Source organism: Phyllobates terribilis, unplaced genomic scaffold (genome assembly GCF_046119375.1).
Source record: "Phyllobates terribilis strain yellow unplaced genomic scaffold, ASM4611937v1 Scaffold_9__5_contigs__length_417890890, whole genome shotgun sequence".
Taxonomy (NCBI): Eukaryota; Metazoa; Chordata; class Amphibia; order Anura; family Dendrobatidae; genus Phyllobates; species Phyllobates terribilis.
In genome coordinates this window covers 34,507,191-34,651,369 of record NW_027362769.1, presented here as the reverse complement: position 1 = coordinate 34,651,369, position 144,179 = coordinate 34,507,191, and positions in this window count along the sequence as shown.

Here is a 144,179-nt window from a genome sequence, read left to right as displayed (position 1 = left end):
TGGATTTTAAAGCCAGGGAGACAGCCTGGAGATCCAAAGCATCTGACATGTTTAAGCAGGGCCTTTCAGGTGCTGTACAGGATCCCACAAGGGAAAATAGGGACTTAATGATGCAATATAGAACTGAAATTCAGAGAAAACTCAGGATATGGTGGAATAAGATAACACTGGAAAATTATTGTGAGCAAAAAATTATCCCTAGGGGGTTACGGGTACAGGTCTATCCATCTTTTGACCTGGAGGAAATGGATCTTATTAATAGGTGGAAAAACGCCGCTAGTATTTGCTCCATGGAGTTTCTGAAAATAATTATTGAGAACAATACTATATCTCTTAATGAAATTGATAGAAAAATAGAGGATCTATATAATAACCTGCGAAAGGAGATTAATTCTGATAGGCTTGACACCTATCTTAAAACAGTGGAGAGTGATATTGACAAGTGGGAAACTGAGATAAGTAAAACCAAACAAAAGAAATATATACGGGACTTACAAGATTATGAGAATAATAAGATCTTTAAATGACAATTACCTAAACGTAAGACCCAAAACCAATCTAATACAATGACGTCTTCAATTGGTGAACAATCTGGTTCAGAAACCAGTACCTCATGTAGTGAGACTGAAGAAATTACTGAGCAGATGAGACCCAATACAAGATTACAACAAAGAAAGTACCCTGAAATATTCTCGAAGAAACCCAGCAGGAAACGAGATGACCGGTTGAAGGTAGTGAACCTATCGAACCTTACACTAACAAAAACACAGGTGAAAGTTTTGGAAAAGGGTTTAACATTCTCCCTATCCTAATATTTAGATCAATTCACGGTGGTGAAAGATCTGCACCTTTTCGCTAGGAAAATAGTCCTACAAGAGCTTCACTTCAAATCTGATCTGGATTCACTTTTCCCTACTGAATTGGAAAAGAGGGCCCTTAAAGATCTTGAAGATTTAGAGAAAGAAAGTGCACAGAGCATTGGAGGTAGGTTCCCTATGCATCTGATTAAGAAATCAAAAATTTTTCCCCCGCTCTCGACATGTTCGGCTGTAGATGTTTTCACTAAAATGGTGACTACTAAAATTGAGTCACTTCCACATGCACCCAGAGGTAGGTTAAATCTAAATCCAGAGGAAAAATTGGCCCTTGAAAATCTGAAAAAATTGCCAAATGTAGTCATAAAACCAGCCGATAAAGGCAGGAACTTGGTTATTTGGCCACAACATTTGTATGAGAAACAGGCAAACAAAATTTTAGATTTTCCGGGTTGTTACCAAAGACTTACATACAATCCATTGACCCAATTTCAGTCTCAATTAGTTGCAGTCCTTGAAAAAGCATTTGATGCAAATTTAATTCCTAAAAGATTGGTCGACCTAATTAGAAAATTAGAAAATTACGGCTGAAACTATCTACCTTTTACTTACTACCGAAGCTGCATAAGGACCACATGGACACCCCTGGGAGACCCATCATTTCTGGCAATGGGAGTCTCTGTGAAAATATCTGTATTATTATAGATTTTTATCTACAGCCTCTGGTTCACACATTGCCATCATATATCAAAGACTCTACTGAAGCCTTGAAAAGAATGGATTCAGTACATTTAGAGACTGGATCAGTGATGGTGACTGTAGATGTCGAGGCACTTTATTCATCGATTAGACATCAGGATGGATTGAAGGCAGTGTCCTTGTTTTTGTATGAGAGTAATATTGAGAGATCCATGTCTACGTTAATTGTGACTCTGCTCAAATTTGTCCTTGTACATAATGCCTTCATTTTCAACAAGAAAATCTATTTACAGAAACAGGGTACTGCGATGGGGGCCTCTTGTGCCCCCTCGTATGCAAATTTATTTTTGGGGGCGTGGGAAAGACATCTTTTCCAGAGTGATGACATCGATGACATCCACCTCGTACAAGGGTGGATGAGGTTCATCGATGACATCTGGTTCATCTGGGAGGGTACTGCTGTGCAATTGGAGAGATTTATGGTGCGATTGAACAATAACGATCTAAACATCAAATTAACATTCCAATATGGGAAAAAGGTCAATTTTTTGGACCTACACATTTGGACCACTGGTAGTGGGTATATTATTACAGATGTATATAGAAAAACTACCGCTACAGCACCATATTGCACAGCACTTCCTCCCACCCACCCTCTACCATTAGAGGCATTCCCGTTGGCCAGTTTTTGAGACTGAGACGGATTTGTACGGACAATGAGTCTTTTCAGCACCAATCACGGGATATCACACGGCGCTTTAAGGATCGTGGATACAGCAATAGGAACATAAAGGCTGGGTATAAGAGAGCAGTAAACACTGACAGGCAACAACTGCTATATGGTAAAAGTGATATCAAGGATGACAAACCAGGTGTAATCAGATTTATATCAGATTATAATGTGCAGTGGCCGGAGCTCGGTGCGATTTTGAAGAAGCATTGGGGTGTATTACTAACTGACCCCATACTGCAGAAAATTCTACCTCCAAAACCTGTTATGGTTGCTAGACGCTCAAGAAATTTGAAGGATTCCTTGGTGCACAGCCATTATGAGAGTGAGATTTATCTGTACGAATGGCTGACAGTAATAAAATTGGTTTCTTTACATGTGGGAAATGTAAAGCGTGCAAAAATATGACCAACAGCAAGGAATTCAATAACCAATAAAATAATCGCCCAACATATGAGATCAGAAATTCCTTATCATGTAGTTCAAAAGGTGTAATTTATTATGCACAATGTCCGTGCAATAAAATCTACATTGGCCTTACAACACGGGAACTAAAGGTAAGAACTAGGGAACAAGTATTAGATATAGAGAAATCAATGTCTATGGAGGAGGTGATTGGATTGAGAACTCTCCCTAGACATTTTAAGCTCTATCACAATAGTGACCCTAGTGGCTTCATAATAAAAGGTATTGACCAGATTGATATGGGGACTAGGGGTGGTGATCTGAGCCAGGCATTAGCGAGACTGGAGAGTAAATGGATATTTAGATTGGGTACAGTATCCCCCCAGGGTTTAAATGAGCAATTTGAATTTGCTGCCTTTTTGTAACAAAGTAATAATTAATTATAAATTTATATAACCTAGGATCTATATTCCATTATAATTGTAATCCCTGAGTCCGTATTTATTCCAATCATTGTTATATACCTTATATTATAGCCCATTTCATTATTTCCTTAATCCTGTTCGACATCTTTTTAAGCAAGTCCATTTTTATGTGGTTTTTACTTGGTTTTATTTTACTTATTTAGTCCTTACCTGGTACTTCAATTGTTGCCTTGCGGTTCCCGGAGAAATTTTTTCGTGTGGTTCCTTGTTCGGTTGTGGGTTCTTGGGGTGGTGATCGTGGTGGACCTCTGCAGAGGATCAGTGACTTTATAGGAAGAAAAAGATCAGGAAATTCGCTCTGAGGATTGACGCTCCCATTGGAAACTGGATAAAAAGACAGCAATGGACTTTTTTTTGTATTTGTTTGGTGTTGATACACCTTTTTTACAGTACAGACCAAAAGTTTGGACACACCTTCTAATTTAAAGATTTTTCTGTATTTTCATGACCTTGAAAATTGTACATTCACACTGAAGGCATCAAAACTATGAATTAACACACGTGGAATAATATACTTAACAAAAGAGTGTGAAACAACTGAAAATATGTCTTATATTCTAGGTTCTTCAAAGTAGCCACCTTTTGCTTTGATGACTGCTTTGCACACTCTTGGAATTCTCTTGATGAGGTTCAAGAGGTAGTCACCGGAAATGGTCTTCCAACAATCTTGAAGGAGTTCCCAGAAATGCTTAGCACTTGTTGGCCCTTTTGCCTTCACTCTGCGGTCCAGCTCACCCCAAGCCATCTCGATTGGGTTCATGTCTGGTGACTGTGGAAGCCAGGTCATCTGGCGTAGCACCCCATCACTCTCTTTCTTGGTCAAATAGCCCTTACACAGCCTGGAGGTGTGTTTGGGGTCATTGTCCTGTTGAAAAATAAATGATGGTCCAACTAAAAGCAAACCGGATGAAATCGCATGCCGCTGCAAGATGCTGTGGTAGCCATGCTGGTTCAGTATGCCTTCAATTTTGAATAAATCCCCAACAGTGTCACCAGTAAAGCACCCCCACACCATCACACCTCCACCTCCATGCTTCACGGTGGGAACCAGGCATGTAGAGTCCATCTGTTCACCTTTTCTGCGTCGCACAAAGACACGGTGGTTGGAACCAAAGATCTCAAATTTGGACTTATCAGACCAAAGCACAGATTTCCACTGGTCTAATGTCCATTCCTTGTGTTCTTTAGCCCAAACAAGCATCTTCTGCTTGTTGCCTGTCCTTAGCAGTGGTTTCCTAGCAGCTATTTTACCATGAAGGCCTGCTGCACAAAGTCTCCTCTTAACAGTTGTCGAAGAGATGTGTCTGCTGCTAGAACCCTGTGTGGCATTGACCCGGTCTCTAATCTGAACTGCTGTTAACCAGCGATTTCTGAGGCTGGTGACTCGGATAAACTTATCCTCAGAAGCAGAGGTGACTCTTGGTCTTCCTTCCCTGGGGTGGTCCTCATGTAAGCCAGTTTCTTTGTAGCGATTGATGGTTTTTGCAACTGCACTTGGGGACACTTTCAAAGTTTTCCCAATTTTTCGCACTGACTGACCTTCATTTCTTAAAGTAATGATGGCCACTCGTTTTTCTTTACTTAGCTGCTTTTTTCTTGCCATATTACAAATTGCAATAGTCTATTCAGTAGGACTATCAGCAGAGTATCGACCAGACTTCTGCACAACACAACTGATGGTCCCAACCCCATTTATAAGGCAAGAAATCCCACTTATTAAACCTGACAGGGCACACCTGTGAAGTGAAAACCTTTTCCGGTGACTACCTCTTGAAGCTCATCAAGAGAATGCCAAGAGCGTGCAAAGCAGTCATCAAAGCAAAAAGTGCCTACTTTGAAGAACCTATAATATAAGACATATTTTCAGTTGTTTCACACTTTTTTGTTAAGTATATAATTCCACATGTGTTAATTCATAGTTTTGATGCCTTCAGTGTGAAAGTACAATTTTCATACTCATGAAAATAGAGAAAAATCTTTAAATGAGAAGGTGTGTCCAAACTTTTGGTCTGTACTGTATGTCTGGAGTTTATATATTGTAAATATGAATTTATATAATATATATTATTATTATTCACGCATATATCACTTTAATTTGTTTTTTCTCATTCCTTACTCTTCACTACTCCCTTTTTTTACCTACACACTCACAGCACCTCTCACTTATTTATACCCTCATATTTTCACTATGTTTACGTCATACTTGGTTCACTATTCCCATATTTACTCCATCACCACATAATTACATATTCATTATTGATATTAGTTTATATGCAGGGGCGGAACTACCGCCCGTGCAGCCGGTTCATTGAACGGGGGCCCCGAGGGAGAGGGGGCCCCTCCAGCCTCCAGCAGGGCCCCCATCAGGGCATGACTGCCCTGACTCCAGTATGGGGCCCGGCCGGTAGGGGGCCCCTCGGAGCCCCGTTGGGGGCCCCCCTCTTGTGCGTCTCTCTCCTCATGGGGCCCCCGGCCCCATGCTAAGCGCCGGGTCCGGGACATCTCAGCGCTGCGCTGCGCTGTTGCGGCAGCGCCTTCATGATTCCCCTGACTTCCGGTCATGTGAATGCGCCGTCACATGGCCGGAAGTCAGGAGAACCTGGTGTCAGCGATTTGGACGAGCGCCAGGATTCTGCAGGGATCGCATGGGGGTAAGTATAACAAGTTTTATTTTTTTTAAAATACAATTAACTAGGAGTGGGGGAATGGGAGATGCACATGGGGGGGGAGATGGGACATGGGAGATGGGAGATGCACATGGGGGGGGAAATGGGAGATGCACATGTGGGGGGGGTGGGGGTGATGGGAGATGCACATGTGGGGGGGGTGGGGGTGATGGGAGATGCACATGTGGGGGGGGTGGGGGTGATGGGAGATGCAGATGTGGGGGGGTGGGGGTGATGGGAGATGCACATGTGGGGGTGATGGGAGATGCACATGTGGGGGTGGGTGGGGGTGATGGGAGATGCACATGTGGGGGAAATGGGAGATGCACATGTGGGGGGGGGTGGGGGTGATGGGAGATACACATGTGGGGGGGGTGGGGGTGATGGGAGATGCACATGTGGGGGGGTGGGGGTGATGGGAGATGCACATGTGGGGGGTGGGGGTGATGGGAGATGCACATGTGGGGGTGATGGGAGATGCACATGTGGGGGGGGTGATGGGAGATGCACATGTAGGGGTGATGGGAGATGCACATGTGGGGGGTGGTGGGAGTGATGGGAGATGCACATGTGGGGGGGTGGGGGTGATGGGAGATGCACATGTGGGTGGGGGTGATGGGAGATGCACATGTGGGGGGAGATGGGAGATGCACATGTGGGGGGGGGATGGGAGATTCACATGTGGGGGGGATATGGGAGATTCACATGTGGGGGGGAGATGGGAGATGCACATGTGGGGGGGGAGATGGGAGATGCACATTGTGGGGGGGATGGGAGATGCACATGTGGGGGGGAGATGGGAGATGCACATGTGGGGGGGGATGGGAGATGCACATGTGGGGGGGAGATGGGAGATACGCATGTGGGGGGGGAGATGGGAGATGCACATGTGGGGGGGGATGGGAGATGCACATGTGGGGGGGGGGATGGGAGATGCACATGTGGGGGGGGGGGTGGGAGATGCACATGTGGGGAGGGAGATGGGAGATGCACATGTGGGGGGGGGGGAGATGCACCTGTGGGGGGGGAGATGGGAGATGCACATGTGGGGGGGTGGGGGTGTTGGGAGATGGGAGATGCACATGTGGGGGGGAGATGGGAGATACACATGTGGGGGGGAGATGCACATGTGGGGGGGAGATGGGAGATGCACATGTGGGGGGGTGGGGGTGTTGGGAGATGGGAGATGCACATGTGGGGGGGAGATGGGAGATGCACATGTGGGGGGGGAGATGAGAGATGCACATGTGGGGGGATGAGAGATGCACATGTGGAGGGGGATGAGAGAGGTGCACATGTGGGGGGGATGAGTGGTGCACATGTGGTGGAGGGGGATGAGAGAGGTGCACATGTGGTGGAGGGGGATGAGAGAGGTGCACATGTGGTGGAGGGGAATGAGAGAGGTGCACATGTGGTGGAGGGGGATGAGAGAGGTGTGCATGTGGGGGGAGGGGGATGAGAGAGGTGCACATGTGGGGGAGGGGGATGAGAGATGTGCACATGTGGGGGGGATGACAGATGTGCACATGGGGGGTGAGAGATGTGCACATGGGGGGGTGAGAGAGGTGCACATGGGGGGGTGAGAGAGGTGCACATGGGGGGGTGGTGAGAGGTGCACATGTGGGGGGGTGAGAGAGGTGCACATGGGGGGGGTGAGAGGGGCACATGTGGGGAAGGGGGATGAGAGATGTGCACATGGGGGGGTGAGAGATGTACACATGGGGGGGTGAGAGATGTGCACATGGGGAGGGTGAGAGATGTGCACATGGGGGGGTGAGAGATGTGCACATGGGGGGGTGAGAGATGTGCACATGGGGGGGTTGAGAGCTGCACATGGGGGTGATGAGAGCTGCACATGGGGGAATTGGGAGAAAATGAGCTGCACATGGGGGAATTGGGAGTAGGGGGATAATGAGCTGCACATAATGAATATGGGGTGGGGGAGAGTAAATGATAAATGATGATGGGGTGAGGAGAGCACAGACATGATATAATGAATTGGGGCAGGGGGTGCATGTAAATAATGAATGCGGGGAGCAGGAAGTATAGAGTAGGGGGCGTTGCGGATGCTGGAGTGTAACAGGTAACAAATTGGCGGAAAGAGTAGAGGTTCTAATTAAATTATATATTAAGTGCCTATTTACAGTTAATGGGGGCACCGTGGTGGATTACAATTTATATTTGGAATGGTAGGTTGCATAATAACTAACCATATATTGATGGTGGATGCACGTCTGTATTCAGCTGCGTAATGTAGAAGTTGGGGAATGTGCTCTAGTTAACTGTGTTATTTTATGCAGAGACGAGTCCTGGCTGGAAGACGTGATGGCGGTCTGTGCTGGATGAAGGAGAGAAGCGTAGCTGAAGGACTTCACCTAGAGATGTCACCAGTGAGTCAGTGTATTACATGTACACTTACACTATATACTATGTACCGGGCTCCTGTGTATAATGTCACTGGTGATCACTGTATTACCTGTACACTATATACAGAGCTCCTGTGTATAATGTCACTGGTGATCACTGTATTACCTGTACACTGACACTATATACAGAGCTCCTGTGTATAATTTCACTGGTGATCACTAGATTACCTGGACACTTACATTATACATACTATGTATAGAGCTCCCATGTATAATGACACTTATGGTAATATTAGTAATGTGGTGGTAATATTAGTAATGTGGTGGTAATATGTGGTCTGGTCATGGTGTGGCAGTTTTTCTCCCTTCTGTGTGGTATTATTCGGTCAATATGTTGTGGTAATATGTGGTCTGGTCATGGTGTGGCGGTATTCCCTGTATGTGGTATTATTGGTCATTTAAAAAAAAAATGTATATGACACATTCCCTTAAAGAAAACTAAATAAAAATATATCTAAAAAGAGTATTGGATATTTTAAGAAAATTTTAATAGGTTAGAGTAGGGCCCGGCCAGAAGAGTCTACCTTATCGTGGTGGCGGCTTTAAAAATCTTTTGGCCAAAAGAAAAGCTGATGGCTATGTATGTGTCGCCGTCACATGGCCGAACGTCAGGAGAACCTGGTGGCAGCGACGTGGACGAGCGCCAGGATTCTTCAGGGATCGCATGGGGGTAAGTATAACAAGTTTTATTTTTTTGAAATACAAATAATTAACTAGGAGTGGGGGGGGGTGAGAGATGCACATGGGGGGGGTGAGAGATGCACATGGGGGGGATGAGAGATGCACATGGGGGGATGAGAGATGCACATGGGGGGGATGTGAGATGCACATGGGGGGATGAGAGATGCACACGGGGGGGATGAGATGCACGGGGGAGTGAGAGATGCACATGGGGGGGTGTTATGTTTACATAACTTTGTTGCCTTATGAAGGGCAGGGGGGCCCCCAAAAATTTCTTGCACAGGGGCCCACTACAGTCTGTGTCCGCCCCTGTTTATATGCATCACATTGACACCATTTCACATGGTATTTACTTTACATTCACATTTAATTGTGGTTTTCATAACATCATACCCAGTACTGTCTCCAGTCTTATATATGATGAATTATGTAGTTAGTTTAATCCTTTAAACTTAATAATATCTACATTCTCTGATGTGTTGTTAGCGACACGCCCCAGTCAAACACCGCTACTTTTATATGAGGAACTCATTGTGGAGAGTGCGCATGCGCGTGAACGGACCCATGGGACTTCCGGTTTTGCGCACTAGACACAGCGTGCGTTCCACCGCATGCTTGTCAGGCGACATATTCCGGAAGTCATGTTTCACACACGGGATTCCCAGTAATGTGGGCATGCGCTGAGACCACTCCGGCAATGATTATGACCCAAATCAGCTGATAAGGGACTTATATAAACGGAATGCTACATATACACTGCACGCCCCCATTGAAGAAGCATATAGCGAAACGGCGTCGTCGGGGCAGTTCCTTTCTAAGGAGACCTCCAGGCATATACCAGTACAAACAATTCACGTGTAAGTAATATAGTATAATGGTTGTTTAAGCTTTGATGTCTTTATGTGCACCCATCATTTGTTCTCCAGCAATATCAAATGTTTACTAGAATTTCTGAAAAGTGTAACTCTCTTGTTATTATGTGAAGGTATGAATTATAAGTGCATACTGAATATTTTTGCCTAATAGGGAGAGACACTTGTCCAAATATTTTCTTTAGGCACTTTATATTTGTAATATATTACATTTAACATTATTTATTTATTTATTGGAGCACTTCACATTTATATATGATCATTGCATGATTTTATCCAGATATAGGAAGTGATATTTGTCCAAATTATTCTTGCCCTATATCTGAATGTATTGTGCATAGCACTGCTTAAAGAAAAAAACTTTTTCTTAGCACTTTATATTTATGGGAGTAATGCAATATTAGCTGTCATAGCCACTTACTGTTTGGGATTGGTGCAATATTGGCATCTTGGTAGATATTTCTCTGAGAATAAGTAATGCTACATGTGTTTAAGCTGATATGGAAAGGTCTTCTTTGATTAGTTTTCAAGGTACCTGCTTTTACTTGTCTTTTATCATGTTCTTAAATTGATGAAATAAAAATAATGATTTTATTAGATTTGTAGTATATCTTCCTTTAAAACCAAGTTTATACAACTGTGGTTTATGTGTGTAATACACTCACAGGTGTTTGACAGATGTCAAATTATTTTTTAAATTATTTTACTATTCATTTTGACTCCTATGGGATTGTTGGTTACTTCCTTGTTGGTGGCCATTCTAGCACCTATTGTTTGTAGGTGGTCCCCTAGAACTCAGTACCCCAACCTACCTCAGGCCTGAGTTTAGTCTGGAGCAGCTGAGGGTAAGTCATTCTTTCCCCACCATCACTGTGTAGCTATGCCAGCATCTTACACGATAGAGGTTTCTGGCATTGGTCCCCAAAGTCCCCAAGCAAGGCCCTCTTCTCTCTGTACCTGTCTATTGTTGTTAGTAGAGATGAGCGTTGTTCTACTCGAACTGTTCGCCAATCTCAAATTCGAGCTGTTTTGGGCGGTGTTCGAGCCGGTCGGCGAACACGAACAATTTGAGAAAAATTCGGCTGTTCGAGGTTATGTTCGATAACTGTTCGTGCACCAAAATCATAACTGGATTTTTTCTCAGTAATGATGAAAATTAATGTTAATACGCAGTTTGAGTGTACAGCGGGGCGGGGGGAGGGGCAGGGGATGGATCTCTGCAGGAACAATGAAGATCTCCATTTTTTTTTCTCTTTCCCGCATTTGCAGTGGGGAGGTGCAATCTGTCAGCCTATCAGCAGCGCACACACGGAGCGAAGTGCTTTTTTTCACACAAGCAAGGGCATGTGTGATTGGCAGTGTATGTCACATGTCCTTGCCCTATAAGACCAAGCCATTTTCCCCGTCGCCACCATTTTCTCACTGCTGCAGCTGCGTGTTAGACGGCACCGCTGTTGCTGTGTGCGCTATACCTTGTTAATTTCAAGCCAATTTTCGCACAAATATACAGATAGCTTGGGAGTAGGGAATAGTTGTGATTGCAGTCCTTTTAAGGACTAGGTTACAGCATTTCCTACAACTTTTATCAAGCAGGTCTGTGCTCTTAAATAGATAGATTGTGGGAGTAAAGACTAATTGTAATTGGAGTCCTTTTCAGGACTAGGTTACATCAGTTCCTATCAGTTTTTGCCAGGCAGGTCTGTGCCAGTGCTGTGCAAGTTTTTTTCACAGCATTTGGCTGAATCTAGCAAAGCTAATCCTTTTTGGCCTATTGCAGAGTGTGTTAGTCAGTGGAGTAGCCTATCTGTGTTGCAAGATATACCACCTGTGTATAGAATACCAATTTTTTTACTGCACCTAGTGAAGTAAAATTTTTTGGGCATAGCATCATTCTATTAGTCCATCTATACTGACCTCCATCAGGTTGCAAACTGAATATAATTTTTTTCTGCATCTAGCTCTGAAAAAATATTTGGGCTTCTAGCAGTGTGTGGGACTTGGTCTATTAGTCCATCTATACTGACCTCCATCAGGTTGCAAATTAAAAATAATTTTTTTCTTCATTTAGCTCTGAAAAAATATTTGGGCTTCTAGCAGTGTGTGGGACTTGTTCTATTAGTCCTTCTATACTGACCTCCAGCAGGTTGCAAATTGAATATAATTTTTTTCTGCATCTAGCTCTGAAAAAATATTTGGGCTTCTAGCGGTTTGTGGGACTTGGTCTATTAGTCCATCTATACTGACCTCCATCAGGTTGCAAATTAAAAATAATTTTTTTCTGCATCTAGCTCTGAAAAAATATTTGGGCTTCTAGCAGTGTGTGGGACTTGGTCTATTAGTCCATCTATACTGACCTCCATCAGGTTGCAAATTAAAAATAATTTTTTTCTTCATTTATCTCTGAAAAAATATTTGGGCTTCTAGCAGCGTGTGGGACTTGTTCTATTAGTCAATCTATACTGACCTCCATCAGGTTGCAAATTAAAAATAATTTTTTTCTGCATCTAGCTCTGAAAAAATATTTGGGCTTCTAGCAGTGTGTGGGACTTGGTCTATTAGTCCATCTACACTGACCTCCATCAGGTTGCAAATTAAAAATAATTTTTTTCTGCATCTAGCTCTGAAAAAATATTTGGGCTTCTAGCAGTGTGTGGGACTTGGTCTATTAGTCCATCTATACTGACCTCCATCAGGTTGCAAATTGAATAAAAAAATTTTCTGCATCTAGCTCTGAAAAAATATTTGGGCTTCTAGCGGTGTGTGGGACTTGGTCTATTAGTCCATCTATACTGACCTCCATCAGGTTGCAAATTAAAAATAATTTTTTTCTGCATCTAGCTCTGAAAAAATATTTGGGCTTCTAGCAGTGTGTGGGACTTGGTCTATTAGTCCATCTATACTGACCTCCATCAGGTTGCAAATTAAAAATAATTTTTTTCTTCATTTAGCTCTGAAAAAATATTTGGGCTTCTAGCAGTGTGTGGGACTTGTTCTATTAGTCCTTCTATACTGACCTCCAGCAGGTTGCAAATTGAATATAATTTTTTTCTGCATCTAGCTCTGAAAAAATATTTGGGCTTCTAGCGGTGTGTGGGACTTGGTCTATTAGTCCATCTATACTGACCTCCATCAGGTTGCAAATTAAAAATAATTTTTTTCTGCATCTAGCTCTGAAAAAATATTTGGGCTTCTAGCAGTGTGTGGGACTTGGTCTATTAGTCCATCTATACTGACCTCCATCAGGTTGCAAATTAAAAATAATTTTTTTCTTCATTTATCTCTGAAAAAATATTTGGGCTTCTAGCAGCGTGTGGGACTTGTTCTATTAGTCCATCTATACTGACCTCCATCAGGTTGCAAATTAAAAATAATTTTTTTCTGCATCTAGCTCTGAAAAAATATTTGGGCTTCTAGCAGTGTGTGGGACTTGGTCTATTAGTCGATCTATACTGACCTCCATCAGGTTGCAAATTAAAAATAATTTTTTTCTGCATCTAGCTCTGAAAAAATATTTCGGCTTCTAGCAGTGTGTGGGACTTGGTCTATTAGTCCATCTATACTAACCTCCATCAGGTTGCAAATTAAAAATAATTTTTTTCTGCATCTAGCTCTGAAAAAATATTTGGGCTTCTAGCAGTGTGTGGGACTTGGTCTATTAGTCCATCTATACTGACCTCCATCAGGTTGCAAATTGAATAAAAAAAATTTCTGCATCTAGCTCTGAAAAAATATTTGGGCTTCTAGCGGTGTGTGGGACTTGTTCTATTAGTCCATCTATACTGACCTCCATCAGGTTGCAAATTAAAAATAATTTTTTTCTGCATCTAGCTCTGAAAAAATATTTGGGCTTCTAGCAGTGTGTGGGACTTGGTCTATTAGTCCATCCATACTGACCTCCATCAGGTTGCAAATTGAAAATAATTTTTTTCTTCATTTAGCTCTGAAAAAATATTTGGGCTTCTAGCAGTGTGTGGGACTTGTTCTATTAGTCCTTCTATACTGACCTCCAGCAGGTTGCAAATTGAATATAATTTTTTTCTGCATCTAGCTCTGAAAAAATATTTGGGCTTCTAGCGGTGTGTGGGACTTGGTCTATTAGTCCATCTATACTGACCTCCATCAGGTTGCAAATTAAAAATAATTTTTTTCTGCATCTAGCTCTGAAAAAATATTTGGGCTTCTAGCAGTGTGTGGGACTTGGTCTATTAGTCCATCTATACTGACCTCCATCAGGTTGCAAATTGAATAAAAAAAATTTCTGCATCTAGCTCTGAAAAAATATTTGGGCTTCTAGCGGTGTGTGGGACTTGGTCTATTAGTCCATCTATACTGACCTCCATCAGGTTGCAAATTAAAAATAATTTTTTTCTGCATCTAACCCAGCCAATAGTTTTGGCCTAATACCACAGTTTGGCCACTCAGCTCTGCTCGGTTACCATCCATTGTTTTTTTGTGCAAACAACTCCAGAGTTGTGAATTAGTTAACCACCAAAATGAGTGGAAAAAGGCCTGCTGCTGGTGGAAAGGGGAATAGGCGTGTTGGGAAGGGGAAAAAAGGTTGTGTCCGTGGGGTAGGTGCAGAAGAAAGACCATCTTCCAGCCAAACTAAAATGTCTACTTCTTTTAGCGGACAATGTGATAAGATCCCTTTCTTACGGCCACGCCAATCGCTACAAATTCCAGATGAGGCACAAAAACAGCAGGTGCTTCAACGGATATCAAGTGCTCCTTTAAGTGGGCTCTCCTCCACATCAACTTCAACATCACAAATACTCCAGTCCTCAAAGGTGTCACCCAAATCGCACTTGCTTCCTCACAGCTCCCAAATCTCCAGCTGCCCGTCTGAGTATGAGGTAGAACAGATGGTTGAGTCTGCAGAGCTGTTTACTCATACTATAGCCTGGGAATCAGAGGTCGACTCCAGCGCTTCTGTGAATCCAGACGAGGAAATGATCTGCACTGATGCCCAGAATCTTTATGAGTCGGATCCAGGACCAGACGCAGAAGGTTCTGACCATAATGTAGACCCTCATTCCCAAACTGTAACTCCTGTTGGTGGAGACAATGAGGAAGACGATGATAAGACTCAAATACCTGATTGGAGCGACAACTTTAGTTTTTTGTCAGGGCAGGAACAGGTTGGCTCTGAGGACGACGGGTGTGATAACGCACAGGGTGATGATGATGAGGTCGGAGATCCCACTTACTGTCAACCCACAGTCAGCCAAGAGATGAGGTCAGCAGAGGAGGTGGAGGAAGATGCTAGTGACGACGAGGTCAGGTTGCGCCTTCCTGGACAGAGACGTAGTACTGGAAGCACGTCAACAACTGCATCCTCAAACACAACTCTGCCTCTCACCACAAGTCGTGGTGGCTCTTCAGGTCACATGGGTGCTAAGCCTTGCATAGCCTGGGCATTTTTTCAGATCGATAAAGATGACCCAACTCGTGTTATCTGTAACATTTGTCAGCAAAAGCTAAGTAGAGGCCAAAAAATACATAGTTTGAGTACTTCATGCATGAACCGGCACATGGACATGAAGCATAAGTTGCAGTGGGAAGCTCAGTGTGCTACAATGCGGCCTAGCCGGCCGGGCCAACCACCGTCTGCCATATCTTGTGCATCCGCGGCCTCTTCATCCTCTGTGACTGGGGGGACAGCAGTCACACCTGTTTTGGGGCGCAGACCTGCCACCTCTTTACCCGCAACAGCCAGTGTGATTGGCAGGTCATCATTTTCTTTGGAGGTGGTAACACCAGCTGGTCTTGAGCGCTGTCCGACATCGATAGCACCACCTTTGGATCAAGGCAACCTAACATGTCCGCCTGCATCTTCCTCACAGACCGGCAGTTTGCCGGGGACACCCTTATCAACCCCGTCTAAGCACAATAGCCAGCCCTCGGTCCCTCAGATGTGGATAAGTAAAAGACCATTTCCTCCTAGCCATGAGAAAGCTAAGAGGTTGAATTTCACCATCTGCAAGCTCTTGGCTACAGAAATGCTGCCTTTCCGCCTGGTGGACACAGAGGATTTTCGAGACCTTATGTCCGTCGCAGTGCCCCAGTACCAGATGCCCAGTCGGCACTACTTCTCAAAGAAAGGTGTGCCTGCGCTCCACCAGCATGTCGCACACAACATCACCGCTTCTTTGAGAAACTCTGTGTGTGACAGGGTGCATTTCACCACAGACACTTGGACAAGTAGGCATGGACAGGGGCGTTACATGTCGCTGACTGGGCACTGGGTAACTATGGTGACAGCAGGACAAGGGGCTGCTGTCCAAGTCTTGCCGTCCCCACGAGTTGTGCGTCAATCCTCTTTATGTCAAAGTTCCTCCACTGCTTCTGCCTCCTCAACCTCCTCTCGGTCTTCCACCTGCACCCAAAGCCTGTCTGGTCATGCCACAAGCTTTCTAACTGACTGCGCAGAAGGGATCCTACACACCTCCTTACTATGCTGGCAGTAGGGCTCAACGTCATCAGGCGGTTTTTACATTGAAATGTCTGGGAAATGTGAGTCACACAGCTGAGGAGTTGTGGTCAGCTCTGGAGAACCAATTTCATGAATGGTTGTCTCCACTGGACCTGAAACCAGGGAAGGCCGTGTGCGACAATGCTGCAAACCTGGGTGCGGCCCTTCGCCGGGGCAATGTCACACACGTGCCTTGTATGGCTCACGTGTTGAACCTGGTTGTCCAGCAATTTTTAGCCCACTATCCCAGACTAGATGGCCTTCTGCAGAGGGCACGGTCGCTGTGTGCTCACTTCCGCCGTTCGCATCCCGCAGCTCAGCGACTTACATCTCTACAGAAGTCGTTGGGCCTGCCACTTCACCGGCTAAAATGCGATGTGCCTACCCGGTGGAATTCAACTCTGCACATGTTGCAGCGACTGTGGCAGCACCGACAAGCCCTGGTGCAATACGTTCTGACGTATAGCCTGGGCCAACGAGATTCAGAGGTGGGGCAAATCACGCTGGAGGAGTGGTCTCAGATCAGGGACCTATGCACCCTTCTGCACAGTTTTGAAATGGCGACGAAGATGTTTAGTGCTGATGATGCCATTATCAGCATGACTATTCCGGTGATTTACATGCTGGAGCACATGTTAAACAGAATTCGGAGTCAGGTGGTGGCACAAGAGGAGGTGGAGGAAGTAGAGGAGGAGGAGTTGTATGCGGAAGGGCTAACATCTGCAAGGTCCAGACGGTCGGCAGCACCAAGGCGGCAGGCATGTGAGGGTGGGGGAGATGATTTTACCAGGGCGCATGGTAGCAGCCAAACTAGTGAGGAAGGTGCAGGAGCCCAGGAAGAAGTGGAGGACGAACTGATGGAAGACTCATCAGATGAGGGAGACCTTGATCACATTTCTGTTGTGCGAGGTTGGGGGGAGAGGACAGAGGAAGGAAGCATGATTGTTACCTCGCCACCAACACAACAGGGACTTGGTGCTCCTGGATGCGCAACACACATGAGTGCCTTCTTGCTGCACTACCTGCAACATGACCCTCGAATTGTGAGAATTAGAAATAATCCTGACTACTGGGTTGCCACACTGTTAGATCCCCGGTACAAAAGTAAATTTGCAGAAATTATTCCTGCCATAGAAAGGGATGCACGCATGCAGGAGTATCAGCAGAGACTGTTGCAGAATCTTACATGTGCTTTTCCACAAAATACCAGTGGTGCACGTAGTGAATCTCACAGTTCCAACTTGCCAACCGTGGGACCGTCAAGTGTTCAGCACTCAAACCGTAACAGAACCACAGTATCTGCTGGTAACATCAATTTTGCGGAATCATTTCACCACTTTTTTAGCCCATCCTTTGCAAGGCCACAGGAGACAAGAAGTCTGACACATAGTCAACGCCTAGAGATGATGGTACAGGAGTATCTCCAAGTAAACATTGAAGCCACGACTGTGTCACTGGACCCTTGCTCTTTTTGGGCTTCCAATCTGGATAAATGGCCGGAGCTAGCCACTTACGCCTTGGAGATCTTGTCATGCCCCGCAGCCAGCGTTCTGTCTGAACGTGTGTTCAGCGCTGCTGGTGGTGTGCTGACAGATAAGCGCACGCGGCTCTCCACTGATAATGTAGACAGACTCACGTTCATAAAGATGAACAAATCATGGATCCGAAACGACTTTTCTACCCCTGTGTCATCCTGGGGAGAGTAAAAGCTTGATGATTGGTTAAAATCACCCTACCAACCGTTTTAAGCTTTCAAATTACTAATCATGTTTATCTGTATCTTGACTGGAAAATAATTTGGGCTTTGTAGCAGTGTGCAGCACTGATCCTATTAGGCCATCTATAATAAGCTTCACCAGATTTAAAATTAAAAATAATTTTTAGCTGCATCTAGCCCGGAAAATAATTTTGGGGCTCCGAGATGCGCAAGACACATAAGTGCCTTCTTGCTGCACTACCTGCAGCATGACCCTCATATTGTCAGAATTCGAAGTAATCATGACTACTGGGTTGCCACACTCTTAGATCCCCCAAACTTTTCGATCAACCTTTTCATTTTAATAAAGACCAAAAAAATGGTCATTTTTGAAATTATAAGCATTAGCAGGTTGTTAGAAACTGAAATCAAACAGTTTTCAACTCAAAACTTTATTCTAGGTGATGTTACATTTTCACATATGACCCCTTGTTCGAAAGGAGCTTCTGAACTCTCTCGTCCATTGAATTTGTCAGGTTTTGGATGGTTTCTGCTTCAATTGTTTTGCATGAGGACAGAATACCCTCCCAGAGCTGTTGCTTAGATGTGAACTGCCTCCCGCCATCATAGACACTCCTTTTAATGATGCTCCAAAGGTTCTGAATGGGGTAGAGGTCAGGGGAGCATGGGGGTCACACCATAAGTTTGTCCCCTTTTATGCCCATATCAGCCAGAGATGCAGATGTTTTATGTGCAGCATGAGATGGTGCATTATCATGCAGAAAAATGATCTTGCTGTGAAATACACGGTTCTTCTTCTTGAACCATGGCAGGAAGTGCTGTTTGAGAAAATCCACATACATTATGGAGTTCATCTTTAGCGCCTTCAGGGATCCTAAAGGGGCCGACAATCTCTCTCCCCATGATTCCAGCCCAAAACATTACTCCACCTCCTCCTTGTTGGCGCTGTAGCCGTGTTTGCGTGGGGTGTCCATCAACCAGCCATCCTCCACTCCATTCATCTGGACCATCGAGCGCTGCACGGCACTCATCCGTGAACAAAACAGTTTTGAAATCAGTCTTCATGTAATGTTTGGCCCACTGGAGCCGTTTCTGCTTGTGTGAAGTGGATAGAGGAGGTCGACAGGATGGCGTATGCACAGCTGCAAACCTCTGAAGGACCCTGCATCTTGTTGTTCGTTGGACGTTGGAGGCACAAGCAGCTTCAAAAACTTGTCTGCTGCTATGACAAGGCTTTTTTGCCGCTGCTCTTTCAACCTGACGTAATTGCCTGTAGGAAAGAGTCCTCAATTTGCCCTTATCAGCATGCACACGTGTGTACTGTGAATCAGCTACATACTTCTTGATTGCCAAGACACTTCATCCTGATCATCGCACAATGTTGATTGTAGTCATGCCTTGACCTAAACACTCCACAATTTGTTGCTTCTCAGCAGCCGACACATCCTTTTTCTTTCCCATTTTGGCAGAAAATGTAGGCTGCTTAATAATGTGAGAGAGCCTTCTTAAGTAGTCTTGCCTTTCATTGGACACACCTGCCAAACTAATTAGCACAGGTGTCTGCAATTGCTTACAGTGATATAAAGAGCCCTGACACACATCACCATCAATGAGTTTAACTGACAAACAAACAAATTCTTCCTTTATCACACCTAAACACTTTTTGCATAATAATTTGGAATGCGGTGTACATGTGCTTTTCCACAAAACACCAGTGGTTCACGTAGTGAATCTTACAGTTCTAACTTGCCAACCGTGGTCTGTATGGAATTGTTCAATAAAGGGCCCAAAATTAAGATAACATAGATGGGAGAGGTCTCTATGAATAGGAATTCCTAAGTATTTGATACCCTGTGAGGGCCAGGCAAAGGGAAAGTTGGACTGGATGGAATCCTATATGGATTTGGGGAGGGAGACATCGAGGGCCTCAGACTTCGCTGCATTGATTTTAAAATTTTACCATGTAACAAAGTGATCTATTTCAGCCATAACAGCAGGGATGGATATATGTGATTGAGTGATATATACTAGGACATCATCAGCAAATAGAGAGCACTTGTACTCGGTGCCTCCCACCTCAATCCACCTAATATTGGGGTTATGGCGAATTGATGAGAGCAGGTGCTCCGTCACTAGGATGTATAAGAGAGGGGACAGAGGACATCCCTGCCTTGTCCCATTGGTGATTGTGAAAGGTGATGAAAATGTTCTGACGCACCCCCTGGGCCTTGGGACACCCGGAGCCGGACCCTTTTTGGTGGATGCTGGTGGTTGTAGTCTTCGTGGCGGCGATCCGGTTCCGTGGCTCAGGGCGGTCAAACCAGTGGCGGAACTATTTATGTGGTTTTGATGTTTAAATGTCCGACTACGCCACCCGTGGATTGCGGTCAGAGTGAACCGCCGCTACAGGGCAGACCGCTAAGGCTGGTGTTGTGGGTGCAGCAGAGCATAGCATAACTCCCCACGGGAGGAGTATAGCCTCAGGGCAGTGTATGCGGAGGATGGGGGTGATGGTGCAGGGCAGCAGCAGTAACGACACGGAGTCAGTGATGCAGTTCAGGGCCTTTACTCACAGTTCTTATTATCCAGACCACGTCTGCAGGTAACGGCTGCCCACGTCGTACTGTGCTCACCAGGTGAGGGGCTCAGACAACTCCCAGATAACTTTGGAGCGCTTCACAGGACCCCCTTTGTGTGTCCTTTGTCTGGCCTTTCTTACCAACACTTCTGTCCGGCTGCCTCGGGCCTCCTCTTGGTAAACTTGGCGCCAGTTTCCCTGACCCTATGTGGTGCCTTCCTAGCGGGTGGAGCAAGGGGCTGCGCCACATAAAATGTCAGAGCCTCCGGTTTCTAGCTGAGGGTCGTATCCTGCCTCCACTAGCTCGGGGACCGGTCTCCCCCTTTGGCCTGACCCCTCCACGCAGGTGGATTCGGGCGTGCGGTGGCGACTCGCCCGTCCGCACCCCTGGGATCCCTTCATTCCTCGTTCCTGGAGCCTTCTCCGCTCCTCTTCCTTCCTTCTCCCTCTTGCAGGCCTGGGCCTCTGTTACTAGGCCCGCCTCCGGAGCAGAGCTCATGCAGAGCCCCTGCTCCCTGCCACTTCTGCTCAGACTTCTCTGCACTGAACTAAGATGGTTCCCACCTTTTATACTCCCTTCTCAATGCACCCAGGAACTGCTTCCTCCCTGCTCCTGCACTGCAGGGTTCCCCTTCCTCAGTGTTCCCTCCCCCCACTCCAGCCAGGGACAGGGACTGTCGTGCCCATCTCAGGGGCATATTGGTCGCCCTGCCCCACGGCAATGTGGTGTAATGCATGCAGGTGTCGGGTCCTGATCCACACTCCATCCTTATCTGAGAGTGAGATATCACACCTCTGGGTGAGGTGCAATACGTCTGTAGCAACCGAGCCCTCGGTGCTACAGTTCCATTTATCTTCAGCCTAGGTGACGTATTGTGATACAGGGCCGTGATTTTGGCTATAAAAGGGTCCCCTAGACCCCTACCCCAGGCTTTTTAAGAGAATCATATATGGCGTGCCAGGAGACTCTATGGAATGCTTTCTCAGCATCCAACGAGAGTATCTACTTATAAATTTTTAACTGCATCTAGCCCAGGAAATAATTTGTGCCTAGTAGCAGTGTCTGCTAGTCAGCGGATTATCCCGGCTGTTAAGCAAGCTACACTACCTGTAGTTTGGACACTTAATTTTTTCAAAGGAAATGCTTCGGGACCACGGGATACTCAGTGAAGAGCATCAGGAGGCACCCCAAGGCATAGGGGCTGGGACTGGCACTAGGATGCCTTGCGGTGGACAGCCGAGCTCGATCCTTATAAAAGTTTTTTAACTGCAGCAGCTTTAGTGGACGCTACTGGAGCTGGAATTACGCGGCTGCTGGCATGAGACTTGCCCTCCAATAGATCCTTGTAAATGGATTTAAAGTGTATTCATTCAAATTAGAGGGACAATTTAAATTAAAAAGCTTAGAGCTGCCTCCACCACAGGGGGGCTCTCTCGACCCACCAGCGGACAGGCACCAGTATTGGGAGAGGGGGGCTGGCCGTCAGGGTTCACCGCGGCTCTGGCACAAACCCGGCGACACGGAGGTGGCACGGGCAGGAGCGGACTGGCCGTCTCGGCTTCTCACTTTTTGGATTTTAGAAGGGCATGACATGCCTATATCTGTGTCTCCCCCTCCTTTTACTCCTCCACCTCTTTTCTTTTCGCATGACTATATGTACTTGTCACTTTTCCATGTGTTAGTTGTGTCTTCTGAGCAGTTTGTCAGCTTTTGGACACCTTTTAAGGTGTTTTCTATGTGTTTCTATGTGTTTTTGTTTGCCTGCCATTGGTTTTAACGGTGTTCGAAGGTGTTCGACGAACAGTTCGACGAACAGTTCGACGAACACACGGGTGTTCGACGAACCGAACCGAACTCGAACACTACGGGGGTGGCTCAACGCTAGTTGTTAGCTTGTTTCCTGTAAGTGATAGCTGTATTTTGTATGTGACCCATTCTCATGTACAGCACTGTGGAATAAATGGCGCTATATAAATAAAAAATAATAATAATAATAAAAAGAAAACTCAACTCAATTAATTAGACCAGACCTATGGTTAATTGGTTTTCCATGGGTCCATCATGACAGTACCCTTATTTTCCCTCTATTATCTACTATATGAATTTACAAAAATTCTTTGTAAGAGAAGCAGGAATATCTACTTATAAAACCAGTGTCCTTTATTTCAGATTCATTAAAAGAGTTTCTGTTGGTTCATGTGTGCATATCTGATGCGTTTCCGGCGTCACCGCCCTTGGTCATAGAGATAATATGCATGCAGTTTGCCAAACTATTTAAAACTAACATCAACCAGTCAGAAGCCATGATGTATAATTCTTTACAAATTAATTAAACATATTTAGTTACATATTGATATCAATCGTTAGTACAATAACATCATGTCGTTCCGATAATTCATGCCATTTGATTGCTTAGTATTCATTTTTAAGATCCAATACATTTCCCTCAAATTTTTTGTCAATTACAACCTTTTTCTGGACGGAAAACCTTCTCCATCCCAAAACAAATATGCTATACATATGTTCAGCTATCCTTTTTTTTATTTTCTTGTAGTGCACACAATATAGCACATGTTGCATGTTGTGCAATGTGCACTATATACAACATACAACATGATCAGTGTCGCAATTTATAAATGTTCTTATATCATAGCTATTCCCATGTGGTAAAGCGAAACATTTTTTCTTTTTGCTGTGTGAACAAGTGCCACATTGTTTTCCATAATTATAAAAACCTTTTAATGACAACCAACTATTATTGCTTTTCTCTGATTCAGTACAGAAGCTAGGTGATATGTTCCCTAGAGTGTTACCTTTACGAGCCACAGTTCTGTATGCATTGTCTAATAATTTATTTAAAATATCGTCTTGATATAGAATAGGAATGTACTTGTTAATGATTTTTTTGATGTCATTATATTGTGAACTATAAGGGGTGCTAAAAGTTGGTATTTTAATATCTGCATTTTTTTAGGTGTATTTTGGAAATAATAGAATAGTTGGAGTGTCCTGTTTTCTTGTCCTGAAACTCCTATGACCAGAAAAAGTTATACTATCATGAACACTCCTAATATCAAGCATCAGCCAAAAAACGGGAGAGGAGGAGAAGAAGTAGAAGCAGAAAGAATGGATAGTATGAAAGGGTGTTTCACAAGAAGGAAAAGACAGGAACTAACTGCTGAGATGAAAATAAAAATGTTATCATACTCACTCCAACTATTCTGTCTAATGAACAGATAGAAGTGCTATTGAAAGGATTGAACTTTATCCCAGACCATAAACTTGATCTTTTTCGGACATTAAATTTTCAAGGACCTAAACCATTAAAAGACACTTCTTTGCGAATGATAGTCAAACGAATGTAACAAAACATGACCTTGTTCATACAAATTAATTTACTGATTTAATGTTTCAAAAACAAAATGTGCTTATTACTTTCCATGATTTGGAAAGTGATTTTTCTGATGAAAATAAGGTTAGTGAAAATTAGATAAATGTAGTCCTAAAAATCTGGAATACTACCCTAAAAAATCTAGAGTTACTGCACTAGACACTTTTCAATCCATTGTTGAGAAGGAATTGATTACATTATACCACAAAGTAAAACAAAATTCCAACAAACGCAACTTATTAAAAAAACACATGGACGCTAGTCATGAGCGAGTTTGCTAGCCACTACTCTGTACTCGCCGGAGCATCTCACTGCTCGAGATGCTTGGTGCTCGGCGAGTACTTCCTGGATGCCCGGGCAGGAGCTCGAGTCCCCGCCCCGCATGTTTGGAGCTCTTTAATATGCCAATTAACATGCAGGGATTGCCTGCCACTCACTGTAATGCCATAGCCATATTGGTTGTGGCATTACAGTGATTGGCTGGCCGCATAGTGTCATCGGGTCTATATAAGACCTGGTGACCCTATGCTCGACACAGTCTACCCTTCAGACAGGTAGAGTAGTGAGGGAGAGGTGCTGCTGAGTGAGGGACAGAATTGGCTGTTTATTAGTTAGGTATAGGTATTCCACAGCAAGATATATATCCATCTGGACTAACAGTCCTTCTAAGGACAAATCCAGCTGCGTATATTACTGCTGATAGCAGGAGTTAGGCAGGCAGAGTTTGTGGACACTGTATATAGCAGAATAGGGTCCATTGCACATTCTGTCTGTTGCTGCTATTACAGATATCCATAGCCCTAAGCTAATTTTTTTTGCTCTTAATCCTGATTAATTGCTTAAAAAGCATTACAGTACACCGTTTTACTGCTCCATTTGCTTTTTAGCAGAATACAGTCAGATTTTATGATTTTATTTGCATTGCTGTATTGTGGAAGCAGAGAAACTTTTCCATCATCAGACGTGATCCCATATTACTGCGGTAATAATAGTGAAATTTTTTCAAGCGGGCCAAATATTACACTCCATTTAAAGTCTGCCACTTGGGCGTTGTTCATCCTATTCACACTTGGTCACTGACCAATACTACATCTATAAGGACACTTTCTAAAACCGTGGTCATCAGACGTAATACGATATTACTGCTGTAATAATTCTGACATATTTTGGAGCGTATAAATAAATCCAAAAGAACAAAAGATAATTGGTGACCAGATATACCTAATTAAGTAAAGAACCTATAAATGTGAATCATGGTCGATATAAAATAGACATTTATTGAAGAAATTCATAAAAACACATAGAGAATAATAATACAAAAGAGGAAAAATGTAATCAGAAAAAATGGGCAACTGAGGGTAGGTAGGAACGTAGACGGACATATAAAATCATGTACAAAAAGCACACAATGACCAAGACCAGCCTAAGTAAGGACATATATTAAAACAGTCATTCAAGTAAAGTGCAAAAAGTGCGACGATAATGTCCCAAATGGGTAAATGCTAAGACTGCTAGAAAAAAGATAAGTGAGTCAAAAGATAAGAAGGCAGCTGTAAAGGTCAGAGGTACTGGAGAAATAACATGAATGAGTCCAATAGACTACCTGAACGTCCCTCAGAGTCCACACAGGTCCGACGCGCGTTTCGCCGTAGGCTTTTACCAGGATGGAGGGAAAGAGGATAAGGGGGAGGTATATATAGGGCAGTAGACCAATGAGGAGACATCTCTAAAAATATAAGCATAGCGCTATGCGGGAAGAACGCCAAGCAGCGATCTGTTGGAAGGCTGCGTCTCGTGAGAGCGCAGGCTATCCACAGCATCGGTGCTGGCGTGCGTGTCACGTTGGAACGCAAAGGCGCCCGGAAATGACGTAAGCGATACATCCGGAGTGCATATGGAACGCAAAACCGGAAGCGGGGTAATGAGAATCTCCGAGATGATGATGACAAAAAGGGGGGAGGAGGGAGTAACTGCAGAAAACTCATGCGTGCCACCATGGAACGCAAGGAAACAGTGAAACAGGTAAGTAAGAAAGAAAGAATGTGTATAAAGAAAGGAAAAGAACGTGGGCAAAACAGAAAAGGTGGAAAACGAAAGTAAGAAAAGAAATAGAATAGTGAAAAATAAAAATAAAATAAAATAAAAAATAAAAAATAAAAATTAAAAAACTCAAAAAAATTGGTAATAATGAGTGATAGAAGAAATGTGCAAATGTGCACGTAAATACATATACCAATAATACAAGGAAATAAATACATAAATGAATAAATGAACAAAAAACATATGGTGAAATGTACACCCACAAAATGAAATTGTGATGATACTCAAGTCTGTAAAGAAAGTCTCGGAAATAAATATAGTGAAGAAAAAATATATATATTGGTGAAAGTGTCCATGATAAATGCTTTATATCCATATCGTGACACATATTCAGTCCGTCCCAAAGCGTAATTCGAGGTACAGCATCATGGTCTATGATCCTCTCGTCAACTCATGGTCAGAAGGAAACACCTCAAGAAATACATAGGTGGGCGAAAGAACTAAGAAGCAGAAAAAAGAACAATGAATAAAAAGCAGGCAATAAAAACATCATAAAAACACTAAAAATATATATGTTCAGTGACCAGTAAAATAGGTGATGAGCAGAAAAAATGTTACCAAGAGAGAAAGAAAAAATAATTTAGAGAAAGGGAACAAAGCTATTAGATTCGTTAAGGCCTTGGGGTACCATGGTATTAAGAGTAAAGATCCATTTCACCTCTTTTTGGGCCAAGGCCTTTTTCCAATTCCCGCCACGAATCCCCACGTAAACCCGATCTATTCCACTAACCTTGAGAAGGGAGGCATCACACTCATGATATTTTTTAAAATGGCGGGGTAAGGTTTTCAATTCATCTAGATTAGTAGATTCTTTGGCTGCTATAATGTCCAAAACATGTTCCCTTGTTCGTCGACGAAGCTCCCTGGTAGTCATGCCAATGTACATCTTATCACAGGGGCATCTGGCACTATAGATAACCCCTATTGTTGTACACGTGATGGTATGCGTGATGGTATACTCCCTAGATTTTTCCGCATTAGTAAATGTCTTCTTTGAGCAGATATTTGGGCAGGCCACACATGACCCACAAGGTCTACATCCCCATGAAGGGCCTTTAGATCCAAAGATATAAGTTTTTTTCTTATTGTTAAGATGACTATGGACAAGTCTATCCCGTAAATTCTGAGCCCGTCTGTAAGTAACCATAGGATTACGGGGGATATATGAGGAGAGGGTTTTATCCAGAAGAAGAACCTGCCAGTGTTTATTCAAAGCATTCCATATCTCATTACTTCGAGAATTGAATGTTGAGATAAATCTCACCATATCTTTGCCTCCACTAATTTGTTGTTGTTGATATAGCAGGTTCTTCCTATCTGAGAATTTAGCTCTCCGATAACTTCTTTGTATAATTTTCTCATTGTAACCCCTCCTTCTGAATCTGTCTTTGAGATCCAACGCCTGTTTTTCAAAACTCTCATCATTAGAACAGATTCGACGGATTCTCAAGAATTGGCCCGTAGGGATGCCATTAATCAATTTCTTGGGATGAGAAGAGTTAGCATGCAAAAAGGCATTAGTCGCCGTAGATTTCCGAAAAACGTCTGTTTGTATGAGTCCATCATGGTCAATATTCAGCTTAACGTCCAGAAACTCCATGTTGTGTCTCCCAGTCTTGAATGTTAATTTAATATTGAGATTATTGAGATTTAGAGTGGAGATGAGATGTTGCACTTCCGTGACAGAGCCCTGCCATAAAAAGAAAATATCATCAATGTATCGACCCCAGTACAGGATCTTGTCAATACCCTGTACTGGGTCGGTCATGAAGATCTCCCTCTCCCACAGCCCCAGGAACAAATTAGCATATGAGGGGGCACAGGCCGCTCCCATTGCTGTCCCCTGGAGCTGTAGGTAGAAGGAGTCTCCATGCAAAAAGAAGTTGTGACTTAAAGTAAACTGTAAGAGCCTGACTACAAGTTCGCGCATCCCAATCTCCACATCTGACATCTCAAGAAAAACCTCAGTGGCCCTGATGCCGTCCTCATGGCGGATGGACGTATAAAGGGATTCAACGTCACATACCACCATGAGGACATCCTCATCAACATGTACACCATCCATTTTTTTGAGAAAATCGGTGGTGTCCCTAAGATGGGACGGCAAAATCTCTACCAGAGGGTGAAGAATGTGGTCAATAAACCGACAGATGGGTTCACAGAAATTTTGTACACCGGACACTATGGGTCTACCTGGTGGATTAATCATATTTTTGTGAATCTTCGGGAGAAGATAAAAAGTGGCAATGCGTGGATTCTTATCAAAGAGGCAGTCAGATTCCTGCTTCGATAGTATCCCTGATGATACTGCCTCACACAAAATGGACCTAAGCAGATCCTGGTATTTCAAAAGGGGATTAAAGGTAAGTTTTTTATAGGTGGTAGAATCCCCCAAGTGTCTCTTGATCTCATTTAGATATTTAGAAATGGGCCATAAGACAATATTGCCACCCTTATCTGAGGGTTTTATAACTAAATCGCGAAGATCACTCAGTTCGTCAATTGCCCGCCTCTCTTCTCTACTACAATTATCATAGAGGCGTCTGGTGGGTATATTTTTAAATTCATTGGTGACCAGTTGGACAAACAGGTCAATGTGAGGGTACAGTGAAAGAGGGGGAAATTTTTGAGATTTGGGTTTAATAGAGTCAGGCAACTTACATATGTTTGGTATTGTTTGTTCTTCCATGAGGTCCTGTAACGTCTCTACAGCTTCCTGTTCTTCTAAAGTGGGAAACATGTAAGGATCGATAGGTTTGTGAAACATTTTTTTAAAAATCAATTTGCGGGCGAACAAATGAAGATCTTTTATTGCCACAAAGGGGTCAAAATTACCCGAAGGTGAAAAAGAAAGACCCTTTCCCAGAATATCAATCTGAGATTGGCTCAAAATATGATCAGAGAGGTTAATTACCTTGAGACTAGTATCAGATGATTCTTTATCATTAACAGGTCCACCGCGAGGATTATTTCTCCGTGGATCTTGTTTATTATGTCCCCATCTGGTATTGTAATTGTATCTTGAACAGGAAGATTCATTAGATTCATTATCAGTGGAGGTAGCAGAAGACACTGATGTTTTTCGATCGCTCTGGGTAGTTCTGAATTTCCATTTGTAAATCTTATCATTCTCCTTATCTAGTAAATCACGCTGATATTTTGTTGCTTTGGTAGTCTTAATTTGTTTTTCCCAGGATGTAAAGAGACCATCAATTTCACCATTAAATTTATCGAGCTCATTCTGGGGTACAGCTGCTTTAAGTTGGTCCAGAAGAGAATCGATTTCATTATCCATCTCGGTCAAGGTCATCCCATTTTTCTTGATGATTAATTGTAGGAACTTCCCTGAGCAGTCGTTACAGATCGCTTCCCATTGTGAAGTAAATTCAATGTCCTCTTTTCCATATGATGGGAACACTTGGACTCTAAGTCCCCTAGGTATGAGACTCTCCTCTACATATCTCTCTAAAGTGAATTTGTTCCACCAGACCTTGATCCGGCGGTGGTAAAGAAGTTTTAATTTCTGCTTAAGATCACGAATATTTTTTTGGTCACTAATATCAATCTGAGAACTTTTTCCTCTAAAAACAGACAGGGCTAAATCATGCCATGTCGCCTCTTTGGCACGAAAATCCATATCAGGCAAACCTCTGTAAAGATACAGGAAAGTAAATAAATCCAAAAGAACAAAAGATAATTGGTGACCAGATATACCTAATTAAGTAAAGAACCTATAAATGTGAATCATGGTCGATATAAAATAGACATTTATTGAAGAAATTCATAAAAACACATAGAGAATAATAATACAAAAGAGGAAAAATGTAATCAGAAAAAATGGGCAACTGAGGGTAGGTAGGAACGTAGACGGACATATAAAATCATGTACAAAAAGCACACAATGACCAAGACCAGCCTAAGTAAGGACATATATTAAAACAGTCATTCAAGTAAAGTGCAAAAAGTGCAACGATAATGTCCCAAATGGGTAAATGCTAAGACTGCTAGAAAAAAGATAAGTGAGTCAAAAGATAAGAAGGCAGCTGTAAAGGTCAGAGGTACTGGAGAAATAACATGAATGAGTCCAATAGACTACCTGAACGTCCCTCAGAGTCCACACAGGTCCGACGCGCGTTTCGCCGTAGGCTTTTACCAGGATGGAGGGAAAGAGGATAAGGGGGAGGTATATATAGGGCAGTAGACCAATGAGGAGACATCTCTAAAAATATAAGCATAGCGCTATGCGGGAAGAACGCCAAGCAGCGATCTGTTGGAAGGCTGCGTCTCGTGAGAGCGCAGGCTATCCACAGCATCGGTGCTGGCAGGGCTCTGTCACGGAAGTGCAACATCTCATCTCCACTCTAAATCTCAATAATCTCAATATTAAATTAACATTCAAGACTGGGAGACACAACATGGAGTTTCTGGACGTTAAGCTGAATATTGACCATGATGGACTCATACAAACAGACGTTTTTCGGAAATCTACGGCGACTAATGCCTTTTTGCATGCTAACTCTTCTCATCCCAAGAAATTGATTAATGGCATCCCTACGGGCCAATTCTTGAGAATCCGTCGAATCTGTTCTAATGATGAGAGTTTTGAAAAACAGGCGTTGGATCTCAAAGACAGATTCAGAAGGAGGGGTTACAATGAGAAAATTATACAAAGAAGTTATCGGAGAGCTAAATTCTCAGATAGGAAGAACCTGCTATATCAACAACAACAAATTAGTGGAGGCAAAGATATGGTGAGATTTATCTCAACATTCAATTCTCGAAGTAATGAGATATGGAATGCTTTGAATAAACACTGGCAGGTTCTTCTTCTGGATAAAACCCTCCCCTCATATATCCCCCGTAATCCTATGGTTACTTACAGACGGGCTCAGAATTTACGGGATAGACTTGTCCATAGTCATCTTAACAATAAGAAAAAAACTTATATCTTTGGATCTAAAGGCCCTTCATGGGGATGTAGACCTTGTGGGTCATGTGTGGCCTGCCCAAATATCTGCTCAAAGAAGACATTTACTAATGCGGAAAAATCTAGGGAGTATACCATCACGCATACCATCACGTGTACAACAATAGGGGTTATCTATAGTGCCAGATGCCCCTGTGATAAGATGTACATTGGCATGACTACCAGGGAGCTTCGTCGACGAACAAGGGAACATGTTTTGGACATTATAGCAGCCAAAGAATCTACTAATCTAGATGAATTGAAAACCTTACCCCGCCATTTTAAAAAATATCATGAGTGTGATGCCTCCCTTCTCAAGGTTAGTGGAATAGATCGGGTTTACGTGGGGATTCGTGGCGGGAATTGGAAAAAGGCCTTGGCCCAAAAAGAGGTGAAATGGATCTTTACTCTTAATACCATGGTACCCCAAGGCCTTAACGAATCTAATAGCTTTGTTCCCTTTCTCTAAATTATTTTTTCTTTCTCTCTTGGTAACATTTTTTCTGCTCATCACCTATTTTACTGGTCACTGAACATATATATTTTTAGTGTTTTTATGATGTTTTTATTGCCTGCTTTTTATTCATTGTTCTTTTTTCTGCTTCTTAGTTCTTTCGCCCACCTATGTATTTCTTGAGGTGTTTCCTTCTGACCATGAGTTGACGAGAGGATCATAGACCATGATGCTGTACCTCGAATTACGCTTTGGGACGGACTGAATATGTGTCACGATATGGATATAAAGCATTTATCATGGACACTTTCACCAATATATATATTTTTTCTTCACTATATTTATTTCCGAGACTTTCTTTACAGACTTGAGTATCATCACAATTTCATTTTGTGGGTGTACATTTCACCATATGTTTTTTGTTCATTTATTCATTTATGTATTTATTTCCTTGTATTATTGGTATATGTATTTACGTGCACATTTGCACATTTCTTCTATCACTCATTATTACCAATTTTTTTGAGTTTTTTAATTTTTATTTTTTATTTTTTATTTTATTTTATTTTTATTTTTCACTATTCTATTTCTTTTCTTACTTTCGTTTTCCACCTTTTCTGTTTTGCCCACGTTCTTTTCCTTTCTTTATACACATTCTTTCTTTCTTACTTACCTGTTTCACTGTTTCCTTGCGTTCCATGGTGGCACGCATGAGTTTTCTGCAGTTACTCCCTCCTCCCCCCTTTTTGTCATCATCATCTCGGAGATTCTCATTACCCCGCTTCCGGTTTTGCGTTCCATATGCACTCCGGATGTATCGCTTACGTCATTTCCGGGCGCCTTTGCGTTCCAACGTGACACGCACGCCAGCACCGATGCACGCCACCACCGTGCGTCTCACGAGACGCAGCCTTCCAACAGATCGCTGCTTGGCGTTCTTCCCGCATAGCGCTATGCTTATATTTTTAGAGATGTCTCCTCATTGGTCTACTGCCCTATATATACCTCCCCCTTATCCTCTTTCCCTCCATCCTGGTAAAAGCCTACGGCGAAACGCGCGTCGGACCTGTGTGGACTCTGAGGGACGTTCAGGTAGTCTATTGGACTCATTCATGTTATTTCTCCAGTACCTCTGACCTTTACAGCTGCCTTCTTATCTTTTGACTCACTTATCTTTTTTCTAGCAGTCTTAGCATTTACCCATTTGGGACATTATCGTTGCACTTTTTGCACTTTACTTGAATGACTGTTTTAATATATGTCCTTACTTAGGCTGGTCTTGGTCATTGTGTGCTTTTTGTACATGATTTTATATGTCCGTCTACGTTCCTACCTACCCTCAGTTGCCCATTTTTTCTGATTACATTTTTCCTCTTTTGTATTATTATTCTCTATGTGTTTTTATGAATTTCTTCAAAAAATGTCTATTTTATATCGACCATGATTCACATTTATAGGTTCTCTATATTTTGGAGCGTGCCAAATATTACCCTGCATTTAAAGTCTGCCACTTGGGTGTTGTTCAGCCTATTCACACTTGGTTGCTGACCAATACCACATCTATAAGGCCATTTCCTAAAACAGTGGTCATCAGTCCTGATCACATTACTGCGGTAATAATTGTGACATTTTTTAGAGTGTCCCAAGTATTACCCTCCATTTAAAGTCTGCCACTTGGGTGTTGTTCATCCTATTCACACTTGGTCGCTGACCAATATCAAATCTATAAGGTCACTTACTAAAACCGTGGTAATCAGACGTGATTCCATATTACTGAGGTAATAATCGTGACATTTTTTGGAGCGGGTCAAATATTACACTCCATTTAAAATGGGTAAGGCACGTGGCAAGGGACGGGGAAGTGGATGTGATGGCGATGGTGCACGCAGAGGCCGAGGCTGTGAGGAAGATGAAACTGTGCCTGCTGAGGGATCACAACAAACACTCATATTATGTCAAACTATCTTCCTGTCCCAATTAGTAGAGGGCCGCGGAACACCACTCTTGAAGCCAGAGCAGTGTGAAAAGGTTGTTGGTTGGATAGCAGATAATGCTTCCAGTCAGTTTGCCACCACCAGTTTGTCACACTGTCTTCCACACGGTCAAGTCTCAGTAGCCGTGAGTCTGGACCACATATTCCTCACCCTGATCCTCCTTCCTCCCACCATGCCGAGTGTCTGGAGACAACTGATCCAACACTTGGACACTCCGAAGAGCTGTTCATTTTTCCATTAATAGAGTCGAGCCTCTCGTCCGGCCCGCTTCAAGAGTAGATTGCACGTAGTGATGCCCAAATATTTGAGCAACCACGATCACACAAAGGCGATGGTGGGAAACTGTCTCAAGAGGAGGATGATGATGATGAGACACAATTGCCACTAAGTCAGGAGGAGGCCCAGGGTAGGTATGTGGAAGATGAGATGGTGAACGATGAAGTCACTGACCCAACATGGCAAGGTGACATGCATAGCGAGGACAGCAGCACAGAGGAAGAGGGAGGTGTAGCACCATGACAGGCAGGAAGAAGCAGTGGGTTGGCCACAGACACAAGTCGGGCAAATGTTCCCCGGAACACCAACACGATGGAAGTTGCCAGTCCGACTGTTAGGTCTTCCAAAGTCTGGCTCTTTTTTAAAGACTGTCCAGATAACCCCAAAAAGGCCATTTGCAACATCTGCCATGCCAGCATCAGCAGGGGAAGCGAAACTACCAGCCTGACCACAACCAGCATGCTCAGGCACATGACAGCAAAGCAGCCGAATAGTTGGGCTGAATGGCAGGGTCAAAAAACAGTGTCTGCGGTTGACACCACTGCCTGCTCCGCTATTGTGCATGCACACAAATCCTCTGTCTATGGCGCAGGCGAAGATGCCTCCTGGCCTGCACCTGTCATTGCATACTTGCAACCATCACTGTCAGCGACCACGTACTTGTCCCAGTGCAGTGTTCAGTTGTCAATACCCCAGTCCTTTGAACGCAAGCGCAAATACGCAGACAACGCCCCACAGGCCACAATACTAAACTAACACATTTCTCCAATGCTAGCACTTGAAATGTTGCCTTTTAGGCTCGTGGAGATGGAATCTTTCCAGAACCTGATGACCCGCCACTATTTCACCCGGTGTGTCGTCCCTGCATTGCACAAGCACGTGTCCCAGAAAATTACCCGTGCCCTCAACAATGCAGTTACTGGGAAGGTCCACCTAACCACGGACACATGGACAAGTGCTTGTGACAAGGGATGGTACATCTCGCTGACGGCACACTGGGTTAATATAGTGGAAGCCGGGACCCATTCGGACCCTGGGATGGAACACGTCCTCCCGACGCCAAGGATTGCGGGCCCTGGGTCCATCAGGGTTGCCCCCATATATTAAAGCTCCTGCACCTCCTCCTCAGCCTCCATCTCCTAAATGACCACATCAGTCGGAAGCTGGGAGCACTCCAGCACTGGCAAGCAATAGGCACTGCTGAAGCTAATAAGCTTAGGTGACAAACCGCACACAGCTGCAGAGTTGTTGACAGCTGTAACAGAGCATGCAGATCTGTGGCTGTCACCGCTGAACCTACAACCAGGCATGGTCGTGTGTGACAATGGTCGGAACCTGGTGGCAGCTCTGAAGCTAGGCAACCTCGCACACGTACTATGCCTGGCCCATTTGCTCAACCTAGTGGTTCAGCGGTTTCTCAAAACCTACCCTGATCTGCCTGAGCTGCTTCTCAAAGTATGCCACGTGTGTGCCCATTTTCGAAAGTCAGCTACAGTTTCTGCCGCCTTTGCAGTACTTTAGCAGCATTTTCAGCTTCCAGCTCACGACTGGTGTGCGATGACACCACGCGTTGGAACTCGTTGTTACATATGTTGGGAAGGATTTGTGAGCAGTTGTTGAGTATCAGCTTCAACACACTCATTGGGATTCAGGTCAGCCTCCCCACATAAGAGCTGATGAGTGCACATGGCTGTCAGATATCTGTGCCCATCCTTCAAAACTTTGAGGACTCCACCAAGATGGTGAGTGGCGATGACGCCATAATTAGCATCACCGTCCTGCTTCTCTGTCTACTGAAATGCTCGCTGGTCACAATTGAAGAGGAGGTATTGTTGCAGGTGGAGCACGATGAGATGGAGCAAGGAACCATACAGGGTGATGCCACACAGCCCAGCCTCATCTCATCCAAATGCGGATTGGGTAATAATGAGCAGGAAGAGGAGGAGGAGGAACAGGAGCTGGTTTCCTGCGCTACAGATGGTACTACCCACACAACTGTCATACCGTCTGTTCAGAGTGGATGGCCTGAGGACAGGGAGGAGGAGGAAGAGGAGGAGGATGAGGAGGAGAGCATGGTCAGTCATCCTCTTGGTGAGGACACGGAATTCTTGCCTCTTTAAAGTCTGGCACACATGGCTGAGTTTATGTTGCGCTGCCTTTCCCGTGACCCTCGCGTTGTCCAAATTTTGAGTGACAGTCATTACTGGTTGGTGACGCTTCCAGACCTACACTACAGGGAGAACTTTATGTCTCTTATTCCTTTGCAGGACAGACCTAATAAAATGGGGCAGGATGAGAAGGCCCTTGTTGCGGAATTAGTGAAAAATTCACATCTGAAAACGCTGGCGGCAGAGGTCACAGTTCATTGGACAACCAAGGAGTACAGGCAAAAGAGACACAAATGCAATCCAGCAGAGGCAGGGGAACACAGTCAAAGTTCTGGGACAGTTTTCTCAGACCCTCCCATCGCACAGGCCCTGAGGCGGGGGGTACTCTCACGAGGAGTGCAAAGTTTTGGAATATGGTGAGGGAGTACCTTGCCGACCCTACCAATGTCCCCCGTGATTCCTCTGTGCCTTATAACTATTGGGTATCCAAGCTGGACACGTGGCATGAACTGGCTCTCTACACCTTCAAGATCCTTGCCTGCCCTGCTGCTAGCTTTTTGTCAGAGTGGGTTTTTAGTGCCGCTGGGGGCATTATAACTGATAGGCGCATCCACCTGTCAACTGAAAATGCTGATAGGCTGACTCTTTTCAAAATGAACAATGGCTGGATTGGACCAGACTTTTCAACACCATCGGATGAAAGCAGAGGAACATAAAGTCAAATCCAGTAGCTTTTTTGGGGGGGCTCTATTCCCATACACCTCTTCACATCCAGACATGGGTTTATGCTTCCTTATTTTGTCTATTTTCTGTTGTCCTCCTCCTTCTCCTCATCCTCCCCCACCATATCATCAGGGTCACCCTTATGCAACACAATGCAATTTTTTTTAAGGGTGTTCATGATGCCTGTAGGAAATTTTTTTAGAGGCCTACCTCTAAAATTCTGTATGTTATACAGTATGCTCATGTATATTCCCCAGGGGTAAATGTTTTTCAGCCCATGCACTTAGTGCATGGGCATTACCAGTATAGGAAACCCACTCCTTACCAATGGTAAAAATTTTTTTAATGAAGACCTCTTGTACGTCTTTTCAAAGGGGTATTGGAGTGTATCCAATTTTTGCGCAGTCCTTGCAGTCACTGCATGGGCATTACCACTATAGGAGACCCACGCCTTAATAATGGAAAAACATTTTTATAATGAGGCCCTCCTCTATGTCTCTTCAAAGGGGTATTGGTGTGCATCCAAATTTTTGTCAGTCCTTGCAGTCACTGCATACGCAATAACAGTATAGGAGACCCACTCCTTAATAATGGAAACAACAAAGCACAGCCGGCTGATGGTCCTCTAACAATAGTGAGGGCCGAATGCTGGCCTTCTAACAATAATAAGGGCTGCCTGATGGTCCTGTAAAAATAGGCTTTGTGACCTTCAGACTCCCTCCTTCATAAATGAAACAGGATGTGTCTGATCATGTCTCACACACCTCATGGGCAGATAAAGTAGTAAAATGTTAAAATGACATTTACTGCTGAATGTATTTTTCGCCATTGAAAGCAATGCAAAAGTGCAAAAACGCATCTAAAACGCTGCATTTGAACATAGCCCAATGTGTGGAGATGCAGTTTTTTTTGCCTTATATACAAGTCATTACCCTGGAAAGAATGTCCCTTAATGTTTTTTCCAGGAAAATCCATTTTGGCTTTGATTTTGTGTGTTTCATTGTGAGTCCGTAAAAGTGGTGTAATAGTCTTACAACATTGTTCACAGCAGTAACCTGGGAGTTAGAGATACTTCCAGGGGTCTTCCCATGTAATTTCAGCACTGTTCCCATCAATTTGGGCAATTTTTAGGCCCCATGCAGACCTCCGGGGGGGTGGGGTGGGGCCGCCGGAAAAATGCTTGAGTTTCCCATTGAATTACATTGGGCTCGTTGCTCGGGTCGAGCACCCGAGCATTTCGATTTGCTCGACCCCAGCAACGAGCACCCGAGCATTTTAGTGCTCGCTCATCACTAATGAACGCAATTCACTTTCTAAAAAATAACAACAATTTAATTATTAAAAAAATCAGATAAATCAGGATGCACAGTAGTTATGGATAAAGAAATATATTTGGCCCAAACATATCACATTTTGAATAATAATAACACTTACAAATGGTTATCCCGTGATCCAACTAATAATTTCAGAAAAATAGTGTTGAGCGAGCACTAAAATGCTCGGGTGCTTGCAGCTCGGGCTGAGCTCACTGTGATACTCGGGTGCTCGACCCGAGTAACGAGCCCAATGTTAGTCTATGGAAGACCCGAGCATTTTTGCAGCGGCACCACCGGCAGTCTGTAGAAAGCCTAAAAAGTGCCCAAAACGATAGTGACAGTGCACAAATGACATGGGGACAGCATGGGGATCGCCCCAGGAAGCATTTCTGACCCCCAGGTCACTGCTGTCAACAATGTGGTCAGAGGTATTAAGCCACTTTTACGGGCTCACAATAAAATGTTCAAAAAAGAAACTGAAACTGCTTTCCTGTGAAATATGTTAAGGAACTTCCTTTCCAGGGTAAAGACTTGTGTATAAGGTAGAATAAATAACCAAAAACAAAAATACTCCTCCACACCTTGGGCTTTGTTCACAAGTAGCATTTTTTATGCGTTTTTGCACTTTAATATTGCTTTCAACCGTGACAAATGCATTCACCGGGAAATGTCATTTTAACATTTTACAACCTTATCTGGCCATGTGCTGTGTGACACATGCATACAGTGCTGAAAAGACATGGAAACAGCATGGGGAAGACCCTTGGAAGCATCTCTGACACCCAGGTCACTGCCTAAAAGTGTGCCCATCAGAAGTGATCCTTGCCGCATCAGAAGATGCAGACTTGCAACTATCCCCGTGCAAGTCCTTGTCCCAGGGCAGTGTTCAATTGTACCTCCCCCATTCCTTGCAATGCAAGCGCAAGTATGCAGCCTGCCACCCACCCACCCACCCCAAGGCTGCAATACCAAACTGCTTGCTTGCACTTGAAATTGGACATTTTAGGCATGTGGAGGCGGAATCTGGCCACCAAGTCATGGCTGCGTCGGCGGCCTGGTATCCATACTCAGTCCCCAGCCGCCCAGCGGCCGGGTGTCCACGCTTGGTCCCCAGCCGCCAGGGGGCGGCCGGGTGTCCATACTCGGTCCCCAGCCGTCCCTATTTGTCCCGGTGCGCCTTATACACAAGCGCACATACCAAAACATTACCTGTGCCCTGCCCAGTGCGTTTAGTGGGAAGGACAGCCTAACCACAAACAAGTGGACAAGTGAATGTGGCCAGGGATGGTCCATCTCACTGACGCCTTCACACTGGGTTAATATTGTGGAAGCCGGGACACAGTTGGACACTGGGATGCAACACATCCTCCAGACATAGAGGATAGCGGGTCCTGGGTCAATCAGGCTTCAACACAAAGTTCAGAAGTTAGACAGCAGCAGTGGTCGGCCTCCTACACAACGAGTAAATTATTCATGATCATGAGGCCATCCATCTCCTTAGCTTTCTGTTCCTAGGAATGCAAGCGCATGTATGTAGTAGCGGCTAGGCCTGAGGTGGTCAGCGTTTTGGCGCATATCCTACCTCCTCCGAGGATTGCTGGATGTTTTCCTGCTACTATCCCAGTTCTATGACTCCCATTAAAACAAAGCTTCAGGTGATGAATGATGGATGAGGTGGTGGCAAAGGAGAAAGAGCAGGAGGAACAGGGACCATTTACATCAATATCAGGTCAGTCAACCACACATGTCTTGTAGGATATGTTTCTGTACCAAAAGGAGGGGTTCGGCTACACAGTTATTGGGCATACAGTGAGTGCAATGCCTGCCAAAAATTTCAAGGCACTCCAATGCCCCTTGGAAGTGACATGGAGGTCAGAGGGCCTTAACTAAACCGTTTTTTCCATTTATATCAACTGGGTCTCCTGTACACTGTTGGCACTGTAAGCAGTGAATGGAAGGCTTTCCGAAAATTATGAGAAACTGCAATGCCCCTTGAAACAGACGTGGATTATAGCATACTAAAAACCTTCTACCCATTATTGGGGAGTGGGTCTCCCTTAGTGTTCGCCTATGCATTGAAAAGCAAAAGCTGACTAAAATTAGGAGGAAATGCAATGCCCGTTGGAAGAGTCGGGGAGGTTAGTGGTAATAAAAGCATCATTTCAATGCCCCTTGGAAGAGCTGTGGAGTTCAGAGTGGTTTAACAAGACAATATCAATGCCCCTTGGAAGAGACGTGGAGGTCACAGTAGATTAACAAGACGGTTTAAATGCCCCTTGGAAGAGACGTGGAGGTCACAGTGGTTTAACAAGACGGATTTAATGCCACTTGGAAGAGACGTGGAGTTCAGAGTGGTTTAACAAGACGGATTTAATGCCACTTGGAAGAGACGTTGAGTTCAGAGTGGTTTAACAAGACGGTTTTAATGCCCCTTGGAAGAGACGTGGTGGGCCCAGTGGAATAAAAAGACAATATGAATGCCCCTTGGAAGAGTGGTGGAGGTCCCAGTGGAATAAAAAAACAATATCAATGCCCATTGGAAGAGTGGTGGTTACAGTGGAATAAAAAGACAATATCAATGCCCCTTGGAAGAGTGGTGGAGGTCGCAGTGGAATAAAAAGAAAATATCAATGCCCCTTGGAAGAGACGTGGAGGTCACAGTAGCTTAGCAAGATGGCTTAAATGCCCCTTGGAAGAGATGTGGAGGTCACAGTAGCTTAACAAGACGGTTTTAATGCCCCTTGGAAAAGACGTGGAGTTCAGAGTGGTTTAACAAGACGGTTTTAATGCCACTTGGAAGAGACATGGAGGTCACAGTAGCTTAACAAGACGGTTTTAATGCCCCTTGGAAGAGACGTGGAGTTCAGAGTGGTTTAACAAGATGGTTTTAATGCCCCTTGGAAGAGACGTAGAGGTCACAGTAGCGTAACAAGACCGTTTTAATGCCCTCTGGAACAGACGTAGAGTTCAGAGTAGTTTAACAAGATGGTTTTAATGCCCCTTGGAAGAGACGTGGAGTTCAGAGTGGCTTAACAAGACGGTTTTAATGCCCCTTGGAGGAGACGTGGAGTTCAGAGTGGTTTAGCAAGACGGTTTTAATGGCCCTCTGAAGAGACGTGGAGGTCACAGTAGCTTACCAAGATGGTTTTAATGCCCCTTGGAAGAGACGTGGAGTTCAGAGTGGTTTAACAAGACAGTTTAATGCCCCTTGGAAGAGACATGGAGGTCACAGTAGCTTAACAAGACGGTTTTAATGCACCTTGGAAGAGACATGGAGTTCAGAGTGGTTTAACAAGACGGTTTTAATGCCCCTTGGAAGAGACGTGGAGGTCACAGTAGCTTAACAAGACTGTTTTAATGCCCCTTGGAGGAGACGTGGAGCTCAGAGTGGTTTAACAAGACGGTTTTAATGCCCCTTGGAAGAGACGCAGAGGTCACAGTAGCGTAACAAGACCGTTTTAATGCCCTATGGAAGAGACGTGGAGTTCAGAGTGGTTTAACAAGATGGTTTTAATGCCCCTTGGAAGAGACGTGGAGTACAGAGTGGCTTAACAAGACGGTTTTAATGCCCCTTGGAGGAGACGTGGAGTACAGAGTGGTTTAACAAGACGGTTTTAATGCCCCTCGGAAGAGACGTGGAGGTCACAGTAGCTTAACAAGACGGTTTTAATGCCCCTTGGAAGAGACATGGAGTTCAGAGTGGTTTAACAAGACGGTTTTAATGCCCCTTGGAAGAGACGTGGAGTTCAGAGTGGTTTAACAAGACGGTTTTAATGCCCCTTGGAAGAGACGTGGAGTTCAGAGTGGTTTAACAAGATGGTTTTAATGCCCCTCAGAAGAGACTTGGACGTCACAGTAGCTTAACAAGATGGTTTTAATGCCCCTTGGAAGAAACATGGAGTTCAGAGTGGTTTAACAAGACGGTTTTAATGCCCCTTGGAAGAAACATGGAGTTCAGAGTGGTTTAACAAGACGGTTTTAATGCCCCTTGTAAGACACGTGGAAGTCCCAGTGGAATAAAAAGACAATTTCAATGCCTCTTGGAAGAGTGGTGGAGGTCCCAGTGGAATAAAACGACAATATCAATGCCCCTTGGAAGAGTGGTGGAGGTTACAGTGGAATAAAAAGACAATATCAATGCCCCTTGGAAGAGTGGTGGAGGTCGCAGTGGAATTAAAAAGACAATATCAATGCCCCTTGGAAGAGACGTGGAGGTCACAGTAGCTTAACAAGACGGTTTTAATGCCCCTTGGAAGAGAAGTGGTGGTCACAGTAGCTTAACAAGACGGTTTTAATGCCCCTTGGAAGAGACGTGGAGTTCAGAGTGGTTTAACAAGACGGTTTTAATGCCCCTTGGAAGAGACGTGGAGGTCACAGTAGCTTAACAAGATGGTTTTAATGCCCCTTGGAAAAGACGTGGAGTTCAGAGTGGTTTAACAAGACGGTTTTAATGCCCCTTGGAAGAGACGTGGAGGTCCCAGTGGAATAAAAAGACAATATCAATGCCCCTTGGAAGAGTGGTGGAGATTACAGTGGAATAAAAAGACAATATCAATGCCCCTTGGAAGAGTGGTGGAGGTCGCAGTGGAATAAAAAGACAATATCAATGCCCCTTGGAAGAGACGTGGAGGTCACAGTAGCTTAACAAGACGATTTTAATGCCCCTTACAAGAGCCATGCAGTACAGCATATTAAAAACATTATTCCCATTATTGGGGAGTGGGTCTCCCATAGTCTTTGCCTATGCCTTCCAAGCAAAAGCTTCCAAAAATTAGGACGGAGGAACTTGCATTGATGGCAACACGGACCGCAGTTACCCTGGTGGTATAGTGGTTGTGGAGGCTGAGGATAAGGAGAAGAGCAAAAAACAGCCGAAATGAGGAAGCGTATACCCATGTGTGGGTGTGAAGCGGTGCATGGGAATACACCTCCCGAAATAACACAGTGGATTTGACTTTATGTTACTCTGCAGTCATTTGGTGGTGATGAGAAGTCTGGCCCAATCCAGCCCTTTTTTATTTTGATAAGGGTCAGCTTGTCAGCATTGTCAGTTGACAGGCGAGTGCGCTTATCAGTTATAATTCCCCCAGCGGCACTAAAAACACGCTCCGATAACACGCTAGCGGCAGGGCAGGCCAGGACCTCCAAGGTGTACAGAGCGAGTTCATTCCAAGTGTCCAGCTTGGATACCCAATAATTAAAAGGCACAGAGGAATCACGTACGGTCGGCAAGGTACTCCCTCACCATCTTTTGAGACTTTCCACTCCTTGTGAGAGTACCCTGCGCCCCAGGGCCTGTAAGCTGGGTGGGTCTCAGAAAACTGTACCAGAACATTGACAGTGTTCCCCTGCTTCTGCTGGATTGGAGTTGCGTCTCTCTCACCTGTACGCCTTGGTTGGGCAACGAACTGTGACCTCTGCCGCTAGCGTGTTCAGATGGGAATTTTTTTAACAGTTTTGCAGCAAGGGCATTCTGGTATTGCCCCATTTTTGTAGACCTCTCCACCTCAGGAATAAGAGAGTGAAAGTTCTCTTTGTAGCGGGGGTCTAAAAGTGTCACCAACCAGTAATGACTGTCACCCAACATTTTGACAACGTGACGGTCACGGTTAAGGCAGCGTAACATAAAGTCAGCCATGCGTGCCAGACTGGTAACGGGCAAGACTTCTGTGTCCTCACTAAGTTGATGACTGACCATGCTCTCCTCCTCCTCCTCCCCCCTCTCCTCAGGCCACCCACGCTGAACTGACGGTATGACAGTTGCACAGGTACTACCGTCTACAGCGCTTGATACCAGCTCCTGTTCTTCCTCCTCCTCCTCCTCTCCCTCATTGTCCCCCAATGCATGTTGGGATGAGATGAGGCTAGGCTGTGTGTAATCGCCCGCTACGGCTTCTTGATCCATCTCATCATACTCTGGCTGCAATGCCTCCTCTTTAATTCTCTGCAGAGAGCGTTGCAAAAGACAGACAAGTGGGATGCTGATGCTAATGATGGCGTCATCGCCACTCGCCATCTTGGTGGACTCCTCAAAGTTTGTCAGGATGGTACATATGTCAGACATCCAGGTCCACTCCTGAGGTCTTATATGTGGAGTCTGACCTGAATATCGACGGCCTTGTTGCAGCTGGTACTCCACAACTGCTCTCTTCTTCTTACAAATCCTTTGCAACATGTGGAGGGTAGAGTTCCAACTTGTGGGGACATCACACACCAGCTGGTGTGCTGGAAGCTGCAAACGCTGCTGCAGCACAGCAAGGGCGGCGGAAGCTGTAGCCGACTTCCGAAAATGAGCTGACAGGCGGTGTACTTTGACGAGCAGATCTGGCAACTCGGGGTACGATTTAAGAAACCGCTGTACCACGAGGTTAAGCACATGAGTCAGGCATGGTACGTGTGTGATCTCGCCTCGCCTTAGAGCCGCCACCAGGTTACGGCCATTGTCACACACGACCATGCCTGGATGTAGGTTCAGCGGTCTCAGCCACAGATCTGCCTGCTCTTTCACAGCTGTCCACAACTCACAAGCAGTGTGAGGTTTATCACCTAAGCTTTCAGCACAGCCTATTGCCGCTTGGCTGAGGCAGTACTGCAGTGCTTCCAGCTTGTAACTGATGTGGTGATATCTGAGATGGAGGCTGAACATGAGGAGGAGGAGGAGGAGGATGCGCAGGAGCTGTACATTGTGGGGGCAACTCTGACTGACATAGGGCCCGCAATCCTCGGTGTGGGGAGGATATGTTCCATCCCAAGGTCCGACTGGGTCCCGGCTTCCACTATGTTTACCCAGTGTGCCGTCAGGGAGATGTACCGTCCCTGGCCACAAGCACTTGTCCACGTGTCCGTTGTCAGGTGGACTCTCCCAGTAACTGCGTTGTTGAGGGAACGGCAGATGTTTTGGGACACGTGCTTGGGTAGAGCGGGGATGGCACACCGGGCAAAATAGTGTCGGCTGGGGACCGAGTACCAAGGGATGGCCACCGCCATAAGGTTACGGAAGGATTCCGTCTCCACCAGCCTAAATGGCAGCATTTCCAACGCAAGCAGTCGTGAAATGTGCGAATTTAGGACTGTGGCCTGTGGGGTGTTGGCTGCGAATTTGCGCTTTCGTTCAAAGGTCTGTGATATGGACAATTGAACGCTGCGGTGGGACGTAGACATGGACGTTGATGATGTTTCTTGAGAAACTACCATAACAAGTGAAGACTAAGAGGAGGGGGCATCTTTGCATGCAGTATGGACAGGGGATTGCCTTGCACGCACAACAGGGGGTTCTCTTACATGCACAACAGCGGAAGAAGCACTGGTGACACTCGCTGACACTGGTTGTGGACCCTGGGGTTCGTCCCACACAGTCGGGTGCTTTGCTGACATTTGCCTGATCATGCTGGTGGTGGTTTGGCTGGTAGTTTTGTCACCCCTGCTGATGCTGGCCTGGCAGGTGGTACAAATGGCCTTTTTGGGGTTATCAGCAGAGTCTTTAAAAAAATTCCAGACCTACAGGTTGTATTGGCAAAGTCCCTCGTGTTGGTGCTACGGGGAGCGGTTGACCGCTTTCTGTCTGCGGCCACCACACTGCTTCTTCCTGCCTGTTGGGGTTCTCTGCCTCCCTCCCCCTGTGTGCTGCTGGCCTCACTCTGCGTGTCCTCCTGCCACGTTGGGTCAGTTACTAGATCATCCACCACCTCCTCCTCTTCCACTTGCGCACCACGGTCCTCCTCCTCACTTCGTGGCAATTGTGTCTCGTCATCGGCCACCTCTTGTGACAAATTGCCAGCGTTGCCTTCCTGTGGCCGTGGCTGTTCAAATATTTGGCCATCGCTACATGGGATCTCCTCTTCCACCACTTCAAGCGGAGCAGGAGAGGGGCCCAAATATGGAAATGGACCAGTGAACAGCTCTTCAGAGTGTCCAACTGTGGGATCAGTTGCTGTCTGACTACACTCGGCATGGCAGGAGGAAGGAGCATCAGGGTGAGGAGGAGTATGCAGTCGAGACTCACGGCTACTAAGACTTGACCGTGTGGAAGACAGACCGGAGGTGGTGGTGCCCAGGTGAGTGGAAGTATTATCTGCTATCCAATTAATAACCTGTTCACACTGATCAGTTCGCAATAGTGGTGCTGTTGTGTGCTTCTCTAGTAATTCGTTCAAGAACTGGGAGCGAGAAGATGTGGCTGTTGGTTGTGGCACGTTTTCACCTTGACCACGGCCCTGTCCTCTGCACGCACCATCACCACAACGTCCAGTTCCACGTCCCTTGCCACGCGCCTTGCCCATTGTAAATGAAGTAAAATAGCTTACATTCGCACTATCAATGGCAAAAGGGTAATAAAAAGGAGATTTGAAACGTGGAAGAGGAAAACCACAGTTCTAGTTCTCTGGCCTACACCAGAATCTTTTAAACAGATATAATTGTGTCTGAACAGTCAGCCAAACACTCAAAATGTTTTTTTTTTATGAAAAAAAGGCAAAAAAGTGGATAATACAGAGATTTGAACAATGGAACTGCAAAACCACAGTTCTAGTTATCTGGCTTTCACCAGAATCTTTTAAACAGATATATTTGTGTCTGAACAGTCAGTGAGACACTCAAAATGTTTTTTTATGGAAAAAATGCAAAAAAGTGGATAATACAGAGATTTGAACTGTGGAACTGCAAAACCACAGTTCTAGTTATCTGGCCTACACCAGAATCTTTTAAACAGATATATTTGTGTCTGAACAGTCAGCGAGACACTCTAAATGTTTTTTTTTATGGAAAAAAGGCAAAAAAGTGGATAATACAGAGATTTGAACCGTGGAACTGCAAAGCCACAGTTCTAGTTATCTGGCCTACACCAGAATCTTTTAAACAGATATATTTGTGTCTGAACAGTCAGCGAGACACTCAAAATGTTTTTTTATGGAAAAAAGGCAAAAAAGTGAATAATACAGAGATTTGAACCGTGTAACTGCAAAACCACAGTTCTAGTTATCTGGCCTACACTAGAATCTTTTAAACAGACATATTTGTGTCTGAACAGTCAGCGAGACACTCTAAATGTTTTTTTTTTATGGAAAAAAGGCAAAAAAGTGGATAATACAGAGATTTGAACCGTGGAACTGCAAAGCCACAGTTCTAGTTATCTGGCCTACATCAGAATCTTTTAAACAGATATATTTGTGTCTGAACAGTCAGCGAGACACTCAAAGTGTTTTTTTATGTAAAAAAGGCAAAAAAGTGGATAATACAGAGATTTGAACTGTGGAATTGCAAAACCACAGTTCTAGTTATCTGGCCTACACCAGAATCTTTTAAACAGATATATTTGTGTCTGAACAGTCAGCGAGACACTCTAAATGTTTTTTTTTATGGAAAAAAGGCAAAAAAGTGGATAATACAGAGATTTGAACCGTGGAACTGCAAAGCCACAGTTCTAGTTATCTGGCCTACATCAGAATCTTTTAAACAGATATATTTGTGTCTGAACAGTCAGCGAGACACTCAAAGTGTTTTTTTATGTAAAAAAGGCAAAAAAGTGGATAATACAGAGATTTGAACTGTGGAATTGCAAAACCACAGTTCTAGTTATCTGGCCTACACCAGAATCTTTTAAACAGATATATTTGTGTCTGAACAGTCAGCGAGACACTCAAAATGTTTTTTTTTTATGCAAGTAGGTGGATTACACCCAGATTTGAACCGTGGAAGAGGATAAATTTGTGTCTGAACACTCACAGACACACTGAATATTTTTTTTTTTGGGGGGGGGAATACCAAAAGGTTAATAAGACGGGTATTTGTACAGTCTGACTGATGAAAAAAAAAAAGAGGATTTAGTTGAAAAAAAAAAAAGAGGATTTAGATGAAAAAAAAGGATTTTTCCTGGCCCCTGAGACCTGGGGCTAAGTCTAGCAATTTGAAAAGCAGCACACAGGACTGTAATGCAGTGTTTGTTGGCATAACCACTGCATCTCCTATACAGCCTGCCTACCTGCCTGCCTGATATCTGGGATGGATATTAGTCCTGAGAAGGACTGTTTGCTTGATCTTGCAGGCTTTAGAGACCCTACACTACCAATTTCGCAGTATAAATCTCTCCCTAGCTCAGCAGCACTCTCCCTACACCGTCTGATCCGGAGCGACTGTGTCCAAGATGGCGGCGCCCGGTTTTAAATACTCGAGGTGACGCTGTGCGGCCAGCCAATCACTGTAATGCCCACAAACAACATGGCTGCGGCATTACAGTGACTGTCTGGCAATCCCTGCATGTTCATTGGCTCTGTAAAGAGCGCCAAACGTGTAGGGCGGAGACCTGAGCTCCCGCCCGAGTAACCTGGAAATGCTCGGTGTTCGCTGAACCTCCCGAGTAGTGAGATGCTCGGGCGAGTGCCGAGCAGTGTCGAGCATGCTCGCTCAACACTACTAATTATAGAAGGAGTTCTCCTTAAGCAGCAAGGAAAAATACCTAATTGTATCTGATCATTCAATGGCTCCTATCTTTCATGGACTTCCAAAGACGTACAAAGAAATCTTCCCTCCACCTCTACAGCCGATAATTGCCGGAATAGGCTCACTTAATGAAGGTCTCAGTCTATGGGTGGATGAACGCTCGTGTCCACTGGTACATATATTGCAAGGATATCTAAAGGATACCAATATCGTATTAAGGACAATAGACAAGATGGTGTGGAATGAGGACTGTACTTTTATCTCATGTGATGTCATAAATTTGTATTTGTGCATTCCACACCATCTTGCCATAATAGCTGTGGAATTTAATTTTAACAATGTCACAGGGATATCGTGACTGAGAGGGGCCAGAAGATCGCAGCATCTGGATAGACAAACTCCTACACTTATTAGAACTGCTTCACCATCCTATTAAACAGTGCAGGTTGTCCTTGCTCGTGTCATGGAAAGGGTTAATCAGTTCAGTTGATCTCCTGGAATTCTCCATCCTGAATTGTCTCAGCTGTTCTGTGCTGGCCACTCCAGTGGTTTGCAGGAGATCTCCAAATTTGGCAATGCAGAGAGCTGCCTATATAGGAGGCTGTGTTTAGGACCCAGTGACTACCTTCTTTTAGTCTGGGTGTATGTATACCTGGTGTGTCTAGGTGAGCATTGCCGGTTATACTCATTTCTGCTTGGAACTTGGCTAAAGCATCACGTCCTCTCTGGAGTCTTGAGGCCGTGTGCCCTGTTGGAGTTCTTCTAAAGCTGAGTTGTTGTTCCCCTGTGTTGTCTTCAGAGTGCTAACGGAGGTGGACTAGTGCTCATCTCCTTCCACCCCCAGCTATAGCCTTACGCCAGGGATAGTAGGGAGAGGCACGTGTTCGGCGACAGCTGCAGAGGCTGCATAGGGACGTTAGGGGGAGACAGGTTGATGCTAGTCCAGATTAGGAAGTCACCTCTTCCCCCCTTCCCTAGTGTTTGGGCTCCTTTTCCCTTTCCCCTCTGTGCTGCACTCACACCTGACGTGACTCTCAGTGTTGCACTCACACCTGGCGTGACATTATTAGCAGCCGAGCACGTTTTAAAAAAAAAAAAGAAAAAAAAAAAACGATAGAAGATTGACATTTTTTTTTTTTTTTTCTTTGTGTCTTTTTGGGCATTTTTTTCCTTACTCCCTTTAGTATGGGATCAGTTGCAGAGCTCATAGAGCAGTTCCGCTGTTTGTCTCTGGAGGTGAATGACCTCCGCTGTGAGGTTCAGCAGCAGTATCACCGGTTACAGGCCACCAATGTAGGGGTTTCTGCTGATAGACCTGTCCAGTCTGAACCCAAGGTTGCCCTCCCGCAAAGTTTTTCAGGAGGTAGGGACAAGTTTTTTGTGTTTAAGGAGGCATGCAAATTGTACTTCAAACTTCATCCCTACTCCTCCGGTAATGAGGAGCAACGGGTTGGTATTGTGATCTCTCTACTGAAGGGTGATCCTCAGTCATGGGCGTTTTCGTTACCGCAGGACTTAGTTTGTCTCCAGTCTGTGGAGGTTTTTTTTTGAGATTTTGCCCTCATCTATTATGACCCTGACCAAATCGCCTTGGCTGAGATTAAGCTACGTCGCTTTCAGCAGGGGATTTGGTCAATGGAAAGAAACAGTTCAGAATTCTGTAGATGGGCAACGGATAAAAAATGGAATGACTCAGCCCTTAAAAGTCAATTTTGTGAGGGGCTTACTGAAAGGTTGAAAGATGCCTTTGCTGTATATGATACCCAGGGCTGGCGCCAGCACCCAGCCCACCCGGACAAGTGCCAGGGCCCTGAGCAGGCGGGGGGGCCCACTCGCCGTCGGGAACCATGCCACGCTATGGGACCTTTGAGCGGAGTAGAGTGGTGTTAGCGCCCGCTCCCCCCCCTCCCGCTTGCTCAGGGCCCTGGGAGCCGGCGAAACAATACGTACCTCTCCCCATGCCTCTGCAGCAGCTCCGGTCTCTTCCGCGTCCTCTGACTGTGACGTCTCAGGTCAGAGAAGGCACCAAGCATAGTAAATAATCAAATATAGATTCAATGTGTTGAATACATTGTAGAAATTTTACTATAGAAAAGACATACAGCACCACTTAGTTAAAAAATACAGTTAAAAAACATATAAGACAAGAAAAAACGCATGGACAAAAATAACCCTCTAGAAAGTTCTAACATGTGAATCCAATAGGTATAGTGTGCATACAGATATCTACATCAGAGAATATATGGCACAAATATAATATGAGATCCAATGATCCTTGTTGTATAAACAGACCACTATAATAAGCCCTCTGAATGATCTGTATGACATAGGTATAATATAAGATCCGATAATCCTAATACTGCGAACAAGCTACTATGATGAGCCCTCTGAATAATTAATAAAAATGTCACTATAATAGAGAATTCAAACATCAGGGAAGAATATATCCTCCCAGAAATAAGTGCATATCTGACAATTAAGGATCTAACAGAGAGGCTACATGAATCAATCAAAAGGTATGATAGTAACCATATGGGTTCGCAATAGAATGCAGGGGATGTCACCGATTCGTGACCCTACGCGTTACGCCATTAAGTCCTGGCTTCCTCAGGGGTATAAAGTAAAGATCCCAGATACCTCATATATATATACACCTCCAAACACCACCACATCAATTGGTCAAACAAGAGAACAAGTAAATATATGGACCGAATCTGGATAGAGAGGCTGCCCTTTGGCAATGAATCCACTATAGGGGCTGTACAGGCATCCACTGTATTCCGCATACCAGATTTTGTGACTAATTCTTTCATGCTCCATTAAGCCTATAGGGATGGGATGTCTAGCACGTGTATAATTTGCGTGCGTGCCACGCTGGAACGCATAATGATCAGCTGGGTGATCAAGAAGTGATGTAATCCTATATATCACGGTGTGCGTGTCACACTGGAACGCACTATCGGACATACACAAAGCGGAAGTAGATGCCGGGGGAGGAGACATCTCCCCTTCAGCCTGCTTGTGTGCCAGCATGGAGCGCACAAAGGAAGTAGATGCTGGGGGAGGAGACATCTCCCCTTCAGCCTGCTTGTGTGCCAGCATGGAGCAAACAGGGGAAGTAGATGTCGGGAGAGGAGACATCCCTCCTCCAGCCTGCTTGCATGCCACATATGCCTTCTACCTATATATTTGTCAACCCGATGGACAAACGTGAATTTCAATTGAAAAATTTTATCAATTGTCGGACTAAAAATGTTATTTATGCCTTAGTCTGTCCGTGTTCTCTCGTGTATATAGGTCAAACTTCACAAGAATTATGCAAACGGATACAACAACACTTGTCCAACATTGCCTTGGCAGAAATCCATCTCAAAGCACAATAACAAATCTCTACCATGGCTATGCATTATCTACAATTTCATCGATGTAAGATTATTGGAACAAATATTTACGGTCTGGATCGACTCTCACCAAATATCCGAGGGGGCGATGTTGCACCAGCATTGCTACGTTTAAAGTCTAGATGGATATATATGATGGACTGTGTGTCTCCAAAGGGTATAAATGAAGACTTATTGTTTACGGGCTTTTATAAACGCTAGTATCTTGGGGACCAATCAATACTGATTACATTTTTGGTGTGGATTTCTTTTTGAAGTCCGATCCAAATATTTATTATTATTTTTATTGAATATGGCCTGATACACATGCTCATATACTCCTTCAGTATTTAATTAATATCTGTGGTGGGTTAGTACATTGATAAATATGATAAATATGACAAATATGATCAATATTTCTTTTTAGGATCCTCTTGCACCACAAGACACCCTTTTGGTTTCCCTGGATGTGGAGTCCCTCTATACCAGTATCCCTCACACCCTAGGCTTGGATGCTGTTGCATCATTCCTACATGGCTCTGAAGCCAGTGATCCTTCACATAACTTATTTTTGCTGGAACTGTTATCCTTTGCCTTAAGGCATAATTACTTCATCTTTGATTGTGCCTACCACAAGCAGGTGTCCGGACCGCCATGGGTGCTCGGTGCACCCCTCTTACGCTAACCTTTTTTTGGGTTGGTGGGAGGCGGAGCACGTGTACCCCTTGTCAGCTTTCAGGACGCATACCTTTCGGTGGTTCAGGTACATCGATGATGTCCTTATGCATTGGACAGTTACTAAAGAACAATGTCTTGAGTTCATAATTCAGCTCAACACCAATGAACTCATTATACATCTCACCCACAAAATTGCAGCAGTAAGCATTGATTTTCTTGATGTGAAACTTACATTGGAAGATGGACATTTTCAGACAAATTTGTTCCGTAAGGACACATCAACAAACAGTATTTTGCATTACAGCAGTTTCCACCCGCCACATCTCAAACGTGGTATCCCATATAGCCAGTACATTAGGACCAAATGTAATTGCAGTAACACCGATGATTTTATGTTATAGGCCAATGATTTAACCTATTGTCTAAAAGCAAGAGGGTATCCAAAAAAAACTCTTAATACCGCATGGAACAGGACCAAAAATTTGGAAAGGTCTAATCTGTTGCAACCTAGACCAAAAAAAGAGGACTCTGTTTCTCGTCTAATAACTGACTATAACAATCAGTGGAGGGATCTTCAATGTATATTACAGAAGACTTGGTCTATTTTATTGTCTGAACCCAAACTCCAACATCTTGTATCTACTAAACCATCACTCACTGCAAGGAGAGCCAGAAGCCTTAAGGACAAGCTGGTCAAGAGTCATTTTGTTCGACCAACAGTGAAATTAAATAGAGGGATAGTCCCCAAGGGGTCCCATGCCTGCGGAGGCTGTAATGCCTTCTACCTATGTATTTGTCAACCCGATGGACAAACTTGAATTTCAATTGAAAAATTTTATCAATTGTCGGACTAAAAATGTTATTTATGCCTTAGTCTGTCCGTGTTCTCTTGTGTATATAGGTCAAACTTCACAAGAATTACGCAAACGGATACAACAACACTTGTCCAACATTGCCTTGGCAGAAATCCATCTCAAAGCACAAAAACAAATCTCTACCGTGGCTATGCATTATCTACAATTTCATCGATGTAAGATTATTGGAACAAAGATTTACGGTTTGGATCGACTCTCACCGAATATCCGAGGGGGCGATGTTGCACCAGCATTGCTACGTTTAGAGTCTAGATGGATATATATGATGGACTGTGTGTCTCCAAGGGGTATAAATGAAAACTTATTGTTTACGAGGTTTTATAAACGCTAGTATCTTGGGGACCAATCACTACTGATTACATCTTTGGTGTGGATATCTTTTTGAAGTCCGATCCAAATATTTATTAATATTTTTATTGAATATGGCCTGATACACATGCTCATATACTCCTTCAGTATTTAATTAATATCTGTGGTGGGTTAGTACACTGATAAATATGACAAATATGATCAATATTTCTTTTTAGGATCCTCTTGCAGTTTGACTTTCAAAGTTCCTTCTTTTCATTTCCTCTATCCCTTATCCTGTGTTCCATGCTGAGATGTGTAGTATGGGGCTATTTATGCCCTTTTAGGCTTGGGTCTCTGTAGCTCAGTGTGACCACAACACTTTGTTGTGGCACACTCTTTCACTTACAATTAGTCAATGGGTCCCCTGACTTCTGGTTCTCCTTGCTGTGCGCTCCACGCTGGCAAGCAAGCAGGCTGGAGAAGGGATGTCTCCTCCCCAGACATCTACTTCCCCTGTTTGCTCCATGCTGGCATGCAAGCAGGCTGGAGGAGGGATGTCTCCTCTCCCGACATCTACTTCCCCTGTTTGCTCCATGCTGGCACGCAAGCAGGCTGGAGGGGAGATGTCTCCTCCCCCGGCATCTACTTCCGCTTTGTGTATGTCCGATAGTGCGTTCCAGTGGGACATGCACACCGTGATACATAGGATAACAACTTCTTGATCACCCAGCTGATCATTATGCGTTCCAGCGTGGCACGCACGCAAATTATACACGTGCTAGACATCCCATCGCTATAGGCTTAATGGAGCATGAAAGAATTAGTCACAAAATCTGGTATGCGGAATACTGTGCATGCCTGTACAGCCCCTATTCATTGCCAAAGGGAAGCCTCTCTATCCAGATTCTGTCCGTATATTTACTTGTTCTCTTGTTTGACCAATTGATGTGGTGGTGTTTGGAGGTGTATATATATGCGGTATCTGGGATCTTTACTTTATACCCCTGAGGAAGCCAGGACTTAATGGCTTAACGCGTAGGGTCACGAATCGGTGACATCCCCTGCATTCTATTGCGAACCCATATGGTTAGTATCATACCTTTTGATTGATTCATGTAGCCTCTCTGTTAGATCCTTAATAGTGTTGAGCCACCCCCGTAGTGTTCGAGTTCGGTTCGGTTCGTCGAACACCCGTGTGTTCGCCGAACTGTTCGTCGAACTGTTCGTCGAACACCGTTAAAACCAATGGCAGGCAAACAAAAACACATAGAAACACATAGAAAACACCTTCAAAGGTGTCCAAAAGCTGACAAACTGCTCAGAAGACACAACTAACACATGGAAAAGTGACAAGTACATATAGTCATGCGAAAATAAAAGAGGTGGAGGAGTAAAAGGAGGGGGAGACACAGATATAGGCATGTCATGCCCTTCTAAAATCCAAAAAGTGAGAAGCCGACACGGCCAGTCCGCTCCTGCCCGTGCCACCTCCGTGTCGCCGGGTTTGTGCCAGAGCCGCGGTGAACCCTGATGGCCAGCCCCCCTCTCCCAATACTGGTGCCTGTCCGCTGGTGGGTCGAGCGAGCCCCCCTGTGGTGGAGGCAGCTCTAAGCTTTTTAATTTAAATTGTCTCTCTAATTTAAATGAATACACTTTAAATCCATTTACAAGGATCTATTGGAGGGCAAGTCTCATGCCAGCAGCCGCGTAATTCCAGCTCCAGTAGCGTCCACTAAAGCTGCTGCAGTTAAAAAGCTTTTATAAGGATCGAGCTCGGCTGTCCACCGCAAGGCATCCTACTGCCAGTCCCAGCCCCTATGCCTTGGGGTGCCTCCTGATGCTCTTCACTGAGTATCCCATGGTCCCGAAGCATTTCCTTTGAAAAAATTAAGTGTCTAAACTACAGGTGGTGTAGCTTGCTTAACAGCCGGGATAATCCGCTGACTAGCAGACACTGCTACTAGGCACAAAGTATTTCCTGGGCTAGATGCAGTTACAAATTTGTAATTAGATACTCTCGTTGGATGCTGAGAAAGCATTCCATAGAGTCTCCTGGCACGCCATATATGATTCTCTTAAAAAGCTTGGGGTAGGGGTCTAGGGGACCCTTTTATAGCCAAAATCACGGCCCTGTATCGCAATACGTCACCTAGGCTGAAGATAAATGGAACTGTAGCACCCTGAGGGCTCGGTTGCTACAGACGTATTGCACCTCACCCAGAGGTGTGATATCTCACTCTCAGGTAAGGATGGAGTGTGGATCAGGACCCGACACCTGCATGCATTACACCACATTGCCGTGGGGCAGGGCGACCAATATGCCCCTGAGATGGGCACGACAGTCCCTGTCCCTGGCTGGAGTGGGGGGAGGGAACACTGAGGAAGGGGAACCCTGTAGTGCAGGAGCAGGGAGGAAGCAGTTCCTGGGTGCATTGAGAAGGGAGTATAAAAGGTGGGCACCATCTTAGTTCAGTGCAGAGAAGTCTGAGCAGAAGTGGCAGGGAGCAGGGGCTCTGCATGAGCTCTGCTCCGGAGGCGGGCCTAGTAACAGAGGCCCAGGCCTGGAAGAGGGAGAAGGAAGGAAGAGGAGCGGAGAAGGCTCCAGGAACGAGGAATGAAGGGATCCCAGGGGTGCGGACGGGCGAGTCGCCACCGCACGCCCGAATCCACCTGCGTGGAGGGGTCAGGCCAAAGGGGGAGACCGGTCTCCGAACTAGTGGAGGCAGGAAACGACCCTCAGCTAGAAACCGGAGGCTCTGACATTTTATGTGGCGCAGCCCCTCGCTACACCCGCTAGGAAGGCACCACATAGGGTCAGGGAAACTGGCGCCAAGTTTACCAAGAGGAGGCCCGAGGCAGCCGGACAGAAGTGTTGGTAAGAAAGGCCAGACAAAGGACACACAAAGGGGGTCCTGTGAAGTGCTCCAAAGTTATCTGGGAGTTGTCTGAGCCCCTCACCTGGTGAGCACAGTACGACGTGGGCAGCCGTTACCTGCAGACGTGGTCTGGATAATAAGAACTGTGAGTAAAGGCCCTGGACTGCATCACTGACTCCGTGGGGAGTTATGCTACGCTCTGCTGCACCCACAACACCAGCCTCAGCGGTCTGCCCTGTAGCGGCGGTTCACTCTGACCGCAATCCACGGGTGGCGTAGTCGGACATTTAAACATCAAAACCACATAAATAGTTCCGCCACTGGTTTGACCGCCCTGAGCCACGGAACCGGGTCGCCGCCACGAAGACTACAACCACCAGCATCCACCAAAAAGGGTCCGGCTCCGGGTGTCCCAAGGCCCAGGGGGTGCGTCAGAACATTTTCATCACCTTTCACAATCACCAATGGGACAAGGCAGGGATGTCCTCTGTCCCCTCTCTTATACATCCTAGTGACGGAGCACCTGCTCTCATCAATTCGCCATAACCCCAATATTAGGTGGATTGAGGTGGGAGGCACCGAGTACAAGTGCTCTCTATTTGCTGATGATGTCCTAGTATATATCACTCAATCACATATATCCATCCATGCTGTTATGGCTGAAATAGATCACTTTGTTACATGGTAAAATTTTAAAATCAATGCAGCGAAGTCTGAGGCCCTCGATGTCTCCCTCCCCAAATCCATATAGGATTCCATCCAGTCCAACTTTCCCTTTGCCTGGCCCTCACAGGGTATCAAATACTTAGGAATTCCTATTCATAGAGACCTCTCCCATCTATGTTATCTTAATTTTGGGCCCTTTATTGAACAACTCCATACAGATCACGGTTGGCAAGTTAGAACTGTAAGATTCACTACGTGAACCACTGGTGTTTTGTGGAAAAGCACATGTACACCGCGTTCCAAATTATTATGCAAAAAGTGTTTAGGAGTGATAAGGGAAGAATTTGTTTGTTTGTCAGTTAAACTCATTGATGGTGATGTGTGTCAGGGCTCTTTATATCACTGTAAGCAATTGCAGACACCTGTGCTAATTAGTTTGGCAGGTGTGTCCAATGAAAGGCAAGACTACTTAAGAAGGCTCTCTCACATTATTAAGCAGCCTACATTTTCTGCCAAAATGGGAAAGAAAAAGGATGTGTCGGCTGCTGAGAAGCAACAAATGGTGGAGTGTTTAGGTCAAGGCTAGAGATGAGCGTTGTTCTACTCGAACTGTTCGCCAATCTCAAATTCGAACTGTTTTGGGCGGTGTTCGAGCCGTTCGGCGAACACGAACAATTTGAGAAAAATTCGGCTGTTCGAGGTTATGTTCGATAACTGTTCGTGCACCAAAATCATAACTGGATTTTTTCTCAGTAATGATGAAAATTAATGTTAATACGCAGTTTGAGTGTACAGCGGGGTGGGGGGAGGGGCAGGGGATGGATCTCTGCAGGAACAATGAAGATCTCCATTTTTTTTTCTCTTTCCCGCATTTGCAGTGGGGAGGTGCAATCTGTCAGCCTATCAGCAGCGCACACACGGAGCGAAGTGCTTTTTTTCACACAAGCAAGGGCATGTGTCATTGGCAGTGTATGTCACATGTCCTTGCCCTATAAGACCAAGCCATTTTCCCCGTCGCCACCATTTTCTCACTGCTGCAGCTGCGTGTTAGACGGCACCGCTGTTGCTGTGTGCACTATACCTTGTTAATTTCAAGCCAATTTTCGCACAAATATACAGATAGCTTGGGAGTAGGGAATAGTTGTGATTGCAGTCCTTTTAAGGACTAGGTTACAGCATTTCCTACGACTTTTATCAGGGAGGTCTGTGCTCTTAAATAGATAGGTTGTGGGAGTAAAGACTAATTGTAATTGGAGTCCTTTTCAGGACTAGGTTACATGAGTTCCTATCAGTTTTTGCCAGGCAGGTCTGTGCCAGTGCTGTGCAAGTTTTTTTCACAGCATTTGGCTGAATCTAGCAAAGCTAATCCTTTTTGGCCTATTGCAGAGTGTGTTAGTCAGTGGAGTAGCCTATCTGTGTTGCAAGATATAACACCTGTGTATAGAATACCAATTTTTTTACTGCACCTAGTGAAGTAAAATCTTTTGGGCATAGCATCATTCTATTAGTCCATCTATACTGACCTCCATCAGGTTGCAAACTGAATATAATTTTTTTCTGCATCAAGCTCTGAAAAAATATTTGGGCTTCTAGCAGTGTGTGGGACTTGGTCTATTAGTCCTTCTATACTGACCTCCAGCAGGTTGCAAATTGAATATAATTTTTTTCTGCATCTAGCTCTGAAAAAATAGTTGGGCTTCTAGCGGTGTGTGGGACTTGGTCTATTAGTCCATCTATACTGACCTCCATCAGGTTGCAAATTAAAAATATTTTTTTTCTGCATCTAGCTCTGAAAAAATATTTGGGCTTCTAGCAGTGTGTGGGACTTGGTCTATTAGTCCATCTATACTGACCTCCATCAGGTTGCAAATTAAAAATAATTTTTTTCTGCATCTAGCTCTGAAAAAATATTTGGGCTTCTAGCAGTGTGTGGGACTTGGTCTATTAGTCCATCTATACTGACCTCCATCAGGTTGCAAATTAAAAATAATTTTTTTCTTCATTTAGCTCTGAAAAAATATTTGGGCTTCTAGCAGTGTGTGGGACTTGTTCTATTAGTCCTTCTATACTGACCTCCAGCAGGTTGCAAATTGAATATAATTTTTTTCTGCATCTAGCTCTGAAAAAATAGTTGGGCTTCTAGCGGTGTGTGGGACTTGGTCTATTAGTCCATCTATACTGACCTCCATCAGGTTGCAAATTAAAAATATTTTTTTTCTGCATCTAGCTCTGAAAAAATATTTGGGCTTCTAGCAGTGTGTGGGACTTGGTCTATTAGTCCATCTATACTGACCTCCATCAGGTTGCAAATTAAAAATAATTTTTTTCTGCATCTAGCTCTGAAAAAATATTTGGGCTTCTAGCGGTGTGTGGGACTTGGTCTATTAGTCCATCTATACTGACCTCCATCAGGTTGCAAATTAAAAATAATTTTTTTCTGCATCTAGCTCTGAAAAAATATTTGGGCTTCTAGCAGTGTGTGGGACTTGGTCTATTAGTCCATCTATACTGACCTCCATCAGGTTGCAAATTAAAAATAATTTTTTTCTGCATCTAGCTCTGAAAAAATATTTGGGCTTCTAGTGGTGTGTGGGACTTGGTCTATTAGTCCATCTATACTGACCTCCATCAGGTTGCAAATTAAAAATAATTTTTTTCTTCATTTAGCTCTGAAAAAATATTTGGGCTTCTAGCAGTGTGTGGGACTTGTTCTATTAGTCCTTCTATACTGACCTCCAGCAGGTTGCAAATTGAATATAATTTTTTTCTGCATCTAGCTCTGAAAAAATAGTTGGGCTTCTAGCGGTGTGTGGGACTTGGTCTATTAGTCCATCTATACTGACCTCCATCAGGTTGCAAATTAAAAATAATTTTTTTCTGCATCTAGCTCTGAAAAAATATTTGGGCTTCTAGCAGTGTGTGGGACTTGGTCTATTAGTCCATCTATACTGACCTCCATCAGGTTGCAAATTAAAAATAATTTTTTTCTGCATCTAGCTCTGAAAAAATATTTGGGCTTCTAGCGGTGTGTGGGACTTGGTCTATTAGTCCATCTATACTGACCTCCATCAGGTTGCAAATTAAAAATAATTTTTTTCTGCATCTAGCTCTGAAAAAATATTTGGGCTTCTAGCAGTGTGTGGGACTTGGTCTATTAGTCCATCTATACTGACCTGCATCAGGTTGCAAATTAAAAATAATTTTTTTCTGCATCTAGCTCTGAAAAAATATTTGGGCTTCTAGCGGTGTGTGGGACTTGGTCTATTAGTCCATCTATACTGACCTCCATCAGGTTGCAAATTAAAAATAATTTTTTTCTGCATCTAGCTCTGAAAAAATATTTAGGCTTCTAGCAGTGTGTGGGACTTGGTCTATTAGTCCATCTATACTGACCTCCATCAGGTTGCAAATTAAAAATAATTTTTTTCTTCATTTAGCTCTGAAAAAATATTTGGGCTTCTAGCAGTGTGTGGGACTTGTTCTATTAGTCCTTCTATACTGACCTCCAGCAGGATGCAAATTGAATATAATTTTTTTCTGCATCTAGCTCTGAAAAAATAGTTGGGCTTCTAGCGGTGTGTGGGACTTGGTCTATTAGTCCATCTATACTGACCTCCATCAGGTTGCAAATTAAAAATAATTTTTTTCTGCATCTAGCTCTGAAAAAATATTTGGGCTTCTAGCAGTGTGTGGGACTTGGTCTATTAGTCCATCTATACTGACCTCCATCAGGTTGCAAATTAAAAATAATTTTTTTCTGCATCTAGCTCTGAAAAAATATTTGGGCTTCTAGCGGTGTGTGGGACTTGGTCTATTAGTCCATCTATACTGACCTCCATCAGGTTGCAAATTAAAAATAATTTTTTTCTGCATCTAGCTCTGAAAAAATATTTGGGCTTCTAGCAGTGTGTGGGACTTGGTCTATTAGTCCATCTATACTGACCTCCATCAGGTTGCAAATTAAAAATAATTTTTTTCTGCATCTAGCTCTGAAAAAATATTTGGGCTTCTAGCGGTGTGTGGGACTTGGTCTATTAGTCCATCTATACTGACCTCCATCAGGTTGCAAATTAAAAATAATTTTTTTCTGCATCTAGCTCTGAAAAAATATTTGGGCTTCTAGCAGTGTGTGGGACTTGGTCTATTAGTCCATCTATACTGACCTCCATCAGGTTGCAAATTAAAAATAATTTTTTTCTTCATTTAGCTCTGAAAAAATATTTGGGCTTCTAGCAGTGTGTGGGACTTGTTCTATTAGTCCTTCTATACTGACCTCCAGCAGGTTGCAAATTGAATATAATTTTTTTCTGCATCTAGCTCTGAAAAAATAGTTGGGCTTCTAGCGGTGTGTGGGACTTGGTCTATTAGTCCATCTATACTGACCTCCATCAGGTTGCAAATTAAAAATAATTTTTTTCTGCATCTAGCTCTGAAAAAATATTTGGGCTTCTAGCAGTGTGTGGGACTTGGTCTATTAGTCCATCTATACTGACCTCCATCAGGTTGCAAATTAAAAATAATTTTTATCTGCATCTACAGTACCTCTGAAAAAATATTTGGGCTTCTAGCAGTGTGTGGGACTATTTGTATTAGTCCATCTATACTGACCTCCATCAGGTTGCAAATTCAAAATATTTTTTTTCTGCATCTAACCCAGCCAATAGTTTTGGCCTAATACCACAGTTTGGCCACTCAGCTCTGCTCGGTTACCATCCATTGTTTTTTTGTGCAAACAACTCCAGAGTTGTGAATTAGTTAACCACCAAAATGAGTGGAAAAAGGCCTGCTGCTGGTGGAAAGGGGAATAGGCGTGTTGGGAAGGGGAAAAAAGGTTGTGTCCGTGGGGTAGGTGTTAAAGCAACAGTAACATCTGCAGAAGAAAGACCATCTTCCAGCCAAACTAAAATGTCTACTTCTTTTAGCGGACAATGTGATAAGATCCCTTTCTTACGGCCATGCCAATCGCTACAAATTCCAGATGAGGCACAAAAAAAGCAGGTGCTTCAACGGATATCAAGTGCTCCTTTAAGTGGGCTCTCCTCCACATCAACTTCAACATCACAAATACTCCAGTCCTCAAAGGTGTCACCCAAATCGCACTTGCTTCCTCACAGCTCCCAAATCTCCAGCTGCCCGTCTGAGTATGAGGTAGAACAGATGGTTGAGTCTGCAGAGCTGTTTACTCATACTATAGCCTGGGAATCAGAGGTCGACTCCAGCGCTTCTGTGAATCCAGACGAGGAAATGATCTGCACTGATGCCCAGAATCTTTATGAGTCGGATCCAGGACCAGACGCAGAAGGTTCTGACCATAATGTAGACCCTCATTCCCAAACTGTAACTCCTGTTGGTGGAGACAATGAGGAAGACGATGATAAGACTCAAATACCTGATTGGAGCGACAACTTTAGTTTTTTGTCAGGGCAGGAACAGGTTGGCTCTGAGGACGACGGGTGTGATAACGCACAGGGTGATGATGATGAGGTCGGAGATCCCACTTACTGTCAACCCACAGTCAGCCAAGAGATGAGGTCAGCAGAGGAGGTGGAGGAAGATGCTAGTGACGACGAGGTCAGGTTGCGCCTTCCTGGACAGAGACGTAGTACTGGAAGCACGTCAACAACTGCATCCTCAAACACAACTCTGCCTCTCACCACAAGTCGTGGTGGCTCTTCAGGTCGCATGGGTGCTAAGCCTTGCATAGCCTGGGCATTTTTTCAGATCGATAAAGATGACCCAACTCATGTTATCTGTAACATTTGTCAGCAAAAGCTAAGTAGAGGCCAAAAAATACATAGTTTGAGTACTTCATGCATGAACCGGCACATGGACATGAAGCATAAGTTGCAGTGGGAAGCTCAGTGTGCTACAATGCGGCCTAGCCGGCCGGGCCAATCACCGTCTGCCATATCTTGTGCATCCGCGGCCTCTTCATCCTCTGTGACTGGGGGGACAGCAGTCACACCTGTTTTGGGGCGCAGACCTGCCACCTCTTTACCCGCAACAGCCAGCGTGATTGGCAGGTCATCATTTTCTTTGGAGGTGGTAACACCAGCTGGTGTTGAGCGCTGTCCGACATCGATAGCACCACCTTTGGATCAAGGCAACCTAACATGTCCGCCTGCATCTTCCTCACAGACCGGCAGTTTGCCGGGGACACCCTTATCAACCCCGTCTAAGCACAATAGCCAGCCCTCGGTCCCTCAGATGTGGACAAGTTAAAGACCATTTCCTCCTAGCCATGAGAAAGCTAAGAGGTTGAATTTCACCATCTGCAAGCTCTTGGCTACAGAAATGCTGCCTTTCCGCCTGGTGGACACAGAGGATTTTCGAGACCTTATGTCCGTCGCAGTGCCCCAGTACCAGATGCCCAGTCGGCACTACTTCTCAAAGAAAGGTGTGCCTGCGCTCCACCAGCATGTCGCACACAACATCACCGCTTCTTTGAGAAACTCTGTGTGTGACAGGGTGCATTTCACCACAGACACTTGGACGAGTAGGCATGGACAGGGGCGTTACATGTCGCTGACTGGGCACTGGGTAACTATGGTGACAGCAGGACAAGGGGCTGCTGTCCAAGTCTTGCCGTCCCCACGAGTTGTGCGTCAATCCTCTTTATGTCAAAGTTCCTCCACTGCTTCTGCCTCCTCAACCTCCTCTCGGTCTTCCACCTGCACCCAAAGCCTGTCTGGTCATGCCACAAGCTTTCTAACTGCGCAGAAGGGATCCTGCACACCTCCTTACTATGCTGGCAGTAGGGCTCAACGTCATCAGGCGGTTTTTACATTGAAATGTCTGGGAAATGTGAGTCACACAGCTGAGGAGTTGTGGTCAGCTCTGGAGAACCAATTTCATGAATGGTTGTCTCCACTGGACCTGAAACCAGGGAAGGCCGTGTGCGACAATGCTGCAAACCTGGGTGCGGCCCTTCGCCGGGGCAATGTCACACACGTGCCTTGTATGGCTCACGTGTTGAACCTGGTTGTCCAGCAATTTTTAGCCCACTATCCCAGACTAGATGGCCTTCTGCAGAGGGCACGGTCGCTGTGTGCTCACTTCCGCCGTTCGCATCCCGCAGCTCAGCGACTTACATCTCTACAGAAGTCGTTGGGCCTGCCACTTCACCGGCTAAAATGCGATGTGCCTACCCGGTGGAATTCAACTCTGCACATGTTGCAGCGACTGTGGCAGCACCGACAAGCCCTGGTGCAATACGTTCTGACGTATAGCCTGGGCCAACGAGATTCAGAGGTGGGGCAAATCACGCTGGAGGAGTGGTCTCAGATCAGGGACCTATGCACCCTTCTGCACAGTTTTGAAATGGCGACGAAGATGTTTAGTGCTGACGATGCCATTATCAGCATGACTATTCCGGTGATTTACATGCTGGAGCACATGTTAAACAGAATTCGGAGTCAGGTGGTGGCACAAGAGGAGGTGGAGGAAGTAGAGGAGGAGGAGTTGTATGCGGAAGGGCTAACATCTGCAAGGTCCAGACGGTCGGCAGCACCAAAGCGGCAGGCATGTGAGGGTGGGGGAGATGGTTTTACCAGGGCGCATGGTAGCAGCCAAACTAGTGAGGAAGGTGCAGGAGCCCAGGAAGAAGTGGAGGACGAACTGATGGAAGACTCATCAGATGAGGGAGACCTTGATCACATTTCTGTTGTGCGAGGTTGGGGGGAGAGGACAGAGGAAGGAAGCATGATTGTTACCTCGCCACCAACACAACAGGGACTTGGTGCTCCTGGATGCGCAACACACATGAGTGCCTTCTTGCTGCACTACCTGCAACATGACCCTCGAATTGTGAGAATTAGAAATAATCCTGACTACTGGGTTGCCACACTGTTAGATCCCCGGTACAAAAGTAAATTTGCAGAAATTATTCCTGCCATAGAAAGGGATGCACGCATGCAGGAGTATCAGCAGAGACTGTTGCAGAATCTTACATGTGCTTTTCCACAAAATACCAGTGGTGCACGTAGTGAATCTCACAGTTCCAACTTGCCAACCGTGGGACCGTCAAGTGTTCAGCACTCAAACCATAACAGAACCACAGTATCTGCTGGTAACATCAATTTTGCGGAATCATTTCACCACTTTTTTAGCCCATCCTTTGCAAGGCCACAGGAGACAAGAAGTCTGACACATAGTCAACGCCTAGAGACGATGGTACAGGAGTATCTCCAAGTAAACATTGAAGCCACGACTGTGTCACTGGACCCTTGCTCTTTTTGGGCTTCCAATCTGGATAAATGGCCGGAGCTAGCCACTTACGCCTTGGAGATCTTGTCATGCCCCGCAGCCAGCGTTCTGTCTGAACGTGTGTTCAGCGCTGCTGGTGGTGTGCTGACAGATAAGCGCACGCGGCTCTCCACTGATAATGTAGACAGACTCACGTTCATAAAGATGAACAAATCATGGATCCGAAACGACTTTTCTACCCCTGTGTCATCCTGGGGAGAGTAAAAGCTTGATGATTGGTTAAAATCACCCTACCAACCGTTTTAAGCTTTCAAATTACTAATCATGTTTATCTGTATCTTGACTGGAAAATAATTTGGGCTTTGTAGCAGTGTGCAGCACTGATCCTATTAGGCCATCTATACTAAAGCTTCACCAGATTTAAAATTAAAAATAATTTTTAGCTGCATCTAGCCCGGAAAATAATTTTGGGGCTCCGAGATGCGCAAGGCACATAAGTGCCTTCTTGCTGCACTACCTGCAGCATGACCCTCATATTGTCAGAATTCGAAGTAATCATGACTACTGGGTTGCCACACTCTTAGATCCCCCAAACTTTTCGATCAACCTTTTCATTTTAATAAAGACCAAAAAAATGGTCATTTTTGAAATTATAAGCATTAGCAGGTTGTTAGAAACTGAAATCAAACAGTTTTCAACTCAAAACTTTATTCTAGGTGATGTTACATTTTCACATAGGACCCCTTGTTCGAAAGGAGCTTCTGAACTCTCTCGTCCATTGAATTTGTCAGGTTTTGGATGGTTTCTGCTTCAATTGTTTTGCATGAGGACAGAATACCCTCCCAGAGCTGTTGCTTAGATGTGAACTGCCTCCCGCCATCATAGACACTCCTTTTAATGATGCTCCAAAGGTTCTGAATGGGGTAGAGGTCAGTGGAGCATGGGGGTCACACCATAAGTTTGTCCCCTTTTATGCCCATATCAGCCAGAGATGCAGATGTTTTATGTGCAGCATGAGATGGTGCATTATCATGCAGAAAAATGATCTTGCTGTGAAATACACGGTTCTTCTTCTTGAACCATGGCAGGAAGTGCTGTTTGAGAAAATCCACATACATTATGGAGTTCATCTTTAGCGCCTTCAGGGATCCTAAAGGGGCCGACAATCTCTCTCCCCATGATTCCAGCCCAAAACATTACTCCACCTCCTCCTTGTTGGCGCTGTAGCCGTGTTTGCGTGGGGTGTCCATCAACCAACCATCCTCCACTCCATCCATCTGGACCATCGAGCGCTGCACGGCACTCATCCGTGAACAAAACAGTTTTGAAATCAGTCTTCATGTAATGTTTGGCCCACTGGAGCCGTTTCTGCTTGTGTGAAGTGGATAGAGGAGGTCGACAGGATGGCGCATGCACAGCTGCAAACCTCTGAAGGACCCTGTATCTTGTTGTTCGGGGGACGTTGGAGGCACAAGCAGCTTCAAAAACTTGTCTGCTGCTATGACAAGGCTTTTTTGCCGCTGCTCTTTCAACCTGACGTAATTGCCTGTAGGAAAGAGTCCTCAATTTGCCCTTATCAGCACGCACACGTGTGTACTGTGAATCAGCTACATACTTCTTGATTGCCAAGACACTTCATCCTGATCATCGCACAATGTTGATTGTAGTCATGCCTTGACCTAAACACTCCACAATTTGTTGCTTCTCAGCAGCCGACACATCCTTTTTCTTTCCCATTTTGGCAGAAAATGTAGGCTGCTTAATAATGTGAGAGAGCCTTCTTAAGTAGTCTTGCCTTTCATTGGACACACCTGCCAAACTAATTAGCACAGGTGTCTGCAATTGCTTACAGTGATATAAAGAGCCCTGACACACATCACCATCAATGAGTTTAACTGACAAACAAACAAATTCTTCCCTTATCACTCCTAAACACTTTTTGTATAATAATTTGGAACGCAGTGTACATGTGCTTTTCCACAAAACACCAGTGGTTCACGTAGTGAATCTTACAGTTCTAACTTGCCAACCGTGATCTGTATGGAGTTGTTCAATAAAGGGCCCAAAATTAAGATAACATAGATGGGAGAGGTCTCTATGAATAGGAATTCCTAAGTATTTGATACCCTGTGAGGGCCAGGCAAAGGGAAAGTTGGACTGGATGGAATCCTATATGGATTTGGGGAGGGAGACATCGAGGGCCTCAGACTTCGCTGCATTGATTTTAAAATTTTACCATGTAACAAAGTGATCTATTTCAGCCATAACAGCATGGATGGATATATGTGATTGAGTGATATATACTAGGACATCATCAGCAAATAGAGAGCACTTGTACTCGGTGCCTCCCACCTCAATCCACCTAATATTGGGGTTATGGCGAATTGATGAGAGCAGGTGCTCCGTCACTAGGATGTATAAGAGAGGGGACAGAGGACATCACTGTCTTGTCCCATTGGTGATTGTGAAAGGTGATGAAAATGTTCTGACGCACCCCCTGGGCCTTGGGACACCCGGAGCCGGACCCTTTTTGGTGGATGCTGGTGGTTGTAGTCTTCGTGGCGGCGACCCAGTTCCGTGGCTCAGGGCGGTCAAACCAGTGGCGGAACTATTTATGTGGTTTTGATGTTTAAATGTCCGACTACGCCACCCGTGGATTGCGGTCAGAGTGAACCGCCGCTACAGGGCAGACCGCTGAGGCTGGTGTTGTGGGTGCAGCAGAGCGTAGCATAACTCCCCACGGGAGGAGTATAGCCTCAGGGCAGTGTATGCGGAGGATGGGGGTGATGGTGCAGGGCAGCAGCAGTAACGACACGGAGTCAGTGATGCAGTTCAGGGCCTTTACTCACAGTTCTTATTATCCAGACCACGTCTGCAGGTAACGGCTGCCCACGTCGTACTGTGCTCACCAGGTGAGGGGCTCAGACAACTCCCAGATAACTTTGGAGCACTTCACAGGACCCCCTTTGTGTGTCCTTTGTCTGGCCTTTCTTACCAACACTTCTGTCCGGCTGCCTCGGGCCTCCTCTTGGTAAACTTGGCGCCAGTTTCCCTGACCCTATGTGGTGCCTTCCTAGCGGGTGTAGCGAGGGGCTGCGCCACATAAAATGTCAGAGCCTCCGGTTTCTAGCTGAGGGTCGTTTCCTGCCTCCACTAGTTCGGAGACCGGTCTCCCCCTTTGGCCTGAGCCCTCCACGCAGGTGGATTCGGGCGTGCGGTGGCGACTCGCCCGTCCGCACCCCTGGGATCCCTTCATTCCTCGTTCCTGGAGCCTTCTCCACTCCTCTTCCTTCCTTCTCCCTCTTCCAGGCCTGGGCCTCTGTTACTAGGCCCGCCTCCAGAGCAGAGCTCATGCAGAGCCCCTGCTCCCTGCCACTTCTGCTCAGACTTCTCTGCACTGAACTAAGATGGTGCCCACCTTTTATACTCCCTTCTCAATGCACCCAGGAACTGCTTCCTCCCTGCTCCTGCACTACAGGGTTCCCCTTCCTCAGTGTTCCCTCCCCCCACTCCAGCCAGGGACAGGGACTGTCGTGCCCATCTCATATATGGCGTGCCAGGAGACTCTATGGAATGCTTTCTCAGCATCCAACGAGAGTATCTAATTACATATTTTTAACTGCATCTAGCCCAGGAAATACTTTGTGCCTAGTAGCAGTGTCTGCTAGTGAGCGGATTATCCCGGCTGTTAAGCAAGCTGCACCACCTGTAGTTTAGACACTTAATTTTTTCAAAGGAAATGCTTCGGGACCATGGGATACTTAGTGAAGAGCATCAGGAGGCACCCCAAGGCATAGGGGCTGGGACTGGCAGTAGGATGCCTTGCGGTGGACAGCCGAGCTCGATCCTTATAAAAGCTTTTTAACTGCAGCAGCTTTAGTGGACGCTACTGGAGCTGGAATTACCGCGGCTGCTGGCATGAGACTTGCCCTCCAATAAATCCTTGTAAATGGATTTAAAGTGTATTCATTCAAATTAGAGAGACAATTTAAATTAAAAAGCTTAGAGCTGCCTCCACCACAGGGGGGCTCGCTCGACCCACCAGCGGACAGGCACCAGTATTGGGAGAGGCGGGCTGGCCGTCAGGGTTCACCGCGGCTCTGGCACAAACCCGGCGACACGGAGGTGGCACGGGCAGGAGCGGACTGGCCATGTCGGCTTCTCACTTTTTGGATTTTAGAAGGGCATGACATGCCTATATCTGTGTCTCCCCCTCCTTTTACTATCCACCTCTTTTATTTTCGCATGACTATATGTACTTGTCACTTTTCCATGTGTTAGTTATGTCTTCTGAGCAGTTTGTCAGCTTTTGGACACCTTTGAAGGTGTTTTCTATGTGTTTCAATGTGTTTTTGTTTGCCTGCCATTGGTTTTAACGGTGTTCGAAGGTGTTCGACGAACAGTTCGACGAACAGTTCGGCGAACACACGGGTGTTCGACGAACCGAACCGAACTCGAACACTACGGGGGTGGCTCAACACTAGTCAAGGCATGACTACAATCAACATTGTGCGATGATCAGGATGAAGTGTCTTGGCAATCAAGAAGTATGTAGCTGATTCACAGTACACACGTGTGCGTGCTGATAAGGGCAAATTGAGGACTCTTTCCTACAGGCAATTACGTCAGGTTGAAAGAGCAGCGGCAAAAAAGCCTTGTCATAGCAGCAGACAAGTTTTTGAAGCTGCTTGTGCCTCCAACGTCCCCCGAACAACAAGATGCAGGGTCCTTCAGAGGTTTGCAGCTGTGCATACGCCATCCTGTCGACCTCCTCTATCCACTTCACACAAGCAGAAACGGCTCCAGTGGGCCAAACATTACATGAAGACTGATTTCAAAACTGTTTTGTTCACGGATGAGTGCCGTGCAGCGCTCGATGGTCCAGATGGATGGAGTGGAGGATGGCTGGTTGATGGACACCCCACGCAAACACGGCTACAGCGCCAACAAGGAGGAGGTGGAGTAATGTTTTGGGCTGGAATCATGGGGAGAGAGATTGTCGGCCCCTTTAGGATCCCTGAAGGCGCTAAAGATGAACTCCATAATGTATGTGGATTTTCTCAAACAGCACTTCCTGCCATGGTTCAAGAAGAAGAACCGTGTATTTCACAGCAAGATCATTTTTCTGCATGATAATGCACCATCTCATGCTGCACATAAAACATCTGCATCTCTGGCTGATATGGGCATAAAAGGGGACAAACTTATGGTGTGACCCCCATGCTCCCCTGACCTCTACCCCATTCAGAACCTTTGGAGCATCATTAAAAGGAGTGTCTATGATGGCGGGAGGCAGTTCACATCTAAGCAACAGCTCTGGGAGGGTATTCTGTCCTCATGCAAAACAATTGAAGCAGAAACCATCCAAAACCTGACAAATTCAATGGACGAGAGAGTTCAGAAGCTCCTTTCGAACAAGGGGTCCTATGTGAAAATGTAACATCACCTAGAATAAAGTTTTGAGTTGAAAACTGTTTGATTTCAGTTTCTAACAACCTGCTAATGCTTATAATTTCAAAAATGACCATTTTTTTGGTCTTTATTAAAATGAAAAGGTTGATCGAAAAGTTTGGGGGATCTAAGAGTGTGGCAACCCAGTAGTCATGATTACTTCGAATTCTGACAATATGAGGGTCATGCTGCAGGTAGTGCAGCAAGAAGGCACTTATGTGTCTTGCGCATCTCGGAGCCCCAAAATTATTTTCCGGGCTAGATGCAGCTAAAAATTATTTTTAATTTTAAATCTGGTGGAGCTTATTATAGATGGCCTAATAGGATCAGTGCTGCACACTGCTACAAAGCCCAAATTATTTTCCAGTCAAGATACAGATAAACATGATTAGTAATTTGAAAGCTTAAAACGTTTGGTAGGGTGATTTTAACCAATCATCAAGCTTTTACTCTCCCCAGGATGACACAGGGTTGGAAAAGTCGTTTCGGTCCATGATTTGTTCATCTTTATGAACGTGAGTCTGTCTACATTATCAGTGGAGAGCCGCGTGCGCTTATCTGTCAGCACACCACCAGCAGCGCTGAACACACGTTCAGACAGAACGCTGGCTGCGGGGCATGACAAGATCTCCAAGGCGTAAGTGGCTAGCTCCGGCCATTTATCCAGATTGGAAGCCCAAAAAGAGCAAGGGTCCAGTGACACAGTCGTGGCTTCAATGTTTACTTGGAGATACTCCTGTACCATCGTCTCTAGGCGTTGACTATGTGTCAGACTTCTTGTCTCCTGCGGCCTTGCAAAGGATGGGCTAAAAAAGTGGTGAAATGATTCCGCAAAATTGATGTTACCAGCAGATACTGTGGTTCTGTTACGGTTTGAGTGCTGAACACTTGACGGTCCCACGGTTGGCAAGTTGGAACTGTGAGATTCACTACGTGCACCACTGGTATTTTGTGGAAAAGCACATGTAAGATTCTGCAACAGTCTCTGCTGATACTCCTGCATGCGTGCATCCCTTTCTATGGCAGGAATAATTTCTGCAAATTTACTTTTGTACCAGGGATCTAACAGTGTGGCAACCCAGTAGTCAGGATTATTTCTAATTCTCACAATTCGAGGGTCATGTTGCAGGTAGTGCAGCAAGAAGGCACTCATGTGTGTTGCGCATCCAGGAGCACCAAGTCCCCGTTGTGTTGGTGGCGAGGTAACAATCATGCTTCCTTCCTCTGTCCTCTCCCCCCAACCTCGCACAACAGAAATGTGATCAAGATCTCCCTCATCTGATGAGTCTTCCATCAGTTCGTCCTCCACTTCTTCCTGGGCTCCTGCACCTTCCTCACTAGTTTGGCTGCTACCATGCGCCCTGGTAAAACCATCTCCCCCACCCTCACATGCCTGCCGCCTTGGTGCTGCCGACCTTCTGGACCTTGCAGATGTTAGCCCTTCCGCATACAACTCCTCCTCCTCTACTTCCTCCACCTCCTCTTGTGCCACCACCTGACTCCGAATTCTGTTTAACATGTGCTCCAGCATGTAAATCACCGGAATAGTCATGCTGATAATGGCATCGTCAGCACTAAACATCTTCGTCGCCATTTCAAAACTGTGCAGAAGGGTGCATAGGTCCCTGATCTGAGACCACTCCTCCAGCGTGATTTGCCCCACCTCTGAATCTCGTTGGCCCAGGCTATACGTCAGAACGTATTGCACCAGGGCTTGTCAGTGCTGCCACAGTCGCTGCAACATGTGCAGAGTTGAATTCCACCGGGTAGGCACATAGCATTTTAGCCGGTGAAGTGGCAGGCCCAACGACTTCTGTAGAGATGTAAGTCGCTGAGCTGCGGGATGCGAACGGCGGAAGTGAGCACACAGCGACCGTGCCCTCTGCAGAAGGCCATCTAGTCTGGGATAGTGGGCTAAAAATTGCTGGACAACCAGGTTCAACACGTGAGCCATACAAGGCACGTCTGTGACATTGCCCCGGCGAAGGGCCCCACCCAGGTTTGCAGCATTGTCGCACACGGCCTTCCCTGGTTTCAGGTCCAGTGGAGACAACCATTCATGAAATTGGTTCTCCAGAGCTGACCACAACTCCTCAGCTGTGTGACTCACATTTCCCAGACATTTCAATGTAAAAACCGCCTGATGACGTTGAGCCCTACTGCCAGCATAGTAAGGAGGTGTGCAGGATCCCTTCTGCGCAGTTACAAAGCTTGTGGCATGACCAGACAGGCTTTGGGTGCAGGTGGAATACCGAGAGGAGGTTGAGGAGGCAGAAGCAGTGGAGGAACTTTGACATAAAGAGGATTGACGCACAACTCGTGGGGACGGCAAGACTTGGACAGCAGCCCCTTGTCCTGCTGTCACCATAGTTACCCAGTGCCCAGTCAGCGACATGTAACGCCCCTGTCCATGCCTACTTGTCCAAGTGTCTGTGGTGAAATGCACCCTGCCACACACAGAGTTTCTCAAAGAAGCGGTGATGTTGTGTGCGACATGCTGGTGGAGCGCAGGCACACCTTTCTTTGAGAAGTAGTGCCGACTGGGCATCTGGTACTGGGGCACTGCGACGGACATAAGGTCTCGAAAATCCTCTGTGTCCACCAGGCGTAAAGGCAGCATTTCTGTAGCCAAGAGCTTGCAGATGGTGAAATTCAACCTCTTAGCTTTCTCATGGCTAGGAGGAAATGGTCTTTTACTTGTCCACATCTGAGGGACCGAGGGCTGGCTATTGTGCTTAGACGGGGTTGATAAGGGTGTCCCCGGCAAACTGCCGGTCTGTGAGGAAGATGCAGGCGGACATGTTAGGTTGCCTTGATCCAAAGGTGGTGCTATCGATGTCGGACAGCGCTCAACACCAGCTGGTGTTACCACCTCCAAAGAAAATGATGACCTGCCAATCACGCTGGCTGTTGCGGGTAAAGAGGTGGCAGGTCTGCGCCCCAAAACAGGTGTGACTGCTGTCCCCCCAGTCACAGAGGATGAAGAGGCCGCGGATGCACAAGATATGGCAGATGGTGGTTGGCCCGGCCGGCTAGGCCGCATTGTAGCACACTGAGCTTCCCACTGCAACTTATGCTTCATGTCCATGTGCCGGTTCATGCATGAAGTACTCAAACTATGTATTTTTTGGCCTCTACTTAGCTTTTGCTGACAAATGTTACAGATAACACGAGTTGGGTCATCTTTATCGATCTGAAAAAATGCCCAGGCTATGCAAGGCTTAGCACCCATGCGACCTGAAGAGCCACCACGACTTGTGGTGAGAGGCAGAGTTGTGTTTGAGGATGCAGTTGTTGACGTGCTTCCAGTACTACGTCTCTGTCCAGGAAGGCGCAACCTGACCTTGTCGTCACTAGCATCTTCCTCCACCTCCTCTGCTGACCTCATCTCTTGGCTGACTGTGGGTTGACAGTAAGTGGGATCTCCGACCTCATCATCATCACCCTGTGCGTTATCACACCCGTCGTCCTCAGAGCCAACCTGTTCCTGCCCTGACAAAAAACTAAAGTTGTCGCTCCAATCAGGTATTTGAGTCTTATCATCGTCTTCCTCATTGTCTCCACCAACAGGAGTTACAGTTTGGGAATGAGGGTCTACATTATGGTCAGAACCTTCTGCGTCTGGTCCTGGATCCGACTCATAAAGATTCTGGGCATCAGTGCAGATCATTTCCTCGTCTGGATTCACAGAAGCGCTGGAGTCGACCTCTGATTCCCAGGCTATAGTATGAGTAAACAGCTCTGCAGACTCAACCATCTGTTCTACCTCATACTCAGATGGGCAGCTGGAGATTTGGGAGCTGTGAGGAAGCAAGTGCGATTTGGGTGACACCTTTGAGGACTGGAGTATTTGTGATGTTGAAGTTGATGTGGAGGAGAGCCCACTTAAAGGAGCACTTGATATCCGTTGAAGCACCTGCTGTTTTTGTGCCTCATCTGGAATTTGTAGCGATTGGCGTGGCCGTAAGAAAGGGATCTTATCACACTGTCCGCTAAAAGAAGTAGACATTTTAGTTTGGCTGGAAGATGGTCTTTCTTCTGCACCTACCCCACGGACACAACCTTTTTTCCCCTTCCCAACACGCCTATTCCCCTTTCCACCAGCAGCAGGCCTTTTTCCACTCATTTTGGTGGTTAACTAATTCACAACTCTGGAGTTGTTTGCACAAAAAAACAATGGATGGTAACCGAGCAGAGCTGAGTGGCCAAACTGTGGTATTAGGCCAAAACTATTGGCTGGGTTAGATGCAGAAAAAAATTATTTTGAATTTGCAACCTGATGGAGGTCAGTATAAATGGACTAATAGAGAAAGTCCGACACACTACTAGAAGGCCAAATATTTTTTCAGAGGTAGATGCAGAAAAAAATATATTCAGTTTGCAACCTGATGGAGGTCAGTATAGATGGATTAATAGAACAAGACCCACACACAGCTAGAAGCCCAATATTTTTTCAGAGGTAGATGCAGAAAAAACTATATTCAGTTTGCAACCTGATGGAGGTCAGTATAGATGGACTAATAGAACAAGTCCCACACACTGCTAGAAGCCCAAATATTTTTTCAGAGGTACTGTAGATGCAGATAAAAATTAGTTTTAATTTGCAACCTGATGGAGGTCAGTATAGATGGACTAATAGAGAAAGTCCGACACACTACTAGAAGGCCAAATATTTTTTCAGAGGTAGATGCAGAAAAAAATATATTCAGTTTGCAACCTGATGGAGGTCAGTATAGATGGATTAATAGAACAAGACCCACACACAGCTAGAAGCCCAATATTTTTTCAGAGGTAGATGCAGAAAAAAATATATTCAGTTTGCAACCTGATGGAGGTCAGTATAGATGGACTAATAGAACAAGTCCCTCACACTGCTAGAAGCCCAAATATTTTTTCAGAGGTACTGTAGATGCAGATAAAAATTAGTTTTAATTTGCAACCTGATGGAGGTCAGTATAGATGGACTAATAGAGAAAGTCCGACACACTACTAGAAGGCCAAATATTTTTTCAGAGGTAGATGCAGAAAAAAATAGATTCAGTTTGCAACCTGATGGAGGTCAGTATAGATGGACTAATACAACAAGTCCCGCACACAGCTAGAAGCCCAAATATTTTTTCAGAGGTACTGTAGATGCAGATAAAAATTATTTTTAATTTGCAACCTGATGGAGGTCAGTATAGATGGACTAATAGAGAAAGTCCGACACACTACTAGAAGGCCAAATATTTTTTCAGAGGTAGATGCAGAAAAAAATATATTGTTTGCAACCTGATGGAGGTCAGTATAGATGGACTAATACAACAAGTCCCACACACAGCTAGAAGCCCAAATATTTTTTCAGAGGTACTGTAGATGCAGATAAAAATTAGTTTTAATTTGCAACCTGATGGAGGTCAGTATAGATGGACTAATAGAGAAAGTCCGACACACTACTAGAAGGCCAAATATTTTTTCAGAGCTAGATGCAGAAAAAAATTATATTCAGTTTGCAACCTGATGGAGGTCAGTATAGATGGACTAATAGAGAAAGTCCGACACACTACTAGAAGGCCAAATATTTTTTCAGAGGTAGATGCAGAAAAAAATATATTCAGTTTGCAACCTGATGGAGGTCAGTATAGATGGATTAATAGAACAAGACCCACACACAGCTAGAAGCCCAATATTTTTTCAGAGGTAGATGCAGAAAAAAATACATTCAGTTTGCAACCTGATGGAGGTCAGTATAGATGGACTAATAGAACAAGTCCCACACACTGCTAGAAGCCCAAATATTTTTTCAGAGGTACTGTAGATGCAGATAAAAATTAGTTTTAATTTGCAACCTGATGGAGGTCAGTATAGATGGACTAATAGAGAAAGTCCGACACACTACTAGAAGGCCAAATATTTTTTCAGAGGTAGATGCAGAAAAAAATAGATTCAGTTTGCAACCTGATGGAGGTCAGTATAGATGGACTAATACAACAAGTCCCGCACACAGCTAGAAGCCCAAATATTTTTTCAGAGGTACTGTAGATGCAGATAAAAATTATTTTTAATTTGCAACCTGATGGAGGTCAGTATAGATGGACTAATAGAGAAAGTCCGACACACTACTAGAAGGCCAAATATTTTTTCAGAGCTAGATGCAGAAAAAAATTATATTCAGTTTGCAACCTGATGGAGGTCAGTATAGATGGACTAATAGAGAAAGTCCGACACACTACTAGAAGGACAAATATTTTTTACAGAGGTAGATGCAGAAAAAAATATATTCAGTTTGCAACCTGATGGAGGTCAGTATAGATGGATTAATAGAACAAGACCCACACACAGCTAGAAGCCCAATATTTTTTCAGAGGTAGATGCAGAAAAAAATATATTCAGTTTGCAACCTGATGGAGGTCAGTATAGATGGACTAATAGAACAAGTCCCACACACTGCTAGAAGCCCAAATATTTTTTCAGATGTACTGTAGATGCAGATAAAAATTAGTTTTAATTTGCAACCTGATGGAGGTCAGTATAGATGGACTAATAGAGAAAGTCCGACACACTACTAGAAGGCCAAATATTTTTTCAGAGCTAGATGCAGAAAAAAATTATATTCAGTTTGCAACCTGATGGAGGTCAGTATAGATGGACTAATAGAGAAAGTCCGACACACTACTAGAAGGCCAAATATTTTTTCAGAGGTAGATGCAGAAAAAAATATATTCAATTTGCAACCTGATGGAGGTCAGTATAGATGGATTAATAGAACAAGACCCACACACAGCTAGAAGCCCAATATTTTTTCAGAGGTAGATGCAGAAAAAAATATATTCAGTTTGCAACCTGATGGAGGTCAGTATAGATGGACTAATAGAACAAGTCCCACACACTGCTAGAAGCCCAAATATTTTTTCAGAGGTACTGTAGATGCAGATAAAAATTAGTTTTAATTTGCAACCTGATGGAGGTCAGTATAGATGGACTAATAGAGAAAGTCCGACACACTACTAGAAGGCCAAATATTTTTTCAGAGGTAGATGCAGAAAAAAATAGATTCAGTTTGCAACCTGATGGAGGTCAGTATAGATGGACTAATACAACAAGTCCCGCACACAGCTAGAAGCCCAAATATTTTTTCAGAGGTACTGTAGATGCAGATAAAAATTAGTTTTAATTTGCAACCTGATTGAGGTCAGTATAGATGGACTAAAAGAGAAAGTCCGACACACTACTAGAAGGCCAAATATTTTTTCAGAGGTAGATGCAGAAAAAAATATATTCAGTTTGCAACCTGATGGAGGTCAGTATTGATGGACTAATACAACAAGTCCCACACACAGCTAGAAGCCCAAATATTTTTTCAGAGGTACTGTAGATGCAGATAAAAATTAGTTTTAATTTGCAACCTGATGGAGGTCAGTATAGATGGACTAATAGAGAAAGTCCGACACACTACTAGAAGGCCAAATATTTTTTCAGAGCTAGATGCAGAAAAAAATTATATTCAGTTTGCAACCTGATGGAGGTCAGTATAGATGGATTAATAGAACAAGACCCACACACAGCTAGAAGCCCAATATTTTTTCAGAGGTAGATGCAGAAAAAAATATATTCAGTTTGCAACCTGATGGAGGTCAGTATAGATGGACTAATAGAGAAAGTCCGACACACTACTAGAAGGCCAAATATTTTTTCAGAGCTAGATGCAGAAAAAAATTATATTCAGTTTGCAATCTGATGGAGGTCAGTATAGATGGATTAATAGAACAAGACCCACACACAGCTAGAAGCCCAATATTTTTTCAGAGGTAGATGCAGAAAAAAATATATTCAGTTTGCAACCTGATGGAGGTCAGTATAGATGGACTAATAGAACAAGTCCCACACACTGCTAGAAGCCCAAATATTTTTTCAGAGGTACTGTAGATGCAGATAAAAATTAGTTTTAATTTGCAACCTGATGGAGGTCAGTATAGATGGACTAATAGAGAAAGTCCGACACACTACTAGAAGGCCAAATATTTTTTCAGAGGTAGATGCAGAAAAAAATATATTCAGTTTGCAACCTGATGGAGGTCAGTATAGATGGACTAATACAACAAGTCCCGCACACAGCTAGAAGCCCAAATATTTTTTCAGAGGTACTGTAGATGCAGATAAAAATTAGTTTTAATTTGCAACCTGATTGAGGTCAGTATAGATGGACTAAAAGAGAAAGTCCGACACACTACTAGAAGGCCAAATATTTTTTCAGAGGTAGATGCAGAAAAAAATATATTCAGTTTGCAACCTGATGGAGGTCAGTATTGATGGACTAATACAACAAGTCCCACACACAGCTAGAAGCCCAAATATTTTTTCAGAGGTACTGTAGATGCAGATAAAAATTAGTTTTAATTTGCAACCTGATGGAGGTCAGTATAGATGGACTAATAGAGAAAGTCCGACACACTACTAGAAGGCCAAATATTTTTTCAGAGCTAGATGCAGAAAAAAATTATATTCAGTTTGCAACCTGATGGAGGTCAGTATAGATGGATTAATAGAACAAGACCCACACACAGCTAGAAGCCCAATATTTTTTCAGAGGTAGATGCAGAAAAAAATATATTCAGTTTGCAACCTGATGGAGGTCAGTATAGATGGACTAATAGAACAAGTCCCACACACTGCTAGAAGCCCAAATATTTTTTCAGAGGTACTGTAGATGCAGATAAAAATTAGTTTTAATTTGCAACCTGATGGAGGTCAGTATAGATGGACTAATAGAGAAAGTCCGACACACTACTAGAAGGCCAAATATTTTTTCAGAGCTAGATGCAGAAAAAAATTATATTCAGTTTGCAACCTGATGGAGGTCAGTATAGATGGACTAATAGAGAAAGTCCGACACACTACTAGAAGGCCAAATATTTTTTCAGAGGTAGATGCAGAAAAAAATATATTCAGTTTGCAACCTGATGGAGGTCAGTATAGATGGATTAATAGAACAAGACCCACACACAGCTAGAAGCCCAATATTTTTTCAGAGGTAGATGCAGAAAAAAATATATTCAGTTTGCAACCTGATGGAGGTCAGTATAGATGGACTAATAGAACAAGTCCCACACACTGCTAGAAGCCCAAATATTTTTTCAGAGGTACTGTAGATGCAGATAAAAATTAGTTTTAATTTGCAACCTGATGGAGGTCAGTATAGATGGACTAATAGAGAAAGTCCGACACACTACTAGAAGGCCAAATATTTTTTCAGAGGTAGATGCAGAAAAAAATATATTCAGTTTGCAACCTGATGGAGGTCAGTATAGATGGATTAATAGAACAAGACCCACACACAGCTAGAAGCCCAATATTTTTTCAGAGGTAGATGCAGAAAAAAATATATTCAGTTTGCAACCTGATGGAGGTCAGTATAGATGGACTAATAGAACAAGTCCCACACACTGCTAGAAGCCCAAATATTTTTTCAGAGGTACTGTAGATGCAGATAAAAATTAGTTTTAATTTGCAACCTGATGGAGGTCAGTATAGATGGACTAATAGAATGATGCTATGCCCAAAAGATTTTACTTCACTAGGTGTAGTAAAAAAATTGGTATTCTATACACAGGTGGTATATCTTGCAACACAGATAGGCTACTCCACTGACTAACACACTCTGCAATAGGCCAAAAAGAATTAGCTTTGCTAGATTCAGCCAAATGCTGTGAAAAAAACTTGCACAGCACTGGCACAGACCTGCCTGGCAAAAACTGATAGGAACTCATGTAACCTAGTCCTGAAAAGGACTGCAATTACAATTAGTCTTTACTCCCACAACCGATCTATTTAAGAGCACAGACCTCCCTGATAAAAGTCGTAGGAAATGCTGTAACCTAGTCCTTAAAAGGACTGCAATCACAACTATTCCCTACTCCCAAGCTATCTGTATATTTGTGCGAAAATTGGCTTGAAATTAACAAGGTATAGCGCACACAGCAACAGCGGTGCCGTCTAACACGCAGCTGCAGCAGTGAGAAAATGGTGGCGACGGGGAAAATGGCTTGGTCTTATAGGGCAAGGACATGTGACATACACTGCCAATGACACATGCCCTTGCTTGTGTGAAAAAAAGCACTTCGCTCCGTGTGTGCGCTGCTGATAGGCTGACAGATTGCACCTCCCCACTGTAAATGCGGGAAAGAGAAAAAAAAATGGAGATCTTCATTGTTCCTGCAGAGATCCATCCCCTGCCCCTCCCCCCACCCCGCTGTACACTCAAACTGCGTATTAACATTAATTTTCATCATTACTGAGAAAAAATCCAGTTATGATTTTGGTGCACGAACAGTTATCGAACATAACCTCGAACAGCCGAATTTTTCTCAAATTGTTTGTGTTCGCCGAACGGCTCGAACACCGCCCAAAACAGCTCGAATTTGAGATTGGCGAACAGTTCGAGTAGAACAACGCTCATCTCTAATCCTTAATTGTCAGATATGCACTTATTTCTGGGAGGATATATTCTTCCCTGATGTTTGAATTCTCTATTATGGTGACATTTTTATTAATTATTCAGAGGGCTCATCATAGTAGCTTGTTCGCAGTATTAGGATTATCGGATCTTATATTATACCTATGTCATACAGATCATTCAGAGGGCTTATTATAGTGGTCTGTTTATACAACAAGGATCATTGGATCTCATATTATATTTGTGCCATATATTCTCTGATGTAGATATCTGTATGTACACTATACCTATTGGATTCACATGTTAGAACTCTCTAGAGGGTTATTTTTTGTCCATGCGTTTTTTCTTGTCTTATATGTTTTTTAAATGTATTTTTTAACTAAGTGGTGCTGTATGTCTTTTCTATAATAAAATTTCTACAATGTTTTCAACACACTGCCTCTATATTTGATTATTTACTATGCTTGGTGCTTACTCTACCCTTTGCTTTTTTTCTTTCAATTATTTCTCAGGGATTTTGGCACAGGCGTATGTCTTATCATAAGGTGGTGCTGGGTCTTACATTCTTTATCTCAGGTCAGAGGGCGCGGTAACGTCTTTACACCGCGCTCTCTCCTGAGCCGTCACAGCGCAGAGCGGGAAGATGCCGGTGACGCTGAGGAGTCCGGAGGTAAGCAGCAGCAGCAGGTGAGAAGTGAGGTGAGTATTTGATTTTTTTTTTAATGTATGGAGGCATGGGGCATTATATGGGGAGGAGTGACATCCTGCATGGGGCATCATAAAGGAGGGGGGAGTGAAAAACTGCACGGGGTATTAAAAGGGGGGGTGACATCCCGCATGGGGCATTAAAGGGGGGGGTGACATCCTGCATGGGGCATTATATGGGGGGTGACATCCTGAATGGGGCATTAAAAGGGGGGGTGACATCCTGCATGGGGCATTAAAAGGGGGGGGAAGTGACATCCTGCATGAGGCATTATAATGGGGGGGAGTGACATCCTGCATGGGGCATAATATTGGGGGGAGAAGTGACATCCTGCATGGGGCATTATAAGGGGGGGTGACATCCTGCATGGTGTATTATAAGGGGGGTGACATAATGCATGGGGCATTATAAGGGGGGGTGACATTCTGCATGGGGCATTATAAGGGGGGGTGACATCCTGCATGGGGCATTATATGGGGGGAACAGCCTGCATGGAGCATTATGTGGGGGCACAGCCTGCATGGAGCGTTATATGGGGGCCAGTATCCTGTATGGAGCGTTATATAAGGGCAAGTATTCGGTATGGAGCGTTATATGGGGGCCAGTATCCTGTTTGGAGCGTTATATGGGGGCCAGTATCCTGTATGGAGCGTTATATGGGAGCCAGTATTCTGTATGGAGCGATTCGTCGGTGTCTGAGCTATTGTGGAATTTGCAATAGATATCTGTCATGTAATGTAAGAAGTGAAATCTTTGGCATTTTACTATATATATATATTTCTCTGTGGTATCTGTGCATCATGAATCGTGGTATGTGTTAAAGGGGCCCACTGAGACTCTTTGGCCCGGGGCCCACAAAAACCTTGAGCCAGCCCTGATGATACCCCCCTCAGGGAGCGGTCTGGGGGTGAACCAGTGCTGGGGGAGGTGGAGGAACCTTTGCAGCTAGGGGGTGTCTCTATGTGGCGCCCTGCTGCGCATTGGTGCCACAGATCCCAGAGGGGTGCATGGACGGATTCCTCCACAAGAGGCCCTCATAGCATTCACACACCTCCACCTTCCACCTCAGACCCCCAGAGGGAGCAGGTTAGGGATATAAATAGGGAAGGTGGAGCTAGGCAGTTCAGTCTGGAATCTACAACCTGGAGTATACAGTCTAGAGTCTACAGTCTGTGAGAAGGTCAGTCTGTTAGAAGTTTAGTCTGTTGAGAGGAGCTCCTGCAGAAGCTAGCCTGCAGTGGAGCTCAGTTAGTCCAGCCCAGACTCAGAGAGCTTGAGTTAGTGAGCCAAAGGCGTGCCGACGCCAAAAGAACGGTGAAGAGTAGCGACGCCTACTGCCCGTGTGAAGCCTAGTGAGGGCCCCAAGCGTGGCTGAAGGCAAGTGGAGTAAGCGAGCTACATAGGGGGCAGAGGAGCTTAGCCAGCTCACCCCAAGACCATTTACCGGACACCGGGTCCGAGTCTGCAGGGATTCCTTAGGCCCAGCAGAAATAACTGGAACCTTTGGTGAACTATATGTCCCAGGAACACCAAAAACTGACCGTTATACCAGGGTCAGGAGTCACGGAGGCCCAAGAGACCGGGGAGTGTGATCTCCAACAGAAGGCCCTACCACCAGATCAGCTGGTGCAAGACAGAGACCAAGTTAGGCCTAGCTCCAGTCAGGTCATAAACTTATCAGGAATAGGCAAGAAACCCTGCTGAAAGGCCCTGAGGATCCCACCGGGTATCGGAAGGAGCGGAGCTGCCATCCGTGCCCTTTTTCTGAGAGGAGTTCAGAGGGAGACCCGGCCTATCTACACACACGGACGGGAAACCACTCGGCCTGTAGTTTAGGAACACTCTGGTGCGGGGTCCTGATTGAACGCTGGACTTACTGGGAGGTTGTCGGACCCCCGTCTCTGGTGACCACAGAACTCCGCGAGGAGCAGGGAGTCGCCTTCCTTCTGCCATCTCTTATGTGAGTAAAGCCTTGGAAGTTCACCCCTATGGCCTCCGGACTCTTTATTCTGCGCTACACCGCACTAGGCGGACTTTCTAGACTACTACCCCTGTCATTCCTGGTCCTTTGCCCTGAGGCCCTGCTCCGCCTGTGGGGAGTAGTAACAACGCCGGCTGCCCTAACACCAGGCCTCAGTGGACTGCAGCAGTGCTGGTGGCCTTCACCAGGTGCCACAGGTGGCGTAGTCGTAATCAGCCACTCGACCTGGATAAGCCCACACCATCCTTCTTTCTTTTTTTTTTAATGTGACGGCCCTGGGCACGGAGCGGGTCCGGGCCACGGCTGCACCCCATCTCTCCATCACAGGACCTGACTCCGAGTCCCCCATCTCACAGGTTAAAAGAAAGGGCTTCCACAGCTGGGCGTCGCATAATTTTTGCAGTTTTCATGAGAATGCCCAGCAAATAGAACTTGGAAGGGTACACCATGTGATCAGGGATCTGATTACATGTAGAACCAAATTCACGGTTTCTGCAATTTTTTGCCCGTGTAGAAGGTTCTATATAGGCAAAACAATTAGACCCCTGTTCACACGGTTCAGAGAGCATTTCAATTCAATCCTTTCAGGGAAGGGCTCTAAAAGGTTAATAGAGCATATTCGCACTGAGCATAGGGGTAATCCTGAAGTCATGCGCTTCATAGGATTAGAAAAAGTGGAATTGCCACCGAAGGGAGGAAACCACAATAGGATCCTCTTACAGAGGGAGGCAAAATGGATCCTCCGAACTAATGCCCAGGGACCCCTCGGCTTAAACGACAAGCTAGACATGGCAGTATTTTTATGATGGTTCCATGAATATTTTGTAAAAAAAAATTTTGATTTTTTTTTTTAAAACAATTGTTTTACATTTTGTATTTGTTGTTGTAACATTTTGTATGGCTGTTTGGTCTAGGGAGTGGGGTCGGGAGTATTTTAACCCCTGCACATCCCCATGACCATATGCCTGGACCCGTAGAAGCGTGATAGACACGCGAAACGTCCGTCGTCCGCAAAAGGCGCCGCTTCCCTGCATTTTTAATCGAAATGGAATAAAAGAAGATTTTATTACATCGGTGTGCCACCTCGCTTTCTTCATGTATGAATTGTGACTTACTTTGTTTCTGGAGGGAGTTGCACCCGATGGTAAGATTGATTGCTCCAGCTGATGAGGTCGAGCTTCTGGAGTCTCTGCACAAGGACTGAGTCGCTGCAGTGCTGGTTGCCTGTGCAACTGCAGCAAGAACGTTCCAAGCATACTTCTGCAGGCCCCATGGATACCCGGACAAAATGCTGACGGATCAAGGCCCTGCCTTTGAAGCCGAGCTGTTTAAAGAGTTCTGCCACCTATAAGGATGCAAAAAGATCCGGACTACGCCGTACCACCCTCAGACCAATGGTTTGTGTGAAAAAATGAACAACATCGTCATAGACCTACTGAAAACCTTACCCTTGGAAGAAAGAAACCAGTGGCCAGACAAACTACCTGACCTGGTAGATCTGTACAATCACATACCTGTGAGTTCTACTAATTGTACTCCAGCGTACCTCATGAGAGCAAGATCCGGAAAGTTGCCCATGGACCTGGAACTCGGAGTGGTAGAACCTGAAGCAGATATGTCCACTGAAGACTGGGATACAAATCGGCAAGAGTTGTACAGGAGAGTACATGCCAATGTCGAAGACAGTCTGAACAGAGCAAGGGAAAAACAGGAAGAACAGTACAATAAACATGCACAAGCAGAACCCTTGGCACCTGGAGAGATAGTGCTAAAGCGGAAGAGAAGAAGTCACAAGCTCGATGACCAGTAGGAAAGAGAGCCCTACACTGTGCTAAACTCCAGATTTGACAACAGTAAAACTTGCCTGATTAGCAAAGATGGAGGAAAAACAACTGCAACAGTCTCAAGAGACCATCTGAAAGTGTGCCCAGGTCTACTGAAGACAATGGAAGAAGTGCCTCCTATAGCACCAGAAGAACCCAAGGACGACGTGCTTCAGACGGTTCTAGGAGATTTCCCTGCGGACTGGCCTCAACTTGATGGAGCAGTTATAATACCGGTGATACACTTCTATCAACAAGCAGAAGAACCTGTAAGCACCCTGGAAGAGCCTGCTCAGGAACAGGAAGAGTCCCCAGTAAGAGGAGGAGCACCAGTTGAAGCAGAGCCTGCAGACCCGGTGGACAGTTCACTTGCCAGTCCCATAGAGAGTTTAAGGCAGTTCTATAATCTACCAGCACGTACACCTGCTAGATTAATAGAGAGGGCATGCAGAGATACTAGTGACACCCCAGTGCTTCGAAGGTCCACACGCAGCACACAAGGACAGATCCCTGCCAGGTTTAGGGAATAAGCACGAAGTGTCTACCATGTAAATAGTTACCCTGTTGGGTATTGCCTATTGTTTGCTATGTAAACTGTCAATAATATATGTGCCTTTAGTTACCCGTCAGGGTACAGAGACTTGAAGGATGAGGACTGTGAGCAGCCAAAAACTGTCATGTAAATAGTTGCACTCGTCAAAAGTTGCCCCCCCTTATAAGACCACAGAACAAAAACCCGTTTGGCGTGGCCGAATAGATGGTCCAGCACCTGGATCACTTATGCCCTGTAGCCACGCCCAGGGCCTATGTTGAGGGTTTTCACGCGGGTCCCTCATATTCTTTCTTCGGTGAAATGGACACCAGGTTACGGGACTTACTGTAACTCTATTGTTATTATAATTATTGTTATTGCTGTTATTCATTATTGTTATTTGTTAACCTGTTTTGCAAAAATGCTTCAGTCCAGTAGTACTGAATTGTACTAGGGGGGCACAGGTACCACAGGACCCAGGGTGCATAGACGGACCAAAAACAAAAATAAAAATATGGGGGCCTAAAAAAATAAAACATGTATAGGGGCAAAAATAACATATGGGGCAGTTTAAATAGCAGGATCAGGCTGATGGGAACTACTGCTCCCATCGAGCTGATCCTGCTGGCACGAGTGGACGGGGGACAGACATAGGCCGATGGGAGTAGTAGTGTCACATCGGCCTATGTCTGCCTGCACGCAGACACCCGCAGACATCGCGCAAACACCGGCAGACACCCGCAGACACACGCAAACACATGCAAACACCCACAGACACCGCGCACACACTAATCATGACCGGGACATTCAGGTCCATCCTCTTGTACCACCCCAGGTGCTCAGCCATGACGGGAATGGTATGGGATTCTCGTCTTCCTGGATTGATGGGATGGTCTGGGAGGTGTGGCTGACCTGTGCGGCCGTGGGAAAGTTCATGTGAGTTCATGCAGTCAAGCATGAACTCACATGAACCCTCTGAGGGCACAGCGGCTACTTCAAATGAACAGCTGATCAGCATCAGCTGATACCTCAGCTGTTCATTTGAAATAACTGTCCGGTTTTCCAGTTCTGTGTTGCGCTCCCCGCTCCCCCGCCGTCTCCCATCCCGATCGTAAGTTAGGACCGGGCGGGGAGTGAAGCACCAGGGTGCGGGGAGCGTACATCAGGGAGCGGGGAGACTACATCAGGGAGCGGTGAGTGTAAATCAGGGAGCGGGGAGCGCAGCACAGAACGGTAAAGCCGCGGTGAAGTCTTTTCACTGCCGGCTTCCCCGCCCGGGTCCTTCGCTCCCCGCTCCCTGGTGCTGCGCTCCCCGCCCGGTCCTAACTTACGATCGGGATGGGAGGTGGCGGTGGGAGCGGAGGATCGGGATGGGAGGCTGCGGGGAAGCAGTATGGGGCTGTGTGATTGTTTAAAAGCCGGTAGCTTTTTACCGCCCGCCGGCTTTTTGCCACCCACCGGCTTTTAAACAATCAGGAGAATTCTCTCACGCTGGGATTTCATTCCGATATTTGTGTCCCATTGACTTGCATTGGTTTCCGGTATCGGAATGGGCGATATCTGATATTTTTTGGGTATCGGTCCGATCCAATCCGATCCGATATTTCCCGATATCGGAAGGTATCGCTCAACACTAGCCCCCACATAACTCCTTATATACAGTATAAGCTCCACATAGCTCCCTATATACAATATGAGCCTCACAGATTCCTATATACAGTATAAGCCCCCACATATCCACCTATATACAGTACGAGCCCCCAAATAGGTTCCTCCTCTATACTGTATAAGCCCTCACATAGGCTCCTATATGCAGTACGAGCCTTCACATAGCGTAATGCTACTCAGACAACACAGGGTGAGGGTAAAACAGCATGACATTACTTTATTGAACCACAAAGTGGACCATAAACACACAGAACAGTCCCAGCAAATACCCAACATGGTACAACATTACACAGTCCTCAGCCTTCCTTCTCCGCCCACCTGGGATAGAACAGCTGTGACTTTGGAGACTTCCAGGGCCGACTACCTCAAACAGTGGCCCCCAGCTTCGCTTCTGGTGGGCCCCCACAGAGAGAAGGTAGAGGCAAGTATAGTAAGCTAGCAGTCCATTGAGGTACAAGACCAGAGGACCCGAGGGTCCCAATCTGGCCTCTCTGAGAGCTTCCATGGGGCCAGATGATTGGTGGGTCACAATCTAGCTTCTCCGAATGTCTCCATGGGTTCCAGGTGACCGGTGCGTCCCTCCTGGCAACCCCAAACAACATATCCATGATCTCTCTGATGGTAAAATGGAGCAAATCCATATCTTTCCAGTCAGGGCCGATACCCTTAGACTACACTCATGTAGAATACAAATCTGTGTGTCTTTGGGTGCCATGCTATCCATCTACTTTCCTGAAGGATATCTCTCATTCTCCTTGTAAAGTCTTTCTGATGCTCCTTGATTCTCTGTTTCAAGTCTGACAGCTACAGAAACACATGTCCCTTCTGCTTCTCTGGGCTCAGCTCCCCGAATGGAAGAACTCCTCTCACCCTCCCCCCCTCCAAAGCTAAGTGTGCATTAGTGGAGGCATCTTTCTCAGGTTGACCACATCACCTGGGTCTACATATGAGACTCCCTGTGGTGAAGGCTCTGTCAGATCCTCTTTTAACACTTACACAATGGGTGTAGACGATTTTTGAACAATGGTTAGAGGCTCCTGAGATACTAATGAGATTAGTGGAATGCTGGACACTTTACAAGTTAAATTAGTGCACATACTGACGAGCAAGCAGTACATTAATAAAACACAGTCAGCAATCTCTAATAAAACACAATAATGTCTTTCTCTTGGATTAACAAATCTAATCATCTGGCTAATTAAGATTATACGCTGTATTGTCACACCCCCTATATACAGTATGAACCCCCATATAGCTCCCTAGATACAGTATGAGCCTGCACATAGCTCCCTAGATACAGTGTGAGTCCCTACATATCCACCTATATACAGTATGATCCCCACATTACTACTTATATACAGTATGAGCCTTCACATAGGCTCCTATACACAGTATGAACCTTCAAATAGCTCCCTAGATACAGTATGAGCCTGCACATAGCTCCCTATATACAGTATAAGCTCCCATATAGCCTTCTACATAGAGGATGACCCCCTATACACAGTACGGACCCTCGCATAGGTCCCTATATACAGTATGAGCCCCCACATAACTCTATATATGCAAGATGAGCCGCCACATATCCTTCTATATAACAGTACGAGCCCCACATAGCCCATATATATATGCACACATCCCATACACATATTAAAGAAAAAACACACATACACACACACATACTCACCTCGCTCCCGTACCCCCGATGCTCTGCTCCGGTCCCCAAGGCTCCACTTGCACTTGAAGCCAGCACGTACATGCTGGCGCCAGCTGATGGCGTCATCGCACTGGCACGTCACAGCAGAGACAACGGGAGCTTCCCTGGGTGCTGCCGTCCTGTATTGTCAGCAGCGGAGCGCCAGGAAAGCTACTGTAGCACCCTGAGGATTCGGCTGCTACAGGGGTATTGCACCTCAACCCAGAGGTGTGATATTCCACTCCCGGGTAAGGATGGAGTGTGGACCTGAGCTCGGTAGGCTGCATGCACTACACACATCCCATTTCCGAGGAGCAGACCGACGGTACTCCCACTTAGAAATGTGCAGGTACGACCGAGTCTGTTCCTGGCTGGAGTGGGAGGGGGGTGGTACATCCCAAGTAGTGTAGGGGCAGATAGGGGGAGCAGCCTGGGTAAAGATAGGAGCTCATTGGGTGCTGGTCGCCTGAGCTCACACATAGAGGGAGTATTTAAGGTGGGCACCAACTAAGATCAGGGTCAGTCTGTCAGAGCAGAGCAGAGGAAGAGGAGCAGAGAAGCCCCAGAGAGAGAGAGAGTGGAGCAGAGAAGGAAAGACCCAGAGGAGACAAAGAGAGGACTCTGAGAACCCAAATTCAATCCCCGGGTGAAGAGTCGGCAATAGGGTACCGGATCCCAAACTGGTGGGGGCAAAAGCACACCCTAGCCAGAGACCGGAGGCCGTGGGCAGCGTCTGCCACGGCCACCCACTACATCCACCCCGAAGGCATACCACGTGGAGGGTCAGGGAACCCAAGGCCAAGGGTGTCCCAACAGAAGGCCCGAGGGAGCTGGACCTAGGTGGATCACTAGTGGGGACGGCCAGAAGACAGGACAGGAAGGAGAGCTCAGGGTCACGCTCCGGACTTGTTTGGGGGTTTGCTGAATCCAGGACCTGGTGGACGCAGCACGGCTCGGGTGGTCACTTGAAGCTGGAGTGACCGGAACATCAGCAGTGAGTAAATACCCTAAACTGCACAACCCGACTCTGTCTTCATTTAACATCCATGCTGCACCACCGCAACCCCCATCCTCTGCACCTGACCCCCTGAGGCTATACCCCACCCGTTGGGGGTTATACTATCAAAAGCTGCACCAATACCATCAGCCTCAGCGGACCCTGCTGCAGCGGCGGCCATAGTGACCGCAATACAACGGGTGGCGTAGTCGACATTAAGAACTTAATAACATCTGTAGGACTGCCACTTACAACTGAGTTTGACACCCTGGGCACGGACCGGGTCATAGCCACTCGGAAGACTACAACTCCCATCTGATCCGGCTCCGGGTATTCCCCTAAAGAATATGGCCCAGGGGGTGCGTCAACTTTGGCGTAGTCGGCAGGATTACGTGCCCGCAACATCCGGATACTGCGTGCCTGAAGAAAAGAACGAGTTTACCTCAAAAAGAAGTCTCCTGCCGGTTCCGGAGGGTCCTCGCCATCGGACCCCATCACCAGTCGATTCCCGCCGGTTGTCCTCCATTAACAGCTTTTTCCCGCCATCTGCAGAGTTTCCCGCCACTGGGAAGCGGTTCCCGCCATTTCCAAAGGTTTCCCGCCTTGGAAGAGCGGACGCCATTATGGGCGTGCCAGAGGGTGGCAAGAGGCCGACTCCCATCGTGGGCCAGGACCGAAAATGGCGCCAAAAGTGGAAACCGCCCCCACCAACAGAGACTGTGATGCTAGAGGTGTCTGTCAGCGTGAAAGAACAGCCCCTGGAGCTGACAATCACCAAGTGGCCCCGGGACCGCCCTCGAAGTGGGAGGACTGAGAAGGAGAGAGCAAAGATGGGTGTCGCTTGGAGCAGTCTGGAGCGAGCGCACCCGGAGGCAAGAAGCCTGGAGAAGAGTATCGGAGGAGCTTACCCGGAGATGGCGAGAAAGCAGAGCAGCACCGGCCCGTTGGCCAGGAGCCTGCTAGAAACAGAGGAGGGAGAGCAGAGCAGCACCGGCCCGCTGGCCAGGAGCCTGCTGGAGACAACTGTAGGAGAGCAGAGCAGCACCGACCCGTTGGTCAGGAGCCTGCTGGAAACAACGACCCCACTAGGCCTAGTGGAGGTCCTAGCACAGCTCCCCCGAGACCGGGAGTGTGCGCAGACCGCTCTGGAGGGCCTCGCAAGGAGGATGGCCCGGGTGCAGCGAGAGACGTTGGCGGAGTGGAGCCGAGAGATGGCCCAGAAGACCGAGACTCGTCAGCGGAGCACGCCACCCGAGACGAGGAGACAGACCGCCTCTGAGGATGGCGCAGGAGGACTGAAGGCCGGAGACGGCGCCGAGAAGGGAGCCGAACGAGTGGAGGCAGGTAAAGGGGACGTCTATACCCCAAACCGGGAAACCGCGCACCTGCCCCAGCTCCCCGTCGCAGAGCCCGAAGTCTATCCTGCCGTGCCCGTCGCTGCAACGTCACCGCCGCAGGCTAGGCCTCAAACGGGAGCCGCGACCCCTGTGACGTCACACGCCTCGACCCCGAGCGTGACCAAGCAGGAAGTACCACCAGCCTGGTCGCAAGGCCTAGTACCCCCGGGCGCCGCTATACCAACAGCGCCCCCTACCTCCGCGGAGCCCCCGGCCTGGTCGCAGGGCCAAGTAGCCCAGGGCGCCGCCGTCCTTACGGTGCCCTTCACTTTCCAGGTGCCCCAGGCCTGGCCGCAAGGCCTGGGCAATTCGGGCGCCACCACCACCGCGCCCATAAAACCAAGAGTGCCGCATCTGGGAGAAGATCTGTTCGCCCAGCCTACGTGCCCGGACGGGTCTGAAGCTAAAGGTAACCACAAAGAAAGAGCAGGAGGACGTCGTCGTTAAGTACAGCAGAGTACAAGCTGTATATAGTTGCCCGTCGGGGCACAGTGAACTGTTGCTAATATAGTCCCCGTTGGGACCAGAGAATTGAACTGTTTACCCGTTTTTCCCTTAATCCCACTGACCGAGGACTGAGAGCGGTCATTCCTCCCTAATACCTGGCCGAGGACTGAGAGCGGCCACTACCCCTTGTAAATAGTTGCGCGTCCTAAAGCGCCCCCTACCGGTTTTATAGGAAAACCATTTTTCAAGAAAAGACTGTCGCACTTTACCCGGTCACACGTTGCACAGTGACCGGAGGGAGGAGCCAGAGGCGACGAGAATGTTTTATATAAAAAGTTTATTTGATATATATATATATAATGTTTTATATGATATTTTAATATGTTTTATTATGTTGTTTATGAAAAAATTTGTATGTTTTATGGTGTTTTGTTCTTACAGCCCGAGGACGTGCTGTGATTTACCAGGGGGGAATGTAGCACCCTGAGGATTCGGCTGCTACAGGGGTATTGCACCTCAACCCAGAGGTGTGATATTCCACTCCCGGGTAAGGATGGAGTGTGGACCTGAGCTCGGTAGGCTGCATGCACTACACACATCCCATTTCCGAGGAGCAGACCGACGGTACTCCCACTTAGAAACGTGCAGGTACGACCGAGTCTGTTCCTGGCTGGAGTGGGAGGGGGGTGGTACATCCCAAGTAGTGTAGGGGCAGATAGGGGGAGCAGCCTGGGTAAAGATAGGAGCTCATTGGGTGCTGGTCGCCTGAGCTCACACATAGAGGGAGTATTTAAGGTGGGCACCAACTAAGATCAGGGTCAGTCTGTCAGAGCAGAGCAGAGGAAGAGGAGCAGAGAAGCCCCAGAGAGAGAGAGAGTGGAGCAGAGAAGGAAAGACCCAGAGGAGACAAAGAGAGGACTCTGAGAACCCAAATTCAATCCCCGGGTGAAGAGTCGGCAATAGGGTACCGGATCCCAAACTGGTGGGGGCAAAAGCACACCCTAGCCAGAGACCGGAGGCCGTGGGCAGCGTCTGCCACGGCCACCCACTACATCCACCCCGAAGGCATACCACGTGGAGGGTCAGGGAACCCAAGGCCAAGGGTGTCCCAACAGAAGGCCCGAGGGAGCTGGACCTAGGTGGATCACTAGTGGGGACGGCCAGAAGACAGGACAGGAAGGAGAGCTCAGGGTCACGCTCCGGACTTGTTTGGGGGTTTGCTGAATCCAGGACCTGGTGGACGCAGCACGGCTCGGGTGGTCACTTGAAGCTGGAGTGACCGGAACATCAGCAGTGAGTAAATACCCTAAACTGCACAACCCGACTCTGTCTTCATTTAACATCCATGCTGCACCACCGCAACCCCCATCCTCTGCACCTGACCCCCTGAGGCTATACCCCACCCGTTGGGGGTTATACTATCAAAAGCTGCACCAATACCATCAGCCTCAGCGGACCCTGCTGCAGCGGCGGCCATAGTGACCGCAATACAACGGGTGGCGTAGTCGACATTAAGAACTTAATAACATCTGTAGGACTGCCACTTACAACTGAGTTTGACACCCTGGGCACGGACCGGGTCATAGCCACTCGGAAGACTACAACTCCCATCTGATCCGGCTCCGGGTATTCCCCTAAAGAATATGGCCCAGGGGGTGCGTCACTACCTCATTGTGTGGCACCCTGCTGCGCATTGGTGCCACAGAACCCAGAAGGGTGAATGGATGGACTTCTCCACAAGAGGCCCTCACACATTCACACACCTCCACCCTACCACCTCAGACCAGCAGAGGGAGCCCATTAGGGATATATATAGGGAGGGTGGAGCCAGGCAGCTCAGTGAGTTCTCAGTCTGTGTTCAGAGACAGAGAGGAACACAGCTCAGAGTTGAGCAGAGAGCATTCTGATGCTCAGAGAGCAGTGAAGAGCAGCAAGCTGGCTGCAGTGCTTAGGCGAGCCAAGGCCTACAGCACGTGTGAAGGCCTAGTGAGGGCCTTGAGTGGGCCGAAGGCGAGAGGAGAAGGAAGAAGTAGCAAGGGGGCAGAGGAGCATACCAGGCTCACCCTGATATATATACCGGACACTGGGTCCACGCCTACAGGGACTCCTTTTACCCAGTAGGAACCACCGGAACCCCTGGAGGACTACAGGTCCCAGGTTCACCAAACGCTGATTACAGCACCAGGGCTAGGAGTCACGGAGGTCCCAGCATCCAGGGAGAGTGATCTCCAAAGAAAAGACCCTACCACCAGGTCAGCAGGTGCAGAAAGAGACAGTAACCAAGCTAGGCCTAGCTCCAGGCAGGTCAGAAGCTTAGAGAATAAAGCAACGGATCAGGAGGCCCTATACCCGCTCACTGGGGAGAGTCCAAAAGTGCGCCCTTCACCTGGAGTACCCTGGACCGTGCCTGCAACAGCACCAGTAAAGGTACTGAAGCTTACCCCCGTGTGAGTGTCCGTCTTTCCTCTGGGACCGTCCTGCCGTCTCTCCCCTGCACCACCATCCATAACACCCCACGCTGCCCTGGAGCTAGCTCTTCCTGTGGAGAGCCACACCATCCCTGCTGCCGTAACACCAGCTCCAGAGGACTGCTCCGCAGCGGCGGCCCCCCTTAGCCGCAATCCACAGGTGGCGTCACAAACTTTCCCAAATCCCATATAATAATCCCCCTTTTTACTGCCCGCCCTGGGTCACGGACCGGGCCAGCCACAGTGATATCCCCCAGCAGCCAGAGGCCCGGCTGCCGAGTACCCCACGGCCCAGGGGGCGCGTCAATTGCCCTCATTATAATCCACCTATGGTATGATACCCCACTGTGTGCGTCTGGTGAAGCTTGTCATCTGTATGTGTAGGTAAGAGTGTACATTTGTTCAAAAATTGTATTGAGATGTTTGGAGCGTAGTTACTACATCTGTAGCGTCCACTACAGCCTCACAGCATTTACAAATCTGTTATTACACTACAAAAAAAAGTGGATGCAAATGTTTGTCAGTTACATGTGGCTTCTGGTGGGTTTTTTTTTTTTGCTCTGATAACCTCTTTGTTGTGTCTGCCATTAAGTTATTGTAATTCCTTTAAATCAGTTTTTTAGACGAAAAAAGTTCCAAATGTATTAACCCTTTAATGACCTATGATGTACATTTGCATCACAGGTCTCTAAGGGCTGTATGAAACGGACTCAGGAGCAGAGCCCACTTCATACGCTGCAGATACATACATAGCCAAAAACTGCCTGTAACTGTAGCAATTCGAGTTTGCTCTGATTGCTGAAATTTATTTAAATAACAGTCTTATGACGACACAAACCAGTCTTTTTTTTTTTATAAAGAAACCTTCTTAGGGTTTGTGCACACTTCCAATGTTTGCAGCAGAAAAATCTTCTGCAAATACCGGAGTGTTGGCAGGAAAAACGTTGGGTAAAATACTCATGTTTTCTGTGTCTTTTTTAGTGCATTTTCCATGCGTTTTTTTTTTCCCTTTTATTTGAATAGGTGAAAAATCCCTGCAAAAACTCAGAAAGAATTTACATGTTGCAGATTTGAAGCTGCTTCGAATCTGCAAGGAAAAAATAAGCAGCGTGTGCATGAGACTTCAGACATCTCATAGTGAAAAAGAGCATATTGCAGAACATTTATGTTCCATCCTAGAACTGAACATAACAGAACCCAGAGGCACAGTGGGGTCCCTCTGCTTCCTTTTGTATCAGTTATGCAACAGATTAATTTTAGATATATAGGCTATATTCACATGCAGTGTTTTTTTCAGCTTTTTTATGCACATTAAAAGCTGTTTTTTAGGCTATGTTCACACACGTTGTGTTTTTTTCTGCTGAAAATCTGCTGCTAACTTTTCTCTGGCATGAAAACAGCTGCGTTAAAAACGCAGGTTTTGGTGCTTTTTTGTTGTGTTTTTGCTGCATTTTTTTGACCACCCATTACTTCCTATGGGTGAAAAAACACTGCAAATACGCGGCAAAAATTTGAGAACTGCAGCGTTTTTTACATTTGCATCATGTCAATTATTATGTTTTTGCAGCATTTTTTCACCCATAGAAAGCAATGAGAAAGTGAAAAAACGCTGTAAAAACACAAACGTTTTTGGTGAACAAAACTAATTCCATTAAACGTACTGTAGACAAAGCACACATATAATCTACTCCCAAAAATGCAGCAATAACGCAGCAAAACCGGTGTTTTAAATACAGTGTTTTTCCTGCCAAGAGAGCAGGTTTTAACTATTGAAAAAAACTTGGTTAAAATGCAATGTGTGAACATAGCCATGGTTGCATTTTTGCTGCATTTTTATGCCATTTAAAAGTTGCTTATTACAGAATTAGCAAATGCTATGAGATTTCAGAAATCTCATGTACATGCTGTTATTTCTTTCCTAACTAAATTGGAAAACCATAACATTTTTAAAAATCTGAAGCATCAATTCTTTCAGTGTTTTCGCAGAGTTTTTTCATCCATAGAAAGTAATGAGTGCAAAACTGCAGCTAAGCGTTTTTCCAGTGTTTTGATGAAGAAAACCAAATTTTATTAAACACATATTGTAGATAAATGCAAGTTATCCGCACCAAACAATGTTCCAAAAAATCGGAAAACGGGCATTTTTTTTACTGCCAAAAGAGCAGGTTTTGTCTGCTGAAAAAAACGCTGCGTATGAACATAGTATAATTATTTCAGAATGCAGGTGAGAACGTAGTCTCTGATATTACATTCACACTTTTTGTCAACATAATGCTTAATTACAGTATATCGATAGTAGTTTCCAAGTAACGCACTTTTTTCCAACATGTTGCATGTATCTTTGCACTTTACTTTGGTTCTGTTGACGAGTATAATCACTGTTAACTGTGACATTACATATGACTGCAGATGACATATTCTACATTATCTGTGCTCAGAATTATCACTGTGCTATCTGTGATGTTACATTTTTTGTTTGGCGGGGGTGGTGGTCTGCAAAACATATGCCCCGGGGCCTGGACCCTTGATCTTTTCTGACCCTAGCAATGCCCCTGTCGACATAATCAGCGTAACCATCCCGCTTCTGTGTCTACTCAAATGCTCCCTGCTCACAATTAAAAAGGAAGGTTTTCATGTGGATCAAGTAGACATGGAGGAAGAAAGTACACAGGGTGCTACGTGCTTGTCAATCCCCTGTCCAGGACGCAGTCTTGGATGTCTCTCACCCTGCACCTATCATTGCATATTCACAAACACCATCTGCAACGATGTCCACATTTTTTGTCCCAGCCCAGCGTTTAGCTGTCCCAACCCCAGGTCTCGAAACACAAAGAAAATACCCAGCCACCCACCCAGCCACAGGTCCGATCACTAAATGGTCACATTTATAGACTGCTTGCCCTGGAAATCTTGCTGTTTAGGCTTGTGGACACTGTGGCTTTACGCAACCTCATGGCGGCGCCCATCCTTTGGCACTCGGTCCCCATCCGCCACTATTTTTCGCGGTGTTCTGTCCCCACCTTACACCTGCACGCATAGATGGATTATAATGAGGACGATCTGGGCTACCGCCCGGGGCCCGTGGCTCCTCGGGGCCCATGGCCAGATCACCCTCATTATAATGTTTTCTGCAAAGGCAGGGGGACTGCACTGTACCTTTTAGACGCCGGCCGGCTACATCACAGGGAGGCAGACATGCCCCCTGCACTGCATGCTGTGTGCAGTCTCCAGGACTGACGTCACACAGCGGTGCCTGGAGCTGCTTCTCTTCAGCCTGCCGGAGAGGAGCTCGTGCAGCAGTGGATGGTGGTAAATAGCAAATGCGAGGTCGGGCCCAGGGCAGGATGTCTGGAGTAAGGAGGGGGCTGCAGGATGCTGCTCCCCTCCTGATGAGTTCACATGGATCCCTTAGTGTCAGGTCGGCGGCCGCTCTGCTGGGGCTCTGTATGACTTATTGCCAGAGTCTGACCTTTGCTGCAGATCAGGTCGCGCTGTCAGTGCCAGCTCATCGGCTCCAGCGTCACCAGATCTGCAGGAAATTGTCCTGCAATAAATCACACTGAGCCCCAGCAGAGCGACCACAGGCATCAGCAGACCAGATCATACACTGACTGATCAACCATGAACCTACAGGATGTCACATACTATACTGCTCCATATATGATATGTGAGGTCCTGTAGGCAGGTACAGGTGTGATCAGTACAGTGTACATCCCTGTACAAAAAATGTCATCCAGTATACAGATTAGTGTATGGTAAATCAGATGGGATATAACAATGTGTATAGTATATAACATCTGATGTCTATATCATAGTATATCGTACTAGCTATTGAACCCGTTGTACGCCCGGGGGTGAGCTTTTTTATTGGTATATGCTCCCCCTTCATGGTATATGCTCCCCCATCCTGGTATATGCTTCCCCATCCTGGTATATGCTCACTCATCCTGGTCCATGCTCCCCCCCATTCTGGTATATGCTCCCCCATCCTGCTCCCCCATCCTGGTCCATGCTTCCCCCCCTATCCTGGTATGTGCTCCCCCATCCTCGTCCCCCTATCCTGGTATATGCTCCCCCATCCTGATATATGCTCCCCCATCCTGGTCCATGCTTCCCCTCCATCCTGGTATATGCTCCCCCATCCTGGTCCATGCTTCCCCCCATCCTGGTCCCCCATCCTGGTATATGCTCCGCCATCCTGGTATATGCGCCCCCGTTCTGGTATATGCTCTCCCATCCTGGTTCCCCATCCTGGTATATGCTCCCCCATCCTGGTATATGCTCCCCCATCCTGGTATATGCTCACTCATCCTGGTCCATGCTTCCCCCCCATCCTGGTATATGCTCCCCCATCCTGCTCCCCCATCCTGGTATATGCTCACTCATCCTGGTCCATGCTTCCCCCCCCTATCCTGGTATATGCCCCCCATCCTGGGCCCCCATCCTGGTATATGCTCCCCCATCCTGATATATGCTCCCCCATCCTGGTCCATGCTTCCCCTCCATCCTGGTATATGCTCCCCCATCCTGGTCCATGCTTTCCCCCATCCTGGTCCCCCATCCTGGTATATGCTCCGCCATCCTGGTATATGCGCCCCCGTTCTGGTATATGGTCTCCAATCCTGGTTCCCCATCCTGGTATATGCTCCCCCATCCTGGTATATGCTCCCCCATCCTGGTCCATGCTTCCCCCTCATCTTGGTATATGCTACCCCATCCTGGTCCATGCTTCCCCCCCATCTTGGTCCCCCATCCTGGTATATGCGCCCCCGTCCTGGTATATGCTCCCCCATCCTGGTATATGCTCCCCCATCCTGGTCCATGCTTCCCCCCATCTTAGTATATGCTCCCCCATCCTGGTCCATGCTTCCCCCCATCCTGGTATATGCTCCTCCATCCTAGTCTATGCTTCCCCCCCATCCTGGTATATGCTCCCCCATTCTGGTATATGCTCCCCCATCCTGGTATATGCTCCCCCCCTCACCCTGGTCCATGCTCCTGATATCCGCATAGCGCGATATCCGGTTTATTTTGAATAAATACAAATGTGCAGAGTGTATTCAACAAAATGGCGCCAAAGTACGCGCATGCGCATACCACGCTGTCCATTTTGTCGAAGACACTGTTCATATTTGTCTTCACTAAAATAGCGCCGGAAATCGCAGTATGTGCAGGCGCTGATTCCTGCGCCACACTCCTCCTCCGGCCTCTCCAGAGATGACAGGACCGAACAGGTATGGGTTTATGGTGCCTTTGCATACTGCGATCTCCGGCGCCACACTCCTCATCCTTGTCTGGGATGTGGATGTGTCTTTCTGTCTGCGGCCAGACTGCGCAGGTATTGCTCTTGCGCAGTCTATAGAGGCTTCTGACAGAAGGACACATCCCTGATTATACTATAGATACCAGTGATGTATTGTCATATAAACTGTACAGGGCTGTACCTAGGGGAATCAGGGGGGGGCATGTGACCTGGGTACAGCAGTCAGGGGGGTGCCTCCGGGCCACCTCATGCGGTGGTCAGAGGTGTCTCCCAGGCAGCTGCATCTTGCATTCGACCATTCTCTGAGCTGGCTGTGGAACCGACAGTCGATCAGAGAAGGGAGCTATGTACGGGCTCATACTGTATGAAGGGAGCTATGTACGGGCTCATATTGTATATAGGGAGCTATGTACGGGCTCATATTGTATATAGGGGACTATGAGGGGGCTCATACTATATCTAGGGAGCTATGTATGGGGCTCATACTGTATCTAGGGAGCTATACGGGGGCTCATACTGTATCTAGGGAGCTATGTGTGGGGCTCATAATGTATATAGGGAGCTATGTACTGGCTCATATTGTATATAGGAGGCTATGTGCGGGCTCATATTGTATATAGGGAACTATGCGGGGGCTCATACTATATCTAGGGAGCTATGCGGGGGCTCATACTGTATCTAGGGAGCTATGTGCGGGGCTCATACTGTATATACGGAGCTATGTGGGGGCATATACTGTATATAGGGAGCTATGTGGGGGCACTATATATAGGAGGCTATGTGCGGGCCATATTGTATATAGGGGACTATGCGGGGGCTCATACTATATCTAGGGAGCTATGTGTGGGGCTCATACTGTGTGTAGGGAGCTATGCGGGGGCTCATACTGTATCTAGGGAGCTATGTGGGGGCTCATACTGTATCTAGGGAGCTATGTATGGGGCTCATACTGTATCTAGGGAGCTATGTGTGGCGCTCATACTGTATCTAGGGAGCTATGTGTGGGGCTCATACCGTATCTAGGGAGCTATGTGGGGGCTCATACCGTATCTAGGGAGCTATGTGGGGGGCTCATACCGTATCTAGGGAGCTATGTGGGGGCTCATACCGTATCTAGGGAGCTATGTGTGGGGCTCATACTGTATCTAGGGAGCTATGTGAGGGCTCATACTGTATCTAGGGAGCTATGCGGGGGCTCATACTGTATCTAGGGAGCTATGTGCGGGCTCATACTGTATCTAGGGAGCTATGTGTGGGTTCATACTGTATCTAGGGAGCTATGCGGTGGCTCATACTGTATCTAGGGAGCTATGTGTGGGGCTCATACTGTATCTAGGGAGCTATGTGTGGGGCTCATACTGTATCTAGGGAGCTATGTGGGGGCTCATCCTGTATCTAGGGAGCTATGTGGGGGCTCATACTGTATCTAGGGAGCTATGTGGGGACTCATACTGTATATAGTGGGATGTCAGTATACTTAATTCTGCTCAATATTAAGTCATATAGTTAATATATTTAGTTTATCATTTTGTTAAAATTATTAATATTGAGCAGAATTAATTTCAGCCTATTGGTTTGGCTTCCACAACAGTCATGGTCTCTCATGTGGCCCCTTAAGGAAATTAATCTCCCACCGCTGCTCTACTATATATAGCTCTATTTTATGTATAGGGCTGTGTACATAATGGAAAAAATTTTCCATCATTTTCCATCTACAGATGTGACCAAAGCATCTGTGTGTTAGTCACATGACCTATCACATGATCTATCAAAGGGGATCATGTGACATGTCACATGATACATTGGGTACCTGTGGGGGGGGCCCACACCTTCTAAACTGCCCGGGGCCCTGGCTACTCTTAATCCACCCCTGCCTGCACGTGTCTCATAACAGCACCCGTGCCCTGACCAACGCAGTTACTGTGAATGTCCACCTAACGACCGACATGTGGACAAGTGCTTGTGGCCAGGGACGTTACTTTTCTTTTATGACTGCATGACAAAGCAGGGGAGATATAACCAAAGGACCCTAAACAGGCTAAGAGTTGCCTAAACCTGCCCCTGATTTGTCCCTGGCTGACCGCGTAGGTTGGCACCCTAAAATTATGCAATGGCGCCTTTACTAAACATTGGCTGGTCCATTAAGTTGGGAGGGCCATCAGTCGGCCCTCACTCATACATTCAGGAGGGTCCTCAGGCGGGTCTCTACCATACATTTGGGAGGGCCCTGAGGCAGCCCTCTACCATTAATTTGGGAGGTCCCGCAGGGGCCCTCTACCATACATTTGTGAGGGCAATCAGGCAGCCCTCACTGATTTTTGGGAGGGCCTTTCGTTATTTAAAAAACTGCAATAACTGCAGGAATTATTTTCAAGCAGATCATCAGTTGATAGTGTTGCAATTATTGAAAATGATTTGCATCACTGGTTTTATGCTAAATTTTTCAAAAGTTTGAGCCAACAACAATACTGATATGTTAGGAGGAGGAGAAGGAGATATAGAGTCCTCCTCCTTGTGGGAACAGGAAAGTCTTGACTTTTGGGAGTCTGGCAGACATTTGTAACTTTATGTACCGCTGTGTTTCCCGTGATCCATGTGCTATATGCATCTTGGACAACACTGATTACTGGTTGTTCACCCTTCTCAACCGACGCTCTGAGGAGAACTTTCCATCTCTCCTTCTTGCCACGGAGAGGGCTACTAAAATGGTGCAATAACACATGGCCATAGCTGAAGAATTGGTTAAAAAATTACCATCTGACAATTCTGGCGGCATAGGTCATAGTTCCTTGGGCAACCATGGAGGAGAGAGGAGGGAGACACACACCAGGTCCAAAAGAGGCAACGAAAACCTATCAAAGGTCTGAGACAGTTTCATTATACCCTCCCAGCGCCCAGAACCTGATGCGTGTGGTAGTCTGACAAGGAGTGAAAAGCTTGTGAAGATGGTGAAGGAGTACTTAGCTAACCATACCAGTGTGGTCCATGATTCCTCTGTGCCGTTCAACTATTGGGTATCCGAGCTGGACACGTGGCATGAACTGTTCCTATATGCTTTGGAGGTGCTGGGCTGCTCTGCTGCTAGAGTTTTGTCAAAGCTGTTTTTTAGTGCCATCCCGGAGATAATAACTGATATGTGCAACCGCCTGTCAACTGAGAATGCTGACAGGTTGTCTCTCATGTAAATGAACAAGGCCTGGATTGGCCTAGACTTCTCAACCTCACTGGTTGACAGCAACCAAACATAAAGCCAAATCAAATTTTTCTGTTTTTTTTATGGTATATTCCCACGCACCCCTTTCCACCCCAATAAGGTTATATGGTTCATGGTTTATTATTTTACTTTGTTTAAATAATGTTTATTGTTTTGTAAAGTGCTAATACTAAATAACAGGTAGAAGGAGGGTAGGTAATATGAGTGCAGGGGTAAATTAACTTTAGAGAAGGAAAAGGGTAAAGAAGGCAAAGGGAATAAGGGTGGGGAACATTTATATATTTGGTGCAGTTTGGATTATATTTACAATTGCAAGTTACAAAAGATTGATATAATAAAATACAATAATAACACAAATAGTAAACCATACAATAAACTCATAAATACACTCATACATTTTGGAGGGCCAGCAGGTGGCCCTCTACCATTAATTTGAGAGGGCCCTCAGACGGCCCTCTACCATACAGTTAGGAGGGCAATCAGGCAGCGCTCATTCAATTTTGGGAGGGATTTTTTTATTTAAAAAAGTTGCAATTACTGCAGGAATCATTTTCGGACAGATCATCGGTTGACAGTGTTGCAATTATTCTAAATTATCTGCCTCACTGGTTTTTTGTAAAATTTCTCAAAATTTTTGGCCAGCAACAAAACTGAAATGTTAGGAGGAGGAGATGGAGGAGAAGGTGGAGTTGTAGAGGTCTCCTCCTTGTGGAGACAGAGAAGTCTTGACTGTAGAGAGTTTGGCAGACATGGCTAACTTTATATACTGCTGCATTTCCCGTGACCCACACGTTTTATACATTTTGGAAACCATTGATTACTGGTTGTTCACCGTTCTCGACCCATGTTCTGAGGAGAACTTAAAAATACACTCAAAAATTTTGGAGGGCCAGCAGCCGACCCTCACTTATAAAATTTGGAAATCCAGGAGCCGTCCCTCACTTATAAATTTTAGAGGGCCAGCCGCTAGACTTCAGTCATGAATAAATAATTTTGGAACACAACAAATATGCTCATCCATGAGACGTAAATTCCTGTCCCACTTTGCAAGAGAGCGCAGAACAACACTCTTTAAGGCAGAACCGTGTGAACAGGTGGTCGGTTGTATAATGCTTCCAGTATGTTTACCTTCACCACCCTGTCGTCCACATGGTCCAATTTCAGTAGCCAAGACACCAATCTACACTAGAAGGGAATACCAGAATTTCAAAATAAATAAGGGCTGTGACAAGGTCACTGGCAAAGTACTGGAGAGGAGATTGAGATTGTTAGCTCCAGTGATATAAACATAGAAAAAGTGTTCCAGCACATGAAGTATAGAAACGGGTTAATCAGCCATCTCTGTGCTAGGGTGATTAAACAATTGTAGAAAGGGAGGAACTCAGACGGTAAATTCCCAACCTTTTAGAGCATTTGTGTGTGGGGTGGGCTGGAGGCACAAGCTCTGGAGCTGTTTTGTCTTGTGAATGAAAGCTAAACCTTGGATTGTTTGTTACTGAAGCGGGCGGTAACCCGTAGCAACAAGGACTGTGCCATACATTATGTTTATTGATGAGCGAGCACTAAAATGCTCAGGTACTCGTTGCTCGGGTTGAGCAAATTGGAATGCTCGGTCTGAGTAACAAGCCAATGTAAGTCTATGGGAAACTCAAGCATTTTTCTGGCGGGCCCCCGGCACTCTGCAGAGGGCCTAAAAATTGCTCAAATCGATGGGAACAGCATGAGGAAGACCCCTGGAAGCATCTCTGACTCCCAGGTCACTGCTGTCAACAACATTGTCAGAGGTATTACGCCACTTTTACGGACTCATAATAAAACATACAAAAATGAAACCAAAATGGATTTTCCTGGGAAAAATGTTAAGGAACATGCTTTCCATGGTAATGACTTGTATATAAGGCAAAATAAATAACCAAAACCAAAAATGTATATCCACACCTTGGGTTATGTTCACAAGTAGTGTTTTTGATGCGTTTTTGCACTTTTTCATTGCTTTCAACCGTGAGAAATGCATTCACGGGGAAATATAATTTTAACATTTTACTGCCTTATCTGGCCATGTGGCGTGTGAGACATCATTAGACACATCCTGTTTCATTTATGAAGGAGGGACTCTGAAAGTCACAAACACTATTTTTATAGGGCCATCAGGCTGCCCTTACTATTCTTAAAGGGCCAGCAGTCCACTATGCTTTGTTGTTCCCATTATTAAAGAGTGTGTCTCCTATACTGTTATTGGATATGCAGTGACTGCAAGGGCTGCCAAAAATTTGGACGCACCCCAATACCCCTTTGAAGAGACATAGAGGAGGGTCTCAGTAAAAAAAATGTTCCCATTACAAAGGAGTGAGTCTCCTATAGTGGTAATGCCCATGAAGTGACTGCAAGGGCTGCCAAAATTTGGGAAAAACCCAAATACTTATTTAAAGACACATAGAGCTGGGCCACAGTAACAACATGTTCCCATTAGAAAGGAGTGGGTCTGCTATACAGTTATAGGGTATGCAGTGAGTCCAACGGCAGCCAAAATTTTGGAAATACCCCAGTAACAATTTAAAGACACATACACTGTGTGCTGAATTATTAGACAAATGAGTATTTTGATCACTTCGATATTTTTTATACATGTTGTCCTTCTCCAAGCTGCATAGGCTTGAGAGCCAACTACCAATTAAGTAAATCTGGTGATGTGCATCTCTGTAATGAGGAGGGGTGTTGACTAATGACATCAACACCCTATATAAGGTGTGCTTAATTATTAGGCAACTTCCTTTCCTTTGGCAAAATGGGTCAGAAGAGAGATTTGACGGACTCTGAAAAGTCCAAAATTGTGAGATGTCTTGCAGAGGGATGCAGCAGTTTTGAAATTTCCAAACTTTTGAAGCGTGATCACCGAACAATCAAGCGTTTCATGGCAAATAGCCAACAGGGTCTCAGGAAGCGTGTTGGCCAAAAAAGGCGCAAAATAACTGCCCTTGAATTGAGGAAAATCAAGCGTGAAGCTGCCAAGATACCATTCGCCACCATTTTTGACATATTTCAGAGCTGCAAAGTTACTGGAGTATCAAAAAGCACAAGGTGTGCTATACTCAGGGACATGGCCAAGGTAAGGAAGGCTGAAAAACCACCACCTTTGAACAAGAAACATAAGATAAAATGTCAAGAATGGGCCAAGAAATATCTTAAGACTGATTTTTCAAAGGTTTTATGGACTGATGAAATGAGAGTGACTCTTGATGGGCCAGATAGATGGGCGAGAGGCTGGATCAGTAAAGGGCAGAGAGCTCCACTCCGACTCAGACGCCAGCTAGCTGGAGATGGGGTACTGGTATGGGCTGGTATCAAAGATGAACTTGTGGGACCTTTTTGGGTTGAGGATGGAGTGAAGCTCAACTCCCAGGCCTACTGATAGTTTCTGGAAGACAACTTCTTCAAGCAGTGGTACAGGAAGAAGTCAGTATCGTTCAATAAAAACATGATTTTCATGCAGGACAATGCTCCATCCCATGCATCCAACTACTCCACAGCGTAGCTGGCCAGTAAAGGTCTAAAAGAAGAAAAAATAATAACATGGCCCCCTTGTTCACCTGATATGAACCCCATAGAGAACCTGTGGTCCATCATAAAATGTGAGATCTACAGGGAGGGAAAACAGTACACCTCTCAGAACAGTGTCTGGGAGACTGTGGTGGCTGCTGCACGCAATGTTGATGGAAAACAGATCAAGCAACTGACAGAATCTATGGATGGAAGGCTGTTGAGTGTCATCATAAAGAAAGGTGTCTATATTGATCACTAATTTTTTTGGTTTTGGTTTTTGCATGTCAGAAATGTTTATTTCTAAATTTTGTGCTCTGATATTGGTTTACCTGGTGAAAATAAACAAGTGAGATGGGATTATATTTGTTTTTTATTAAGTTGCCTAATAATTTGGCACAGTAATAGTTACCTGCACAAACAGATATCCTTCTAAGATAGTCAAATCTAAAAAAAAAACCACTCCAACTTCCAAAAATATTAAGCTTGAATATTTATGAGTCTTTTTGGTTGATTGAGAACATAGTTGTTCATTAATAATAAAAATAATTATCTAAAATACAACTTGCCTAATAATTCTGCACACAGTGTAAAGCTGGGCCACAGTAACAACATGTTCCCATCAGAAAGGAGTGGGTCCCCCACACTGTTTGCCTATGCAGTGAATGCAATGGCTGACAAAAATTTGGAGGAACTCCAATGTTCCTTGCAAGAGACGTAGAGGTCGGAGGGCCTCCTGAAAACAATGTTCCCATTATTTGGAAGTGGGTCTTCCATACTGTTTGCCTATGCAGTGAATGCAACAGCTGCCAAATATTTGGAGGAACTCCAATGTCCCTTGCAAGAGACGTAGAGGTTGGAGGGCCTCCTGAAAACCATGTTCCCATTATTAGGAAGTGGGTTTCCCATACTGTTTGTCTATGCAGTGAATGCAACGGATGCCAAAAATTTGGAGGAAGTCCAATGCCCCTTGCAAGAGACGTAGATATGGTGATATGGTAGATATTGTGGTGATATGGTGGTGGAGGATGAGGATGAGGAGAAGGAGGAGGACAAGAGCAAATAGACAAAATGAGGAAGCTTAAACCCATGTCTGGGTGTGAAGCCAGAGGTGCATGCGAATAGAGTTAGACCTCCCAAAAAAAACCACACTGTATTTGACTTTATGCTATGCTGCTATCATTCGGTGGTGTTGTGAAGTCTGGCCCAATCCAGCCCTTGTTCATTTTCATAAGTGTCAGCCTGTCAGCATTTTCAGTTGACAGGCGGATGCGCCTATCGGTTATAATTTCACAAGTGGCACTAAAAACCCGCTCTGACAAAACGCTAGCGTCAGGGAAGGCCAGGACCTCCAAGGCGTAGAGAGCCAGTTCATGCCACGTGTCCAGCTTGGATACCCAATAATTGTAAGGCACAGAGGAATCACGGAGGAAGTTGGTACGGTCGGCAAGGTACTACCTCAGCATTTTCTGAAACTCTTCCCTCCTTGGGAGAGTACCCTCCAGGGCCTGTGCGATGGGAGGGTCTGAAAAAACTGTCCCACAACTTTGACAGTGTTCCCCTACCTCTGCTGGATTGCATTTGTGTCTCTCTCGCCTGTACTCCTTGGTTGTTCAACAAACTGTGACCTCTGCTGCCAGCGTTTTCAGATGGGAATTTTTTTAATAATTCCGCAACAAGGGCATTCTGGTACTGCCCCATTTTATTAGGCCTGTCTGGCAAGGGAAGAAGAGACAGAAAGTTTTCCTTGCAGTGTGGGTCTAGAAGTGTCACCAACCAGTAATGACTGTCACCCAAAATTTGGACAACGTGAGGGTCATGGGAAAGGCAGCTTAACATAAACTCAGCCATGTGTGCCAGACTGCAAAGAGGCAAGACTCCCGTGTCCTCACCAAGAGGACGACTGACCATACTCTCCTCCTCATCCTCTTCCTCCTCCTCCCTGTCCTCAGGCCATCCATGCTGAACAGCCAGTATGACAGTTGTGTGGGTAGTACCGTCTATAGCGCAGGAAACTAACTCCTGCTCTTCCTCCTCCTCTTCATTTTCACCCAAGCCACGTTGGGATGAGATGAGGCTGGGCTGTGTGGAATCACCCTGTATGGTTCCTTGCTTCATCTCATCATGCTCCGCCTGCAATGCATTATCTTTAATTGTGAGCAGTGAGTGTTTCAGAAGACAGAGAAGCGGGATGGTGATGCTAATTATGGCGTTATCGCCGCTCACCATTTTGGTGAACTCCTCAAAGTTTTGGGTGTGGTACAGATGTCTGACAACCATGTCCACTTCTGAGGTCTTATGTTTGGAGTCTGACCTGAATACCGATGGCCTTGTTGATGCTGGTAGTCAACAACTGCCCTCTCCTGCTCACAAATCCTTCCCAAAATCTGCTATGTAGAGTTCCAACGCGTGGAGACATCAGACACCAGTCGGTGAGCTGGAAGCTGCAAATGCTGCTGAAGCACGGCAAGAGCGGCGGACGCTGTAGCTAACTTTCTAAAATGGGCAAACACGCGGCGTACTTTGACAAGCAGATGCGACAGATCTGGGTAGGTTTTGAGAAACCGCTGAACCACGAGGTTAAGCACATGGGCCAGGCATGGTACATGTGTGAGCTTGCCTCGCTTCAGAGCCGCCACCAGGTTCCGGCCATTGTCACACACGACCATGCCTGGCTGTGTGTTCAGCGGTGTCAGCCATAGATCTTCCTGCTCTTTCAGAGCTGTCCACAACTCTTCAGCTGTGTGTGGTTTGTCACCTAAGCATATTAGCTTCAGCACAGCATGTTGCCGCTTGGCTGAGGCAATGCTGCAGTGCTTCCAGCTTCTGACTGATGTGCTTATTTCGGAGATGAAGGCTGAAGACGAGGAGGAAGTGCAGGAGTTGTAGAATGTGGAAGCAACCCTGATTGAACCAGGGCCCACAATCCTCGGCGTCAGGAGGACGTGCTCCGTCCCAAGGTCCGACTGGGTCCCGGCTTCCACTATATTAACCCAGTGTGCCGTCAAAGAGATGTACCGACCTTGCCCACAAGCACTTGTCCACATGTCTGTGGTTAGGTGGACTTTCCCAGTAACTGCGTTGTTGAGGTCACAGCTAATGTTGTGGAACACGTGCTCGTGTAATGCGGGGACGGCATGGGGAGAAATAGTGGCGGCTGGGGACCTAGTACCGAGGGACAGCTGCCGCCATCAGGTTGTGGAAAGCTTCCGTCTCCACGAGCCTAAAAGGCAACATTTCGAGCGCAAACAGTCACAAAATGTGTGAATTTAGTAGTGTGACCTGTGGGGCGTTGTCTGTGTATTTGCGCTTGCGTTCCAAGGACTGGGGTAGGGAAAATTGAATGCTGCGCTGGGACAATGACATGGACGTGCTTGCTGATGGTGCTAGTTGAGAGTGTGCAACGACAGGCGCAGGGCAGGAGACATCTTCGCATGCGCGATGGACAGGGGATTGGAGTGCATGCACAACAGCGGAAGAAGCAGTGGTGTCACCCACAGACACTGTTTCTGGACCCTGTGGTTCGGCCCACTTAGTAGGGTGCTTTGCTTCCATGTGCCTGATCATGCTGGTGGTGGTCAGGCTGCTAATTTTGCTACCTCTGCTGAAGCTAGTCTGGCAGGTGGTGCAAATGGCCTTTTTGGGGTTATCTGCAGAGTCTTGAAAAAACGACCAGACTCGGGAAGACCTGACAGTTGTACTGGCAACGTCCGTCATGTTGGTGTTACGGGGAACGCTTTCCCGCCTTGTGTCTGCGGCCACCACACTGCTTCATCCTGCCTGTTATGGTGCTACGCCTCCCTCTCCCTGTATGCTGCTGTCCTCGCTCTGCATGTCCCCCTGCCAGGTTGGTTTAGTTATTATATCATCCACCACCTCATCTTCCACTTCCGCTCCCTCGTCCTCCTCCTGACTTTCTGGCAATTGTGTCTCATCATCATCATCATCATCCACCTCTTGCGACAGTAATTGCACTTTCCTACTGTTGCCTTCGTGTGACCATGGCTGCTCAAATACTTGGGCATCGCTATACACATTCTCCTCTTGACTCACTTGAAGTTGCTGGGCGAGAGGCCCGAATCTACAAATGGAAAAGTGAACAGCTCTTCTGAGCAGAGGCGTAGCTAGGGTTTTGGTTCAGGGGGGCGAAACTTCTGAGTGGGCCCCTTACCAGGTAACCCTGATTACAGCTATGGTGGCGCACCCAGATAGTGGATGTAGGAGAACCTCAGCAGATGATCGCGCTGTTACTAAAAATAATCTCTATACAAAGACCAGCACTGATGCTACCGCCATATGGTGACATATATTGATAGATGCCAGTCCTGCAGAACATATAAGAAATTACAGCACGGTTATATATTGTAACTTACAGCTGACATTCTTTCTGATTAAATTGTTCACTTTTCCCGTCTTTTCCATCTGGCCCAGACCGACACAACGACTTCTCCATCCTCCAGGAATCAGAGTCTCAGGTCTGCAGATATCACAACAAAGACACATTTGACTCCTTACATTTCAGGCCCATCCCATCTATTCCCAACCTGCACAAACTCCTCATCCTGCTGATGCTCCAATGCTGAGCCGCTGCCGTATGTGTTCCTATTACTGCACCTGCTGTGTGCCCTCTAGATGATTAAACAAACCTCTAGAATATAGTAATGCTGTGTGTAAGTGCCCTAGAAAACAGTGCCCACATTTTGCCCCCTAGAAAGTAATAATGCCCTCTGTGTGCCCCTTTGATAGTCACAATAACCTGAGTTACCCTATAATGATAACTACCCACTTAACATTAAAAAATGTCTTGAGTCTCCCCTCATGTACAGCTCCCTCTACACAGTATGATGCTCTCCTATACACAGTATAATGCTCCCTCACTGTATAGTACCCCACACAGTATACTGACCCCTTAGTAGCCTCCAAACTGATGGCTCTAACACTGTATGATGGCCCCCACACTGCACAAAGACCCCACATTATCTCCCACACTGTATGATGGCCCCCACACTGTGCAAAGACCCCACATTATCTCCCACACTGTATGATGGCCCCCATACTATACAAAGACTCCACATTATTTCCCACACTGTATGATGGCCCCCACACTATACAAAGACCCCACATTATCTCCCACACTGTATGAAAGCCCCCACTCTGTGCAAAGACCCCACATTATCTCCCACATTGTATGATGGCCCCCACACTGTGCAAAGACCCCACATTATCTCCCACACTGTATGACCCTAACTGTAATCCCCACACTGTATAAATAGCCTACATATACTGTAGTATAATGCACCAGATAGTCCTTCATATAGTATAATCCCCTCATAGGCAGAGTCTGTAGTATAATCCCCCCATAGGCAGTCTGTAGCATAATCCCCCCGTAGGCAGTCTGCAGCATAATCCCCCCCATAGGCAGTCTGTAGCATAATCCCCCCATAGGCAGTCTGTAGCATAATCCCCACCCATAGGCAGTCTGTAACATAATCCACCCCCCATAGGCAGTCTGTAGCATAATCCCCCGATAGGCAGTCCGCAGCATAATTTCCCCCATAGGCAATCTGTAGCATAATCTCCCCCATAGGCAGTCTGAAGCATAATCCCCCCCATAGACACTCTGTAGCATAATCCCCCCCCATAGGCAGTCTGTAGCATAATCTCCCCCCATGGGCAGTCTGTATCATAATCTCCCCCCACAGGCAGTCTGTAGCATAATCCCCCCATAGGCAGTCTGTAGCATAATCCCCACCCATAGGCAGTCTGTAACATAATCCACCCCCCATAGGCAGTCTGTAGCATAATCCCCCGATAGGCAGTCCGCAGCATAATTTCCCCCATAGGCAATCTGTAGCATAATCTCCCCCATAGGCAGTCTGAAGCATAATCCCCCCCATAGACACTCTGTAGCATAATCCCCCCCCATAGGCAGTCTGTAGCATAATCTCCCCCCATGGGCAGTCTGTATCATAATCTCCCCCCACAGGCAGTTTGTAGCATAATCCCCCCCCCCCCCCTTAGGCAGTCTGTAGCATAATCCCCACCCATAGGCAGTCTGTAACATAATCCACCCCCCATAGGCAGTCTGCAGCATAATCCCCCCATAGGCAGTCTGGAGCATAATTTCCCCCATAGGCAATCTGTAGCATAATCTCCCCCATAGGCAGTCTATAGCATAATCCCCCCCCATAGGCAGTCTGCATCATAATCTCCCCCCCATAGGCAGTTTGTAGCATAATCCTCCCCATAGGCAGTCTGTAACATAATCCACCCCCCATAGGCAGTCTGTAGCATAATCCCCCCGTAGGCAGTCTGCAGCATAATTTCCCCCATAGGCAATCTGTAGCATAATCTCCCCCATAGGCAGTCTGTAGCATAATCCCCCCATAGGCAGTCTGTAGTATAATCTCCCCCCCATAGGCAGTCTGTAGCATAATCTACCCATAGGCTGTCTGGAGCATAATCACCCCCATAGGCAGTCTGCAGCATAATCCCCCATAGGGAGTCTATAGTATAATCCCCCCATAGGCAGTCTGTACTATAATCTCCCTCCCCATAGGCAGTCTGTAGTATAATCTCCCCCCATAGGCAGTCTGTAGTATAATCTCCTTCCTCCATAGGCAGTTTGTATCTTAATCTCCCCCCATAGGCAGACTGCAGCATAATCTCCCCCCATAGGCAATCTATAGTATAATCTACCCCCCCATAGGCAGTCTGCAGCATAATCCCCCCATAGGCAGTCTGTAGTATAATCTCCCACATAGGCAGTTTGTAGTATAATCTCCTCCCCCCATAGGCAGTCTGTAGTATAATCTCCCCCCCATAGGCAGTCTGCAGCATAATCTCCCCCCCCATAGGTAGTCTGTAGTATAATCTCCCCCCCATAGGCAGTCTGCAGTATAATCTCCCCCCCATAGGCAGTCTGCAGCATAATCCCCCCCATAGGCAGTCTGCAGTGCTGCATAATCTCCTCCCCCCATAGGCAGCCTGTAGTATAATATCCTCCCCCCATAGGCAGTCTATAGCATAATCTCCCCCCAATAGGCAGTTTGTAGTATAATCGCCCCCCCCATAGGCAGTCTGTATTATAATCTCCCCCCCCATAGGCAGTCTGTAGTATAATCCCCCCCATAGGCAGTCTGTAGTATACAGTAATCTCCTCCCCCTCATAAGCAAAGTATGTAGCATAATATACCTCCCAATAGGAAAAATAAATAAATAAATAAACACAGTACTCACCTCTCCTCCTCGTTCCCTCGATGCTCCGAGCGCCCGGCCCGCACACATCTTCAGCACAGCGGCTGGGCGCCAGGTGATGACGTCATTGAGATCAGACCCAGAGGGGGGACTGATGGGAGAGGGAGCATCGCGCTCCTTCTCTAATCAGTTAACTTGCAGCTGTAAAGGGCGGGGGAGCCCGATGCTGCTTAAGGGCCGCATATCAGCCGCCGGGCAGTGCAGAGACATTCAGTCTCCCTGCTCTACGCAGAATGTAACTGTAAAGGCGTGCTGTGCAAAAAGATACAGTTACAGTAGCGTAGCTCCGGGTGGACCCCCTCAGAGTGCGGGGCCCAGGGCGACCGCCCCCTCTGCCCCCTCTGCCCCCCCAGTAGCTACGCTACTGCTTCTGAGTGTCCAAGTGTAGGATCAGTTGTCTCCGGGCACTCGGCATGGTGGGAGGAAGGAGGATCAGGGTGAGGAGTATGTGGTCTAGACTCATGGCTACTGAGACTTGACCGTGTGGAAGACAGGGTGGTGGTGGTGGTGGTGACAAAGTGACTGGAAGCGTTATCTGATATCCAACCAACAACCTTTTGACATTGCTCTGGGTTCAATAGTGGTGTGATGCGGTCCCCTAGCAATTGGGACAGGAAGGTCAGGCGACAAGATGTGGGTGTTTGTTGTGGCACAATTTCAGCTTGCCCACAGCCTCGGCCTCTGCATGCACCATCACCATCACGTCCACTTCCCCATTCCTTGCCACACACCTTGCCCATTTTAAATGGAGGACAATATTTTCCACGTTCACTAGAAATGGCTGATTTTGGAAAGCAGCTATATGTGATACGTCTGGCAGAGAACCACGGTTTTAAATAGCAGGCCTGTAATTTACTAATATTATTCTACACAGAGACCTAGTGTGAATAGCTTGACCAACACACTGCAACAGAATGGAAAAGGAGGTTAATATTTTCCAGGTTCAGTTCAAATTTCTGGATTTTTATAGCTGAAATATGGAACAGATCTGGCTGTATTCTGCAGTGCTAATGTGGCGCCCTGCTACTCTCAGGTGCCACAGAACCCAGTAGGGTGCATGGATGGACTTCTCCACAAGAGGCCCTTACACATTCACACACCTCCACCCTACCACCTCATACCAACAGAGGGAGCCCGTTAGGGATAAATATATGGAGGGTGGAGCCAGGCAGCTCAGTTAGTTCAGTTGAGTGAGTTCAGTGAGAGGAGAGTGTGCTGGCACTTAGACCAGTGAAGAGGCAGCACGCTGGCTGCTGTGCTTAGGCGAGCCAAGGCCTACAGCACGAGTGAGGAGTGAGGGCCCCAAGTCTGGCCGATGGCAAAGAGGAAGGGAGAGAGGTGTTGAGGGGGCAGAGGAGCGTACCAGGCTCACCCCGAAATATACACCGGACACCGGGTCCGCACCTACCGGTTCCCTTCATACCCAGTAGGGACCACTGGACACCTGGAGGACTACAAGTCCCAGGTCGACCAACGCTGACTACAGTACCAGGGCTAGTAGTCACGGAGGCCCCAGCGTCCAGGGAGAGTGATCTCCAAGAGAAGGCCCTACCACCAGGTCAGCAGGTGCAAGAGAGAGAGAGACTAATTAAGCCAGGCCTAGCTCCAGGCAGGTCAGAAGCTTAGCAAGTAGAAGCAATGGATCAGGAAGCCCTATACCCGCTCACTGGGGAGAGTCCAGAAGTGCACTCTGCCTACCGAGTACCCTGGACCATACCTGAATCTACACCAGTAAAGGTACCGAAGTGCACCCCCGTGTGAGTGTCTGTCATTTCTTCCTGAACCGTCCTGGCTGTCTCTCCCCTGCACCACCATCCATTACCCCCACGCTGCCCTGAGGCCCGCTTCCCCTTAGGTGGAGCTATTCCACCGTAAGCTGCCCTAACATCTGCTTCAGAGGACTGCTCTGTAGTGGCGGCTCCCTTTGACCGCATTCCACAGGTGGCGTCACGAACACTTCACAAATCCCCTGTAAATAACCCCCCTTTTTGGTGACCGCCCTGGGCCATGGACCGGGCCAGCCACCGTGATATCCCCCACCAGCATCCATAGGCCCGGCTGCCGAGTACCCCACGGCCCTGGGGGCGCGTCACTAACAAGCAAATGGAGCAGAAAAACGATGTACTGTGGATTGCGTTTTATGCAAATAATCAGGATTAAGATAAAAAAAATTGCCCTGGCCCCTGATACCTGGGGCTATGTCTACAAATATTTGTCACAGCAGGATCACTCAGAAGTTGAACATGCAATAGACCCTCTTGTGCTGTATCATGCACTGCAGTCTGTCACATACCCTGCCTGCCTTGGTTGTTAAGCAAATAACCAGGATTAAGGTAAAAAAAAAATTTGCCCTGGCCCCTGATACCTGGGGCTATGTCTACAAATATCTGCAAGAACAGCAGCAGCAGGAAAGTACTATGGACCCTCTTGCACTATATGCACTGCAGTCTGCCACATACACTGCCTGCCTGCCTAACTCCTACTATCACCTTCACCACTGAAAATATACACCTGGATTAGTCCTCAGAAGGACTGTTAGTTCAGATGGATATATAGATATATGTTGTGGAATACCTATACTAACTCTAAACAAGCAAATCTCTCCCTCACTCACCAGCAGTTCTCCCTAATCTGCCTGATTCCCGGGTAGACTGTGACGAGCATAGATATATAGAACTGATGATGCTGTGCGGCCAGCTAATCACTGTAATGCCCATAACCAACAAGGCTACGGCATTACAGTGTGTGGCAAGCACACTAAAGAGCGCCAAACAGGCAGGGCGGAGACCCGAGTTCTCGCCCGAGCATCACGGTGTTTGATATGCTGGGCGAGTATTTCCGGATTGCTTGGGCGAGTACCGAGCAGTGGCGAGCACGTTCGCTTATCACTAGTTATGTTTTGTTTTTCCTGTTAGGCCGGGATGGCCGTGTTTGTTTTTGCTAACATTGCCGTGATTTATGCAGTACTCTTAAGAGAACCACTGAAGATTTAAAGAGACAGTGTTTCTGTGTTTACCTCTATGTGCAGCCAAGTAAATCGATCTACTACAAGGCCTAAGGCTATGTGCCCACGAAGCAGAAATGCTCCGGATTTTTTCTGCATCTCCCTGGCAGGAAAAACGCATGCAGATTTTTTTCATGCATTTTTCCTGCCAGGTAGAAGCGTTTGTCAAGCGTTTTTGCATGCATTTTCGCATGCGGGTTATCAAGCACTTTTCCAAGAGATTTTAGCATCACTTGGAAAAGTGCTTGACAACTTGGTCACACTATATAAATCCATGCAACCGGCATGGACTTATATAGTGTGACCAAGTTAATAGTTAAAAAAAGAATAAAAATGGTAAAAAAACCCAAAAACATTATATTCACCTTCTGATGGCCCCCGGTCTTCTCTCTGATGCGTCCGGTGTCTTGGGCGGCTCGCGGTGGTGTAAACGGACCTTCCATGACATAATTTAGTCATGTGACAGGTCACGCGACCGCCGACGTCAGCGGTCTCGTGACCTGTCACATGACTAAATGACGTCAGGGAAGGTCCTTTTACACCATTGCGAGCCTCCCGGGAGCCAGGACGCACCGTACAGGAGACTGGGGGCCATCAGATGGTAAGTATAATGTATATTTTTTATTTTAAATCATTTTTTTTAATAGGTACTATGGTACCCGGGTCTGGTTGAGAGTCTCCTCTTCTCCAGACCCAGGTACCATCCGCACATTGAATTGCTTAATATCCACATGTGCACATGTAGTCATGCGGATATTAAGAGATTCAATGCAAGTCAATGGCGGCAATTACACCGCGTTTCCACAAAAATTATGGACATGCTGCGGATTTTTCTGCAATGATAATCCGCAGCGGAAATTTCCCCAGCATGTGCACAGCACATGCGGATTATCATTGGGGACCATGGGGCACGTATTACCAAGCGTTTTTAAGCGCTTTCGCTGCGGAAATTCCGCGGCAAAAACGCTTGAAAAACGCATAGTGGGCACGCAGCCTAAAGATATAACAATACATAAACCTAGAATACTATATCCATAACTTAAATATATTGTAATTTATATTGAATATCTAAATTATATATATATATATAAATGGAGGTTTATGATTTTGTGGAACTATTTCTGAATTTGAGTTATTAGGGTATGATTAATTTATATGTGGATACTAATTTTTATTATATATCTTTCAGATTCCTTTATATCATCATTGCCTAAACAGCCATACATCTTTATTTGTATTTAATCACTAATTGTATATTTGTTTATTATATTTCCAATTATTGCACATGTGTCACCCTGGCCTGGATGCCACAAATATAATAAAGCTGTGTCTGAGAGCAAGGGGGAGGTTCTCTAGTCAGGGGAACATTAGCATGCAATACCTCCTGTCTCAGGCCAGTAGGGGGAGCAGGCTGCCCATATAAAAGCTGGAACTGGGGGCAGGGTTAGGGAGAACTGGACGACCTGTCTCAGGACTTAGAGGTGTCCCAGAGCAGAGAGAAACAGTTGTGTTGCACCCTAAGAGGATGTGTGGCAGTAGGAGAGCCACAAGCCAGGGACAAGAGGTGAAGTACACCTGTCCTGGCAGACAAAGAACCAAATTTACCAGACTTTGGTGTCTGAGGCAGTGAGGATTCCACGTCCTGCAGCAGATAACCAGTCCGCAGGGGACTGTATGTTCCTTGGCCTAAGAAGCCCGGAGGCTCCGCCACAGCAGAAGGGACCAGCAAAGCCGTGCCAGGCCGAGAGTAGAAAGCGACCCACGTTGCAAACCATACGGGCGAGAGGACACGGTGAGCTCGGGAACGTGGGCTGTTACCCTATAAGGAGGAGATAGCCAGAAGGAGCGCAGGGAGCACGGTAGGCCTACACCCTCACCCTGACCAGGGCCAACTTCCCATTTGCTCTCAGACATCCAGGTCCCCTCTTAGCCGGGACTGTTTGTGGGTCAGTTCACCTGTTCTAGTAAAGACCCTGGACTGCAACCTGTTGTCTGTGTGCTCAATGCTCCTCCAGCACTAACGGTACTGGGACGCCCTACACCATCGCCCCCATCTTCCATTATACTGCCCTGGTGCCGCACTCTTCCCGTGGGGAGTCACACCATCCCAGCTGCATACATCATCAGCCCCAGCGGTCTGCCTGGCAGCGGCGGTCCGCACTGACCGCAATCCACGGGTGGCGTAGTCGGACATACCAACAGCGCATCGCAGACTACCACTGGTCTGAAAACCCTGAGCCACGGAACCGGGGTGCCACCACAACCCCCATCGTTTCCCTATTGCCCGGATCCGAGTGCCCCACGGCCCAGGGGGCGAGTCAGCTTTGGCGTAGTCAGCAGGATTGTAACCAACCCGCCACAAACGGGTATTGCGTGCCTAGAAAAGACTTTGCACTTACCTGAGTGAGGTTTCCCGCCATCCGGAGCCGTTTCCAGCCATTTTCAGCCGTCTCCCGCCATCTTCCATCGGTTCCCGCCATCTTCAGCCGTTTTCCCGCCATCGGACGCCATTTCAGGACGCCGCGCAGGAAGAAGAGGGGCGTGGACGTCCAAACCACGCGAGACCCGAAGCTCCGCCCCACGCACCGACGCTGCGCAAGGTCCTGGAAGGGAGAGAGAGAAACGCTGACGTCACCAGGACGCGACGCAAGGTCCTCGTCCGGAGCAGCACCAGCGGAGCCGCGGCCTACAGAAGAGGATCGTCGGAAGGTAGGCCACGCTTAACTAGGGGGAAGGAAGATGTCGGACACGGAGGCGCCCACTACCAACAGCGCAGCTGCAGCCGCGGTGATGCCATTTTCACCTGCCCTACATCCCTGGAGCGGCCTGGCTGCCTAAGTATTCAGGGGAGCCCCATGCCCTAACTGACTTTAAGGAAAGGCTGTACAGTTTGTTCCAAGTTTACCCCCTGGCAGAGGAACAGAGGATTAGCATACTGACAGGGCAGTTAACTGGCGCAGTCCAGCGGGAGGTAAAGTCATGGCCTGCTGAGGAGAAAAAGACTGTAAAGGACATTCTGGCCCAGCTGCGGGGTACCTTTGATACACGTACCTCCGCTGAAATTAAAATGCGGTTCTACGGATGTAAGCAGCGGGCATAGGATAGCATCAGAGACTATGCCCTAAATTTGCAGGAAGCCTTGAGAGCCATCAAACAAGCTGACCCTGGCAGTGTGCAGGATACGGATAAACTACTAACAGAACAGTTCATAGAAGGTCTGCTGTCTAGCGCCCACGGGACCCAGCTGCGCCTCTTGTTCTTTCAGAACCCTGACCTGACCTTTGCCCAATTCAAGGACAGGGCCATAAGGGTGCTCCGTGAACCCGCAACAAGTGGCGCTATAAACCCCCGGCGCCCTGGTCTCACCTACCACCAGGAGGCAGCGCCCTCCTCTATGGACTCTGTGGGGGCCGATGCACAGGCCCTGAACCAAGCACCATCGAAAGATCTGCACCACCAAGACCAGGAGCTGACCAGGAGCGTCGCGGCGTTGACCAGGACCGTCCAGGCGTTGCAAGTGGACCCGTCAAGACCCATGGAGTTGGCCTCAAGTCCGGAGGATGTCCCGTGGCGTCGACAGAGGAGGATCCCGTCGTTCCGAGGGAGGCCCACAGACCGCTACGCAGAGGATGGACAGCCCATTTGCCGTCGATGCAACCAGCCTGGACACATTTCCAGGTACTGTAATTTAAACGGGTCCAACCTGGGGCAGAGGGCCAACCCCCAGGCATAAGATCACCAGGCCCTTATAATTGGCGTGATAAGTACGTTGGGGGGCGCCCGGTTTTACCCGTGGTGCTGGACGGTATCCCCATGAGCGCCTTGCTGGATACTGGGTCGCAAGTAACCAGTATCCCTTATGTACTTTTTAAGCAGTATTGGACTGATGCTGATATCACACGGTATCCAGACAGTAATTTGAGCATCATCGCCAGTAATGGCTTACCCGTGCCGCAGATGGGGTTCAAGGAGATGACCATTAAAATTGGTAAAGTTGAACTACCGGCACAGGGAGTGATTATTGTGGACATTGACCGTCGTGAAAGTCACCCTAAAATAACTGTGGGTACTAACGTGATTGAAAATTGTCTTTCAGAGGTAATTGTAATTCAACAACAGGTGGCGGTGAATGCTAGTTCCAGCCAACAGAGAGTCCTCAACAAGGAGATAAAAGCCCTGATGAGACGGCAGCAGGTAGAACTGTCTGGTGGTGAGATCGGTAGCGTAAGAATGAGTGACCTATTCCCCATTTCCATGCCTCCCAAAAGTGAAATGATGATCTGGTGTCGGACTGCAATCGGGTTGAGAGGTAGAGACTACCAAGCCATGGTAGAACCCGTGTACTCAGACAGCAGGCCCACCATTTTGACAGCCCGGGGGGTTGTTGATGTCCGTCATGGGAGGGTGCCCGTTCGCATTCTCAACATTGGGGAGAGGGAAGTACACTTACCCAGGTACGCTACACTTGCCAAACTGTTTGTTGTCGAACACAAAGCTATCAGGGCCGTGGAGCCTTTGCCTCCATCTCCACAGGCGGAGGGTAATGACTCCAAGAAACAAAAGGAGGACTGGTGCCAGAAACTCCATGTGGGTGCTGACTCCACTCCCCTGCACCAAAAACAAGGAGTCTACTGGGTGGTACAGGAGTACGAGAGAGTCTTTAGTAAGCACCCGCTAGATTTCGGCAGAGTAAAAGGGATAGAACACCACATCCCCACAGGGAGCCACCCACCAATAAAAGAGAGACACAGGCCTGTACCCCCTGCCCATTATCAGAATGCCCAGGGTATGCTGAGGGAAATTAAAGAAGCTGGGGTCATTAGAGATAGCTGTAGCCCCTGGGCAGCCCCCTTGGTTCTGGTAAAAAAGAAAGACGACACCATGAGAATGTGCGTGGACTATAGACAAATCAACCATATCACCCACAAAGACGCATATCCGCTGCCTAGAATAGAGGAGTCTTTAGCCGCACTAAAATCAGCTAACTTCTTTTCTACTTTGGACCTTACTAGCGGGTACTGGCAGGTTCCTGTGGCAGAGGCTGACAAGGAGAAGACCGCCTTCACCACCCCGATGGGACTGAGCGAGTTCAACTGTATGCCCTTCGGGCTCTGCAACGCACCGGGGACCTTCCAGAGGCAGATGGAATGCTGTCTAGGACACCGAAATTTCGAGACGGTCCTCCTTTACCTGGACGACGTGATCGTCTATTCGAAGACTTACGAGGACCATCTAAAGCACCTGGCTGAGGTGTTCGAAGCCCTGGCAGGCTATGGCCTGAAGGTGAAACCATCGAAGTGTCACCTGTTGAAACCGATGGTCCAGTACCTAGGGCACGTGGTAAGTGCGGAAGGAGTAGCCCCCGACCCTGACAAGGTCACGGCAATCAAGAGCTGGCCAAGCCCCTCGAACATCAAAGAAGTGAGGCAGTTCCTAGGGTTGGTAGGCTACTACCGAAGGTTCATCCCCGGGTTCACTAAGATGGCAGCTCCTATGCAGGACCTCCTGATAGGACAGTCTAAGTCCAGAAGCCAAAAGCCACCCTTCAAGTGGGATAAACCGGAAGAGGAGTCCTTCCGCCAGTTGAAGATGGCCCTCACAGGAGATGAGATCCTGGCCTACCCTGATTATGGCCAGCCTTTTATTCTCCACACAGACGCCAGTAATGTGGGACTGGGAGCCGTACTGTCACAAAACCAACAGGGCAGAGAAAGGGTGATCGCGTACGCCAGCCGGAAGCTGAGGCCCACCGAGAGGAACCCGGAGAATTACAGCTCCTTCAAGCTAGAATTCTTGGCGGTGGTGTGGGCCGTAATGGAACACTTCAAGCATTACCTGGCCTCCGCAAAGTTCACTGTGTACACGGACAACAACCCATTAACACACCTAGACAGTGCAAGACTTGGTGCCCTGGAACAGCGGTGGATGGCCCGTCTCTCCAATTATGACTTCGTGATCAAGTACTGGGCAGGCAAAACCAATGCCAACGCTGACGCCCTATCGAGAATGCCTCACTTACCTGAAGGTGACGAAGACCCAGAAGAGCTGGAGGAGGTAGAACTCCCTGCGTTTCACCGGTACGGAGCCGCTCAATACTCCCACCGTGTGAAGGAGGAAGATTTAACCACCGTTATGATTAATCCCCTACCTCACCACAGCTGGGCTGAGACCCAAGATAGTGACCCTGCAATCCACCTGGTGAAAGATCTACTGACCCAGGAAGACGCCCGCATGGATCCGGATGCTCCAGAGGAAGCCAAGCAGCTATGGAAAGAGAAGAGCAAGCTGTTCCTCTATGAAGGCAAGCTGTGCAGACGACTTGTCAACCACCAGACACACGAGCTAACCTGGCAAGTCGTGGTCCCAAGGCGGGATGCAGCTATGGACCTGGGGGCTTACCATGACAGAGTGTGGCACTTCGGTTGGAAGAAACTGGAGTTCCTGCTGAGAGGACGGTTCTTTTGGGTCCGCATGAGAGGGGCTGTAGAGAAGTGGTGCAGGGACTGTGGCCCTTGTAACCCAAGGAGGAAGGACCGCACCAGCCAGAAGACACCCTTGAGGCCCATTGTCACCACGCAGCCTCTTGAGCTGGTAGCTCTGGACCACGTCAAATTGGCTCCAAGCCGGTCAGGATACATCTATGCCCTGACAATTGTGGACCACTATTCCCGTTTTCTAGTGGTGGTCCCGGTAAAAGACTTGACAGCCCAAACGGCGGCCAGAGCCTTCCAGCAATACTTCTGCCGTCCACACGGGTATCCGGAACAGGTCCTGACAGACCAGGGTCCAGCGTTCGAAGCTGAAATCTTTCAAGAGTTCTGCAACCTCTATGGCTGTAAGAAGATTCGAACAATGCCTTACCACCCACAAACCAACGGGATGTGTGAGAAAATGAACAATATAGTCATTGATCTCCTGAAGACGTTGCCCCTGGAGGAACGCAGCCTGTGGCCAGAAAAACTGCTGGACCTGATAGACTTATACAACCATATCCCGGTGAATGCTACAAACTGCACCCCGGCTTTCCTGATGAGAGACAGACCAGGTAAGCTGCCTGTAGACCTGGAGATGGGAGTCCTAACACCTGAGAACACCTACCCGGATGTGGACTGGGATACAGAAAGGCAACTGCAGTACAAGAAGGTACAGGAGAGTGTGGAGAAGAGCCTGGCCCAGGTGAGAGAGAGGCAAGAAAAACAGTTCAACCAACACGCCCCTGTTGGTTCCCTGGAACCTGGTGAGCAGGTCCTGAAGCGAAAGAGAAGGCTACATAAGTTGGACGACCAGTGGGAAAGGGAACCCTACACCGTACTGCAGTCTGATCACGACAACCCGAAGGTGTGCGTGATCACCAAGGATGGAGGAGAAACCACTAGTACCGTCTCCACAGACCACCTCAAAAGGTGCCCTGAGCAACTCCGTAGTGCAGAAGAGGATCAAAGTGACCTCGAACCCGCAGAGGACAAGGAAGAAATGATCAGCACCGTTCTCGGAGAGTTCCCTCAGTCCTGGACTCGAATAAACGATGCCATAGTGGTACCCGTCCTGCATTTCCTGCAACCGGCTCAGCAACAACCTACACCAGAGCCGGAAGGTGAAGAAGAGCAAGCAGTTCCAGAGGCAGAAGAGTCTGTACCAGCAGCCCAGGAGAGTCAACCCTCTGCTGACAGTGAGCCTGCCATGCCTGCGGTGAGCCAAAGGACCCGCAGACAGCTGCTTGCCCTACCTGTACACCCAGCTGGTAGCTGTACCCTTAACGCTAGTGGGGAAAGCCAGGTCGGTCCACCACCGGACAGTGGGTTAAGGAGATCAACCAGGAGCACAAAGGGGCAGATACCCGCTCGCTGGAGAATATAGGGTGCACTAAAACTGTAAATAACCCTGTTGCCAAGTGTTGAAATGTTTGCAAAGTTACATGCATGATTGGTAATTCTGTGTTTCAGTTTCTTACAGTTACCGTACGGACTCAAAGGTTATGAACTTTTAATAACCGGGACTTTGTATGGACTGCGTTCGGAGCCTGACCAAGGAATTAACTAAGACTGTAAAGGACTTGGGACTAGGACAGACCCCCACCTGGTTAAGGCTCCCCGTTGTGTTGGTGATATGGACACCCGGTCACAGACCACACTGTGACCTTAAGAACTCAATCTGTGCGTCGTTTGTCTACTAATGTTTTATAGCCATGTATATTATCTTTGTTTACTGTTTAGTCCCGGAGTGCTAAATTCTACTAGGGGGGAATGTGTCACCCTGGCCTGGATGCCACAAATATAATAAAGCTGTGTCTGAGAGCAAGGGGGAGGTTCTCTAGTCAGGGGAACATTAGCATGCAATACCTCCTGTCTCAGGCCAGTAGGAGGAGCAGGCTGCCCCTATATTTGCTGGAACTGGGGGCAGAGTTAGGGAGAACTGAACGACCTGTCTCAGGACTGAGAGGTGTCCCAGAGCAGAGAGAAACAGTTGTGTTGCACCCTAAGAGGACGTGTGGCAGTAGGAGAGCCACAAGCCAGGGACAAGAGGTGAAGTACGCCTGTCCTGGCAGACAAAGAACCAAATTTACCAGACTTTGGTGTCTGAGGCTGTGAGGATTCCACGTCCTGCAGCAGATAACCAGTCCGCAGGGGACTGTATGTTCCTTGGCCTAAGAATCCCGGAGGCTCCGCCACAGCAGAAGGGACCAGCAAAGCCGTACCAGGCCGAGAGTAGAAAGGGACCCACGTTGCAAACCATACGGGCGAGAGGACACGGTGAGCTCGGGAACGTGGGCTGTTACCCTATAAGGAGGAGATAGCCAGAAGGAGCGCAGAGAGCACGGTAGGTCTACAGCCTCACCCTGACCAGGGCCAACTTCCCATTTGCTCTCAGACATCCAGGTCCCCTCTTAGCCGGGACTGTTTGTGGGTCAGTTCACCTGTTCTAGTAAAGACCCTGGACTGCAACCTGTTGTCTGTGTGCTCCTTGCTCCTCCAGCACTAACGGTACTGGGACGCCCTACACCATCGCCCCCATCTTCCATTATACTGCCCTGGGGCCGCACTCTTCCCGTGGGGAGTCACACCATCCCAGCTGCATACATCATCAGCCCCAGCGGTCTGCCTGGCAGCGGCGGTCCGCACTGACCGCAATCCACGGGTGGCGTAGTCGGACATACCAACAGCGCATCGCAGACTACCACTGGTCTGACCACCCTGAGCCACGGAACCGGGGTGCCCCCACTACCCCCATCATTTCCCTATTGCCCGGATCCGAGTGCCCCACAGCCCAGGGGGCGAGTCACACACTTTATTATTTATTTTATTATTATTTTCATTAATATTATTTATAGATTTTATTCTTATTTTTCTGTATTATTATTTTCATTTTATTTATTCTTTCACATATATATTTTATTAATGACATACATACATAATATTATATGTATTCAATCACTGTTTTATATACAGTAATTGGTTATAGTATATCCTTTCACTCCTATACGTATACATATATTTTTGGCATTCACATATATTTACATTCATCTATCACTTTAGTTGTCACTGATGTTTATTCTCACTTTTGCCCTGTTTCAATATCGCTGCGGGGTCGCTGTGCGCCACGCTGCGCATACGCTGGCGTGCTCTTCTGCCTGGTACATAGTTGTGTGTCATTGAACCTCAACCTATGGTAGCACTTCGACGTCGGGTGGTGGGAGGGACGGCTTGTTGGATGCGTGAGCTAGTGGTGGCACCCGGTAACATGGCGTCATTGATTTGTAAGTAACCACATCTGTGATCACACTGTAAAATCCCGCTCCTTACGCCTCCACCTAATTCCCTGACGAAGCTGCACAAAACGTGTGTTGGAGAATGTGGAGAGGGTTGCGATGTGCTTCTGGTCAGTACATGCTTAGTATACATTTTGTTATTTACTATAGTCTCACTGACTTGTGATTTCTTCTGTTTAATTCCTTTCTATATTATATAGTGATCACTCACTCTGTTCATCCCCTTTCTTGCTATGCATAATTCCATAAATTAACTCTATGCACAAGAAGCTTATTCTATATTTGGTTATGCATATCCATACACATTATATGCACACTGCACTTTTTTGGATTACATCCATTTGATTAACAATAGTTTTGGACATAGTAATATAACTATAGTATTGGATATTTATGTGCAATATACCTTTTTTAGTCTTTATAAAATATATTGATATTAATTTGTGTGACCAATGAAGTTGTAACATCGTGATTTTGCACATGCACTTTATTATTAATCATCATGTCAATGTATATATGATTATGTGGCACCCCAGGGGTCCAGTTGCCACAGTGGCATTGCCTCCCTTACAAGATGTGATGCCATGCCTGGAAGCAAGCAGGGGTCCCCTAATTAGGTTTTGCTAAGCATGCAACACTGTCCTGGCTCCAGACCAGCAAGGGGAGTCCCTCCCCTTGGCGACTGGGATCTGGGGGCGGGGTTAGTTAGACTTAGTGTGAGGAGTTGAAGTGAGGACGTCGACGAGAGAGGAGCTGGGGAGTGGCGCTGCGCGGCAGTTCACCCCAGAAGGAACCAACACAGAGGAACCGGACACGGGAGTCCGAGGCTGTGGGGCACTGAAGGCCCAGCAGCAGAAACCGGAGGGCAGGAGACTGCAGGTCTCCTGGCCCCATCAGACGCCCGGAGGCGCAGCAGCACCGCAGGAGGCGCAGCAGCACCGCAGGGCCCAGCACCGCCACGTGGAAGCGACACATCACCAAGGCCTGAGCTGCCTGCCATACGGGTGAGCACAAAGACGTTGCATTCAGGGACGAGGGCCACTGCACAGCTACAAGCAGCAGGGCAAAAGAGATTAGTGGAAAGGGAAGGCCTCCAACTTCGCCTGGTGAGGTGGATTCCTTACTTGCTTCCAGGCTGCCCGAACTTCCACTTCTAGCCAGTACCCTAGTCCCAGTTTGCCTAATCACCGCCAGTAAAGATTAGAGGAAACCGCCATTAAGTTGTGGACTGATTATTGCTGCACCATCAAACCCTGCACTACAACACCCAGCATCACCTATAACATCTACACTGCCCTGGAGCTAAGCTCTACCTGTGGAGAGCCATACCAGCTTTGCTGCACTAACATCAGCTCCAGAGGACCTGCTCCGCAGTGGCGGCTCCCTTTAGCCGCATACCACAGGTGGCGTCACGAACTTTGTACATAAAAACTATAAAATCCCCTTTTTACTGACCGCCCTGGGTCACGAACCGGGTCACCGCCACTGTGACATCACCCCTAGCAATGACCGGCCCTGCACCGAGTACCCCACGGCCTAGGGGGCGCATCAATTATATAATAGTATAATGTATTAACCTTCTGAATTGTCATTCTTTGAATTCATTATGGAGTGCACACTCATCCCCCTTCTTATTTTATCCTTTCCATCCCCTTTCTTTCCCATTCCCCATTTTTTTATTATGTTATGTGTATCTCATGTCTTTTTAATTTGATCTAATAAAGAAACAATAATTTTACAAATATATTTCTTGGTCTAATTTATGGATATAGAATTTCAGATTTCAGTAGCCAAAGAGTCTGGACCACCTAATCATCAACCTGATCCTCCTTCCTCCCTCCATAGCAAGTCCCAGGAAACAAGTGATCCCACACTTGGACACTTAGAGGATCGAGTGATAAGTGTTGACTTATGATGAGGAGACAAAGTTGACGAAAAGGGATGTTGTTACGTCAACAAATCAGGAGGAGGACCAGATTGTGGAAGTGGAAGATGAGGTAGTGGATGATGAAGTCACTGACCCAACCTGGCAGTGCAGAGGTGGCAAGATCAGCTACACCGCAACTGGCAGGAATAAGCAGTGGGGTGGCTACAGGGAGAAGCCAGAAAACTGTTCCCCAGAGCACCCACACATGTCGAGTTCCCAGGCCAAGGTTTAAGTGTTGCTTTTTTTGTTGGGTGTATTCCCATGTACTCCTCCCTCCCCAAAAAGAGTATACGGTTCATGGTTTATAATTTTTCGTGTCCTCCTCCACCAGTGATTCAAAACGATACCTCCTCTGGCACCTATCCCTACACTAAATGCAGCTAACATCGGTATTATTAGGGTACAGAATACAATACATGTAGCCCTGATAAGGACTGTTGGTTTTACGTTGTAGCACGAAGAACTGTAAGGTAATAATAATCCCTGAATAGATACCTCTAATACACTATCCCTTCTCCATAAACTGTCCATACACTAATTGCAAGTCAGAACAGTATTATTTGAGAATAGAATAGATTAAAATTTGCCCTGAAAAGGCTTTACGCTGTGACGTGCCAGCACAAAGGACTGTGAGGCCATAATCCCTGAATAGATATCTTCAAAACACTCTCCCTTCTTGATAAACTTTCTCCATAAACTGATGTGGCAGAAAATGATTCCTGCTTTCATTACAACTTTTGAAAGAAGTCTGTAACGCAATCAAACGTGCAAAAAATGTCACTGAAAGGATTATTTCTTATACGTGGCAGCAATAAACTCTGGAACGCAAAAATGTCTGTAATACGCTAATCCCTACTCCGCCACAAACCCTAAATTATTTTCAGATATCAGTGGTAGTATTAGAGAATAGAATCTCTTTGAATTGTCACTGAAAGGATTATTTATTATACGTGGCAACAACAAAGTTTGCAACGCAATCAACCGTGCAAAAATGTCTGAAAAACGCTTATCCCTACTCCACCACTGAACCCTAAATTATTTTCAGATATGAGGTGTATTACGAGAGAATAGAATATATTTGAATTGTCAGTGAAAGGATAATTTCTTATATGTGGCAGCAACAAACTCTAAAAACACAATCAAACCTACCGAAATGTCGCTAATATGCTAATCTCTACTCTGCCACCGAACCCTACATTTTTTCAGATATCAGTAGTAGCATTAGAAAATACAATCTATTTGAATTAGCCCTGAAAAGAGCTATTAGTTTATTGTAGCAACACCAAGGACTGTTATGCAATCAAGCCAGCTCTAAGTGCACCTAATATACTCTTCCTCCTAGAGCAGCTAATCCTCCCTAAAATACGGCTAGTTGAAGTATAATAGAGTAGAATTTATTTGCACTAGCTCTAAAAAGATTGCACAATCATGGAAAATAAAGGCTGTCCTGAACACTGTCTCTTTTCTTTCAGCTTTTCCAATGCTATTTCTGGGTACAATGCGAGGAAAATGGCAGCCCCGGATCTTATATAGAGCAGATGACTGTATACTGCCAGGAAATTACAGTAATACCAGTAACCAACATGGTTAATGCATTACTGTGAGTGCCAGGCAATCCCTGAATGTTTAGAGGCTGAAAATCAGGAACCAAACATGCGGGGCGGGGAATCGAACATGGCCCCCGAGTACCTGGATACTCGAAGGAGTGTCGAGATCCTCGAGCAGCAAGATGATTGGACAAGCATTGAGCAGTGTCAAGCACGCTCGCCCATCACTATGTGTGACCTGAATTCTACAATGTTTTCCAAGAATTCCAAAACAAGACTCCAGAATAAGGTTTTCCTTAACTACAAAAAAAGCAAACCCCAAAAACATATCAGTTAGGACAAACAGAGTAGACTAGATCCAAATATTGAAATGTTACATTTGCTCTACTTACTTTAATTTAAAGTTTTTTTTTTAAAAAAATGATCAATAAAATTCACAAATCTTCTTCAAGGTTCTTCTGATGGAATCTTTTCTTAATGGAATGTACAAAATGCCCTCACAATTCAACATTTAGGAGATGCCCCTTTGTGAAAGATGGAAGAACCCTTACTCTAGAAAATGCATCAACCATGCTATCGCTCATGCAATGCACTAAAAGTTATTGCTCACAGCTCTGTGCATGCACAAAGTTTCACAACAATGCAGTGAAATAACTCTTTGACAAGAGCTTTTACTGTATTTATTATTGTGAAGTGTGTGGGCATTGCACAGGAACAACCAAGAAGTTGAACATAACCCTTTCACCATAACTGGCCTTAGAATAACATATTTCAGCAACTATAAAGGAGGAATAGCCTGGATCGAGGACGGTTCTTCGTTTTCTAACTAAAACACAACAGATTAGCTTATAGTAATAAAAATGCAATCTCAATGTAAAGCCCCCCAGCTTTCTGATACATAATGCTTGCATACTGTAGCATCGGCGTCTCTGCCTCCTGCCGGGCAGAGACGCTGTTCCCCTCACCGCCGCGGTCCCAGTCCAGGGTGTTCCTGTACCCCTGCTGCTAAGGCTCGCACCGCGCGCAGCTTCCCGGGCACTGTGCTTAGGGCGCACACGCTCCTTCCCTCTTAAAGGTCCCTCCATCCTAAAGAGTCCTCGGCCAATGGCTGGAGGACTGCCCCTATATTAAGCATCTCCTCCAAAATGGAGGTGCCTGTGCAAGGTTGTTGTTTGTGTACTAACACTCTCCTCAGCCCTCAGGTTCCTTGCCCGCCAGTCTGTGTAACAGTCCTGCCCACCTGTCTGTGTAACAGTCCTGCCCGCCAGTCTGTCTATCAACCGTGCCCGCCAGTCTGCCTACCCAGAGCACCTGCTAGTTACCTGCTGTGCCCTCCAGCTTGCCTACACGGAGCACCTGTCAGTTACCTGCCGTGCCTGCCTGCCAGCCTACCCGGAGCACCTGCCAGTTACCTGCCATGCTCGCCAGCCTGGAAACCTGGAGCACCTGCCAGTTACCTGCCGTACCTGCCTGCTCATTTACCAGAAGTACCTGTTTGGCTATCCGCCGTACCCGCCTGCTAGGCTACCCAGATCACCCGCCAACCTACCTGCCATGCTCATCTGCTGTACCGGTCAGCTCCTGTCATCTGACCCGTGGGAGTCACCTGCTCTCACACAAGGTCGGTCCCAGAGTGGCACCTGGTTCACCTGCCCAGTCCCTCCTTGGATCACGGAGTCGAATAAACCGCCGTGTAACCTGGGTCGGTTCGAGTAGGCACTTAGTTACACCCCTCTGGTGCCTCCTTGCATCAAAGCACAGAGGTTCCACCACCCGGTCCCGTAACACATACTATCTACATTCATTGATTTGTTCATGAAATTGAATGGTGGAGCATAATGTGAATTCTACATGTCTTAAATTGATTCCAAGAGTCCAGAAAGTGCTTTGAGATAAATCATTTTCTGAGACAGGATCAACAGAGAAGGTAGAATGAAAATATTGAAATACAAAATTTGTTCTACTCACTTTGATTTGGGATTTTCCAAAAATTGATGAATAAAGGACTCACATGTTCTTCATGGTTTTTCTAATGGAATCCATTCTTGATAGAAGGTCCAAAATGTCCTCAAAATGCAACACTTAGAATATGCTCCTTTGTCAAGGATGGAAGAATCTTTCTATGGTTCTTCTGCATGGAGCATCAACCATCCCATGGCCCAGGCAGTACCCAAGAAATTTACACCCTACGCTCTGTGCATGCACATGATTTCACACCAATGCAGTAAAAACAAAGCTTTAACAAGAGCTTTTACATTATTTATCCTTGTGAAATGTATGAGTATTGCACAGAAACCAACAAGCCATGGAACAAGAATTTCTTACCATAATTGGTCTGAGGATAACAGATTTCAGCAATGGCAAAGAGTGAATTGCCTAGATCGAGGATGGTCTTTCATTTTTTAACTGAAACACAACAGATTAGTCTTGAGTAAAAAATGTAATCTCAATGTAAAGCCTCTCAGCTTTCTGACACATGATGATTGCATATTGTCTACATTCAAAGCTTTGAAAATGTGATAGAATGGTTGAGCAATTGCTTACTACCCAGTTGAAGTATGATCTGAATTCTACAATGTATTTCAAGGGTTCCACGACTCCAGAAAAGCTTCATGATAAGGATTTTCCTGACTTACAAAAAAGTAAAACCAAAAAACATATCAGCTAGGACAAGTAAAGTAGATTGGATGCAAATCTTGAAATATTACATTTGTTCTACTTACTTCGATTTGGAGTTTTCCCCCCAAAAATCAGTAAAAGCCACAAGGTTCTTTTGATATAATCTTTTCTTGATGGAAGGTCCAAAATATCCTCACAATCCAATATTTAGAAGGTGCCCCTTTGACAAGGATGGAAGAACCCATCAAAGGTTCTTCTAGAAAATGCATTAACCATGCTATAGCTCATGCAATGTGCAAAAAGTTATTGCTCATAGTTCTGTACATGCACATAGTTTCACAACAGTGCAGAGAAACAACTCTTTGAAAGGAGCTTTTACTGTATTTATTATTGTGATATGTGTGGGCATTGCAAATGAACAACTAAGCAGCTGAACATGACCTTCTTGCCATAACTGGCCTTAGGATAACATATTCAGCCACTACAAAGGGGGAATTGCTTGGTTCGAGGGCGGTTCTTCGTTTTTCTAAGTAAAACACAACAGTTTAACTTGTAGTTATAAACATGTAATCTCAATGTAAAGCCATCCAGACAGCTTTCTGACATATGATGATTGCATATTATCTACATTCATAGGTTTGTTCATGAAATTGAATGGTGGAGTAAACACTTACCACAAAATTGGAGCATAACGTGAATTCTACAATGTGTTCCATTGATTCTAAGAGTCCAGAAAGTGCTTGGAGATAAATTATTTTCTAACCTACACAAAACAAAACATAAAATGTCGGATAGGTCCAACGGGTAAGATAGAATGAAATAAATGAAATATAAACTTTGTTTTACTTACTTTGATTTGGTGCTTTCCAAAAATTGATGAATAAATTCCTCACATGTTCTTCAAGATTTTTCTAATGGAATCCAATCTTGATAGAAGATCCAAAATATCCTCAAAATTCAACACTTAGAGGATGCTCCTTTGTCAAGGATGGAAGAATCTTTCTACGGTTCGTCTACAAAGTGCACCAACCATGCCATAGCCCATGCAGTACTTAAGAAATTTACACCCTAAGCAATGTGCATGCATATGATTTCACATCAATGCAGTAAAAACAAATCTTTAACAAGAGCTTTTACTGTGTTTATCTTTGTGAAATGTGTGGGTAATGCACAGAAACCACCAAGCTGTTGAACAAGAATTTCTTACCACAATTAGCCTGAGGATAACAGATTTCAGCAACTGCAAAGAGGGAATTGACTTGATCGAGGATGGTCTTTCATTTTTTAACTGAAACACAACAGATTAGTCTTGAGTAAAAAAAAATGCAATCTCAATGTAAATCTTCTTAGCTTTCTGGCACATGATGATTGCATATTCTCTACATTCAAAGCTTTGAAAATGTGATAGAATAGTTGAGCAATTGCTTACCACCCAGTTGAAGTATGATCTGAATTCTACAATGTCTTTCAAGGATTCCACGACTCCTGAACAAACTTCCAGATAAGGACTTTCCTGGCCTACAAAAAAGTAAAACCAAAAAACATATCAGTTAGGACAAGTAAAGTAGATTGGATGCAAATCTTGAAATATCACATTTGTTCTACTTACTTCGATTTGGAGTTTTCCCCCAAAAAATCAGTAAAAGCCACAAGGTTCTTTTGATATAATCTTTTCTTGATGGAAGGTCCAAAATATCCTCACAATCCAATATTTAGAGGGTGCCCCTTTGACAAGGATGGAAGAACCCATCAAAGGTTCTTCTAGAAAATGCATTAACCATGCTATAGCTCATGCAATGTGCAAAAAGTTATTGCTCATAGTTCTGTACATGCACATAGTTTCACAACAATGCAGTAAAAACAAATCTTTAACAAGAGCTTTTACTGTATTTATGTTTGTGAAATGTGTGGGTAATGCACAGAAACCACCAAGCTGTTGAACAAGAATTTCTTACCATAATTAGCCTGAGGATAACAGATTTCAGCAACTGCAAAGAGGGAATTGACTTGATCGAGGATGGTATTTCATTTTTTAACAGAAACACAACAGATTAGTCTTGAGTAAAAAAAATGCAATCTCAATGTAAAGCCTCTCAGCTTTCTGGCACATGATGATTGCATATTCTCTACATTCAAAGCTTTGAAAATATGATAGAATGGTTGAACAATTGCTTACCACCCAGTTGAAGTATGAACTGAATTCTACAATGTCGTTCAATGATTCCACGACTCCTGAACAAACTTCCAGATAAGGATTTTCCTGACCTACAAAAAAGCAAAACTAAAAAACATGTCCATTAGGACAAACAGAGTACACTGGACACAAATCTTGTAATATTACGTTTGTTCTTCTTATATTGATTTGGAGTTTTCCAAAAAATGATCAAGAAAAGCCACACATCTTCAGGGTTCTTCTGATGGAATCTTTTCATGATGGAAGGTCAAAAATGTCCTCACAATCCAACATTTAGAAGATGCCCCTTTGTCAAAGATGGAAGAACCCATCAACGGTTCTTCTAGAAAATGCATCAACCAAGCAATGGCTCATGCAATTTGCAAAAAGTTATTGCTCATAGCTGTCTACATGCACATAATTTCACAACAATGCAGTGAAACAACTCTTTGACAAGAGCTTTTACTGTATTTACTATTGTGATATGTGTGGGCATTGCAAATGAACAACTAAGCAGCTGAACATGACCTTCTTGCCATAACTGGCCTTAGGATAACATATTCAGCCACTACAAAGGGGGAATTGCTTGGTTTGAGGGCCTAACTTCGTTTTTCTAAGTAATTCTAAGAGTCCAGAAAGTGCTTGGAGATAAATCATTTTCTGACCTACACAAAACAAAACATAAAATGTCAGCTAGGACCATTGGAGAAGACAGAATGAAAATATTGAAATACAAAATTTGTTCTACTTACTTTGTGTAGCATCGGCGTCTCTGCCCCTTGCTAGGCAGAGGCGCCGTCCCTCTCACCTTTCCGCTCCTGGCGCGGCGTCCTCCAGCGCTTCTCTTCCCGCTGCTGCTGGCGCGCGCTCCTTCCCCGGCACTGTGCTTAGGGCGCGCGCGCGCTCCCCCTCTCTTAAAGGGACCGCGCGCGCCGTCCTAAGGAGTCCCCGGCCAATTGCCGGAGGACCTCCCATATTTATGGCACCTCCCCAAAACTGGAGGTGCCCGAGCAAAGTTGTTGCACAGTTTCTTATCTCTGCTTCAGTCCTTAGGTCCCGCTGCTAGCCTGACTCCTCATCCTGCCTGCCAGCCTGTTATCTGCCCGTTACCTGCCGAGCCTGCCAGCCTGCTCACCTGGAGCGCTCACCTGTTACCTGCCTTGGCTGTCTGTCCGCTCACTTGGGAGCACCCGCCTGTTACTTGCTGTGTCCGTCAGCCTGCTCACCTGGGAGCGCCCACCTGTTACCTGTCTGTTACCTGCCTTGGCTGTCAGTCCGCTCACCTGGGAGCGCCCGCCTATTACCTGCTGTGTCCGTCAGCCCGCTCACCTGGGAGCACCCACCTGTTACCTGCTTGCTACCAGTCTTGTCTGTCTGCCTGCTCACCTGGGAGCACCCGGCTGTTTCCTGCCAGCCTGCCTGGAGACTCTGCCGTCACTTGCTGTGACCACCTGCCTGGTAAACCTAGAGACTACTACTCGCTCTGCTGTCACGTACCATGACCACCTGTCAGCTAACCAGAGACTTCTGCCTGCTTGCCGTGTCCATCCGTTATACCGGTCAGTCCCAGCTATCTGACTCGTGGGATCCACCTGCTCTCTTTCAAGGTCATCCCCAGAGTAGCACCTGGTCCCTCTGCCCGGATCCTCCCTGGTCACGGAGTCGTTAGCCGCCGTCTGACCAGGGTCGGTTCGGGTTGATACTTAGTCACGCCCCTCTGGGTCCCTCCTTGCACCTCGGCACAGAGGTTCCACCATCCGGACCCATAACAGTTTGCTCGGGCCATGGAACCCGGTGGCACCCAAGCTCCCTCGCTCTCTGACCTATTCCATGAAGTCTCCCATCAGAGATCCCAACAGGAATCCATCCTGAACCACCTGCGTAATGTCAACTCCCGCCTGGACACACTGACTGCTCCACCAGGACCTGCCTCCAGTCTCACGACTCACGCCTTGGCAGCGCCGCTGCCCATCAATACCATGGTACCCGGTCCTGATCTTCGGCTCTCTGCACCGTCTCGTTTTGGTGGAGACTCCGCCTTGGCTCGAGGCTTCATTAACCAGTGCACCCTGCACCTTGAACTCTTGGCTCATCATTTTACCTCCGACCGGGCCAAAGTGGCCTTCATCATGTCCCATCTCACTGGGGAAGCACTGGCTTGGCTTAATCCCCTGTGGGAAAGAGGGGATCCCCTGGTATCCAATTTGTCAGCTTTCCTCACTGCTTTCCGGAAAGTCTTCGATGAACCGGGACGAAAGACCTCATCAGCCTCCTCTCTGCTACGTCTCCGCCAAGGGAGTCTCACCTAGGGCCAATATGCCATACGGTTCCATACCCTCGCTTCTGAGCTTGCCTGGGATAACGAGGCTCTGGTGTCTGTCTTCTGGGAGGGCCTTTCCGGTAGGATTAAAGACGAACTTGCCGGTCGGGACATTCCAACCACCCTGGATGACTTGGTGACACTAGCTACCCGGATTGACATCCGGTTCCAGGAACGTACCAAAGAGACCACCCATGAGAGGAGGTTTCCCTGCCTTGCTCCTACTTTCCAGAGACCTGTCTCTTCATCTGTCACTACCCGGGCGCACTCACCCGAGCCCATGCAGATCGACCAGACCAAGATGATAGAACTCTCCTGTTGGTTTTGTTCTAGTTTGCTGGTCACATGACCTTTTTTGCCTATTTAATCCGGCTCCGCCCTCCTGGCCTTGCTGGACTTCATTGTAATTTCTATTCTTGAGCTAGCTTGGTGCTCTGTTACCTTTCTCTGTTAGTTTTGCTAGGTCTTCTGACCTCTATGTTCTATGTTGTGTGTTTGTCTTTTACTGCTACAATTTGTGCTAGGAGGTGTCCAACTTTATCCCAGTCCCTAGTTCTTGTAGGGATCCCTCCCTTGCATCTATAGGTCTTCGTACAGACTAGCTGAGGACTTTAGCGGGTCTGATCGCAGGATCAGGTTCCCCGTTACATCGTAGGGATCCAGTTTAGTTCTATTGTAGGGACAGATCTCCTGTCTTTCCTTAGTGCTTGTAGCAGATCACAACACAAGATGGTCAAATCTCGCCAAGAGTCACGCCGAGCCGAGGGGAGCTGTTTCTATTGTGGCAGTAAGGAGCACCTGATTCGTTCCTGCCCGGAGAGACCGGGAAACTCCGGTGTCTAGGACCGCTCGGAGAGGTCGTCCTAGACAAAAGTAAGCCCTCTCCATCCCTGACTCTGTCTGTCTCTATCTCCTGGGGAGAGAACCGTCACTTTGTACTCGCTCAGCTAGATTCTGGAGCTGCTGGAAATCTCATTTCCCAGTCCCTAGTAGAGAAGTACCGCATTCCCACCAAACCTCTGGCTGAACCTTTGTCTGTTGCCCCCGTGGATGGAAGACTCCTACCTGTGACCATCCTGCTCGTCACAGAACCCATAACCCTGCAGGTGGGAATGTTGCACCCTGAAAGGATCTTCTTCCATGTGCTACCCGGACTCTCTCACTCCCTATTGCTAGGCCTACCTTGGCTCCAGACGCATGAACCCGTGTTGTACTGGCAATCCGGTGAAGTACTCCGGTGGGGCTCGGACTGCCATAGGACCTGCCTGGTTCCAGTTCGCCCGGTTCGTCCACTACCCACTCCAGCTAATTTACCCGGTCTTCCGGCTCCTTACTTGCCCTATGCAGACGTCTTCGGTAAAAAGGAGGCAGAGACATTACCACCTCATAGGCCATATGATTGCCCAATCGACTTGGTACCTGGCGCCACTCCACCCCGTGGGCGTATTTATCCATTGTCTGCAGCCGAGACCCGGGCCATGTCAGAGTACATAGAGGAGAATCTGGCTAGGGGGTTCATCCGGAAGTCTACCTCCCCGGTGGGAGCTGGATTCTTCTTTGTCAAAAAAAAGGATGGCTCGCTACGCCCCTGTATTGACTGTAGAGGACTCAATCAGATCACCGTAAAAAATAAATATCCCCTGCCACTCATCTCCGAGTTGTTTGATCGCCTTAAAGGCGCAAGGATCTTTTCCAAGCTGGATCTACGTGGAGCGTATTACCTGGTCCGTATCCGTCAAGGAAATGAGTGGAAAACGGCATTTAATACCCGGGACGGACACTATGAGTACCGTGTGATGCCCTTCGGCCTCTGCAATGCTCCCACCATCTTCCAAGAACTGGTCAACGACATCTTCCGTGACCTTCTTTACTCCTGCGTGGTGGGATACCTGGACGATATCTTGGTCTTCTCTCCGGATCTTCCCACACACCGGAGGGATGTTCGTCAGGTCCTGCTTAGGCTCAGGCAGAACCACCTCTACGCAAAATACGAGAAGTGCCTCTTCGAGCAGACCTCTCTTCCATTCCTGGGCTATGTTATCTTCCAGACAGGCCTACGAATGGATCCTGAGAAGCTCTCTGCTGTCCTTAAGTGGCCCCGTCCGGAGGGGTTGAAGGCGATACAGCGATTCCTGGTCTTCACCAATTACTATCGTCTCTTCATTCCACACTTCTCGTCCCGGACTGCTCCCATATCTGCGCTCACCCGCAAGGGGGCAAATCCCAAGGTATGGTCGCTCGATGCCGAGGAGGCCTTCCTCTCCTTAAAGCAAGCCTTCTCCTCTGCCCCAGTTCTGCACCGTCCAGACAGCAATAAACAATTCTACCTGTAGGTTGATGTCTCCTCTTCCGGAGCCGGAGCAGTACTTACCCAAAAATCTTCTTCCTGCAGAATGGTAACCTGTGACTTCTTCTCCAAAATCTTCTCCTCTTCTGAGCGCAACTACTCCATTGGAGACCGAGAATTGCTAGCCGTCAAATTGGCGATGGAGGAGTGGCGCTACCTGCTCGAAGAGGCTCTATACCTGGTGATCATTTACACAGATCACAAAAATCTGGCATATCTCCAAAATGCCCAGAGACTTAATCCGCGTCAGGCTCGGTGGTCTTTGTTTTTTGCTCGCTTCCACTTCATCCTGCATTTCCGCCCGGCGGACAAGAATGTCAAAGCTGATGCCTTGTCCTGATCCTTCCTGTTCTCCGATCAAGAGGAGGAGCCTATGCACATCATCGACCCCTCCAAGGTGATGAATGTGGCCCCCTTAGATTTGACTCGTCTTCCACCCGGCAAGACGTTTGTAGCGGTTCCAGACCATGAGAAGGTTCTTCGCTGGGGTCATTCTTCTAAACTAGCTGGCCATGCTGGCCAAAAGAAGACCTTCCTGCTCATTACCCGGCATTACTGGTGGCCTACCATGCGTAAGGATGTGGTAGACTTTGTCTCTGCATGTTCATCTTGTGCCCGCAACAAAGTTCCCAGACACTTACCAGCCGGTCATCTCCTGCCGCTTCCCGTACCTGTTGCCCCGTGGCAACACATCGCCATGGACTTCAATACCGATCTTCCTGTTTCTGCCGGGTGTACAGTCATTTGAGTGGTCGCGGACCGCTTTTCTAAAATGGCCCACTTCAATCCCCTGCCTGGTTTCCCGTCTGCATCTGAGCTGGCTAAAGACTTTATCCTCCATATCTTCCGTCTCCATGGCCTACCCCTCCACATCGTGTCGGATCAAGGGGTTCAATTTACCTCACGCTTCTGGAGAGCCACATGTAAACTGCTGGATGTCACCCTGGATTTCTCCTCCGCTTACCATCCTCAGTCCAATGGTCAAGTGGAGCGGATCAATCAGATCCTTACCAGTTACCTCCGGCACTTCGTTAATGCCCACCATTCTGATTGGGTGGACCTCCTACCATGGGCCGAATTCTCATATAATAACTATGAGAGCGAATCCTCTTCCAAGTCCCCGTTCTTCATAGTCTATGGCCAACATCCCCGGATTCCGTTTCCCGTCTCCGCTTCTGTGGACAGCCCTGCCGCAGAGTCTCTTGTCAGCGAATTTTCCACCATTTGGGAGAGTACTAAATCCGCACTTCTTCAGTCCTCCGAGCAGATGAAGAGATATGCTGATAAGAGGCGACTGGATCCGCCTCAATTCCGTCCGGGAGACAAGGTTTGGCTCTCCTCCAAACATGTGCGGCTCAAGATACCCTCCTACAAGTTGGATCCTCGTTTCATCGGCCCTTTCGAAAACCCTCAAGCAAATTAATCCAGTGGTCTACAAGTTAAAACTCCCGGCCACCTTACGGATTCCCAACTCCTTCCACGTATCTCTCCTCAAACCCGTGGTCTTTAACTCTTTTTACAACAATCCAGGTACTCCCCCTGCTCCGGCTTCCGCTGAGGACGTCTTTCAGGTAGAGAGTATTCTGGCCACCAAGAGGGTAAGAGGAGAGACCTTTTTTCTGGTAGATTGGAAGGGGTTTGGTCCTGAGGAGAGAACTTGGGAACCCAGGGAGAACATAAACGCCCCGCTTCTCCTTGAAAAATTTCTTTCAGGCCAAAAAAAGAGGGGGCCTAAAGGGGGGGTACTGTAGCATCGGCGTCTCTGCCCCTTGCTAGGCAGAGACGCTTTCCCTCTCACCTTCCCGCTCCTGGCGCGGCGTCCTCCAGCACTTCTCTCCCCGCTGTTGCCGGCGCGAGCTTCTTCCCCGGCACTGTGCTTAGGACGCGCACGCGCGCGCGCCCCCTCTTTTAAAGGGACCGCGCGCGCAGTCCTAAGGAGTCCCCGGCCAATTGCCGGAGGACCTTCCATATTTAAGGCACCTCCTCCAAAATGGAGGTGCCCGAGCAAAGTTGTTGCACAGTTTCTTATCTCTGCTTCAGCCCTCAGGTCCCGCTGCTAGCCTGACTCCTCATCCTGCCTGACAGCCTGTTATCTGCCCGTTACCTGCCGAGCATGTCAGCCTGCTCACCTGGAACGCTGACCTGTTACCTGCCTTGGCTGTCTGTCCGCTCACTTGGGAGCACCCGCCTGTTACTTGCTGTGTCCGTCAGCCCGATCACCTGGGAGAGCCCACCTGTTACCTGCCTTTTACCTGCCTTGGCTGTCAGTCCACTCACCTGGGAGCGCCCGCCTGTTACCTGCTGTGTCCGTCAGCACGCTCACCTGGGAGAGCCCACCTGTTACCTGCTTGTTACCAGTCTTGTCTGTCTGCCCGCTCACCTGGGAGCACCCGGCTGTTTCCTGCCAGCCTGCCTGGAGACTCTGCCGTCACTTGCTGTGACCACCTGCCTGGTAAACCTAGAGACTACTACTCGCTCTGCTGTCACATACCGTGACCACCTGTCAGCTAACCAGGGACTTCTGCCTGCTTGCCGTGTCCATCCGTTATACCGGCCAGTCCCAGCTATCTGACTCGTGGGAGGCACCTGCTCTCTTACAAGGTCGTCCCCAGAGTAGCACCTCGTCCCTCTGCCCGGATTCTCCCTGGTCACGGAGTGGTTAGCAGCTGTCCGACCAGGGTCGGTCAGGGTTGATACTTAGTCATGTCCCTCCGCGTCCCTCCTTGCACCTCGGCACAGAGGTTCCACCACCCAGACCTGTAACACTTTGATTTGGGATTTTCAAAAAATTGATGAATAAAGGCCTCACATGTTCTTCAAGGTTTTTCTAATGGAATCCATTCTAGATATAAGGTCCAAAATGTCCTCAAAATGCAACACTTAGAAGATGCTCCATTGTCAAGGATGGAAGAATCCTTCTATGTTCTTCTGCATGGTGCACAAACCAACCCATGGCCCATGCAGTATGCAAGAAATTTACACCCTATGCTTTGTGCATGCACATGACTTCACACCAATGCAGTAAAAACAAATCTTTAACAAGGGCTTTTACTTTATTTATCCTTGTGAAATGTATGAGTATTGCACAGAAACCAACAAGCCATGGAACAAGAATTTCTTACCATAATTGGTCTGAGGATAACAGATTTCAGCAATGGCAAAGAGTGAATTGCCTGGATCAAGGATGGTCTTTCATTTTTTAACTGAAACACAACGGATTAGTCTTGAGTAAAAAAAGCAATCTCAATGTAAAGCCTCTCAGCTTTCTGACACATGATGATTGTATATTGTCTACATTCAAAGCTTTGAAAATGTGATAGAATGGTTGAGCAATTGCTTACCACTAGTGTTGAGCCACCCCCGTAGTGTTCGAGTTCGGTTCGTCGAACACCCGTGTGTTCGCCGAACTGTTCGTCGAACTGTTCGTCGAACACCTTCGAACACCGTTAAAACCAATGGCAGGCAAACAAAAACACATAGAAACACATAGAAAACACCTTCAAAGGTGTCCAAAAGCTGACAAACTGCTCAGAAGACACAACTAACACATGGAAAAGTGACAAGTACATATAGTCATGAGAAAAGAAAAGAGGTGGAGGAGTAAAAGGAGGGGGAGACACAGATATAGGCATGTCATGCCCTTCTAAAATCCAAAAAGTGAGAAGCCGACACATTCAGTCCGCTCCTGCCCGTGCCACCTCCGTGTCGCCGGGTTTGTGCCAGAGCCGCGGTGAACCCTGACGGCCAGCCCCCCTCTCCCAATACTGGTGCCTGTCCGCTGGTGGGTCGAGCGAGCCCCCCTGTGGTGGAGGCAGCTCTAAGCTTTTTAATTTAAATTGTCTCTCTAATTTGAATGAATACACTTTAAATCCATTTACAAGGATCTATTGGAGGGCAAGTCTCATGCCAGCAGCCGCGTAATTCCAGCTCCAGTAGCGTCCACTAAAGCTGCTGCAGTTAAAAAGCTTTTATAAGGATCGAGCTCGGCTGTCCACCGCAAGGCATCCTACTGCCAGTCCCAGCCCCTATGCCTTGGGGTGCCTCCTGATGCTCTTCACTGAGTATCCCGTGGTCCCGAAGCATTTCCTTTGAAAAAATTAAGTGTCCAAACTACAGGTGGTGTAGCTTGCTTAACAGCCGGGATAATCCGTTGACTAGCAGACACTGCTACTAGGCACAAAGTATTTCCTGGGCTAGATGCAGTTAAAAATTTGTAATTAGATACTCTCGTTGGATGCTGAGAAAGCATTCCATAGAGTCTCCTGGCACGCCATATATGATTCTCTTAAAAAGCTTGGGGTAGGGGTCTAGGGGACCCTTTTATAGCCAA